This window comes from Pinus tabuliformis, chromosome 6, assembly GCF_031772625.1.
Source record: "Pinus tabuliformis cultivar Carrire ecotype Pingquan chromosome 6, CPIR1, whole genome shotgun sequence".
NCBI lineage: Eukaryota > Viridiplantae > Streptophyta > Pinopsida > Pinales > Pinaceae > Pinus > Pinus tabuliformis.
The window spans coordinates 277,171,412-277,315,590 of NC_142292.1; the positions used below are offsets into that span (position 1 = coordinate 277,171,412).

General features: G+C 39.4%; 1 pseudogene; it reads right to left on the reverse strand.

Moving 5' to 3' along the window:
• Positions 1-731: 731 nt before the first annotated feature.
• LOC149258435 (transcription factor MYB88-like) lies at positions 732-89,050 on the reverse strand (annotated as a pseudogene).
• Between the last annotated feature and the right edge of the window lie 55,129 nt (positions 89,051-144,179).

Genomic DNA, 144,179 nt, shown 5'->3' on the forward strand with positions numbered 1-144,179 from the left:
TTCTAAACTTAGCTTTCGGTCTTTTCACCTTCCCATTTCCGTTCCAATTTTTTTTAAAATAAAAATAGTTTTGAATTTTGCTTTTGATGATGGGAAACAGAGTTCTGCTGATCCCAAACTGACAGCCCTTGGATAGCTGTAGTTTTCCCATCGACTCCTTCAGCCTTTGTCCGTCATTTATTTAAAAGCAGACTTTTTGGTTCATTTATAACGTAATTTGTATTCCACAGATCGTTTGATGGCGTAACTAGAGGTGATGAACCAACACGTAGCTTGTGAAGTGCCGCAATTGATTCTCTCATAAAGCCGGCTTGGAGCAGAAAATTTGAGTCGTTTCGGAAATTTGATGAAAAAAATGGTGAAAAACTACTTTGGAGGCTCTGTGCGCCACGCCTCCTGGATGTGCCACGCCAGAGGGGAAAAGCACTGTGGCAGGAGGCCTAGTGCACCACGACCTCCCAATGCGTCGCGCCAATTTCCCATCACCAGTCAATGGCTCTGCTTCATCCGCTGCTCGATGCATACAAGAATATCAAGTGGCCTCCACCATTTCGATTTCTTCCTTCCACTATAACAAACCAATAAATACACTCACATTTTTACACAATGCTAGTTTGAAAATACTAGCAACGTATCCCTCATGAAATGGAAAACTCAAAACCTGGTTAACGAAACAAAGTCAAAATGTTGCAAAGTATATTGATGTACTGTAAGACTTGGGGTATAATAATTCACAGCCTGTTTGATAGTGAGGTTCGGCATGATGGGGAGCCCCTTTTACTTGATATCTGGGAGTTCGGAGATGATATTTCAGAGCCTCGATCAAGCATACTCAAAAGAAATTTCCTTTCACTATCTGAAAACTGTGGACTAGGAATCCCATCAACAAAAGACCGGAAGAAGGGAGTCACATGTATGGGTGAGCAACACTCAACGAATGAAGACATGGGGACAAGTCTCTCATCTTCTTGTTCAGTCTGCTCTGATGAAATTACATGTTGAGTTGTAGTTGGGCCACAATATCCATCCTTTCTTCTTACATGGACTTGTTCTTTTTCTTCAATATTGACAGAGCTGGTCTGAAAACTTCTATTGTTGCAAACAAACACAGGTACCACAATTTGAAGTGGGTTGTTTTTGGGCATGTCAATGAAATTCATATAAGAATTTGAGCCAAGACTAAACTCAGAACTTTCCTGACAGGTCTTCTCACATGGTTCACGTAGTTTAGGCATGGAAGGCATATGAAGCCTCTTTGAAGGTATACAGGTTGCTTCTGGGCCTTTCTCCTTCTCAGTTAGAAGAGGTGTTGAAGCTTTTGGTCTAAGGTCAACACATGGACTTGATTCCTTCATCTCATCCTTTTTCTCAAGTGACTGTCCTTTCCTTGAATAAGCGTTCCATCTAGTTCCTCTGAAGAATTTTCATGGTTTTGATTCAATGTTTCTACTTTACGTTTCTGGACTAGTGTGCTTAAAAGTTCTGCTTGCTGAGTCAAAGTTGAAAGCTTTGGATCATTATTTTAAACAAATGCATTTTGTAGCTTGGAACCTTGGTCGACTGGCCTCTCAATTGCAGCAAAGGGATCGTGTGGGCTTGAATGGCCAAAGGATACCAAGAATCCTTGTTGGTTATTTGATCATTTGGCAAAACAGCGAGGGTTGTTCTAAACTGCAACATGGATTCCGGCCCTCTAACCTCAGTCGTCAATTTAATGGCTCCATCCCCTGGAAATACTCCTGAGGTATTACTGGTCCTCAATTTCTTAGGGCATACTGCAGAGTCCACTGTTTTAAGCATGCTCTCATTTTGAACCACAATCCTTTGGTTGTTTTCATTAACATGGATCTGTTCATCATTTTCCTTAGATAATTCTTCCCTTTTTGCTTGCTTTTTACACAACGCATTAATACAGTTCTTGACAGCATTGTCATTCCTACCCTGAACTACTTTTGTGATCTCTGTCCAGCGGTTGCCAAATTTTTTATGTGCCTCGGACAAGATTATATCCTCTTCCTGCGACCAGCTCCCCTTTTTATAAGTTGTACTCAAGTATGTGTTCCATCTTCTCCCATTTTTGTAATGTTTTCACTTCGGCTCCTTTCATATTTTAAAACAAACTTTGTTTCTTTTGACTTTGAATGATGGTTCCTCTGTTGATTTTTTGCAGGGATAGGAGTTGATGAATCCTGGCAAGGTGACCGAGGCTGCTTGAAGAACTATAGAACTTGAAAAACCTTAACCATCATGTATTAAACAAATTTGATGATTTCTTCTTCAAAACAGAGTTTTGAAGAAGAAATATCCTTCAGTCTTATTAATGATGAAAATCTTGAACTGAAAACTTATTGAAAACCTCCTCATGGCCTGCGGGCATTATTTAACAATTTTGAAGACCAAACCCTAGACTTAGAAACTAAAATGAATATTCTCCAACCAAAATAGCATCTATGACTATAAATGACGTGAAATGAACTTTGAGGAATTTTGACCAACCCAACAGGTACAAACATGAGGGAAACAAGTGAAGAGACCCTTCCGTCAGATAATGGCATGCCCCTAACGGAATGCAACTGAGTGAAGCGAGTGAGACACCTAAAAATGAAATGCAAAAAGAGTTTTGATCTCTGACAGAGGGCTACAAAGACCGACTCTAACACAAAGTATACCAAATGTATGTAAAATATGCCTTTCTTAATGGAGACTTAGAAGAAGAAGTATATATTGAACAACCAGAAGGATTCATTGTTTGAAATGATGCAAAACTTGTATGCAAACTCAGAAAGGCTCTCTATGGTCTAAAACAGGCTCCAAGGGCATGGTATTACCGTCTTGACAAATATCTCCACCAACAGGGTTTTTCAAAGGGGTCAGCAGATAGCAATCTATATAAAAAAAATGGACACTGATAAATTGCCAATAATTGTTGTGTATGTTGATGATATCATTTTGTAGCAATGAAGAATCCATGAGTCATAATTTTGCTTCAATAATGTAGCAAGAATTTGAAATGTCCTTGCTTGGTGAGCTTACCTATTTTCTTGGTCTACAAGTTCAACAAAATAAAGATGGTATTTTTCTCTCACAAACCAAATATCTCAAACAGATCCTGAAAAAGTACGGCATGGAAGATTCTAAACCAGTATGTACCCCAATGGTAACAGGATGCAGTTTTAGCTCATGTTAGCTACCTATACCAATAGGTTTCATATTTCATGATGGACAAGGGAAATTCCAAATATGCTCTGCTTTGATTATGCAAAGATCCCATATTTCCTAGAGAATACAAGGTATGTTAAAAGAGTGTCCTTGTTCCAATTTTGATGGATGATTCAACAGTCTAATCTGGATTATGCCATGCTTTCAAATTTCCAGTTGTAGAATAGAGAAAGAGGTCTGTCCAAACTGTTTAATCTTGGCAGACAAGTAGCTTAGGTAGAGAAATTAAGGTTCCCAACTGCTTAATCTGGGACCTTGGAAGCAATAAGGGTAGAAGTAGATAGAAAAACAAAAGAAAAAGCCAAAGAAAAGAAAAGGCAAGTAAGGGTCTGCAAGTCCAAGTGCACCCTCCAAGAAGAAACAAAAAATGCTAGGCAAGGTAGCTGGGTAAGTAGATGGGGTTGCAGAAGTGGTATTCATTTCGGATTTACCCTTGATGATCAAGATAAGAGAAGAAAAGAAAAGGAGCATGTCTAACTTCCTCTCTTCCCCTTTTCATGTCATTCACTAACATTCCCTTCTGAGTTGAGAGTCATAAAACTAATTGTGGTAATATGATAGAATTTTTATCTTTATAAGCCACATTTCTTGTCTAAAAATTCTTTTAATTTTGATCTACTCCCTAAACTAAGTCAGTCTCAAACAAACTTAGTGTTTTCTCCCTTCATTCACTCCCCTCATCCATATTAACCCTAACTCTACTATGTAAATCCCTTATATTACCTTTCCCCTAATATTATTAACACCATGGTGTATAAACCCCAAATTTTGTATAAATATCCCCTCCCCTTGGCATTATAGCCAATAAGTCCTATGTCAGGGATCAAATGACACTTGGTCATCTTGATAAACCTAAGCCAAACCCTCTTCCCCCTTTCCAAATCCACTTTTTAACTCATTACCCCCCGTTTGCACATAAACTTTGTAAAAACCTTGTTCTACCCTTACCCGCTCCAAATTGCCAAGTAATGCATCAAAACCCACTTTTTTTCCTTTATCCAAAGTCTGAAGGCCGGGTGCATTTTTGCAAATTATTCATGAAAAACCCATAATCTGATGTTTTTTGCCAAAGCGCATACCCCGATATACATTAACTCAACCCTGCCCCCTTCCATATTGACCGATCGTTTTATTGACCCCGACAGCCGTCCGATCGGAGCTTGAACATCCAACGCCTCTTATCACATCGGAGCGGCTCCGACGTCCGCTGTTTACCCGCCATATCTGCTGATCACATCACTCCCCCGACAGCCGTTGGATCGGGCCCCCCAGATCTGACGGTCATCGTTGATATCGGAGCGGGTCTCACATCCGACGGATATCTTCCGATGTCCGTAAAAGGGTTACGTCACTCGGCAGCCACGCGTCCCCGCCGCAGCTCATCGGAGGTACGCCTGACAGATCCCCCCCCCGTACCATGAGCGGTGCGATATGAAACCGCTGGCTGTTTCCGGTTTCGGTTATCCCGCCTATACTACGTCACCTCCACATCATCCCACGTCACTGCCACCATGCCGTCACGTCAATCGTTGCGCCCGACCGTCTGCCGATCTGTCCTGCCACTTCACCATCCCCGTGGACCAATCAGAGCCCGCCACCTCACCTATGACGTCAGCCGGCCCTGACCCCACCTATGACATCATGCTGACGTCAGCAGAAAAACGCGCCAAAAGTCCAAAAAACCAATATTATGGTGAAATTTCGTGTTTTTTCCCATTTTCTTACAAAAGACTTTGTTGCGTCTGCATGCGATTTTCACGTACAAAGTCCACCAACCTGCAGAACCTGACCAGGAGACCGGCGGCGCGCCATTTCCACAGTCATCCGTGACCATTGCCTACTCCTCACCAGGTATTCTCCGCTATAAATCCTTCACGTACCTGCTTTGTCTGTTATTTCCCTCAAAAGAGCTTATAACAGAAAAAACTCTTGAATTCACCGGCAGAAATCCTTGCACCTGGCCCTTTGACAGTTGTGAACTCGAAGAACACTAGCCGAGCCTTGTTTGCCTGCATTTTCATTGAGAAATCAAGCTTTGTTCGCGCAAACGCGACAGACTCATTTAAACTGAGTTTAACCACTGAGAGAGGCAGAGTGAGGCCAAGCATTGGTCTTATTTTACACTCTAAACAGTATTTCAATTGCTGTTTATTAGAACTACTCTCTGTTCCTTATAAATTCACCTCCCTGGTAAAGAGACATTCCTCTATACTGTCCTGCTCAATTGAAACCACTTTGCACTCAATTCAGAATCCTCTTTTGCAATGGAGACACCTGTAGTACTAAATGTTCAGCCTCTGAATGCCCCTCAAAGGAACTTGGAATGGCAAGCCTTGGCAGATATGGATTACCAAATTACAGAAGAAATGTTTATGAGCAGCAAATTCCACATTCATCTGTTGAATGAGTTGAAAGCCAAGCATGAAAATGGGACAGATATATTGGGCATATGGGACTCTTTCCTCCCTATTTTTAAGCTCCCTCAGGTCAACCAGTTCCCTGAACTAATCCACCTGTGTGCTGCACATTATGATGCTTCTCAGAGGGCTGTTGTTGACCCATCTGGTTCAGTACTTTTCTATGTTACCCCTCAAGCTATCAGAGACATGCTTTGCTTCAACACTCAGAAGAAGTTGGTCCCTTTGTCACTAGTGAACCTGATAAAACAAGGGGCTAAACTGACAGATGCTCAAATTATCAAACTTAATCAATTATACATTAACTCTGACATTGTGATGTACCCTCCAATTGGTCATGTATATCTCAATGGGCTGGGCAGAGACCTTGCAGATATGATTTGTCCCATCTTGGGATATAATTCAATTGAGCATATTGATGCAACTGTGCTGGTAATGATGCTTATGTTTGCTCCTGGCAAGTCACCAATCTGCTATGACTATGCCACCTACATATCAGACAAGATTCATGAGCAATTGATGAATTTGACGAGAGAAAGGATGTTCAGATACACCTCCTACATTTACCATTTGATCTTGTACCATCAACATGAGAAATTTCATTTTTCAATCAAAAGAGTGGATGCCCAAGGCAATCCCAGATCAGTGGTCTATTGGTCCTCTGTCTTCCACACTACACCTGAGTCTCCATACACTTACTGTGAATTCATAGATCTGTTCGTCCATCCAGCTATGGCAATGTTGATGAGCTCACCTCCTCCAAGACTCACTGATGACATGCAGAGAATTCTTCAGCTGTCCAAATCTTACAGCATTGGGGATTGGTACTTCTACCAAAACCACACCGTCATCAGGATATATGGGTGTGATTTGCCTCCATTCATATTACCTAAGTATGTGCCTATGAGGCTATTTGCCCTAGAGTACTTTAGGCAATTTGGCCGGGTTGATGTGCTTCACTTTTCAGGAAAAGGCAAAAAAGCACAGTTGAAGGTGAAAAGCCAACTTGGCCATTTTATCTATAACGAGAGGGAGCAAGGATGGAAGGAAGCAGATAGAATGCTTGAGTCCCTTGGCCTTCAAACCAGTTTCCCATGGACACCCTATGACCCTAATCATTTTATAACAATGAGGAGGCTCAAATATAAGTTGTCTGCCTATGATCATCATAGTATCCCTCACATTGAAAAATATGCTAACCAAGACAAATGGAGGAGAGGGACCTTAGAAGAGCCCATATCACAAGAAGAGCTAAATCAGAGGGCAGTGAGGAATCTAAGGAAAATGGCTGACCTTGAACTTTGTTCACAGGTATTCACACTTCCGGGCACACAAGTGGGAGCAGCTACATCCTCCTCAACTGCCAAACAGCAAACTACTAAGGCCACTGAAAATATATCTAGCAAAGGCAAAGAAAAGGAAATGGAGACAGAACAATCACTCCATGGCAAGGAGCAGCCACCTCCAGTGACTCAAGGGCAGGCAGATAGAGAAGGGCAGCAGCAAGAAGAACAGCAACAACAGGAACTGCATCAAGAAGAAGGGCCACATGAGGGACAGCAGCCCTTACAGCAAGAAAAAGTAGTGGATACTCCAACTTCCACTGAGCAACAGGCTCAGAACATAGTGCCTCCTAGGCCAGAAGTCACCATTGACGCCTCGGTCCTCCAAACTCCACAGAAGGAGGACTTAAGCAGAAAAAGGGATAGAGAAACTCCTCTGACTTCATCTATCAACCAGGGAGAGAAAAGACAAAGATTGAATGACTTTTCGGAGGATGACATAGCAATAAGACAAGCATTGGGCATGGGCCCACCCAGCAGAGAAGCCTCAGCCAGTTCCTTCCAGCAGGAACAGGACAGGACTATGGGAGGGGAGGTCAGCTCCTCCAGCCAGTAAAAAGAAGGAGAAGTAAGCATCAAGCAACAATTCATAGACATCAAAAGAAGGAGTGACCCCATCAAGATACAGCTATATAACCATTTATTGAAAATGGCTCCCACCAACCAACAAAGATTGATGTCTGCATTTGATGTGCAAGAAGGCAAATTGACTATGAGCCATTTTTTGCCCACAGCACTGCATCCCCAATCTGCCTCAGATTACCTCAGGACCAACCTGGAGGTCCTGGCCAAGGACATACACCCAATGGATAAAATTGAACTGCACAAACAGACTGGTGAGATGGTGTATGCCTCCTTGGCAGACAAAACATTAGAAAATTACAAACTAGAGAGCAGCCTTAATGCTACAGCCTCTCAGCTGGAATTGGAGAGGGCATCATCCCAGGCGAAGGACAACAGAATAAGGTCCTTGGAAGACATAATCATTGAAATTGGGCATGATCCCAAAGATATTAAAGGAATACAGGAAATCTTGAAGTTGAAGGATGCTGACATGGCTGCCTTGAGGAAGAAAATCAAACTCCCAGCTACCATTCACCCTCAGACAGATGAGGTAGCCCAACAAAGGCATGAGCAGGATACCACAGCCTTGTTGATTTCCATTTATAAACAGCTTGTTCAGGCACAAGAGAAATTGGGAGAATCTGAGGCTACACAAGCGGCCCTGCAAGCAGCATTGAAACAAAGAGAAGAGGATCAGACCTCTCAGCCTCCTCCTCAGATCATCAATCTTGAGGAAACTGCTCCTATCACTGCTCCTCCTCCTCAACAGACTGAACAGACAGCAACATCTACTTCAGCAGCGCCAACAACTACAGAGCAGACCCAAAGCCTGGATATGCAAAAGCTGAAGAATGAAATCCAAATCCTGGAAGCTCAAATGACAGAGTTAAATGAGACCAGGGAAAAGTTAGCCAAAGTCAATGACAGGCATGATAAATCAAAGAGAGAAGTGGCAGAAAAGGGCAGGGAAATCAAAGCCCTTAAAGACAAGATCAAAGAGCTGGAAAATGAGCTCAAACTAGACAAAATTGTAGCTGAAATTAGAGCAATGCTATGGTCCAATATTGGCCAATCAATTACCAATCAATGGCAATATATTGAGACAATCCATGAGCAACTAGAGCTCATCCCAAAGGCACAGAAGGAGGTTCACAGATCAAGAGCTTTATTGAGCAATATGCCTGAAGTGGCCACCAGAATGATCAACGTACTTAACCATAAAACAAGTTCTCAATTAGCTACCATGGGAATTACAAACAGAACTGAGACTATCCAAATGGTCAGGAGGGTTCTTACTCTGACAAATCTGGTGCAGACATTGGAAAGACGAACCCAGGATATGCAAACTGAGGTGAACAGGTTCATGGAGAGATTTCAAGTATTACAGAGCAGAGGACTCCCTAGCCTACTGAACAGCGGAGGGAAACTATTCACCCATGAACAGTATGCCAAAAGAGTGAAAATTTTTGCTTCAACCCAGATCAATGAGAAGGCCAGTACTTCAAATGATACAGGGCCTATTACAGGACAGATTTTCTACAGTAAGATAGAAAATCTATTTTTTATAATGAATGAAATCACGCACTTGTTTGATGTGGCCCCAAATTTTTATAAATATACAGAAGCAGAGGAGACAATGGATGCCATTCTCAGGCATCAACTCCCTACGCAAGACTGGTGGACAAATACAATACAGAAAATTTTATAAACAGCGAGGCATTCACCAAATTTTGTTTTTAAAATATAAATTGTTATGTAAAGCACAGTTCAACAAAATCAGCACGCATTAAAGGTTAGAGCTGAGCCAACTCAGCAAAGCTGTTCGGTCACCACAGCAACAAGCATAGTCACAGGTGGCAGGGCCGAGAAAATACAGCGCAGCAAATATAAAGGCACATTTATCAGCATTAAAGCAAAGCGTTTCAACCGACTCAGTGACCTCCAAAGGTCAAAATATCCTCTGACAGACTTAAAGAGCATTTATGTTGCATTCAAAGCTGTAATAACTTCTTTTCTACTTTCTGAACAAAGTAATGAAGATATTTCTCCCTCAGATGACTCAATGCCTGAGATATTTTGTATAAGCTTTCCTATAAAGTCCCCTTCGCATGAGTTTGCAAGGGTTGTTGTTGATTTCTCCTGAAGAAGTTCTTATGCTGTAATCCTTTCAGAAGTTTAATAAAGAAAGTGATGGAATTTCTCGGATTTCTGAAGTGTTGAATGCGTTCTGGTGTCTGTTGAAAACTGCTGGATTCCTGTGTATTACACAATACAATAAGTCTCTGTAACTCTCTCTGTTATGTGTTTTCATTTATTAATATCCATATATGTTTCTAATGTTTGAATATTTAGCAACATGGAAAAAGAATAACCTTCAGGATTTATTCAAGAAATACCCTGAGTTCAATCTGTGTTGTTAATGAATGTTTTCTTCATCTGTAATCTTGATAAGTGTAATTCTTAATTGCTGCACTTTCAGAATACATTTTTCACAGTGGCCTTTGTCTCAGGAATTCAAGTTTTCTGCTGTGCAACGTGTTCCACTTTCACCTCACCGGCTTAATAGAGAATTCTTAATTGCTTTCCGTTGGCTGACGTGCTTCACCATTCAAGTTAACTTTGTTTGTCTGAAATACACAATAGGCCCTGCAGTTAGAACACCACCAATCCTGCATTTCAAAGCATTTCACAACTCCAGACTCCATTTCCCAATGATATATTACTCTCTAAACACTACATCTTAAGCCCTGAAAGAAATCCTTCAACCAAAACATAAACCAAAACCTGAGCATAATATCTAGCCTAAAACACCATCATAACAGGGACAAATCATAAAGAGAGAGCCCTCTCTGATTACAGTTTGGCTAGAAACTGTGATCCAAAGATTGGTTAGTGGTTACCCCAGCCGTATTCCCTTGGGAGTCATAGGGAACAACCTGGGTGTTAACATAATTGGCGACTCCACTGGGGAGTGCTTGAGATTTTTCAATTACCATATATTTTCATAGCTACTATCAAGCCTGAAATCAGCCAAGAGGCCTTTAATCTGTTTCTGTATCACATTAACAGCTTTAGGGAGGAGCTTGTTTAGGGAATCTTCATGTTAGCTCTGAGAATATATAGCCATTCCAAAATCTTCATCCAGTCCTTTCAGATATAAAAATTTCCAGCAAAATCCCAAAAAACAGTTAGAAGCTGGCTCCTAAGAAAAATCCACGGCACACTAGGGCAAATCCTGACCCTAATCCACCTATCATTGTTGATAATCCAAATACCATCCCTAGAAACATTAGGAGGCAGCAAAGGCAGGAGCAACCTGCTGATTTGACTTCAGAGTCAGATCATCCCAGCCTCATCCCTACTCCATGCAAGGTCCTTTTCCGGTCTACCCCTAGTTCCCCTAGCTCACCATCCACATCTCAAACTCCTCCTCTCACATCCTCATCCACTGTTCATATCCCCTTGACCAACATTCTAGGTTCACCCTTACTTGTCACCCCTGTGGTACCCACTGTTCCTATTATCCCGGCTGCCCCTGTTAATCCTCTAAATCCTATAAATATGGCTAACAGATATGCACCCTTGCAGATACCAGCTAATGCTGCAGCTCTACCCCAAGACTACCAAACCAAAATCTCATATTTTGACTCCAATGGCCCTCTGACAGCTGTCCAGCATGCGAAGAAGATGCAAGACCATTTTGAGACCTATGAAATAGATGATGACAGTGTCAGAATGAGGATGTTTGTTCAAAGCCTAACTGGGGATGTAAGAACTTGGTTTAGATCCCTGAATGCAAACTCCATTACAACTCCTGATGAACTGTATCAAGCCTTTACTAGTAGATGGGAAAAGAAGAAAGATCCTCTGCACATACTTGGGGAATATGACACTATCAAAAGAGGTCCCCAAGAGACTGTTTTGGAATATTGTGCAAGATTTAACAATGTATATAACGCGATTCCACAAAATTTAAGACCTCCTCCTGATCTAGCTTTGTATAAATTCCCTGATGGTTTTGACCCTGACATGGCCTATCAGTTGAAAGAAAGAGATCCTCAATCCCTTGCAGAGGCCCAAAGGGTTGCTGTCACAGTGGAAGCCAACCTGATTGCCAAAAGAAACAGGGCAAGGTTGGAAAAGAGGACTGCTTTCAAAGAAGAACCCACTGCCTTTGATCAGAAGCTGGATGCAATACTCAATGGCATGAAAAGATTGGGTGATAGAGTGGAATCGGTTGAAAGAAAATCATCATGGGAACCACCACAAAACAACCCTCCTAGGAATCCAAATTTTAGGAGAACTCAAAACCCAAGCATGGGCAAAACCAGTGCTGATCAGGACATAAGACCCCCTTTCCAAGAAAATTATGCAGAAACTTCCACATCAACAGAGCCCAATGAAGATCCTGAGATTAATTTAATGGGTCTAGATGGTGAAAGTCAAGTTTTCTTAACACAAGAAGATCATGAGGATGATGAAATCAAACTGTTCCAAACTAAATCAGGTGAATCCTTTGACTTTAAGCAAGGCTATGACACTGCTGTTTATGAGGTCCATAAACAATACAAGCTAAGGAGCAGAACTGTGAATGTAAACCAGCCTGAAAAAATAAAGGATAATCAGCACCCTGAAAGAATTATAGTCACAGCACCTAATGACAAAACAAAGTTACCTGCAGAAGAAATAATTGTTGAGGAGATCACTGAACCACCCTCCTCAAAACAGCAGCCTATGGTCACTCCCCCTTCTCATCTTTATCCAACTATTTCTCCTCAAGAGATGAGTAAAAAAGATAAGTCCCAAAGTCAAGATAAAAATCAAGAAGAAGATTTAATGAACAAGGAAAGGACAGTTATCTATAACCCCAAGACCCAATCTGAAAAATCCTTTGACCTAGAGACTGAAATGGGTAAATTAAAGATAGTTGTTCCTCTCTTAGAACTAGCCAAGCATGACATATATAAGCTACAGATCAAGAAATCCCTTCAACTCACTAACAACAAAGATGATGTCAATGTGTTGGATGACACTCCAGAATTATTGTTTGGCCCAGAAGTGGATGGAAAAACAATAGTCACAGGGATACTACCTTTTTATGTCAGTCTACATATTCATGACAAAATACTACACAATGCAATGTTTGACTCAGGCGCTTCTCACAACCTCATGCCAAAAGCAGTCATGGAAAGATTGAGTTTGGACATAACAAGACCATACAAAGACCTGTTTTCTTTTGACTCCAGCCAAGTCAAGTGTCTAGGTCTCATAAAAGACTTATGTGTGTCCCTGGTTCAATACCCAAACAAGACAATCCTAATGGATGTTGTGGTTGCTGATATCCCACCTAAGTATGGAATGCTGTTATCAAGATCATGGGGAGCTAAACTCCAAGGTTCCCTACAATTAGACATGTCATATGCCACCATCTCTGTTTTTGGGCAACCAAAAATACTGTACAGAGAAACACTAATGAAATACATGGTCAGCAGTGAGGAAAAGCCTCAAAACTTTCCCATATATGCTATCCATTCAGACATAGACTCATACATTATCTTCAATGACACCATTACTCCCTCAAAAGGTGAGGTTGAAACCAAGATATTCATACAAGAGGAAGATTCAAATGAAAGTATTATCACCCATGAAACAACAGTCAATCAAACACTAGATGTTGCTGCTGCCCTGGTTGTCAAGAAAATCCAATCAAACGATAAGACTGTTCTAGAAGACAAGCTAGAGAAAAAACCACAACTGCTACTCACATTGCCAGCCCATGAGCAGATCATAAAGTCTCCTTCCCAACAGGATATTCTATGGTTCCTTGAATTTGATGGCTCAGTCAACAAGTTAGGGGCAGGAGCTGGAGTTTGGGTACACAATAAAGAAAATAGTCATGCAGAGGGCAGAGCTTATAGATTGAATTTCAGATGTACTAACAACATGGCAGAATATGAAGCTCTTTTACTAGGCCTCAAGTTAGTAAAATTCTTACAAGCTGCCAGGGTTTCAATCATGGGTGATTCAGATTTAGTTGTTCAACAAGTGAAAGGAAACTTTGTCACCAATGACAAAAGACTAAGGACTTATAGGTCTGCTGTTGCTGAGGTACTAAACTTTTTCTCTGAATTCCAAATCACTAAAATTCCTAGAGCCCACAATCTACATGCTCATAGTTTAGCCACCTTTGCAAGTACCTGCAAGCTGCCTTTTGAGCCCCATCATTGTTTTACAGCTGAGGTAAAACACAGACCCTCCATTCCAAACAATGTTAATGATTGGCAAGTATTTGAGGATGACAAGCAAATAAACCATTTTTTAACTTTACAACAAGAGTTTGCAGGATTAAATATTGACACTGAGACAGCAAGTCAATCACAAATACCTGAGACAGCAAGTCAATCACAAATACTTGAGACAGCAAGTCAATCACAAATACAGTTTCAAAAGATTACTCACCCAATATCACCTAGAACAGCAAAACAAATGCTAAATCCAACTATTTTCAACAAGGACAGCATTCAGCAAATTCAATCAATCAATTGTGAGGAACTGGCCAATGCTGAAACTGAAATCATAGAGCTGAAAGACAATTTTCTACCAACAGGCCTAACTCCACTAGAGGACATCTTTGATTCAAATGATATTCCCAGAAAACCAAAAATGCAGCCCTTAAACGCAGCCATTGAAGAATGCAACATAGGTACAATTGACAAACCCAAAATAATTAAATTATCTGCATCTTTGCCTCCTGATCAAAAGCCTAAATACATTGACCTCTTTAAAGAGTTCCAGGATGTCTTTGCATGGAGTTATGAGGACCTAAAGTCCTATGACACCTCTGTTATCCAGCATACTATCCCTCTTAAGCCTGATCAAAAGCCCTTTAAACAAAAATTGAGGAGAATCAATCCTATGCTTCTCCCAGCAATGGAACAAGAGGTACAGAAAATGTTTAAGGCAGGCATCATAGCACCAATCAGATTCTCTGAATGGATCTCCAACTTAGTCCCTACAAGGAAGAAGACTGGTGAAATTAGGCTGTGTGTGGACCTGAGGAATCTGAACCAAGTATCCCTCAAAGACAACTATCCCTTACCCAAAATGGATCATATTCTCCAAAGAGTGGTAGGGGCCTCAAGGATTTCATTACTGGATGGGTTCTCAGGCTTCAATCAAATCCTGGTGCACCCTGATGATCAAGACAAAACAGCATTCACTACCCCATGGGGAACTTTCAAATATGTAAAGATGCCTTTTGGATTAAAAAATGCAAGGGAAACTTTTCAAAGAGCAATGGACATTGCTTTTTCCAAGGAGATTCATGACTTTTTAGTCATTTACCTAGATGACCTTACAACCTTCTCAAAATCAGACCAAGAACATATAAAACATTTAAGACAGATCTTCCTAAAATGCAGAAAATATGGAATTTCCTTAAATCCCAAAAAGTCTCTATTTGGTTTGGAAGAAGGCAAGCTCTTAGGACACACCATCTCAAAGGATGGCATAAGAATTGACCCAGATAGGATACAGGCTATCCTACAAATGCCCCACCCAAGGAATGTCAAAGAGTTACAAGGATTCTTGGGAAAAATCAATTTCTTAAGAAGGTTTATCCCAAACTTGGCAGAACTAATCAGATTATTAAATAACATGCTGAAAAAGGATTCAAAAGTGAAGTGGACTGTTGAAGCCAATCAAGCGTTTGAAGGTATAAAATTGGCCCTTACCCAAACCCCAGTCTTGACCAATCCTCAGTTTGACAGAGAATTTATTGTTTTCTCTTTCGCCTCTCAGCATACTATTGCTGCTGTTTTATTACAAAAAGATGACCAAGGAAATGAGAAGCCAATTGCTTTCTTTAGCAAAGCTCTTAGAGATGCACCTTTAAAGTATCAAATCATGGAAAAACAAGCTTATTCTTTGGTCAAAGCAATCAAGGACTTTAGGATTTATATCCTTTATTCCCATGTCATAGCATATGTGCCAAGTCCTATTGTAAAAGACATACTCACTCAAGAAAACCTAGAGGGCAGAAGAGGAAAATGGATTGCTAACATACTAGAATTTGACATTGAAATAAAACCTACAAAGCTAATAAAAGGGCAAGGTCTGGCCAAGTTAATGACAGAAGCAAATTTCCAAGCCCTAGATATCAATCAGCTGGACAGTGAAACAGAGCTGGCGACTCCAAAGATCAATGTAGCCTTTGAACAATCTCCTTGGTACTCTGATATCTGTTATGTCTTACAAAACCTGTGTGCTCCCCCAGGACTGTCCAAAACTAAGTGTAGGTTCTTAAAAATGAAAACATCAAGATTTTGTGTGATGGATGGCAATTTGCTTTGGAAAAACCATGAAGGTATATTGCTGCACTGTTTAATTGAAAATGAAACTAACAATATCATGCAAGAGTTTCATGCAGGAGACTGTGGTGGACATTTGTACTGGAAGTCCACTGTGGACAAAATACTAAGGGCTGGTTATTACTGGCCCACCATGTTCTCTGATGTCAAGAAATTCACAACCTCATGTCACAAATGCCAAGTGTTTGAGGGCAAAAGACAGTTGCTGCCACTCCCCTTAAGACCTATTGCAACAGAGAGACCTTTTCAACAATGGGGCTTGGATTTCATTGGGGAAATTCATCCCTCATCTTCAGGACAGCACAGATGGATTCTAACAGCAACAGACTATTTCACCAAGTGGATTGAAGCCGCCCCATGTAGACAAGCAAATGATTCAATAATCATTCAGTTCTTGGAGAACAACATACTGGCTAGATTTGGCTGTCCTGACAAAATAATAACAGACAATGCTGCTGCTTTCAGATCCAAGAAAATGGTGAACTTTTGCCATAAATTTCATATTACTTTGGGCCATTCTACTGCATACTATCCCCAAGGAAATGGCCTTGCTGAATCATCAAACAAAAGCCTAGTGAACATCATAAAGAAGGTGTTGGAGGAAAATAAAAAGAATTGGCATAAGAAACTAGTCAATGCCTTATGGGCAGATAGACTAACAACCAAAAGATCAATTGGGACCAGCCCTTATGAGTTGGTTTATGGACTAGAAGCCAAATTTCCCTCATCACTAGGAGTGCCTGTTATGAAACTTCTTCAAGAAAGCCAAGCTGAACCAAATGATATGCAAAGAAGGATTAATCAGATCATATGTCTGCAGCAAACCAGAGATCAAGTTTTCAGCAGAGTTCAAGTATTACAAGAAAAACTAAAGAAGGCCTTTGACAGAAGAACCAAAGTAGAAGATTTTAATGTTGGTGATAAAGTCCTCAAGTGGGATGCAAGGAGAGAAGACAAAGGAAAACATGGAAAATTTGATTCCTTATGGAGAGGACCATTTGCTGTCCAAGCAGTGCAAGGTAACAACACTTACTTCCTAAAAAGTCTTAGTGAAACTGACTTGGATGAAGGTCCTGTGAATGGCAGGATGCTGAAGCACTATTTTGACTATTTCCCATGAATGCAGCCTGAGGTTCCCTTGTATATATGCAGATGTATATATTATTTTCTGTTTAGATTGTAAAAATGCAGTTTTTGAAGATTATTGACTATCAGCAGAAGGCACATAGAATCAGAGATAAACCAAGGAGGAAAAGCACAATTTTGGCATCTCAAAGCAGCATACGGTAAGTTTTGGATAAAACATGTCAAGGGCCAAGGCAATCTGACCTGCTGTTCTTGGTCTTTCAAATGAAAAACCATCCCCATGTGGAGCCACTGTTAGCTACCTATACCAATAGGTTTCATATTTCATGATGGACAAGGGAAATTCCAAATATGCTCTGCTTTGATTATGCAAAGATCCCATATTTCCTAGAGAATACAAGGTATGTTAAAAGAGTGTCCTTGTTCCAATTTTGATGGATGATTCAACAGTCTAATCTGGATTATGCCATGCTTTCAAATTTCCAGTTGTAGAATAGAGAAAGAGGTCTGTCCAAACTGTTTAATCTTGGCAGACAAGTAGCTTAGGTAGAGAAATTAAGGTTCCCAACTGCTTAATCTGGGACCTTGGAAGCAATAAGGGTAGAAGTAGATAGAAAAACAAAAGAAAAAGCCAAAGAAAAGAAAAGGCAAGTAAGGGTCTGCAAGTCCAAGTGCACCCTCCAAGAAGAAACAAAAAATGCTAGGCAAAGTAGCTGGGTAAGTAGATGGGGTTGCAGAAGTGGTATTCATTTCGGATTTACCCTTGATGATCAAGATAAGAGAAGAAAAGCAAAGGAGCATGTCTAACTTCCTCTCTTCCCCTTTTCATGTCATTCACTAACATTCCCTTCTGAGTTGAGAGTCATAGAACTAATTGTGGTAATATGATAGAATTTTTATCTTTATAAGCCACATTTCTTGTCTAAAAATTCTTTTCATTTTGATCTACTCCCTAAACTAAGTCAGTCTCAAACAAACTTAGTGTTTTCTCCCTTCATTCACTCCCCTCATCCATATTAACCCTAACTCTACTATGTAAATCCCTTTTATTACCTTTCCCCTAATATTATTAACACCATGGTGTATAAACCCCAAATTTTGTATAAATATCCCCTCCCCTTGGCATTATAGCCAATAAGTCCTATGTCAGGGATCAAATGACACCTGGTCATCTTGATAAACCTAAGCCAAACCCTCTTCCCCCTTTCCAAATCCACTTTTTAACTCATTACCCCCCGTTTGCACATAAACTTTGTAAAAACCTTGTTCTACCCTTACCCGCTCCAAATTGCCAAGTAATGCATCAAAACCCACTTTTTTTCCTTTATCCAAAGTCTAAAGGCCGGGGGCATTTTTGCAAATTATTCATGAAAAACCCATAATCTGATGTTTTTTGCCAAAGCGCATACCCCGATATACATTAACTCAACCCTGCCCCCTTCCATATTGACCGATCGTTTTATTGACCCCGACAGCCGTCCGATCGGAGCTTGAACATCCAACGGCTCTTATCACATCGGAGCGGCTCCGACATCCGCTGTTTACCCGCCATATCTGCCGATCACATCACTCCCCCGACAGCCGTTGGATCGGGCCCCCCAGATCCGACGGTCATCGTTGATATCGGAGCGGGTCTCACATCCGACGGATATCTTCCGATGTCCGTAAAAGGGTTACGTCACTCGGCAGCCACGCGTCCCTGCCGCAGCTCATCGGAGGTACGCCTGACAGATCCCCCCCCCCGTACCATGAGCGGTGCGATATGAAACCGCTGGCTGTTTCCGGTTTCGGTTATCCCGCCTATACTACGTCACCTCCACATCATCCCACGTCACTGCCACCATGTCGTCACGTCAATCGTTGCGCCCGACCGTCTGCCGATCTGTCCTGCCACTTCACCATCCCCGTGGACCAATCAGAGCCCGCCACCTCACCTATGACGTCAGCCGGCCCTGACCCCACCTATGACATCATGCTGACGTCAGCAGAAAAACGCGCCAAAAGTCCAAAAAACCAATATTATGGTGAAATTTCGTGTTTTTTCCCATTTTCTTACAAAAGACTTTGTTGCGCCTGCATGCGATTTTCACGTCCAAAGTCCACCAACCTGCAGAACCTGACCAGGAGACCGGCGGCGCGCCATTTCCACAGTCATCCGTGACCATTGCCTACTCCTCACCAGGTATTCTCCGCTATAAATCCTTCACGTACCTGCTTTGTCTGTTATTTCCCTCAAAAGAGCTTATAACAGAAAAAACTCTTGAATTCACCGGCAGAAATCCTTGCACCTGGCCCTTTGACAGTTGTGAACTCGAAGAACACTAGCCGAGCCTTGTTTGCCTGCATTTTCATTGAGAAATCAAGCTCTGTTCGCGCAAACGCGACAGACTCATTTAAACTGAGTTTAACCACTGAGAGAGGCAGAGTGAGGCCAAGCATTGGTCTTATTTTACACTCTAAACAGTATTTCAATTGCTGTTTATTAGAACTACTCTCTGTTCCTTATAAATTCACCTCCCTTGTAAAGAGACATTCCTCTATACTGTCCTGCTCAATTGAAACCACTTTGCACTCAATTCAGAATCCTCTTTTGCAATGGAGACACCTGTAGTACTAAATGTTCAGCCTCTGAATGCCCCTCAAAGGAACTTGGAATGGCAAGCCTTGGCAGATATGGATTACCAAATTACAGAAGAAATGTTTATGAGCAGCAAATTCCACATTCATCTGTTGAATGAGTTGAAAGCCAAGCATGAAAATGGGACAGATATATTGGGCATATGGGACTCTTTCCTCCCTATTTTTAAGCTCCCTCAGGTCAACCAGTTCCCCGAACTAATCCACCTGTGTGCTGCACATTATGATGCTTCTCAGAGGGCTGTTGTTGACCCATCTGGTTCAGTACTTTTCTATGTTACCCCTCAAGCTATCAGAGACATGCTTTGCTTCAACACTCAGAAGAAGTTGGTCCCTTTGTCACTAGTGAACCTGATAAAACAAGGGGCTAAACTGACAGATGCTCAAATTATCAAACTTAATCAATTATACATTAACTCTGACATTGTGATGTACCCTCCAATTGGTCATGTATATCTCAATGGGCTGGGCAGAGACCTTGCAGATATGATTTGTCCCATCTTGGGATATAATTCAATTGAGCATATTGATGCAACTGTGCTGGTAATGATGCTTATGTTTGCTCCTGGCAAGTCACCAATCTGCTATGACTATGCCACCTACATATCAGACAAGATTCATGAGCAATTGATGAATTTGATGAGAGAAAGGATGTTCAGATACACCTCCTACATTTACCATTTGATCTTGTACCATCAACATGAGAAATTTCATTTTTCAATCAAAAGAGTGGATGCCCAAGGCAATCCCAGATCAGTGGTCTATTGGTCCTCTGTCTTCCACACTACACCTGAGTCTCCATACACTTACTGTGAATTCATAGATCTGTTCGTCCATCCAGCTATGGCAATGTTGATGAGCTCACCTCCTCCAAGACTCACTGATGACATGCAGAGAATTCTTCAGCTGTCCAAATCTTACAGCATTGGGGATTGGTACTTCTACCAAAACCACACCGTCATCAGGATATATGGGTGTGATTTGCCTCCATTCAGATTACCTAAGTATGTGCCTATGAGGCTATTTGCCCTAGAGTACTTTAGGCAATTTGGCCGGGTTGATGTGCTTCACTTTTCAGGAAAAGGCAAAAAAGCACAGTTGAAGGTGAAAAGCCAACTTGGCCATTTTATCTATAACGAGAGGGAGCAAGGATGGAAGGAAGCAGATAGAATGCTTGAGTCCCTTGGCCTTCAAACCAGTTTCCCATGGACACCCTATGACCCTAATCATTTTATAACAATGAGGAGGCTCAAATATAAGTTGTCTGCCTATGATCATCATAGTATCCCTCACATTGAAAAATATGCTAACCAAGACAAATGGAGGAGAGGGACCTTAGAAGAGCCCATATCACAAGAAGAGCTAAATCAGAGGGCAGTGAGGAATCTAAGGAAAATGGCTGACCTTGAACTTTGTTCACAGGTATTCACACTTCCGGGCACACAAGTGGGAGCAGCTGCATCCTCCTCAACTGCCAAATAGCAAACTACTAAGGCCACTGAAAATATATCTAACAAAGGCAAAGAAAAGGAAATGGAGACAGAACAATCACTCCATGGCAAGGAGCAGCCACCTCCAGTGACTCAAGGGCAGGCAGATAGAGAAGGGCAGCAGCAAGAAGAACAGCAACAACAGGAACTGCATCAAGAAGAAGGGCCACATGAGGGACAGCAGCCCTTACAGCAAGAAAAAGTAGTGGATACTCCAACTTCCACTGAGCAACAGGCTCAGAACATAGTGCCTCCTAGGCCAGAAGTCACCATTGACGCCTCGGTCCTCCAAACTCCATAGAAGGAGGACTTAAGCAGAAAAAGGGATAGAGAAACTCCTCTGACTTCATCTATCAACCAGGGAGAGAAAAGACAAAGATTGAATGACTTTTCGGAGGATGACATAGCAATAAGACAAGCATTGGGCATGGGCCCACCCAGCAGAGAAGCCTCAGCCAGTTCCTTCCAGCAGGAACAGGACAGGACTATGGGAGGGGAGGTCAGCTCCTCCAGCCAGCAAAAAGAAGGAGAAGTAAGCATCAAGCAGCAATTCATAGACATCAAAAGAAGGAGTGACCCCATCAAGATACAGCTATATAACCATTTATTGAAAATGGCTCCCACCAACCAACAAAGATTGATGTCTGCATTTGATGTGCAAGAAGGCAAATTGACTATGAGCCATTTTTTTCCCACAGCTTTGCATCCCCAATCTGCCTCAGATTACCTCAGGACCAACCTGGAGGTCCTGGCCAAGGACATACACCCAATGGATAAAATTGAACTGCACAAACAGACTGGTGAGATGGTGTATGCCTCCTTGGCAGACAAAACATTAGAAAATTACAAACTAGAGAGCAGCCTTAATGCTACAGCCTCTCAGCTGGAATTGGAGAGGGCATCATCCCAGGCGAAGGACAACAGAATAAGGTCCTTGGAAGACATAATCATTGAAATTGGGCATGATCCCAAAGATATTAAAGGAATACAGGAAATCTTGAAGTTGAGGGATGCTGACATGGCTGCCTTGAGGAAGAAAATCAAACTCCCAGCTACCATTCACCCTCAGACAGATGAGGTAGCCCAACAAAGGCATGAGCAGGATACCACAACCTTGTTGATTTCCATTTATAAACAGCTTGTTCAGGCACAAGAGAAATTGGGAGAATCTGAGGCTACACAAGCGGCCCTGCAAGCAGCATTGAAACAAAGAGAAGAGGGTCAGACCTCTCAGCCTCCTCCTCAGATCATCAATCTTGAGGAAATTGCTCCTATCACTGCTCCTCCTCCTCAACAGACTGAACAGACAGCAACATCTACTTCAGCAGCGCCAACAACTACAGAGCAGGCCCAAAGCCTGGATATGCAAAAGCTGAAGAATGAAATCCAAATCCTGGAAGCTCAAATGACAGAGTTAAATGAGACCAGGGAAAAGTTAGCCAAAGTCAATGACAGGCATGATAAATCAAAGAGAGAAGTGGCAGAAAAGGGCAGGGAAATCAAAGCCCTTAAAGACAAGATCAAAGAGCTGGAAAATGAGCTCAAACTAGACAAAATTGTAGCTGAAATTAGAGCAATGCTATGGTCCAATATTGGCCAATCAATTACCAATCAATGGCAATATATTGAGACAATCCATGAGCAACTAGAGCTCATCCCAAAGGCACAGAAGGAGGTTCACAGATCAAGAGCTTTATTGAGCAATATGCCTGAAGTGGCCACCAGAATGATCAACGTACTTAACCATAAAACAAGTTCTCAGTTAGCTACCATGGGAATTACAAACAGAACTGAGACTATCCAAATGGTCAGGAGGGTTCTTACTCTGACAAATCTGGTGCAGACATTGGAAAGACGAACCCAGGATATGCAAACTGAGGTGAACAGGTTCATGGAGAGATTTCAGGTATTACAGAGCAGAGGACTCCCTAGCCTACTGAACAGCGGAGGGAAACTATTCACCCATGAACAGTATGCCAAAAGAGTGAACGTTTTTGCTTCAACCCAGATCAATGAGAAGGCCAGTACTTCAGATGATACAGGGCCTATTACAGGACAGATTTTCTACAGTAAGATAGAAAATCTATTTTTTATAATGAATGAAATCACGCACTTGTTTGATGTGGCCCCAAATTTTTATAAATATACAGAAGCAGAGGAGACAATGGATGCCATTCTCAGGCATCAACTCCCTACGCAAGACTGGTGGACAAATACAATACAAAAAATTTTATAAACAGCGAGGCATTCACCAAATTTTGTTTTTAAAATATAAATTTTTATGTAAAGCACAGTTCAACAAAATCAGCACGCATTAAAGGTTAGAGCTGAGCCAACTCAGCAAAGCTGTTCGGTCACCACAGCAACAAGCATAGTCACAGGTGGCAGGGCCGAGAAAATACAGCGCAGCAAATATAAAGGCACATTTATCAGCATTAAAGCTAAGCGTTTCAACCGACTCAGTGACCTCCAAAGGTCAAAATATCCTCTGACAGACTTAAAGAGCATTTATGTTACATTCAAAGTTGTAATAACTTCTTTTCTACTTTCTGAACAAAGTAATGAAGATATTTCTCCCTCAGATGACTCAATGCCTGAGATATTTTGTATAAGCTTTCCTATAAAGTCCCCTTCGCATGAGTTTGCAAGGGTTGTTGTTGATTTCTCCTGAAGAAGTTCTTATGCTGTAATCCTTTCAGAAGTTTAATAAAGAAAGTGATGGAATTTCTCGGATTTCTGAAGTGTTGAATGCGTTCTGGTGTCTGTTGAAAACTACTGGATTCGTGTGTATTACACAATACAATAAGTCTCTGTAACTCTCTCTGTTATGTGTTTTCATTTATTAATATCCATATATGTTTCTAATGTTTGAATATTTAGCAACATGGAAAAAGAATAACCTTCAGGATTTATTCAAGAAATACCCTGAGTTCAATCTGTGTTGTTAATGAATGTTTTCTTCATCTGTAATCTTGATAAGTGTAATTCTTAATTGCTGCACTTTCAGAATACATTTTTCACAGTGGCCTTTGTCTCAGGAATTCAAGTTTGCTCCTGTGCAACGTGTTCCACTTTCACCTCACCGGCTTAATAGAGAATTCTTAATTGCTTTCTGTTGGCTGACGTGCTTCACCATTCAAGTTAACTTTGTTTGTCTGAAATACACAATAGGCCCTGCAGTTAGAACACCACCAATCCTGCATTTCAAAGCATTTCACAACTCCAGACTCCATTGCCCAATGATATATTACTCTCTAAACACTACATCTTAAGCCCTGAAAGAAATCCTTCAACCAAAACATAAACCAAAACCTGAGCATAATATCTAGCCTAAAACACCATCATAACAGGGACAAATCATAAAGAGAGAGCCCTCTCTGATTACAGTTTGGCTAGAAACTGTGATCCAAAGATTGGTTAGTGGTTACCCCGGCCGTATTCCCTTGGGAGTCATAGGGAACAACCTGGGTGTTAACAGCTCAAATGATGAATCAGTAGTAGTACATCAACCAACTTATAGATCCATGATTGGCAGTCTGCTTTATCTAACAGGTACCTGACTGGACATCATGCATGCAATGGGAATAGTTGGAAGATTCCAAGCAAATCCAAAGGAATCACACCTTCAGGCAGTCAAAAGGATTTTCAAATATCTTCAAGGAACACAGAACTTTGGTCTATGGTATCCTAGAGATATAGATCTTACACTTCATGCATATACAGATGCAGATTGGGTAGGAAGTGTTGATGACAGAAAAAGCACTAGTGGTGGTGCATTCTATATGGGTTCCAGGTTAGTGTCTTGGTTCAGCAAGAAACAAAGTTCAATTGAATTATCTATAGCTGACACAGAATACGTGGCTGCTGCATCTTGCTGCACACAACTACTTTGGATGATGCAAATCTTCCAAGATATTCAAAACACATGTACTCCACCCATCTCCATTCTATGTGATAATAAAAGTGCCATCAGTATTTCGAATAATCCAATCATGCACTCCAAGACCAAGCACATACCCATCAAATATCATTTTCTATGTGAACAAGTGCTTGGAAAAAAGGTCAAATTAGAGTATGTTCCCTCCAAAGAACAGGTGGCTAATATATTCACTAAACCATTGCCGAAAGAGACATTTGAATATCTCAGGAAAAAGCTGGGAGTAGTTGCTGCATCGTCCTACTGTTAAAACCTATTTTCTTCAAAGAAAGGTGGTTATACGCAAGTTTCATAAAGCGTAGTCGCATACATATGTGGGTTTCTGTGGGCACAGTCGTGTATATGTTGGTTTAAAGAAAAGAAATAGGCCAGACTTAGGAAAAAGGGGTTTGCTATGGTTCTATCAAATTTCTACTTTGTTTGATGTTGATAACATGTGGAAATATATTGGTCCTCATAAAGTTGTTGATAACTTGATGTATATCTGATTGATGATGATGCTTTGATATCTCTTACTGACATATGCAATGATCAGATCTGACAGTGAACAGGTGGAACAGGTTCAGGGGGAGAACATGGTTGATGATATTTTGGGAACTAATGATGGACATATACAGGTTGCTGGTCTGGATGTTGTTGACAGATGTTGCTGATGGTGCAGATCATATGATAGTTGTTGATGACTATCATGGTCTTGTTTAAGATATTTGGTCTCTGTTATATATATATATATATATATATATATATATATATATATATATATATATATATATATATATATATATATATATATATATATATATATATATATATATATATATATATATATATATATATATATATATATCTTTTAATGTAACGGTCATGAAAAGACCTAATTTATAACCCCATTATGCATGGGATGGATGATGTAATGTTTCTTGTTTTTGAAATGTATAAACAATTGATATATCCCCACTTGGTTGGGTGGATGAGTCAAATTTGGTATATCCCCCCTTGGTTGGGAGATGGATGTATGTATGAGTCTTTTGTGATAGGAAGGTCATTTGTGATGTATGTATAGATTCATGTTCTTCTTTTAGAACATCTTTTTGTAGACTTTTCTTATGCTCAGGAGGAGCATGGACTTGATCATGGGAGCTCAATCAGCACACTTGATCATATCAGAGAATTCAGCATGCACTCAAGGGGAGCATGACCCTTTGCCCTTGATGTCAAAGGGGGAGAGTGACTTGGTGTGGTTGTTGGTTGTTGCCATCAAGTCTAAAGGGGGAGATAGTTGGCATTATGATGTATGTGTTGTACTTGATGGCAACCCACTTGTAGTAGAACAACTCACCTTTATATGGTAACTAGATGAATCTACAGAAGAGATATCAGATGTGATAGAATGCATGACAGTAGTGTTTACAAATGTGATATAATGCAGGGCAACTTACAGGAATCAGTTCAGAAGGCAACTCACTCAGATGAAAGATCACAGTATAGCAGGTAAACAGCAAAGATTTACAGATCAGTCTTCAGTGAGTATAGAAAGAGAGGTATACGCAGGTTCACCATTGACCAAGCTACGTATACACGCAAGTTCACTGTATACAAGCCGCGTATACGTACACATGCACTTTTACAGAAGGAAAAGTGTGTATACCTTGGAAAATTAAATTTTTGATCCAAAATATTTGGTCCATGGTATTTTGATCCATGGTATTGGTCCAAGGTATCTAGTCCGAGGTATTGACCCTAGGTATTTGGTCCATGGTATTGAGAAAGGCTTAAAACTATTAAATGAGGAGAAGATCATTAGGCTAAGGGGTGGAAGCATTGAATATCTGATGAAGTGTGAGATCTATTATGTAGGTTATTGGGTTATGGTGCATTGTTGGATCTGAACCAAGGATGAACCTTAGCTGATGATGAGGGATCAGATCTAATGATGGATCGAGATCTTAAGGCATAAAATGAACTATCATGAGGTGTTTTTTCTCATGTATATTCTAGATCTAAATTCTGACACATATATTGTTATGTAAATGATATGATCCGGGTATAACTAAAGCCTGAAATAGCTACAGAATTCTGAATTTATATTTGCAGATATATATGCTGGTTGGCTTTGATGAAAGTGTGTATGCATGTAGGTTCGACACATGGAAGTAGCGTATAGCTTATAAAATATGTTTTAGTTGCTTCTGTTTACTATTTTAGTGTTCTGGGTTCTAGCTTGGGTTCTGGTTACTATATTCTGGTGATAGCATTCTGAATGATCAGATTGATGGGTTGTCAAAGTGATTGATTGATTCGGATGTGGTTGGTTCAAAAGGAGATTGGCTGATGCAGATATATTTGATGATTGAATGATGTTGTTGATGGATCTAGTCTGAAAATTTATCAAACGTGGTCCCTGGAAGAAAAGAGAAGGTTGCAGCCTTCTGTAGGCCAACACCTACTTACTAGTAAACATATCAGCTAGTATAAGAGCTAGGGGGTTGTATCTCCCTTCCAATAGAAGCTGGAGAACGAGAGAAGGTTGTAGCCTTCTACAGGTAGAATCCTGCGTACTGGTATAAGACTGTGCCAATACAAAAATTGTAAACAGAATTTTCTTATTATTAAAAGAAGACAGAGATGACAACAGCAGGTCATTTTCACCCACATTGGGTTTCCCCCTTATATCTTGGTGTTCATGTGTGCTGCTTATGTGTGATGCTTTACTCTGCTTTTACTGCACTGTCTAATGAATTCCCTATATACTGATTAAAGTTCAGTACATAATAATTTGGGTAAATCAAAAGATCTCTGCATATACATTGCTTGCATTAAGTACAGTTGCATATGCACTCTAGTTCACTAAGCTGAAGTAGCGTACACAAATCAATTTTGAAAATTTAATTATTGATCTGATAATATTGATTCACCCCCCCCCCCCTCTCAGTATTATTTCCAACAGTAAACCTAGAGGAAGTGTATTGATTAGACTTATGCTTTCAAGGGTAATTGTTACTGACAATCCTCTCACTACAACAGTGGCACTGACTCTAGCTTGAGGTGTGAGTGACATTGCAAATTCCCTAGCTACATCATCATCATATCCTCTAAGTAGCTCGAAGAATCCCAACCATTGATGCCTTCTAAATATCTCTACCACAGGAGGATGGAGATGTATTCTAGTTGTTCTGGTGGGCTCCCTTCTGTTGAAACCTCCTATCATCTTCTCTCTCTGTCAATCTGATTGTATGAAGTTTGGTGGCTATAGCTTAAGAGCTTTCCCAGGTGACTGAGGGTTTAGAGTTTAGGAGGGTGATGACTACAATTCTCCCTTTAACTCCACACAATTCTATCTATCTCTATGCACACTGTAATTACTAGAAAGAAATGACAATTTCTTTTCCTTTCCTCTTTACAAATGAAAGCATAGAGGATATGGGCCACCTACCTTTCACTGTAATGCCTTGTTTGAGGATAATTCTTGAATAGTTGGGCCCTAGGCACCCCCTCGTAGAATTTTTGACAATTCTCACTGTTTCCTATAGTTTTCCTATGTTTCCTATAGGTGCTCACTGTAGGATGGTCAAGACTAGCTTTCTCCTTCAATGGCTCCTCTAGGTGGTCCCAGCTCTCAAAATATCAAAATTAATGATGCATTGCATGAACTTTAGGGAATATTTCTATTTATGGTTGATTTATTTGAGCGATGAGTTGGCTGGCTAGGTACGTAATTTCTCCTTTTAGATCGTTGGCCCATTATTATTTATCACGCAGCCCTTTCTCGTAATCATCACCCACTCATATACAATGTAACTCGACCACCTTTCTAATTTATTTCCTTTGATGTGACCTTGCCACATGTTCAGCTGACTAGAGCTTAAGTTTTTGTTTTTGGGTTGAGGGTGGCCAAGTTAATTGGCCACCTTTAGCTTATAAAACCAACTTTTTCATATTCCTACAATTTTTATCACTTTTTTACTTAGGAGAGAGTGTGGATGAGGTGCCATACCCGTGGCTTCCTTTGCTTTATTGATGCATGTTGGAGGGTGGCTCTGTTGTGTTGCTTATGGTTCATGAACATCTTCTCTTTTATTCTTGCTTTGCTGATTTTATTCTGCTGATAGGTTGTCTTCTTGTTGTGATGTGCAGGTGATGGCCTCTTATGTTGTTGTTGAGCTTCGGATAGGTGCCATAGTGCTTGCAGGTGTGCTACTACTCTTCCTCTGCATGGGTGTTGAAGGAGGAGCCTGGAGACTTATGCTATCACAATATAGGCTGCTACAAGGTTTCTTGTAGTACTACAGGAAATCCTGTAGTTGCCTTTTTCTGAATGTTTTTGTTTTTCTTTTGCTTGGAGGAGGAATAGGTGTTGAAGTAGGAGTGGAAGGGGTGGAAATGGGGATATGGAGTGGTAGGTGAGGTAGGCTACTAATGGTATGACCCTTGGGCTATTCCTTTCTTTCCTCTATTTTCTCTCTTATATTTTTATATTTTATTTTTTATTTTTCCCTTCCCTAAGTGTATTTTTTGATGGAAATAGGGGGTGACATGGTCATGAAATGGTGTTGGTTGAGATGTGGTGAGGTCAATGACCTCCTCTTTCAATCCAAAATGGGCCTACATTATGATTTCTCAATCGGGATTTTATTCCTTTAGATTTTCAGGACTTCCTGTAGTAACTGCATGAAATCCTACAAAAGTCAGAAAAGTGCCTAAAAATTGGATTTTTGACGGTTGGGGATGAGTATGGATGCATGACACATGGAGGTCATGGAAGATATGAAATGAATGGAGGAATAATGGGGTTTTGCATGGCCTGCTACCCTCTGAACTTGGTGCCCATTATTTTCTTGAAAACTTGCAAAAACTAGGAACTATTATGAGTGGGCAAGTTTGAGGTCCCTACCATTACATTTTTGTGTTTTTTTTGAAAGACAGTCAGGTCACCTCAATGAGGTTTTCAACCTATTTGCCTGCCCTAGGCACCTCAAGGGAGGTTTTCACCCAGGGGTATTTTATTTTTCTTTTTTTCTTTCACTCTTGGGCTGCCTCAAGGAGGTTTTCAACCCAAAAGTGGGCCTTAGGTGCCTCATGGAGGTTTTCACCTAGGTCTCTTATTGTTTTTTTTTTCTTCAAAAATTCAACAGTCTTCAAGAATTTGGTGAGGTGGAAGTCGAGACTCCTTCAATCACCATTACTGCCTTACTGATACTACTAACGAACTCTTCCTTTGACAGAGGCTTTTTGTAGGCTTTCAATCTATACCCATTGACAAGCAAGGGGATACCTTCTTCATCAATGGTTCTTATCTGAACAGCCCCATTGTCATGGAACTTTTCTATCACATATGGGCCAAACCATTTGGTCATCAACTTTCCTTTGAAATCATTGAACCTGGAGTCATACAACAGAGCCCAATCACCTTCTTGAAACAATTTGTCTTTGATATTTTTGTCATGTCAAACCTTTTTTTATACTTGAGTCACCTTTGTATGCAGGAGGGCCTACATCCTAAATTTGTCTAACCCATTGAGCTAGAGTAGCCTCTCTTACTGTGCCCTTGTAACATTGAAATCCAATTGTTCTTCCATTCTTAAAGTGTTGTACTCAAATTCAATGGAGAGCAAAGGCTTCTTCCCATAGACCAAATCATAAGGGGTGAAGCCAGTGGTTTTCTTCCAAGTTGTATTATAGGCCCAAGTGGCGTCCACTAGTCTATTAGCCCAATACTTCCTAATGTTACTCACTGTTATAGACATTTTTGTGCCTTACAGCATTGAGCATGAAATGTCCATAATCCAAGGGATCTAAAGTCCCTAAAAGAGTTGTTCCTGCCCCTAAAGTAACAAGGTCAACCAATGACAGCTTCTTCCAGAAGTTCTCCACCAAAAACCACTCAGAAACAGTCAATTCAGGATCAATTCAGAGGCTCCACTAGCTGCCTGCGTTGAAATCCAAAGGCTACACTGGCTAGGTGCACTGCAACGCAGGTGGAAGCACTACCATGGTGCGCTGAGCGGGAAATGACAAATGGCAAGCTCATTCAACGAGGTGGAAAGACCATGGAAGCTTCCAGAATCTTCTCCAATGACACTTGCCTCAATGAATTCGACTAGTGATGAGTAAGAGGCTCTCAACCTCCAAGTGGAAGCAAGAACTGACAGAGAGAAGCCACAAGTCAAAACATAAGCTGACTCATCCTCTCTACTTACATCTATATATGGATCTCTCACCCAGAGGTTCAGGAGGCTGGAATTTTGTACTTTGCAGAGAATTGTTGTTGGTTTGAGATTGAGATTAGTACATTGGGTGATTTATGCTTTGTTGGAGGAGAGGAAGGAATTCCTTTGCTGGGAGGTAGATGCTGGATTGGGACTCACTTGGTTGTATCTCCTCTTGGACTTTGTTATCATATCAATAAGCTATTTGAGTTTCTCCTATATGCTTGTATATCAATGATGTTTTGTTATATTTGCATATTTAGTTTATATCTGATCCTAAACTAGTTATGAATGTAAATCTATGTCTTTTGTGTAGTTTTCCTCTCTTGTGATCTTGCGGGAACTTGGTGAAGTTGGACCAGTGAAGGAGCAGGCAGTGGGAAACAAGCAAAAGAGGAGAGTGATTGGATCGACAAGCTAGCGAAAGACACAGGTTAGTTACATCCTTCTTCTCTATTTACATTCCATAAAGAAGAATACTCAGATAGTTTTCCTTGTTTGTTGCTAAGGCACTATCACACCTTAGAGTGGGATAGGGGCATTCCAAATTGGATAATTTTCCCAACAACACTCACCACCTTTGTGAGAATGCTTTCCAATGCTCTATTGGTAACTTCTACTTGTCCATCTGCTTGAGGGTGGTAAGGAGTTGATTTACTGTGCTTGATATTATGTTGGCTTAACATATTCTCAATCATGTGTGAGGTGAATTGAGTGCCCTGATCAGTGACTAGCTCTCTAGGGTATCCAAACTTGTAAAACACATTCTCCCTCAAGAACTCAACCACTTTCTCTTCTATGGCTACCTTGACAGCCTTGGTTTCAGCCCACTTTGTCAAGTAGTTAGTGCACACAATGATGTACTTTTTCTATCTTGATGGAGGATCAATGGGCCCAATGAAATCCATGCCCCACTTGTCAAATGGCTCAAAAGTCACTTGAGGTTGCAAAGGAATTTCATCCCTGGGAGTAGGTTTCCCCATTCTTTGGCACCGGTCACATTGGCTGGTATATCTTCTTGCATCTTGGTGGAGAGTGGGCCAATAGTAGCCAGCTTGTAGTATCTTGAAGGTTGTCCTTTTGGCTGCAAAGTGACCTCCACAAGGCCCATCATGACAGGCCAAAAGGATGTCAAAAACTTCCTCCTCCCTAAACATCTTTTCATATTTGATCTCGACCTAGCTTGAAGAGATTGCCCCCAATCCAAGTGAATGGGGCACTTTTCCTTATAATTCTGCTCTTTTCCTTGGAGGACAGATTTGGAGGGAAATGTGAAGCTACTAAGTAGTTGGACATGTCAGCAAACCATGGGGAGAGAACTGAAATGGCAAATAAATGCTCATCTGGCAGCTGGTCATCAACCATTACTTCCTCACATGGAGGCAAATCCAATCTGGACAAAAAATCTGCAACTACATTTTCTCTACCAAGCTTACCAATGATAGTTAGATCAAATTGTTGTAACAAAAGAAACCATCTAATAATTTGAGCATTCATATCAAGTTTGTTCATAAAATATTTAATAGCAGCATGGTTAGTATGTACAAAGGTCTGATAACCAGGGATGTAATGTCTAAATTTATTCAAGGAATGGACAACAACTAGAAGCTCCTTTTCAGTCACAGTCTAGTTCAATTCAGCCTTGGACATATCTTTTCTAATGAAGTAAATGGAATAAGGTAGATTGTCATATATCTAGCCCAAAGATGCTCCTATAGCTTTGTAAGAGGCATTAGCATGAATGTGGAAAGGAAGAGCCCAATTTGGGCCTCGGAGTATAGGTGCAGTAGTCAACTTGTCCTTTAGGGTTTCTAGGGCCTCTTGGTAGTTCTCTGACCATAAAATTTCAAATTCCTTGGCCAATAGTCCAAACAAAGGTGAGGCTACCTTTCTGAAGTCTTTTATGAATATTCTGTAGTATCCAGCTAAACCTAAGAAACTTCTGACATCCCTCTGCTTTTGAGGAGTAGGGACCCTCTTTATGATAACTATCTTATTTGGGTCCACTTGCAGTCCTTCTTGGGATATAGAGTGACCTAGAACAATCCTTGTAGTCATCAAGAACTCACACTTCTCAGGACTAATGGATAAGTTCATTTCAAAGAATTTTTTTTATACTTTTCCCAAGTTAGAGAGAGCCTCTAGGGAATCACGCCCATAGGGGGTGAAATCATCTATATAAATTTCCACAGAGTCATGGACTAACTCTACAAATATTCTCAATACTGCACTCTAAAAAGTGGAAGGGGATTTGCATAACCCAAAAGGAATGAACCTATAAGTAAAGGTACCCCAGGGACTAGTGAAGGTGGTTTTATCCTGGTCCTCTGGACTGATCTGGATCTAATTGTAACTACTGAATCCATCCAAGAAAGAGAAGAAATTCTTTCCTGCTAGAACATCTAATACTTGGTCAATGAAAGGTAGAGGGAAATGGTCATTTTTGTGGATTTGTTTAGCTCTTTGTAGTCCACACAGATCCTCCACTTCCCATTTTTCTTTGGAACCAGAACTAGAGGAGACACCCACTCACTATCTAAGATGACATAAATGAATCCTGCATCCAACAACTTTTACAGTTCTTCTTTGACAATATCTTTGAGAGGGGGGGTGAATCTGTATTTTAAACTCAAACCCTAAAATATTATATTCTAAAATATGTATGTTATTATTATTAAAGAAACCTCTATATGTATTGTCCTTTAGAGAAAGGAACCAACATATATCTAGTTTACTGATTTTTCATGTATTCTATCATATGATTATCTTTAATCATTGCATCAGTAGATTAATTACTTTTTAGTATGTAGTAAAGAACATAAAGAAATCACAGCAAATGAGAAACACACATAGAACACCAAGATTTTTAGGTGGAAACCCAATGTGGGAGAAAACCACCATTGTTGTTATCTCTATCTTCTTTCTTATGATATAAAGAAAATATTCATTACATTTGTATTGATGCAGACTCTTATCAGTACACAGGCACCCACCTGCAAGAGGCTACAACCTCCACATGTTCTCCAGCTCCTAATGGAAGGGAACTATAACCCCCTAATCTTGTTTACCAACTTGTACTGGATGGAAGCTCTTATCCCCTTTCTAAATGTTGCAACCCTCAATTCCTTGTGGAACACTTTTCGAAATGTTTCAAACTAGATCCACTTGTCAAATAATCACCAAGCAACTTGTAATCCACCTTTCATCACATTTTCAGACTTGACCCATAACAACAATAAACCCAAACAAATATATTAAATTGAAGCACTAAATCTTAGACATTGTGACACTACAAATCAATTGAATTTATGAAGCATCAAATCACTGAATGTAGAACCCAATTAGAAACAACAAAAATCAACTTATGTATGCGACTGTACTGAATAAGGCTCGCGTATGTACATGCCTCCTATGTATAACATTGGCATATAGATCTTAAATTGTTTCAAACTAAATCATGAAAAACTACAATGTTGAATCATTCATTGAACCATACACAAAACAAAAACATAATATTGAACCAATCACATATCCCCACACTGAGGCATCATTTCCAACCATCGTAGTTAGACATATATCACCAAGATAAAGACATCATTGACAGACAACAGAGCATAGAGCATAACTCAATAAGTGTTATCATCAAAGCACACCACAAACTCTAGAATCAGATTGCTATCAGTTGTGACTATAGTTGTGCACCGGATCTTGCACAATCAAGGGATTGAGTATGCCAATGAGTTTGCTGACATATTTTCCCAGTATTGTAGCCTTTGCTCACGTCCAACAAAGTGTGAGTGATTATTTTGAGGTGAAATACGAGTTTGGTAAGCCATTCTCATCAGTTCATGAGCAGGTATTGAGCAGTGGAGGCAGGCAAGCAGTGGAATAGATTTGGAGATCAGATCTAAGTTGTATTGTGTGTAACAGGTGGAGCTGGTACTGGATTGCTTGTGATAAGCATTGTACTTTGTAATGTTACATGGTTTCAATCATTAATATACAGATAGTTGGGGTTTCTAGCGAGATGCTTTCCCCGGGTTACATACTGTGTTAATGTGTGAATGCTCTTGATGTTTTATTGTTATTGATGCTGCTATATTGATGATCAACATAGAGCAGCTTATGTATTGTGTATGTATTTCGCAATAGTACATGATCAGGATAATCTCTGTTGAATATGTGTTAAATTATTCAAAATTTCTACATGGTATCAGAGTTGCTTGATTTGTAGAAGAGATTTTTACAGGATATCAAGCGAGGATTGATCATCAGATCTACTATTCAGGAAGTGTTTACATTATATTTCTTCAGGCAGAGTTTGTAATCGGGCCAGGTAGCCTCTGGATTCATCCTTCCTTTGGAAGGTGAGATATCCGGTGAATGCCCATACAGTCAATCTCTGTACGAGAAATATTGTGTTCTCACGAATTTTAGATCGGAGGCGGTTGAGTTTGGAGCTAGTGGAAAATCAAATTTGCAGCAGTGTTGTTGAAATGTCTTTCAGCGGATTGAAAATGTTATTCCAAAGCAAGAGCGACCTGGCGCTCAAGGATAAACTCAGAAACAATAAAGGTGAGAATGGATCTTCATCAAAGGTATCTGATGAAGAGAATTGCGCTTTGGCTGCCAAAGCAAAGAAAGGGAAGAACAAGAAAGCTTCTCAGTCTGGTGCGAAAAGCAAGAAGCAGGATATGTCCAAGGTGAAGTGTTTTCACTGTCACCAGCACGGACACTATGCCACTAATTGTCCGCAGAAGAAGAAGAACAAGCAGGTTGTTGGATCTTCAGCAGGAGAGGCTCTAGCCTCACAGTTTGAGCTTGATTTTTCATTGATCGCATGCTTGGTTTCAAGTGTGATGGGATCAGTGTGGTTCTTGGACAGTGGTGCGTCTTTTCACATGACGGGAGATAGAGATTTTTTCTCTGATCTGGAGGACAAAGATCTTGGAGTGCACATCGAGATGGGTGATGATGGTAGATACAGTGCGACCAGTATCGGTACCATTTCCTTTGAGAGGGAGTCTGGTAAACCCTTCGTATTGAAGGAAGTCATGCATGTTCTAGGATTGACGAAGAATCTCATCTTAGTGGCGATGTTAGAAGACAAGGGGTATGATGTTGTTTTCAGCGAGGGAAAGGCTTTCCTGCGCAGCAAGACAACTGGTGAGACCCAGAAGATAGGGGTTCAAGTGAGGAACCTTTATCAGTTGCATGTAGATGGATGCGCAGCAATGGCAAACAAGGCAGAAGGATTGGTGAGCCGGGATGATGGCGAGTTGTGGCACAGGAGATTGGGTCACCTTCACCATGGAGCCTTGAAGATACTACAGCAGATGGCTTCCTAAAGGCACACTTGCACAGTCAGATCAGTGCAAGGGGTGTACTTTGGGGAAGTTTGTGAAAGCCACCTTTCACGAGAAGGATAGTCACGCCACGACGATCCTTGAGAGAATTCACATAGACGTGTGTGGACCTTTCTTAGTTGCTTCGACAGCAAAACACAGGTATTATGTGATTTTTGTTGATGATTTCTCTCGTAAGTGCTGGATCTTCTTCATGCAGAAGAAGAGCGAGACATATTCAAAGTTCTGTGAATTCAAAGCACTGGTTGAGAAGGAGTCGGGGAAGAAGGTGAAGGCTCTTAGGAGCGATAATGGTGGTGAATACATCTCGGACGAGTTCAAGGATTTCTGCAAGGAAGAAGGGATTCGTAGAGAGCTCATAGCTCCCCATAACCCACAGCAGAACGAGGTAGCTGAGCGGAAGAACAGAACGATCGTGGGTGCTGCACGGGCAATGTTGCATGATCAGGGCCTACCCCTTCACTTGTGGGCGGAAGCATGCAATACAGCAGTTTATGTGCAGAACCGTTGTCCTCATAGGATACTTGGCATGAGTACACCCGAGGAGGCTTATTCTGGTAAGAAGCCTGACCTTTCTCATTTGAGGATTTTTGGTGCTAACGTTTACATGCATGTGACGAAGGATGCCAGGAAGAAGTTGGAGCCGACCACAGAGGTTGGGATATTTTTGGGGTACACTGATACGCCCCACAACTATCGTGTGTATTTGCCAGACAGTGGTAAAACTGTTGTGCGACGGGATATAAAATTTTAGGAGGAGAAAGCCATGAAGTGTTCGCTTGAGAGGGAGCTACACTTGCATGCAGATGAGGAGCTATTAGTTCCTAAGGATGAGCTTCAGGACGTGGATCAGCCACAGGACGAGGTTCATGGAGTGGAAGAGACCACTCATGCAGCGCCAACCATCAGAGGCTGAAAGCACTTGACAGAAGCTGAGCGACTGGCTCAAGATGCAGAGAAAGTTATAAGACCACCTACAGCCCAACGTAGGCAGAGACAGACACCTGATCGGTACACTGGATACATGGCTCTTATGAGAAAGTGTGTTGTGACTGAGCCATCCTCTTTCGAGGAAGCTGTGGAGGATCCCACATGGGTAGACGCTATGGTGGAAGAGTATGATTCTATTGTCAGAAACACTGCATGGGAGATTGTTCCTAGACTGGAAGGGAAATCAGTGGTGGGTTCGAGATGGATCTACAAGGTCAAGCAGGCAGCTAACGGGAGTGTGGAGAAGTACAAGGCAAGATTTGTTGCCTGAGGCTTTTCACAGATTGAGGGGATCGATTATGAGGAGACCTTTGCACCTGTCGCAAAGTATTCTTCCATACGGACGATTCTTGCTCTCTCAGCGCAGATGGGATGGCACATTCATCAGATGGATGTGAAGACTGCGCTCCTCAACGGAGTCATTGAGGAGGAGGTGTACATTGAGCAGCCCAAAGGCTTTGAGGTCTTTAGCAGCGAGTTGCATGTGTGCAGGCTCAAGAGAGCGCTGTATGGGTTGAAGCAAGCACCACGTGCTTGGTACACACAGATAGACAACTATTTCACAGGACTTGGATTCTCCAAGAGCGAGGCGGATCCTAAGCTATACCAGATTGTGGTGGAGGGTAAGTTTCTTATCATTGTACTATATGTTGATGATTTGATTCTAACGGGTGATGAGTTGTTGATACTGTCATGCAAGAAGGATCTTGCTACAGAGTTTGAGATGAAGGACTTGGGCCTCCTTCACTATTTCCTAGGATTGGAAATATGGCAGCGCAGTGGTGGACTGTTTGTTTCTCAGGGAAAGTATGCTCGGGAGATACTGGAGAAGTTCAGCATGCATGGCTACAAGCCTGCTGATACTCCTCTTCCTGGAGGTTGGAGGAAGGAGGATGCCACTTCGGGAGAAGAAGTGGATGCCACTGTTTATCGACAGTTGGTGGGGTCACTGATGTATTTGGTCAATACATGACCCGATATATGCTATGCAGTTAACCAACTTTCACAAGCTATGGTTAAGCCTACCAAGCTCTTCTGGAAGGCGGGCAAGCATGTATTGCGCTACTTGAGAGGCACATCGGGATATGGTTTGTGGTACAGACAGGAGGATGAGGTGAAGCTATGTGGCTTCACGGATGCAGATTGGGCAGGGAGCCCAACGGACAGAAAGAGCACATCAGGAGGGGTCTTCAGTATCGGATCGACAGCAGTTTCTTGGTACAGCAGGAAGCAGAGATCCGTGGCACTCAGTTCAGCAGAGGCCGAGTATATCGCAGCAAGTTTGGCTGCATGCGAGGCTATATGGATGAGGAAGATCCTGGTTGGTTTGTTCGGTTCTCATTTGGATCCTACTGTGATAACCAGAGTTGCATTAAACTCTCGGCTAATCCTATATTTCATGATAGATCTAAACATATTGACATCAGGTACCATCATATCAGAGATTGTGTGCAGCGGAGGATCTTGTTACTTTCGTACATTCCAACGGAGGATCAGGATGCTGATATTCTGACGAAGGCTCTCACTAGGAGAAAATTCGAGTACCACCGAGGCAGGATAGGGGTTGCTGATAATCCATATCTTGTCGAGAGGGAGTGTTGAGATTGCAACAAGATGATGGAGCTTAGTGAAAAGAGTCGCCTTCATTAAGTGGGCCCGCAAGCTATTTTTGGCGCAAGTCTATTTTTAGACTATGTCTATTTTTAGACATATGGATCATGTCTATGGATTGCAGGTTGCTATTTATGGATGATTGGTCAAGTTGGGAAAAATAGATGGACTTCTATTTTTTATCAAAGTGTGAGTGATCACAGTGTGAGTGATCAAAGTCTATTTTTAGACTGGCTGTCAAAAATAGAAAAGTCAAATATTATTGTCTCATAATAATATTTGGACTATAAACTTGATCTTATTCTCTTGGAGCACTTCAGTTTGAGCTACAGAGGTGGCACATGCAGCTGTCAGAAGGAAATACGCTTTTCTTATGAGTCAGTTGAGTTGTTGCATGCATGACTTCAGTTAGAACTCAATCAGTTGAGTTTGGTGGAGTTGATTGTGGAGTTGATGGAGTTGTGTTCAGTTTGACTTAGTTAAACTAGTTGTAATTAGTCTAACTACAAATATACTAATGATGAGTTGTTAAACTAATTATTAACTCATGATGCAACTAATGAATACATCAGTTAACTCAGTTGCATGTCAGTGCATGTTCAGTTCAATAGGGACAGGTGGTAGAGAATCAGATTGCTATCAGTTGTGACTATAGTTGTGCACCGGATCTTGCACAATCAAGGGATTGAGTATGCCAATGAGTTTACTCACGTATTTTCCCAGTATTGTAGCCTTTGCTCACGTACAAAAAAGTGTGAGTGATTATTTTGAGGTGAAATACGAGTTTGGTAAGCCATTCTCATCAGTTCTTGAGCAGGTATTGAGCAGTGGAGGCAGGCAAGCAGTGGAATAGATTTGGAGATCAGATCTGAGTTGTATTGTGTGTAACAGGTGGAGTTGGTACTGGATTCCTTGTGATAAGCATTGTACTTTGTAATGTTACATGGTCTCAATCATTAATATACAGATAGTTGGGGTTTTTAGCGAGATGCTTTCCCCGGGTTACATACTGTGTTAATGTGTGAATGCTCTTGATGTTTTATTGTTATTGATGCTGCTATATTGATGATCAACGTAGAGGAGCTTATGTATTGTGTATGTATTCCGCAATAGTACATGATCAGGATAATCTTTGTTGAATATGTGTTAAATTATTCAAAATTTCTACAGTTCAATGCAACATGAAATCTACCATTGATAGTGGTTGCCCTCTACCAAAATTATCTACAACAACATTATCTTGTTGAATCTCTCCTAAATAACATGTCACATGTTCACCCACTCTCCTAGGGGATAAACATGTGCACTTATACAAATGAACAACAATGCACAACTTCAACACCCAACACCTACAATTCCCTAGGCGTTACATGTCATTTTGTCACCACGACACTTTATCGTTAAAATCTATTTCTTGCCATCCATAAACATGTTCCATTACACTCCCTTAGAATTCAAATAATCAAAAACTCTTGAAGAAGATGTGAATTTTGGGTAAAATGGATTTATGACTTGTTAAGTGTGACCTGCGCACTTTTCCTAGTAAGTTTCCGCACATTTGTAGTTTCTATCCCTAATAACTACGTAGAACTACACTCTGTCTTCCACTATAGACTACATAGGTAAATCAAAGAAAAGTAAAAATAAAAAGTGAATTCTAGAAGCATTGTTGGTCGAATATATCCAACTGAAATATTCTAGGTCATATCTATTTGATCCTTACCCCTCAAATCATGGAGATAATTCCTTTTCATCAATGAACCCTAATCCCCCAATTAGAGGATCTCACCTTCTTTCTCTTGGGCTATAAATTGACTAGAGGATAGAGGGATTGGGAGGTTCAAAACAAATACACTTACGATGTTGTATTTAGATTGGAAGGCTTATCAGCTAAGGAGAGGTTTAGAGGCATTTGGGAGGAACCTCATGACATCAAGGCAGAGGTTGTAAGGCTCTTCTCTATCCTTGAATTAATACAAATGAATCATTTTTCCCATTGTATTGTCTTATTGAAATGATGAATGGTTTATGATTCTTTTTATATTCAGTAAGATAATCTCAATTTCTAATCTCCTTGATGATTAGATTAAGCTTGTTTGAATTGTTATAATTGTATATGCCTTTGATCTCTTTTATGTCTGTGATTGAAGGTATTTTTCAGCATCAAGAAACTTCACCGAGATAGAGCAAGGATCTTGATCAAGCATTTCGCAAATAGGTAAGAGGTTTATTCTACTACTCTTGTATTTACAATTCGAATGAAATAAGCTTAGGGAAATAGTCATCCAATTGTCTATTTGTTTCTAGTTTCCTTTAGGATCTAGGGAGATCACTCTTGTCAGCAAGAGGGATTTATCCATCATAACAAATTAGTGACTCCGTTGGGGAACGTTACTGTTCTCTTCTCTTTCCTTGATTTTGTGTTTTGATCTTTGTTGTTTAGCTAGACCTGAGTCTAGGTAATTTTTTTTATCTTTCAGATATTTTGGGTTGATTGCTTTCTTTTTTCTTTTTTCTTGGACTTCCCAAACCTGTGCAGGTTTTGTTCACCCACAGAGCGCAAATCTGTGCAGTTGTTGCCTCAGCAACTAGGTGCATGCGCAGTGAATTAAACTATTTGCCTACACAATTCCTAGAAATTTTTTAAAAATTAGGTTTTCTTTCAGCCAAAGTCTGAATTTTGGTTTCTAAAAGTGTCATCATACTTGTTTCACTTTCCAATACCTTTTCTAAACTTGTTTGAGTGCTTTGGTGAGGTATTTTTTGGAATTAATCCCTTTTGCATAATTTATTAGGGTTTTGTCTGGCTTGTTTGTTGACTGATAAAAAAGAGATAGGTTTTCTTCAATATATTGTATACTTTTATTTTTCTGTCAAATATATGAGATCCAATATCAATCTTGCTTATTTGTGATGAAATTCTTTGTTTAATCGCAAATTAGGGTTTCTCAGAAATTGTTATGTTTTGTGAAGGATTGTCTTCAATGTTGCATGATTAAAGGAAATCATTTCTTTCTAGTTTTGAAATCTTTCATAATGACATTCTAACATCATTAAGTTAAAGCACTCATTAGGGAAATTGCATTTTTTCCAAACTCTTGCTTGATTTCTGTTTGTTTCAAAATTTTAAGTGATAAATGATAAAAGACATTTTGGGTTTGTTTGATCTCTTAGGAAAATTTGAAATCTTAGTTTATTTATGCATTTGGATTGCCTCAAAGTGAAATTGGTTTTCTTATGAAAAGGATTTAAGTGAAATTGTGAGTTTTTCATTTTATTCAAAGAAACTCTTACTTTCCCTTAATTAGGATTTCATTGAACGATATATTATAAATTGCAAGTTCGATTGCATTAGAATTTTGAGTCAAGTCATAATATCATAAGTTTCACTCTCATTACCTATTGAGTAAATAACAACTTAATAACACTTTGTTAATTAAAATCAATTAGAATTATATATTTTTTATGGCTCTTACCACCTAGAGTAGCTTAAATGTAGAGCTTTGGAATAGGAAAGTGAGTAAACTTTCCAAAGCTACAAACAAACAATAGAATCTTGCGTTAGGGAGAAAAATCCAATTATTTCAGTTTTACTCTGGGAAGCTCTTCTTATACATGAGTTAAGCATGATATCATGTCAGATCTGGTGACGTGATCGTACCCACTTCATTGGCTATGTTAGAGCAATTTTCATGTATTAAAATAGTGTTGAAGGGTACTTGGGCTCACTTGGAAGTAAACCTCCAATTAACCATGTTGAGGAGCTTTCAAGGGGATTGAGCTTTGTTACTCTTCCCTTGTGTGTATGTCTGATTTACGATTGTCCCCCCAGGTCGAATTGTTGCAGATGGTAAACTTAGTGACCATAATCCTAGGGCTCTACCTAAGGTGATGACAGAGGGAAGGTCATGATGTACCTGGAACAGATGTTGGCTAGATGCACTTGGACTTTTTCGAGGGTAATCTTTGCTCGAGATGGCATAAGTGAATTTACTTGCCCTAGATCATTTCATTAAGAAGGTTGTCAATGTAACTAGTTCCAAATGCTCATATCTATAAAACTACTCACCTTGATCTCTGCGACGTTGGATTTCATCACCAACTAGTAATTATTGATCTTTGTGACAAGTCTGTTTGTATGATTTGAATTCATAGATTTATTAGCGTGTGTTAAAATTGTTTGTTTTTTAATTTTTAGAGGCTTTAGGTGTGATTTTGATATTACGTGAATAATTAATTTTTAAACTAAAAAATATCTCATCGTTGCTGAATTACTAAGACAATCACGTATAATGCTAGGCCAACCCCTTGAATATATGCCAAGTCAGCTAGAAAAGATTAAAACTAAAAAATCAAAGTCAAAAGGATTCAGGACTACAGATAAACCTGAGAGTTCTGATGTAATAGGAACTAAAGTAAATCAACCAGAAACATCTACTATTATAGAACCTGAATTTGATCAACCTCAAACACTAGAATTACACTTAGAAGTAACCGATCCAAAAATTATTAAACTTATTCAAACAGAATCAAATACTTGAGATATTTTGGATTCATAATTAACCAAACCAAATATCGAAGAACCTGAGTCTAATGTTTATGAACCTGAGTCACCTTTAGCTTCTTTAGCCCCTACTCCTCCACATTCACCGTGAGTAAAACTTCTTATTATCGATAGTCTACCTCCTGTTCTTATTAGTATCGAAGAAATTACCTCTGACGAAGAGGAAGAATCACCACATACACCAGTTTCTACCGGTGATCAAGCAGATACTCCAGAACTTATTTTTTCTACTTTTTGACCTGACCCTTGGTATTTTACACCCTTGAACTTTTTAGGTCAAGGAATTCCACGATACACTACTCCTTATTATACTATACTAGGATTTAATATGTCTAGAATAACTTCTAGTGAAATGTCATCAGATACTTCTATGTTTTTTACTTCTCCATAATCACTTTTATATGGTGGTCCATCAGTCCCTCCTGGATATCATTCTCTTACAGGAACTTATTCAGGAGCTTCTCCTTCAAATCAACCTTCAACTATGTCAACTGGTTTAATTGATTCTACTATCCAAGGCTTGACATCTCATCAATATATAAATATGATTTTCAGCAATGTAGGTAATCCTCAAGTTAACCCAACAGACGGTTATTACCCACCAGGGGGGCAACCATCATATCCTCTTCCTGGGGGACAACCTTTAGTCAGATATTCCCTACGGTTGGAAGGCAACCTACTACAGGAAATTATCCAGGTTATGGTCAAATACCTCAAGCTGGTTTAGGTCAACCTATTGTATCTCAACCCATTGTTGGTACTCTATAGGAATCCTTCATATAATCAAAAACCAATACCAGTTGCTCTTCAAGTGCCAATTTATCAACCTGTTCAACCTGTTGGACAACCTGTTCAAGGTATTCCTATTCAAGTCAACAACTTGTCCACGGTAATCCATCAACAACTATTCAGTAAATGCTCTAGCAACCTGTCCAAGGTAATCCATCAACACATGTTCAGTAACCACTCCAACAATTTGTCCCAAGTACTCCACAAACTCTAGTTCAGTCCGTTGTGCAAACATCTGTTCAAAATCTAGTTCTACGTTCACCATTAACTCCCATCCCGGGAGTATCACACATAATTGTTCCAATTATGTCTCAAGTAACGGTGCAACCAACTACTCAGACTATTCCTCAGGCACCTGTTTATCAAATTGTTCCTATGGTTCAGGCTATACCCTAAATACCTTTGGTACAACCTAGTATACCATATGTGCAAACACCATTCCAAGGATAGGATTTTCAATGTCAACCCTAAAGTCAATTTTTTCAAGGCCAGCCTTTTCAAAGATAATTCTTCCAAGGTCAACCTTTGCAAAAACAACCCTTTCAAGGACAGTTTATCCAAGGTCAAATGGGTCAGGGTCCTCCTTTCTAGAATCAACCATACCTCGGTCATACTTTTCAAGTGCCAATTCAACTACAGTTTGGTATGCAAATTCCAACTGCCCCGACTATTCCAAAATATCCTAGGTATCCTCCTCTCATAATGGGACTTTTCCCTTAGGGTTATCAATACCTACAACATGACCCTAACTATCATAATTGCAACTTTGATTTACTGGATCTATCTTGGTTAACAAATGATCCCATTTTCTATCTATCATTTTGGCCAGCAATCCCTACGAAGTTTCCCAGTGACATTCCAAAATTTGAAGGTAAATAAGGAGAGGACCCATCTAATCACGTCATGAATTATCATCTTTGGTGCACCTTAAACTCATTAGTTGATGACTCCATTAGATTACGACTTTTCCAATGAACTTTAACTAGTTCGAGAGCCAAGTTGTATGTTGAATTAGTGTGACCTTCCTTCAGTACTTTCAATGCCATAATCACTGCTTTTTTGATACATTTTTAATTACCCATCCAATAAGATAATGGTATTGAAATTTTAACTTCTATGAAATAGTCAACATATAGTTATATTTCAGATGATATTCATGAATGGAGACGGAGACATGATTTAGTTAAAGTTTACATCCCAGATCAGATCTTAGCCGAATGGTTTATAAAATCACTGCTACTGGTAATTATTGAAGATGTTGCGAAAGTTGGAATTGTAACTGAAGAGAAAGTCATCTCTCGAACCCAGTACTTAGATCTTGTTTATACTCAGTCTAGCACTTTGTATGAAAAAATTCCAGATTTGCCTCATCCAGGTCAAACCAACCCAGCTCTTACAGGATCACACACCGCTGATGGTGTGATTGGTTCTGTTAGCCAAAAATCTAAGACTAAAAAGAAAAATTCTAAAAAGACTCAGATTTTGGCCTTACCAAATTCACCCGAAGAAGATCCTTCTCCTGAAATTACTTCTGAAATAAATGTCGTAGATTCATCTACTGGAAAAAACAAGCAATCCGGAGGTAAAAAGAAAGGAAAAGGAAAATCCAAACAAGACACTTCTCCCAAGGAGAAATCAAACAATAATGAACCGTCTGATGAAAATAAGAAACCTCGCTATCCTTGTTTAATCTATGATGATGATCATTACACCAAGGAATGCCCTCATCGTGTTGAAGTTTCTAAATTCGTTAAGGGTTCACCTACTCCCACTGTTTTGAAGGATCCATTTCCTTCTCAAGACAGTAAGATGGTTTCCCATAACCCATATTCCTCTTCCACATCGGTGAACATCATGATGATGTCTTCACAAGTTATGGTAGCTACGAGGTCCAAAGACTATGGATCTAAAAGTCCTAGTGTAGATGGAAATGATTTTGGTTCACCTGATCATTCTTCCACATCAACTCCTCCTCTTTTTGAACCTTTACAAATTGAAAAACCTAATCCTGATATGGTAATTCGACTGCCTCCTAAGGGTGTTCTTCGAAATTCAGCTTTTAATCCTCATGCTAGAGCTGCTCAGAATTACAATATTGTTGAAGATCTGGCTATGTCACCTTCAGCAATGTCGGTTCTCGAAGTGCTATAGACTTTTCCAACACAAAGGAAATTACTATTATCAGCCATAGGAGAATTTGATCCCTAGGACTCTAATCTAATAATTTTTTATCTTGAAAATAATATACTCGGACTCCCACATCAATTGGCCTTCTAGGTACTAGTTTTTGTCAAGACAAAATGAGCTTTTTGAATGGTAATTGACGAAGGAGCATCTACATGTATTATGTCTATTGCTTGTTGGAGAGCTTTAAGTTCTCCAGCAATCAATCAATCTCCCACAACTTTGAAAGCCTTTGATGGAAGAGGTTTTCGAACTTATGGAAATTTGAATGACTTGCCTGTAGAATTAGAATGTAAAATGGTTGCAATTGAAGTAGAGGTAATTGATGTTCAACTTGATTATAACCTATTACTAGGCCAAAGTTGGACTTACACCATGTTTGTTGTGGTCTCATCATTTTTTTGAATGATTATGTTTCCTAATAAAGGAAAAATTATGAAAGTATACCAACTATCCTATTACACTTCAGACCCTAACTCTACTGGTAACGTTCCTTTTGTTGGAAAAACGATTACTGCATATGAGGATGTTATTGTTGGTCTTCTTAAATACTCATCTCTTATGGGAACTTCTGTGTTCCCGCCACCAATTCTTCCTCATAACGTTTCAAAGGTAAATATGATTACATCAAGCACTTTTGAATCTTTGGATCATTGGAAAGTGCCTTCAGAGTTAGAATTAGCCTTGTATGGTGATAAGTTACCTCTTAGTGCTTTTGAATTGGCTTATGAGGCAGTTCAATATTTTTCCAACCCATCACCATCCGAAAATGATTGATTGAATATGATCATCGATGATTATTCTCATTTGTCATGTTTAGAACTGATATCGATACATGATCATTTTGATAAAGAGTTCATAATTGATGAAGGCATTATGGAGGTAATTACTTTGGATGAAATGCCTTGGGATGATTATCATCATCGCTCATATTTATTACCTTGCCTTGACAAAGTCGAGAAATTTTTCTTGTCTATGTTTTCGCCTGAGTTTGTCGTCTATGTCTATTCTTCATTCAAAATCTGAAAAGAGTTTAGAAAACATATAGGCAACTGTGTCAAAAAATATCTCAATGAAACTAGGAATTACTAAGAATATTCATATAGGAGCTTCTTGTTATTTTGAATAAATTCAATTATATAAAGCCCTATTCCAGGAATTCTGCAACATTTTTTCCTGGTCTTACAAAGAAATGCCAGGAATCAATCCTAGTATTATAGTGCATGAAATTAAGACTTATCCAAATGCCAAACATGTTAGACAAAGATTGTGTCTCATGCATCCGCAAAAAGTTGTCGCTATAAAAGCTGAAGTTGAAAAACTATTAAAGAAGGATTTATTTATCCCATTCCTTTGACTGATTGCGTATCAAATATTGTACCAGTTAATAAAAAACAAGGAACCATTCGAGTATGCATTGATTACAGGGATATTAACAAGGCTTGCCCAAAAGAAAATTACCCAACCTTGTGCATTGATCAAATTGTTGATTATTGTGTCAAAAATGATATTTTCTCTTTCATGGATGGATCTTCCTATTACAACCAAATAAACATACTCCCTGTCAATCAGTATAAGACTGCATTCATCTTCCATGGGGAAATTTTTCATATCGTAAACTCCCATTTGGTTTGAAGAATGTTGGCACAACTTTTCAAAGAGCAATGTCTTACGCGTTTCACGATATCAAACATATTTTCCAACCCTACCTAGATGACCTACCAGTGTTGGAAATAATACTGATAGGGAAGCTAAATCAGTATTATCAGATCAATAATTTTTCATTTCCCAAACAGATTTATATACGCTACTTCTGTGAAGTGAACTAGCATGTACACGCTATTGTGATTAGAGAAACCAGCATATACCCAAAGAATTTGTGGTTTAGTCAATTTATTATTTGTTGATCTTTAACCAGCGCATCAGTAACTTATTAAACAGTGCAGTAAAAATAGAATAAACCATCACACATAAGCAACACACATGAAAACCAAGATTTAAGGTGGAAACCCAATGTGGGTGAAAACCACCTGCTGTTGTCGTCTCTATCTTCTTTTAATAATAATAAAATATTTTTACAATCTTGTACTAATGCAGACTCATACCAGTATGTAGGCGTCCACCTGTAGAAGGCTACAACCTTCTCTTGTTTTCTAGATTCTACTTGAAGGGATCTACAACCCCTAGCTCTTGTACTAGCCAATGTGTTTACTAGTATGTAGGCATTGGCCTACAGAAGGCTACAACCTTCTCTCTTCCTCCAGGGACAACGTTTCATAAATTTTCAGACTAGATGCTCCTGGTACACAACAATACACATGAAGGCCTCATTTCATCAAATTTTCATAATCAACCCATCAGAACTTTCAAATTGCATCAACCAATAATCATTTAATATGAACAGTCAGATCACTGTCACTAGAACACTGTGTTGAACCCAAAAACCTACATCATCATTCAGAACCAGCTGCAACCTCAAAAATCATGCATCATAACATATACGCTACTTTCCTGAACCCAACCTGCGTGTATACGCTACTTCCTTTAATCAAACTTGTGTATACCTTCAAAACTACTGAAACATAAAACTTCTGAATCAAGTCTGTACCAACCAACAATATATTGAACATCTACTGTCAATTTACAGAGCTTTACACAGGTAGTAGCAGAGATCACCCTTCTCACTTATACAATCAATCAATCAAATATCAAACTCCTTATGCATTCAGTTTTACATTCAGATCTAAGAAGACTTCATTGACAAACAACAATAAAACAATATAACTGATCAAATAGATTAGTCAGATCTAAAGGAGAGGCTTTTATTTTGTATACACTACTTGGAAGAGTAGGACCTGCGTGTACACGCACTTTTACCAAGACGAACTAGCGTGTAGATCTGAAAATAGTTATTTATAACTTTGTTGCTATTTCAGACTTCAGATAAACCTAGATCATGATATTTAAAGAATAGAACAAGTGTACATAATCAGATCTGGCCCAAACAATATCATATCACTCAATGATAAGTCATTTCAGGTCTCATGATCTTGATCGAACATTGAATTCAAGGTGCACAAAATATTTCAAATCAAATCAAAAGCATAGCCCTTGCAACATAAAATATACTTCAAATAGAAGTATTCCTTAGAAACCCTTTCACTTGCACACATTGGCCTTATGATCTTCTCCTCCTTATATAGTTTTAGGCCTTTCTTAATACCTCGTACCAAAACCACTTAGGACCCGTGGTATTCTTGGATGGGATCAAATAGTCGTTACTCCGCTCAATATTGTGGGCTAAAACCATGGTATTGACCCCTGGTATTCTCTCCTCTTGGATTTCCTTTATTTTCCAACATATACACACTTTTCTTCTTGTGAAAGTGCGGTTATATGTATATGCTCTTTTTTTTCTATGAACCATTGTGTATACGTTGTTTTGAATAAGTTGACCTGCGTATACATCTTAAACTGCTTTTCACCATCCTTTACCTTCATTCTGATTAGTAGACTTTAGTTCCATCTTCTTGTTCTTCTGTACCAATGCCCTGTTACATCTAAATGGACCTGTTACACTGTGGGTTTACTTTCATCAAAATTGAACTGACATGTGAGTGAGTTTCCATCAAGGACAACACTTATATCATAATGCCAACAATCTCCCACTTTAGACTTGATAGAAACCATGCTGGTGTTGATTACTGCAGGCTATAGAAACTGTTAGAGGTAGCAGACAACACCAAAATACTCTCCCCCTTTGACATCAAGGGCAAAGGGTGGACCAAGCTATTCTCCCCCTTTGATATACATTATGTTTTCCATGTCCCCCTGAGTACATTTCAAGCCTGCAAAGATATGTTTCAAGAGAATAACATGACTCTAACTCAACTAAGTGAGTATGACCTCCCTATGACCAATGACTCATACATACATCAATCACCCAACCAAGTGGGGATACACCATATTTTACTCATCCATCCCATGCAAAGTGGGGATACAAATTACATCATATGTCCAATAGGACTCATTCAAACATAGACCATGACAAAATAAGTCATATCACACCCTAGATCTTTACATGACTTATGCAACAAATGATGTAAGTATATGAAGCCATAGCTGAACTCAGCAACCATGATGCCAACAATGAAGGCTAATGTTCCCACTGAACCTGTGCTACATGTGCATTGTCAACAAGTCATTCATCAAGGCATCTTTTTCAGTCAAATAAAAATCAATGAACAAAGCATATCATCAAACTGTAATCATCAATATCAGACAAAGCACCCATATCAGAGTCTGACCCACTGTTTTTCTGTCAAAAAACCATATATTCTCCTTTAGCCATAGAAACCCGCATGTATACGTGACTATACTTCATGAAACCTGCGTATAATAACCTTCCTCTAAAAATTGGATTTAACAGCAAGATGATGCAGCAACTAATCCCAGCTTTTGTCTGAGATATTCAAATGTTTCTCTAGGAAGCGGTTTAGTGAATATATCAACAACATGTTCTTTGGAGGGAACATACTCCAATTTAACATTTTGTTCAAGCACTCGTTCTAATAGAAAATGGTACTTAATGGGTATGTGCTTAGTCTTGGAGTGCATGAGAAGATTTTTCAAAATACTAATGGAACTTGTATTATCACATAGAATGGAGATGGGTGGAGTACATGTGATCTGAATGTTTTGCAATGTTTGCATCATCCAAATTAGTTATGTGCAGCAAGATGCAACGGCCACATATTCTGCTTCAGCTGTAGATAAGGCAATCAAACTTCGTTTCTTGATGAACCAAGACACCAACCATGAACCCATATAAAATGCTCCTCCACTAGTAATCTTTTGATCATCAACATTTCCTACCCAATCTGCATCTATATATGCATGAAGAGTAAGGTCTATATCTTTAGGATATCACATTCCAAAGTCCTGAGTTCCTTGAAGATATTTGAAAATTATTTTGACTGCCTGGAGATGTGATTCCTTTGGATTTGCTTGGAACCTTCCAACAATTCCTACTGCATGCATGATATTAGGTCTGGTACTTGTTAGATAAAGAAAACTTCCAATCATAGATCTATAACTTGGTTGATTTACTATTGGTGATTCATCGTCAGAACTGAGACTGAATCATGTTACCAATGGAGTACATACTAGTTTAGAATCTTCCATTCCATACTTCTTCAATATCTGCTTGAGATATCTGGTTTGTGAAAGAATGATACCATCTTTTGTTTGTTGTACTTGTAGACCAAGAAAATAAGTAAGTTCACCAAGTAAGGACATTTCAAATTCTTGTTGCATTACTGAAGAAAAATTTTGACTCATGGATTCTTCATTGCTACCAAAGATGATATCATCAACATAAACAACAATAATTAGCAGTTTATCATTTTCAATCTTTGTGTATAAATTGCTATCTACAGAACCTTTTGTGAAACCTTGTTGTTGTAGATATTTGTCAAGGCGGTAATACCAAGCCCTTGGAGCCTGTTTTAGACCATAGAGAGCCTTTTTGAGCTTGCATACGAGTTTTGCATCATTTCCAAGAATGAATCCTTCTGGATGTTCAATATAAACTTCTTCTTCTAAATCTCCATTAATAAAGGCTAATTTTACATCCATTTGATATAATTTGAATTTTTGAAAATTAGAGAGAGCAAGAAACATCCTTATGGCTTCAAGTCGGGTAACAGGTGCAAAAGTTTCTTCAAAATTTATACATTCTTGTTGAGCATACCCTTTACAAACAAGTCTTGCCTTGTTTCTAATAACTTCTCCATATTCATTCAACTTATTCTTAAATATCCATTTTTTTCCTATAACATTTTTATCATAAGGTCTAGGAACTAATTCCCAAGTATCATTCTTTTCAATTTGGTCCAGTTCTTCATCCATGGCCTTGACCCAACATTCATCTTTGTAGGCTTCATTAAGGTTCGGTGGAGGATAGTAATGCTAGATAACTTGAGGCTCCTATAAGGGTTATTCTTGTCTGTACACCAGCCCCTTTTTCTCCTAGAATTTGAGATTCTGGATGATTCTTCTGAACATACCTAGATGGAGTTTTTTCCCTATCTGTTGTATCTTCTTCTGGTGCTTCATTGGATTCTTCTTCTATATCATTTTGATTTGATGTGGGAAAGCATTCCCCATCTTCCTCATTGTCATATTCCTCTGTTGATTTCATTTGTTCTCGATTTTTGCATGCTTCATCAATTACAACTTCAATGTTTTCAACAATTTTCCGAAGTCTTTTGTTATAACATTTGTATCCTTTACTTCTGGATGAATAACTAAGAAGGTTTCCTTCGTCTGATCTGGGTTCAAACTTACCAAGTTTTTCATCAACCCTTTTGATGAAACATTTTCTTCCAAAAAATCTAAAGTGTTTTACAGTAGGAGGCTTACCATACCAAAGTTCATATGGAGTTTGATTTCTATTTACTCGAACATTCACTTTGTTGAGAATAGTCACGACAGCAAATGCAGCTTCACCCAAAAGGTTGTAGGAGTTCTAGATTCATCAAGCATTGCTCGAGCCATTTTTTGAACTATTCTATTCATTCTTTCCACCACCCCATTTTGTTGAGGAGTTCTTGCGACGGAGAATTGCCTCTTTTTTCCATGTTGTTCACAAAAGTCAAAGAATTCATCTAATATGAATTCTCCCCCTTGATCAGATGTGAGACATTTGATTTTTCGATATGATTCATTTTCAACTAAAGATTTGAAGGCTTTAAACTTTTCAAATGCTTCATCTTTATGCTTTAGTAGACCTATCCAACACATCCTAGAAAAATCATCAATAAATAAAATAAAGTATTCTTTTCCACGAGGTGACTTTTTCCTTGTTGGTCCACATAAATTAGTATGGATGAGTTCAAGAGGCTTACTTGCTGATCCTTCTTTTTCATTGAAGTGAACTCTAGTTTTCTTACCGACCTGCAATGGTTTGCATATGGTATTTTTTGGGATGCTGATATCTGGAAGATAACGAACTACCTTGAGCCTGCATGCTTTTCTTATTTGAGAAAAGCTTAGATGTCCTAATATTCTATGTCATAGCCAGTTTTCATAAATTTTTCTTAGATAGCATTGTTGTTGTCCTCCTTTGAGTATGTATAAGTTGTTTGGATTTCTTGTTCCTTTGATCATGGTCTTTCCTGTATCAAGCTCATGAACCACACATATGTTTGATCGAAACACAATTTCATTTCCTTGATCACACATTTGACTAACACTCAATAGGTTATGCTTTAAACCATCTACATACATGACATTTCCAGCTTTAACCTTTTCTTTCAAGAAGACAGAGCCTTTACCTTTAATGACAGTTGGAGTGTCATTTCCAACTGAGACATTCTTTTCCTTTTATAAAGCATTATATGAATCAAGTTTCTCTTTATCACCTATCATGTGTTTGGAGCATCTGTTGTCGATGTACCACTGATTTTCTTGTCATTCTGCATATAGAGCTATGCCACATCTTTCTAATTGAGATTCCTTCTTTCTCCATATCTTGGGATTTAATGATGCTTGGTCCTTTTGAAGTGATAGCCGAAATTTGCTCCAGCATTCAGATACTTCATGAACAAAGTTGTTACAAATCAAACATTCTACTTCATTTCAAGAGGAGAAAAGTTATTATAGGAAATTTTCTTGATTCCTGTTACACTCCTTTGATTTCGTGCTTCTCTAGTCATGATGGTTTTGTAAGCAACACATTGAGTAGCCTTATGCCCAAAGTTATGACATGAAAAACATTTCACATTAAAGAAGTTTCTACAATCATAGAATCTTTTGGCATTGTTCACCTATTGGTTGAAGCTCATACTGATATTCATCCTTGGAGTAAATTGGGTATGATTTACCTAATGAGTAATTTTAGGCCTTTGCTGATGATTGACATACTATTCACTGCTCTTTGTTGCATCAAGATAGCTTTTGGTGGAGGCTAACAACTTCTATGATTGAGATGATTCTTCAGTATATCCAAGACGTGTCTTTATCATAGGAGAACGCTGAACTTTGATGATTTCATTTAAAGTTTCAGATCCTTTAGCAAATCTAATATTAAGAGATTTTGTCTTCTCAAGTTCTTTTCTTAGACCCATAATTTCACTTCTAGATTTTCATTGTGTTTTTCTCTTTCAATGAATTGGTGTGTCAACGTATCGATGATCATATTCATTTCTTCTAAGCATATTTTGAGTTTGGTGATTTCTTCAAGAATGTTTTCCTCTTCTAAGGCATCCAAAAAATCATCATTGTCATAAGCCATGAGTAGTCTATAATCTTGGCCAGTTTCATTTTCATAATTATTGGATAAGCCATCACTATCTTCATGCATATAGTAACTCCTTCTATTCACAACCTGTTTTCTATTTCCTTTTGCATATTCCTTTCCTTTTTCATATTTATCTTTATGAGGACATTTGGCAGCATAATGTCTGACTCCACCACAAGTAAATCATAATAAAGGTAGCTTACCTCTGAATCTTCCGGAACTCTGCCAAAGCTTCTTGACAAAATTTACCTCATATTCTTCTGAAATTTGTTCTAATTCATTGTGCTCTTCCTTTCCTTTTCCCTTTGTTGACCCTTTAAAAGAGGCTTCTCTCATATCTGATGGACCTCCTTTTCTCATTTCAAAGGCAGTTAGGATTCCATGGATTTGAGTCACAGTAATAGTTTTAAGATCCCGTTTTTCTTCTATGGAAGACACTTTTGACTCAAATTTAGAAGACAAAGATCTCAAAATTTTCTCAACTAAAGTAGCTTCCTTTATCTCTTCACCCAGATTCTTCATACAATTAACAATCTCATTTATATGTAAAAAGTAACTAGCAACACTCTCATCACTATGCATCTTAGGAGTTTCATATTGAATTATGAGAGTTTGAACCTTAGCACGTTTTACATGAGAGTCTCCTTCATAGCTTTGAATGATTTTGTCCCATATCTCTTTGGTTTTCTTGAGCTGCATGACTTTGAAAAATTCTAATTCTGATAGACTTCCCAATAACGTATTGACATCTTTGGCATTGGTTTCATATAACTTCTTACCTGCAGAGTCTGAAGGAATTGCTGCTAGAAATTGATATCCTCCTTCCACAATTTCCCAAACATCGGCTCCAAGTGATTGTAGATTGGCTCTAGTTCTTATTTTCCAATATACTAAGTTTCTCCCACTGGAGATTGGTGGTCTGATGGATCCCATGCCTTCGTGATTATTCATCTTGAAATATCTTCCTTCAAGCGATCAAGCTTCTTTTGAAGGACCTACTCTGATACCAATTGTTGGAAATAATACTAAGAGGGGGGGTGAATCAGTATTATCATATCAATAATTTTTCATTTCCCAAACATATTTATATATGCTACTTCTGTGAAGTGAACTACCGTGTACACACTATTGTGATTAGAGAAACCAGCGTATGCCCATAGAATTTGTGATTTAGTCAATTTATTATGTGTTGGTATTTAACCATTGCATCAGTAAGTTATTAAATATTTCATTAAAAACAGAATAAACCATCACACATAAGCAACACACATGAACACCAAGATTTAAGGGGGAAACCCAATGTGGGTGAAAACCACCTGCTACTGTCGTCTCTATCGCTTTGGCTGAACATGCGGAGAAAACCAATCATCATGTTTGTATCGAAGAAGCGAGTGTTATTGCTAGGATTCCGCATTTCCATCATCGTAAATTCAGGGAAGCGCTAGAGATTGAAAAGAGACCTAGTAATCTCAATAGGGATGATGGTTGGAAAGTCAGTAGGTGTTGGGTCCCTGCCCTCTCCTCCTAGTGTTTTCCGTCCTCGTTGGTTTTTATATTGTTCTCTTTTTTATGTTATCGTCATTATTTCGCCCCTCATTATTTTTATAGGCCTCGGTGTAGCTTTTCTTCTTATATTGCTTTTCTATTTTACTATTTAACTCGCTATTTTGATTGTATTTAACTGTATACAACTCTATACACCTTTTTTCCCTTTTATTTTCTTACTTTATTTGTTTTTATTATTATTATTATTATTATTATTATTATTAGTAAAATTTTTATTAATTTAGTTATTTTAATTTATTATTATTTTTATTTTATTTATGTATTTATTTATTTATTTATTTATTTATACTATTATTTTTATTTTTCTTTCTGTTTTATCCTTATTTGGTTATTCAATTTAATTTTATTCTTTTTATTTTATTATTTCTCGTATTATTATTTTAATTCTCCTATTATTACTAATTGGTAGTTTTAATTAATTTATTATTATTTTAATATTTTTATTACTAATTAATTTATTTGTATTTCTATTCTTATATATTTTTTATTTTCATTTAGGTATTTATCCTTTACCTTTGGTCATTCAGTTGGGTTTTATTCCTTTATTTATTACTTGATTACTTTATTTTATTATTATTTTTATTATTATTAGTAAAAAAAAATTTATTAATTTAGTTATTTTAATTTATTTTTATTATTATTTTATTTATTTATTTATTTATCTATTTATACTATTATTTTTATATTTTTCTTTCAGTTTTGTTTATCCTCATTTTATTCTTTTTATTTTTTATTATTTTTCGTACTATTTTGGTTATTATTTTAAGTCACTTAGTATTTTATTATTAATTTTTAGTTTTAATTAATTAATTTATTATTATTATTACTATTATTACTATTACTTTTTATCAATTATTTTATTTCTATTTCTATTCTTATTATTTATTTTTCATTTAGGTATTTATTCTTTACCTTTGGTCATTCAGTTGGGTTTTATTGGATTATTTTATTTTATTCTCTTTTATTATTTTTAGGGTTTATTATTATTTTTAATTACTATACTTTAATTTTTATTAATTAATTAATTAATTTATTTGTTTTGACTATTGGTCATTATTAGCGGCTGGTCAAACTAGCCGTTGGAGGCTCTACTCGGTCTATATAACATGCTACGCTAGATCTGTTCTTCAACTTGTCCTGACGATGAACCACACTGGTTGGTTCGAAACGCGTCGACAAATGTCATTCCATGTGATTTTCGCCGAAATCTTTCTCTAAATTAATATGGATCACAGAAGCCTAAACTCTATTAATAAGAAAATATGTTTACAATATTGTACTCGTGCAGACTCATACCAGTACGGAGGCACCCACCTACAAAAGGCTACAACCTTCTCTCGTTTTCCAGCTTCTACTAGAAGGGAGCTACAACCCCCTATCTCTTGTACTAGCCAATGTGTTTACTAGTACGTAGGCACCGACCTACAGAAGGCTACAACCTTCTCTCTTCCTCCAGGGACCACGTTTCATAAATTTTCAGACTGGATGCTCCTGGTACACAACAATACACATGAAGGCCTCGTTTCATCAAATTTTCATATTGGACCCATCAGAACTTTCAAACTGCATCAACCAATAATCAGTTAATCTGAACAGTCAGATCACTATCACCAGAACACTGTGCTGAACCCAGAAACCTGCATCATCATTCAAAACCAACTACAACCTCAAAAATCATGCATCAGAACATATACGCTACTTTCCTGAATCCAACTTGTGTGTATACCTTCAAAACTACTGAAACATAAAACTTATGAATCAAGTCTGTACCAACCAGCAATATACTAAACATCCACTGTCAATTTATAGAGCTTTACACAGGCAATAGCAGAGATCACCATTCTCACTTATACAATCAATCAATCAGATATCAAACTCCTTATGCATTTAGTTTTACATTCATATCTAAGAAGACTTCATTGACAGACAACAATAAAACAACAGAACTGATTAGATAGATCAGTCAGATCTGAAGAAGAGAAGTTTCTTTTGTATATGACACTTGGAAGAGTAGGACCTGCATGTACATGCGCTTTTACCAAGATGAACCAGCGTGTAGATATGCAAATACTTACTTATAACTTCATTGTTATTCCGGACTTTATACAAACCCAGATCATGATATTTAAAGAATAGAACATGTATACATAATCAGATCTAGCCCAACCAATATCAGATCATTCAATGATAAGTCATTTTAGGTCTCATGATCTTGATCCAACATTGAATTCAAGGTGCACAAAATATTTCAGATCAAATCACAAACATAGCCCCTGCAAGATAAAATAGACTTCAGATAGAAGTATTCCTTAGAAACCCTTTCACTTGCATACACTGGCCTTATGATCTTCTCCTACTTATGTATTTTCAGGCCTTTCTCAATACCTCCGACCAAAACCACTTAGGACCCATGGTATTCTTGGATGGGATCAAATAGTCATTACTCCGCTCAATATTTTGGGCTAATACCATGGTATTGACCCCTAATATTGTCTCCTCTTGAATTTCATTGATTTTCCAACATATACATGCTTTTCTTCTTGTGAAAGTGTGTGTATACGAATACGCTCTTTTTGTTCTATGAACCAGCATGTATACGTCGTTTTGACTAAGTGAACCTTCATATACATATTAAACTGCTTTTCAACATCCTTTACCTTCATTCTGATTAGTAGACTTTAGTTCCATCTTCCTGTTCTTCTGTACCAATGCCCTGTTACATCTGAATGGACCTATTACATTGTGGGTTGCCTTTCATCAAAACTGAATTGACGTGTGAGTGAGTTGCCATCAAGGACAACACTTGTATCATAATGCCAACAACCAGCTCAGTCGCAAAAAAGGCAGGATCATCCATCGCATTTGAAAGAAATTTTCATTAGATGTAGGGATTACAATATTCATTTGAATCCGCACAAATGTGTTTTTTACTTACAATTCGATCGAATTCTAGGATTTATTGTTTCAAAAGAAGGCATTTGTGTTAATCCACTTAAGGTTGAGGAAATTCTAAACTTGCCTTCTCCTACTCTTCGTCAACTCCAAAGTTTGCAGGAGAAAGAAAACTTTTTATGTAGATTCATATGAAACTATGTCGAGTTGACCAAGGGCTTTACCTGACTTTTGAAAAAGGGCATTCCTTTCATTTGGGATGAGCTTGCTGAAAAAGCTTTTGATGCATTGAAATATGCGTTGACTGATGCACCATTATTGTATCCACCTGATTATCATTAGTATTACTTTCTATATCTACTTGCGTCAGATGCCACCATTGGAATGGTATTAGTACATGAAGATGAATCTAACAATGAACATGTGATCTATTACCTAAATTGAAATCTCACTAAAACTAAGATCAAGTATGTGCATGTGGAGAAATTAGGTTTTTCAACATTTTCGTCACAAAATACTTTTGCGAAAAATGACAATCATTTCGGATTGCAACCCTATGATGTATATTCTTACCAAACAATTGCTAGGGGGAAAATACTCCAAATGGATAGTCATTTTACAGGAATTTGATTTGGAATTCGAAAGATATAAATCAAATAAATCATTAGTTTTCGTTGAATTATTGTGTGACTTTCCCTATACTGACACAGAAACAGTGGTAGAATATTCTCTGGCAGATGAATCTCTCTTTCTGATCAGTACATCTGATCCTTGGTATGGAGATATCATCACATATCTTCAAACCCAAAATTTTAGGCTTGAGTTATCTCGAACTAATCGTCGTCGCATCCGCTACCAATCCCAACAATATAACATTGTTGGTGACACTCTTTATCGTTGCGATGTTGACTCTATCTTTCGACGATGCTTAACTCTTCAAGAGGCTAAAAAAGCACTAAATGATTTCCATTTTGGAGCATGTGGTGGTCATATGTCTAGGTATGCCACTGCCCAAAAGATATTGTGTGTTGGCTATTTTTGGCCTTCCATGTTTAAATATTGCATTATTGCAGTAAAAAATGCCATAATTGCCAAGTTTATGATCGCAAGATGCACCTCCAACTCCTCTTCACCCTATTAAGGTTATCAGTCCTTTTTCAAAATGGGGCATAGATTTCATCACCTGTAACCATCACTCAGTCGGGGGTCATGGGAATATTATCCTTGTAGTTGATTACTTTATGAAATGGGCCGAGTTGATGCCTACATACAAGGACGATGGTGAAACTACAACAATTTTTGTTTTCAATCATGTGATTGCTCGTTTCGGTGTCCCACAAGCCATTGTTACGGACCGTGTATAGCCATTTTCACAACTTTATGATGACTGAACTATCTGTACAACTCGGCCTATGCTGTGATAGCTCTCCCCCTCACTATCCACAAAAAATGGTCAAATGGTCAACCTTGAGGGCATACCGTACTATTATGAAAACATCTACGGGTTTCACTACCTTCCGACTTGTTTATGGTTTGGAGGTAGTTTTACCGATTGAATGTGAAATTCCATCATTGAAACTAGCCATTGACTTATTACCAGCTACCTCTGTAGAGGAAGAGGTTTTTTTGCATTTGGCACATCTAGATGAAACTCGTCGTGAGGCCGCATTGGCTAGCAAGGCTTATAAAAAATGAGTCAAAGATCAATTTGATCAAAACATAAATCCTTGTTCTTATGCAAAAGTTGGCCTAGTCTTGGTCTATGATCAAGCATATGACAAATTAGGTGCAAGTAAATTCGAGCCTATGTGGCATGGCCCTTACATTGTAAAATGTGTATTAGCTAAAGGAGCCTATGAGCTGGTCGATTATGATGGTGTCTCTTTGGGAAAGCCCATAAATGGCCTTTACCTGAAGAGATATTATGCATAAAATATTTCATGGAGATTTGTACATTACTTGTATTATAATTTTATAAGTGTGTGTAGTAGTTTTAGCATTTTTTACAATCCACTACTACTTCTCCTGCTTATCTTATTTCACACTTGATATGCAGATATCGACGTTCCCTCAAACTTACATTGGCTTTGTTGATGGCGCTAGTCGTAGTACTCATAATTTGTCTTCCACAACTTGGGTCATCTATTCACCCTGTGATTAGTTAGTTTCTATTAATGGGATATGCCTTGGTCAAACAACAAACAACATAGTAGAATATGGTGCAGTCATTGAACTATTATCTGACACCATCTCATCTGGAATTTGATGTTTGATTGTTAGGTTAGATTCACAACTCATAATATTACATTTAAGCATGTCTATACAGTAAGAAGTTCATCAATGTTAAGAATTTTTTTACAGGTCTGTCTTTTGGAAAGGCAATATGATTACATAGAATATCAATGCATTCCAAGAAATTTAAACACATTAACCCATGCATTAGCCAATTACATGTTAAATAGACATTTGCAAAATTTGTAAGGAAAAACAATATCAATCCATATATTGAACAAGATAAATTGGAATCAAGAGTAGTAGTTTTTCATTAGATAAAGTTTGTAGAGAGTGTTATACAAAAATATTTCATCCAAGGACATAAGGCCTCGTGGCCGTTATTATATGAATATTTTGATACAAAAATCAAAATGTGGCCCTAGAAGACTAAGCATCTAAGCATGATGATGATCATGATAGCAGACTATAGCACGAGCAACCTGGTGTAACAATCGCTTCAGCAATCTTGGAACCCAAACCATGTGCCTCTGGTACCGAAGAGGCAAATCATCAGTCCCAGTCTCTAGAATATCTATAGTCAACCTCTCTAGGTTGTGTTCATTCTCATCCAGTGCCTCTGCTACCTCTAGGTTGGGTGTTTCAATTGCTATAGGTTAGTCACCCCACCTGTCAAAATGGCGTAGCTCTTCTGGTCGAACTATGCCCACATCTACATATGTATTTCGAATAATTAGCCTTGAAAGACAAAAAACATACAAAATTTAAAAATTTAAAAAGAAACATCAAAATAAGGAATTTTTACCTAGGTTACCCCACTGTGTCCCTGCTAGAAGTGGGATATTTGGGTCACCCATGTAATCCATCCATGCATATAGGAAATCCTCAATCAATATGATTTGTTGACCCAGCCATACAAAAAAATCAGGAGCATATCTCCCCACCGGACCATCACCTCCATCACGAGCCATAAGAGAAACCCACCTCAGCATTCATGGATCTTGAGGCCCTCCCTCATCCACCAAAATTTGTTGTGGCCTCAATAGTGGAATCCTCTCTAGAGCGAAATAAATAAGAATGGCATCATAAATTAAATTCTTTAGTCTACCATTCTTAGCTCTGATCAGTATCTTCGTAGATCATGGTAAATTTTAGGGGCGAATTTTAGCCCAAGGGCGAAATTTAAGGGGTTTTTCATTTTAGCGGGGCGAACTTTTTATAAAACACCCATTTCATATGTTTAGCCCAACTTTTATTTAAAAAATAACTATTTTTTTCATTTTAGCCCAAAAAAAGGGGTGGATAAACTATGAAAAGACTCACTGAACCCGATTCGCCCGGTTTGGGAGGTTATATTCCATTACAATTGCCGGATTTTCTGCTTTGCAATGTTAAATTCGTTTGCAATCGCTTATTTTCTGGTTTGGGAGGTTGTATTTGGTCCCAATAAATAAAAATATAAATAAAGTGGAGGTATGGTAAATAAATAAAACCTCCTTTTATACTTACTCCAAAGTTATGGTAAATAAATAAAAATATAAATAAACTAGAGGTATGGTAAATAAATAAAACCTCTTTTTATATTTAGTCCATCACCATCTTTCTATTCAAGAAGGCTCAAAAAATAGGTTTTATTTAAGTGAATCCTATGGGCCAAATACCATATTTATAAAAGAGGTATGTTTAATTAACAAAAATATAAATAAACGAGAGGTATGGTAAATAAATAAAAATATAAATAAAGTGGAGGTATAGTAAATAAATAAAACCTCTTTTTATACTTACTCCAAAGGTATGGTAACTAAATAAAAATATAAATAAACTAGAGATATGGTAAATAAATAAAACCTCTTTTTATATTTAGTCCATAACCCTCTTTCTATTTAAGAAGGCTCAAAATAGAGGTTTTATTTAAGTGAATCCTATGGGCCAAATACCATATTTATAAAAGAGGTATGGTAAATTAATAAAAATATAAATAAAATAGAGGTATGGTAAATAAATAAAACATTTTTTTACATTTACTCCACAAGTCACCTTATATTTACAAACACTCAAAAAATGCATTATATTTAGGTGAAGCCTATGGACCAAATATCATGGGCCAAATTATTATTAATACCATGCAAAAAAACATTATTAACCCTAATATTAGTATTAATAAAAATAAAGATGGCACATGGTATTGACCCATGGTATTCACGTGGAACGTAGCCTATTTAAAGAGGGGAATTAAACCAACATAGATCCATCTTCACTCTAGATATGCAAACTAGCATAGAGTGAAAAAATATTTGATCCCTCTCGGGGCTTGGTAGATCAAGAGTAAAATGGATCTTGTAATTTAATGTCACTTAAACATTTTAACTTGGTTAAAATAAATAAATAAAAATAAAAAATAAATTATTAATTTTATTAATTTTTATAAATTACTAATAATAGTTTTTAAACTCAAGGTTTATGATAACCCATGGTAATACCATGGTATTCATGTGAGCATAGAATATTTAAAGGGGAAATTCTATCATCTTAGATCCATCTTAATTTTGTGTCTACCAAGTGTTGAGAGGGATAAATAGATTTCATACCTCTAAGAGTGGTAGATGTGGAGTTAAGATGGATATAGGTCGGCGTTTATGATAATGAAGATATTAAATAGACTTAGGAAATTATATTGTAAAAAACATCTTAAGGTGAATGGTTAAAGCTACATTTAGTCACTTCACAAAATTTAACAAAGAAAATATTGGTTTTTCTTATTTAACAACAAAATAATTCAAAACATTGAAATCTTATTACTCTTTCCACACCACCCTCGCAGAAGAGAGATAGTCGCTACCCAGATTTCCCACCATTTTTCAAACGTTCTCAATATGATATCTTCATGAAAAAGTTAAGGTACTGATGTTGGATTAGTTGTTTGAAAAATATGTTGGTTTGTACAACCTTTTATCTTCTCTTTTATTCTTAGTTTGTCGTAATGATCTGTACAAGTTGGGCCACTGCACCATATTGTCCTAAAAGGTGGAGACTGTGCACCAAAAAGGAAATTAATCCACATGTTGCAACGCTGTTAAAAAATGCAAGACGTATGAAGGTAGTGAATTATGCTAATAAGCAATTTAGATTGGGAGAGACGTAATTAAATTTTAATATTTAATTGAAGATTTCAAATTAAAATAATAATAAATCTACATTTATATATTTATATATTGATTGGAAGGCTTCTAACGATGGTCAATTCTTTCCATTAGATCCCCTTCAGGCCTTTGGGATACCTACTACTTTCTTATATTATATAGTCGGGGCTTGTTACTTGTTAGCGTGTTGGGGTAAACAAAATCGATGTGTTTTTTTTATCTCGCAATTGGAGTCTATGGAATAAGAAAGAAATTTGATAGCTTGACAAAAGTGGTAGAGAAAAGATTAATCTCTCCTGACAGAATTGGTGGTCAAGATCAATACCTACAAGAATTTTGTTGTGGAATATTATCAAAACTAATAGAAGGATATGAAAGAGTGTATAGTAAGAACCTTGACAAACACGGCCAGTGAAACTTGCAACATTGCTTGTAGGAAGAGAAAATTATGTTTCTTTTTTCCAAACATGTATGTTAGTATATTACAGTTTAATGAATATGTTTTCCTATTACCATATATGGTTTCATACTTTAACAAAACATTTGGCAAGACTTCACAATGTTTTATTATTTAGTGAAATATATGCCAAGATCTTACAAGATTTTATAATTCAGTGAAAGATTCGCCATGACTTTACAAGATAATATAATCTAGTGAGAGATTCACCAAAAAATTATATATACATATTATATTATTGATAAAATCGCCTCCCATTTTTCCTATGTATCATGGGGATTTGCCCATTTATTATACATATAAATTTAGGGTGGTTCTTAAAATTTTCCCTGTCGTAGATATCCAAAAGTAGTATCTTCACCCAGACTTTTCCCATATAAATAAATATCAACCTCTCTATGGGAGAACCTAGTCAAAAAGTATATATCATCAACATCAATGGTGACACGATGATCCTCGATCACAAAACACGGATCCTGTACATCCCAGGTTCTTACCAACCATGTCATGAACTCTACCTGAGATTTCATCCCCGGAATAATCCAATATTTGTAGAGGCCACAATTTCTCAGAGCCTGCAAAGTTGTCGGATCATCCAAAGCTACTGAATCTTGGGATTCATTTTCTCTCTCCCTCCATTCCATTTTTGAATGGTAAATTATCCTAAAAATGACATTTAGAAGGAGTTAGAACAACTTTTAAAACAAGTTTGGGATTTTTTGGCGGAATTTTCGCATTTTTAAAACCCTTGGTTCTTGCGCTACCACGTTTTGGTAAACAAAGTGCAACTATGTGGATACTCAGGGGAGTTTTCACACAATTTTGTTTGTCAATAAACAAAAAATTACCAGCCTGCGCAGACCCTGTTATAGACATTTTTGTGCCTTACAGCTATAAGCATGAAATGTCCATAATCTAAGGGATCCAAAGTCCCTAAACATGTTGTTCCTACCCCTAGAGGAACAAGGCTAACAAACCACTGCAATTCACAGAAGTTCTCCACCAGAAACTGCTCAAAAACAAGTCAATTCAGGATCAATTCAGTGGCTCCACTAGCTGTCTGCGCTGAAATGCAAAGTCAACACTGGCTACCTGCACTGAAACGCAGGTAGAAGCACTACCAGGGTGCGCTGAACGAGAGTTGACAAATGGCAAGTTCATTCCAAGAGGTGTCAAGACCCAGGAAGCTTCCAGAATCTTCCTCAGTGACACTTGCCTCAGTGAATTCGACTAGTGATGAGTAAGAGGTTCCCAATCTCCAAGTGGAAGCAAGAACCTCCAAGTGGAATCAAGAACTGACAGAGGGAGAGGACACTAGTCAGATCTCAAGCTGACTCATCCTCTCTCCAAACATCTATATATGGATCTCTCCTCCATGAGATCTAGAGGCTGGAATTTTGTTATTGCAAAGAATTGTTGTTGGTTTGAGACTGGAATCATTGGGTGCTTAATGCTTTGAAGGGAGGTGAAGATAGGAATTCCATTTGCTGGGAAGGAGATGTTGGATTGGAGCCCTCTGGGTTGTATCTCTTCCTGAACCTTGTTATTCATCAATAAAGTTATCTTGGTTTCTCCTATATACTGATGTATCTTTGATGTATGATTGCATTAGTATGTTTAGTTTATTTCTAATCCTGAACTAGTTATGAATATGAATCTATGTCTTTGTGTAGTGTTCTCTTCTTGTGATCTTGCAGAGACCTGTTGAAGCTGGGCGAGCGAGAAGGCAAGTAGCTGGGAACTCCCAAAGAGAAGAGAAACCGGATCGAGGGACAAACGGAAGACACCGGTTAGTCCATCCATCTCTCTTCATTCTTAATTCATAAAGGAAGAATACTAGAATAGCTGTCTCTGTTTGTTGCTAAGGCACTGTGACACCTTAGGTGGATAGGATCGTCCTGCATAGGCATTTTTCCCAACAAAAAATTGGCGACTCCGCTGGGGACATCTGTTTAGTCATTTTATTTGTGTTTCTATCATTGTTTGTTTCATAGACTCAACAGCAACAATCGAACTGCATCTGCTATTCTCAGATGCAAAGTAGACAGCTGCTGCTTTGATCCAATCACTGGATTTGTCTATGATCTGAAAAATGGACTCACAAATGATTTGATGATCCTTTGTGATAGATCTTAGTACTCCCTCAAAGCATCCCTTTGATTGTACCTTGCTTGTTGCTTTTATTTGGCCTGAAACCGTAGATTAATCAGCAAACTGTGACCCAGAACCCAGTGAGAAACTCTCGTTTCTCCTTCAGTGCAGACCCTGTGAAGAGGTTCTGCATTTCAACGCAGGTCCCATGAAGGCTACCTGCGCTGAATGTCAAAACCTCTGTGTTGAGGGTGTGCTGATCCAGTTAGGCCTTGTGCAGCTGGGGTTCTCTGCTCTGTTTTGCCTTGTTTTGATCTCTGTTTTTTGCAGCCTGTAACCAGCATAGGTACCTGTCTGATAACTCATTTTCTCTGCTCAAATTCCGCCTCCTTTTGTACAAAAAGACTGTGAGTGTTTTTATGTGTTTGTGGCGTCATTTACAGTCTTCCTTTGCAAGAGTGAAATAGTCATCCTGTAGCCCTTGATTCAGATCTGTTGATTGTGATCTTAGGAGAGAGTTCATTGGCTGTTTACAGTTGATTATACATTTACTTTTGCTTTTGGTTTGAGTTTGTCTCTTTTAAGTGTCGAAACAAGTATTCATTTCGGAAATCGTTAAGTGTTATAATCTCTTCTACCCTCTCTGATTTCAAAAAAGTAAACTTGTTTGTATTTGTCATTTAAAAGCAAATTCAAAGTTGTACAAAAAGCTTTCTTTGTAGGCATCAATACTAAGAAAGCAGAAAACAAACACCTGCATTGTGCATTTGCATCTTGATAGTTTGCATGCTTGATTTAGGGAAAGTGCATTAGAGTGTACTGATTGCTCTTTGAGAAAAGATGGTGTCTTTCTTTTCCCTTTGTAGCTAGGATTTTCATAAGTTGAAAAGATATAAAGCTTGCTTATCATCTTTAGACTGCATTTAGGAATTGTATCATACATCTCGTGGTGAACCTCAAAAGGCAAACTTCTAAAAAGATCAACCTAAAATAAACTGAATGAACTTAACAACGCTTTGCAACATAACGCACAACATAGAGGTCTAGGCTAGAGACGTGTTCCGACGTCGTAAAGCCTGGTGACTGTCGATCTCATTGATGGTGGGTGATTCCTCCTGAGAGACGATAGCGCCAGTACGGATTGTGCTCCCACATACCGTCGCGTATATATTGGGAGACCCCTATAGGCATAAAACCTTTATCCTTAGGAAGCCGTGTCGGCCGCCCTACTGATCGCAATGCACTGAACACAGCATTCAGGAAGATCGACCACCCATACCTTAAAAAGTATTCTGCGGTTTTGCGAAAAGTTTGGCACACCCTCTGCCTAGAACTCCAGAGTAGTTCCTTTTGGCCTTTTTCAGACTCTATAACGGAAAAATTCCATCCGAGCATTTGTCACTTCGGGCTCGTTAAAACATCGAAGGAGACTAGAGTCATCTTTAGCTTTTTCTCGACTCTTTAAAATTGAAAAAGCAAGTTGTGTCTAAAAGCGTCTAAAAAATTCATTCAATTCGGAAACACACTTTCCCCTTTTGTATTTTGGTTGATCGAGTAATCCGCAATCGTGGAAGAAAGTCAATTGAAACCCCGTCGTTCGTGGAGGCTTACGAGTCAACCGTCTTTGTCTCCGGAATCGAAAACAGTACGGACAAAGCGAACTCGTTTAACCGGTTCAAAATCTCCTATCAAAGTTAGAACAAGTGTTCCAATGACATTTGAGATTCCGGTTACTCCAAACATTTATGGAAACCCTGCCTCTACAGAAGAAGTTCAACAGCCACAGAGGGACAATGATACTGATCCTAGTCTGAGAACAAACACTTGTGTTACTGAACCAGTTCCATCTGTAACCGGTTCAAAGAGTCTTGTTCTTCAAACATCTGTCGTTGTTGATTCAACCCCTTCTTCGGCACCAGAAATATTTTATGGACCTGACGGTCTTCCCCTTCCACCTGGTTTGATTGCGATAGAGGAAATTGTAGAAGATCCGCAAGCAAGTACTCCAACACATTTTGGAGTCAGGGTCACTCTATTTCCTTTGACATCAGAAGTTAGTCTACCACCAGTGGAAGTTCCTGTAGAATTGCTAGGTAATCTCTTGGATAGACTCAAAATGTCTGAACAACCGTCAACATCTAGGACTGTGTCGAATGACACAGCGACATCAGAACTCCCTGCCGTCACTCCGACAATGTTTGCCTGCATACCATCTGTCTCGACTAGCTCACAACCGCTAGAAGGAGTCCACCCAGGGACTATTTCGACAGTGTGGTCCGTCCAAGTTTGTTCCTCCGGAATAATATCCGGCAACTCTTATGTTGAGACTCGCCAGATTGATCCATTTGGAGGTCAATTTGGGCAATCCAGTCCCCAAGGGCAAACAATCCCCTTGAGTTCCAGATTGCTACCATATGGGGGGCAGTATGCCCTTTCATTACCCCCTCCGGGAGGATATCCATACGGGAGTTCACAACAGTATTCAGGTTATACTGGAGTTACATCAAGTGGTTGGGTACCTATGCTACCTCAACAACCAAGGGTTGTGTATTCTATGCAACAATGTGTACCTATGTCGAACATCCCGACCACACCGGCTATTGTGACAGTGTCGCAAGTTCAAACGTTGCCTGTTGTATGTCAACCTCAGATTTCTCAGGTTGTAATGCAACAGCCCCTTGACCCTGTGACTCAACCACAATCACCTACTGGTGGGGCGACACAGGTTCAAATGGGTACAATTACCCCACACCTTGGTCCAACGGTCAGTATAGCGCAACAGAACATGGCTTCGCAACCATGGTTGGTGCAATACCAACAACCACAATTCCAACAAGTATACCAAGGTTCTGAGCAGCAGATCTTTGCGAACAGTGGACAACCGTACATTCAAAACAGTCAAAATCAACCACTTTACAGTGGTCAAGTCCACCAACCGTATCAGTCACACCAACATCAATTGCATTATGCTGGTATGCAAAGGCCAACTGCTCAGGCAATTCCATCGTACCCTGGGTATGCTTCACCTAACCTGAATCATCAGTTACCATTCGTGGCAACTTTAGAGTTACCCGATTTACACCGGTTAACAAACGATCCAATTGCTTACGCCCCTTGGTGGCCAGCGATTCCTCACAAACTTCCATCGGACATTCCTAAATTTAATGGAAATCCAGGTGAAGACCCATCGAATCACGTGATGACATTTCATCTGTGGTGTTCATCAAACACCCTAAACGATGATTCCATAAGGCTTCGCCTTTTTCAGAGGACGTTAACGGGTCCAGCAGCAAAATGGTATATTGAATTACCTAGAGCCTCGTTCGACAATTTCAGCTCCCTAGCCACGACTTTCTTAACCCATTTTCAATTACCGATAAGGTATGAAACGGGAACAGAAATCTTAACCAACTTCAAGCAGACAACAGCCACTCATATATCCGATCATATACATGAGTGGCGTCGTCGTCGTAGGATGGTGAAAACGTACGTTCCCGATCAGCTATTAGCTGAATGGTTTATCAAGTCGTTACTTCCTGCCATAACAGAAGATGTGGCCAAGGGGGGAGTCGTAACGGAGGAGCAAGTTATTGCTCGTGCACAATATCTAGACTTAGTCTACACTCAGTTTGGCACGCTCTACGACAAAATACCTGACGCCCCTAGACCGGAATTCTCAATTCCTCCTCCTCCTAAATCAAATAGTGACTCTCATGCCGGCGATGGTGTGAATGGCACGACAAACGCAAAATCGACAAGGGCTTCGTCTAAGAAAGCCCGTAAGACTTCAGATCAAAATGCAAAAGAAGAAATTCTTGCTTCGGAAGTAAATGTCGTATCAGCAGATAAAGGCAAAGAAACCAATCAACCAGGAAGCAAGAAGAAGCAAAACAAAGGGAGGAAGAAGAAACAGGGTGAGTCATCCCCTGAAAAAACTTCTTCAAACCCTCCTGGAAATAGGAAACTGAAATATCCATGTCAAATATGTGATGAGGATCATCGGACAGGAGAATGTCCGTACAAAGCTGAGATAAAAAGATTCTTTAAGAGTCAGAAAACCTCAGCTGTATTAACTGATCCGTTTCCAAATCCAGGTCAAAATCTGGTTGATAGTGGAAATGCTTCCCCATCGCAAGTGCTAATGTTGTCGATCTCCAAGCAACAAAATGATGCTTTGGTTTCGACAAGGAACAAAGATTACAGGAATCCGCAGCTGTCGAACGACAAAGGTAAAGATCAACCAAGTAGTTCGACAACAACTTCGGTAGAAGTTGTACCGCCCATCATTCCTGAATTAACAATAAAACCGCCAAAGGGAGTAGTACACAAGTCGACATTTAATCCTCGCGCCAGAGCAGTGCAGCATTATAACATAGTGGAAGATTTGGCCCAATTGCCATCCGCTATGTCGACTCTTGAAGTACTACAAAATTGTCCATCCCAAAGGCAGGCTTTGTTATCAGCCATTGGTGGGGTTGATCCTAAGGATTCCAATCTTGTATCCTTCGACCACAAAGGATACGATCCTCAGTTACCAGCTCAACTAGCTTTCCTTATTCAAGTGAAATCCCTCAACAAAACTGTTCACCGAACAATTATTGATGAGGGGGCATCTACATGTATTATGTCGATGAGTTGCTGGAAAACTTTAGGATCTCCAACCTTGTCGCGATCTTCGACGACATTAAAAGCATTCGACGGAAGGACGTATACCCCGTACGGTATCCTAAATAACTTGAAGGTTGAACTGGGGGGAAAAACAGTAGAAATAGATGTTGAAGTCATCGATGGGAATCTTGACTACAACATCCTACTGGGAAGACCGTGGATATATTCCATGGCAGCTGTAGTGTCAACTTATTTTAGGAAGATCGCATTCCCTTTTCAAGGAGGGATTACGATCGTCGACCAACAAAACTTCCTCCCTAATGGTTCTCAAGTTACGGGAAGCATTCCAATGATCCATGGGAGCAACCATTCGCTTCAAGATATTGGAGTAGGCCTACTGAAAGACCCCACATTAATGGGAACTTTCTCACTTCCACCTCCAATATATATAGGAGAAGTAACGTTGGTAAGAGCCTGCAACATGATATCTTCCACAAAGATCTCAGAAGACGATATCAACATGGATCATGCAATGGTTTTGCCCCCAAGTCCAATAGAAATATTGTAGCAATCAATGTTTCGGGCATGGGAGGCGAACCCAAATCAACGCTCATCAAGCGTTTGGGTAGATAGGTCTAGAGAATATGGTACCCCATTAGATCCTTGGTCGAGAGTGCATGGAACCGACGAAGGAATCCTACAATCAATGTTGATTGAGGGGACACCATGGAATGATTGCCACCATCATTCCCTTCTTCCAGAATATGAAGAAGATACTCAACATGACCTTTACCACCCTTCAGTTTTTGAATTCCTATCAAATACTGTAAATACGGTGGATTCCGAGCGAAACTTATCCAATATTGAAGAGACTATAGCCATAAATATCTCGACTAAAACAAATGTTGTAGAGAATATTTATGTCGGCAAAGGATGTTCTCCTTCAGAACTGGAAATATATAACGCTCTTTTTCGCGAGTTCAGAGATGTCTTTGCTTGGTCATATGATGAAATGCCAGGCATTGACTCGTGTATCGTTGAACATGAAATTAAGATGTATCCTGATGTCAAACCAGTAAGACAACGACTTCGGCAGGTGCACCCCAAGAAAGCCGCTGCCATTAAAGCAGAAGTTGAAAAGCTTCTCCATGCTGGTTTCATCTACCCGGTTCCTCTAACCGATTGGGTATCGAATATTGTCCCTGTTATGAAGAAACAAGGGACAATTAGAGTGTGTGTCGATTATAGGGATGTAAACCAAGCTTGTCCGAAAGACAACTACCCTACACCCTTCATCGACCAGATAATTGATGAATGCGCCGGATGTGAAATCTTTTCATTCATGGATGGATTTTCTGGGTATAATCAAATAAATATCCGCCCACAGGACCAGTCAAAGACTGCATTCATTTGTCCGTGGGGCACATTCGCTTATCGAAAATTACCCTTTGGTTTAAAGAACGCAGGGGCGACGTTTCAGAGGGCAATGAATTATGCCTTCCATGACATAAAGAACATCGTTCAACCATACCTCGACGACCTTTCGGCTCATTCGCGAAAGCGGACTGATCATCCGCAGCATTTAAGAGCGATATTTCTACGTTGCCGACACTACAAGATAAGACTCAATCCGCACAAGTGTGTATTTTGCATCGGTTCAGGTCGTTTACTTGGCTTTGTAGTCTCTAAGGATGGGATTCGTCTCGACCCTTGCAAGGTTCAGGCAATCATTAATTTGCCTCCACCTTCAAATTTGCTTCAGATTCAGAAACTCCAAGGGAAAGCAAACTTTCTGAGGAGGTTCATTCCAAATTACGCAGAACTTGCTAAAGGTTATACTCGTCTTTTGAAAAAGGATGTACCTTTTGTCTGGGATCAGGTGGCACAAGCTTCCTTTGATGCTCTGAAAGATTCTCTAGTAAAAGCATCATTAATGTATGCCCCGGACTATCAAAGAGATTTTAACCTGTATCTGGCTGCAGCGGATACAACCATTGCGATGGTTTTAGTTCAAGAAGTCGATGGAATTGAACATCCTATATATTATTTAAGTAAAAACTTGAATGATACAGAAAGCAAATATTCTTACGTTGAAAAGCTAGCGCTTGCAGCTGTTCAAGCGATTCAAAGATTTCGACATTATGTCCTCTTTCGGAAAACTACCATTTTATCAGATTGCAACCCCATGACTTATATATTGTCGCGACAGTTGCTGGGGGGAAAATATTCAAAATGGATAGCGATCCTTCAAGAGTTTGATCTGGAATTTGTAAAATCCAAATCAAAGAAAGCTTTAGTTTTCGCAGAATTATTGTGCGATCTCCCATCGTCGTCCAACGATGAAACATCCGAAGAATCAATCATGGACGAAATTTTGTTTCTAATATCTACAAGCAATGAGTGGTATGGAGATATAATAATTTATCTCCAAACCCAAAAATTCATGCCTAACACCTCTCACTCAGAACAAAAACGTATATGATACCAAGCAAAAGACTACATGATCGTCGGTGATACGCTTTACCGTCGTGGTATCGATACAGTTCTGAGGAGGTGCCTCACCCATGAGGAGGCCGAAAAAGCCCTAAATGAGTGTCATTCAGGCGCGTGTGGGGGGCATCAATCTGGATATGCTACAGCACAGAAAATCTTACGAGCAGGATACTTCTGGCCAACCATGTTCAAAGATTGCATAACCGGAGTCAGAAGTTGCCATGCTTGTCAAATTTTTGATAGCAAAACCAGAAGACCACCCGCACCTTTACAGCCAATATTTGTTGTTGGGCCTTTCGCCAAATGGGGCATCGATTTCATGACATGTAACCCCACCTCGACCGGGGGGCATGGGTATATTATAGTCGCCGTTGACTATTTTACCAAATGGGCCGAGGCGATGCCTACATTAGATAACACTGGTGAAACAGCTGCCCTTTTCTTTTTCAATCATGTAATCGCCAGGTTCGGCGTACCACAGGCTATAGTTACAGATCATGGATCGCATTTTCGCAATCACATGATGGTTGAATTAGCTGCCAAGCTAGGGCTATCTCATGACAGCTCTACCCCGTATTATCCACAAGCCAACGGACAAATTGAAGCGATCAACAAGGTCCTGAAGCGTATGCTGCAAAGGATGATCGGAGTTCACAAAAGAAGGTGGCACCTAATCCTGTACTTAGCCTTGTGGGCTTACCGAACATCGGTAAGGAATGCGACCGGGTTCACACCTTTCCAACTGGTGTATGGCCTGGAAGCAGTCTTGCCAATCCAGTGTGAAATCTCGTCTCTTAAACTCGCAATTGATCTCCTCCCCGGAACTTCGGAAGAAGAGGCCCGTTTCTTGGAATTAATCCAATTGGATGAAACCCGTCGTGACGCTGCTTTGGCTAACGAAGCCCATAAGAAACGAGTCAAGGCGCAGTTCGACAAAAATGTCAAACCCCGTGTCTTCTCAGAAGGTGACTTGGTCTTGCTTTATGACCAAGAATCCGATAAATTGGGAGCGGGTAAATTTAATTCTTTATGGATGGGCCCCTATATTGTTAAACGAGTGTTAGCAAAAGGAGCCTACGAGTTAATGGATTATGACGGAATTCCACTGGCGCAACCCCGTAATGGGTTGCACCTCAAGCATTACTATGCTTAAATAGTAACCTGTATGCTTTTGTTGTATTTTGTTTTCGCTAAAGTGTTTGTTTTGGTCTAGTAATCCACCTTTTTACATTTATTGCAGATGTCAAACCTTCTGGAGACATGTGTTGGATATGCCGACGGAGCGAGTCGTAGTTCGCGGAACCTGTCCTCCGCAGCCTGGGCCATTTTTTATCCAAGCGGCGAGTTAGTAAGTTTCAGAGGTGTATGTATCGGGCAATCAACGAATAACATCGCTAAGTATAGCGCGTTGATAGAACTACTCTCTGATGCCATCACCCATGGTATACGCCGACTAATCGTCAGGCTAGACTCACAACTCGTAATACTACAACTCAATGGTATATATTCCGTCCGCAACCCAGCTATTTATCGCATGTTCCTAAGGGTTTAGATTTTGGAAAGACAATTTGATTTAATTCAATACCAACATGTTTCCAGAAACTTAAACACATTAACCGACTCATTAGCAAACTATGTGTTAGATAGACATTTGCGACATTTATAAAAAGAGACACATCATCAATGTTGTACATATGGATCATATAACTCAACCAGAATAAACCCCGAAAATCATATATATATATATATATATATATATATATATATATATATATAAGTTGTTTATCGTTTATACATAATGTTCTGTAACCAAGACAAAAATCGATCGCATGACCCAAAAACTCAAAATGCTAGGGGGCACCCTAGCCTAGTGATGCTCATGATAGCACGTCACGGCCTGTGCAATCATGCGTAAGAGACGAGTCCATCGTCTAGGCACACCAGTAGTATGCCGCTGCAACTGTAAAGGTAACTCGTCGATCCTCACATCGGGAATGCCGAGAGTAAGGCTCTCAACCTGCTCCTGCACAGCTGTAAGGGTCTCGGCCACATCAAGGTCACGAAGAATAACCCTCCCAGCAGTCTCCCCTGCTGGGGCAGCAACTGGCGCTCTCGGGCGAACTGCTGGACGAACAGGACCAACATCTGCATGCACACATGAGTTTGATTAAAGTCTTGATAGAATAAAGCACAAGGACATTATAAATAAAAACAGTAAACAGTGATATGGTCGAAGATTTTACCAATAGCGCCCCACTATTCGCCATCCGGCAGTACCAAGTCCGGATCACCTCGAAAATCCATGCCAACATATGGATACTCGGAATAGACCATCTCCTGACGCTCAAACCACCTGAAGAAGGTATCAGTGAAAGAAATCTGAGATTTACCAGCATGCCTAGACATGTGATCAACCCATCTCTGCATGCGTGGCTCGGTAGGAGAAGGCAAGTCGAGTGCGATATACTGAGGCTACATCAGTGGTATCTTCTCCAAGGCAAAGGCAGTCAAAATAGAACCAAATCCAAAGTTCTTCAACTTCCCGTCCTTTACCTTGGTCAACTAACTTTTCATCTGAAGAAGTACTGCATCACACCAGTTGAATATTTTCGGTTGGAGGCACTCCAAGGCGTGCTGCACATAGGATCTGTTGGCAACATGAAGAGATGCACTACCGGCCATCCTACCAATAGTATACAGAATGGACCTGAGAGACCTGTCAACAATCTCACGGATGATGACCTTGCCGTCTCTACTCGGCTGAGATCCTTCCCTGCAATACTGGCGGACATAATCTCTCACAGAGTCATTCCCTCGGGCCGAACCTGACAAAGAAATGGGGGCACCCCGCCTCGACAAGCCAGTCAAGAAGTAAATGTCTACCATGGTCAAGGGAATAGATTTACCCCTAATCTGAAATACTTGGTTGATAGGATCCCAAGCATCAAGCATATACTGCAGTAGGGAGATCTGTGCTCTCATACTAGAGATACGGAAGAACTTCAGCAGACCACAGTTCCGCAGCGCGTTCACCGTGACAGGATCATGGAGGGCAATCATGTCCTCTTCTTCGTGTTCTCGTTCTCGCCATGTAAGGGTCATTTTGCTCCAATAATCTCTGAAAAACAAACATGAGAGGAGTTAGATCCTGGATTTGATGAGAAACTGGCAAAATTTTCATCAAAAACTGTGCAACAAAACTATTTTTCTGTGCCCAGCGCAACTAGCCAGTGTTCCACCTGCGTTGAAGGTCAAACTGCCTTCATGCAGCTTGACATTCAGCGCAGGTTTCGAGTGAACCAGGTGCGCTGATGGCAGAGCGCCCTAACAAAACCCCAGGGGCTCAGGGAAACAGGAAAACAGGCACAGAATGGAAAAAGGAAATCATGAAAAGAAATAGCTAGGGTTTAGCTCCTACCTGGTCCAGACGGTGCCGAAAATCGTCCGCAAAATCTCCCGGAATCAGCGGATGAAAATCAAGGGGGAAGAGGCACCTCCAAAACTCCAACAAACCAAGTTCAAATGAAATGATAAAATGAGAGGTAAAAACACTTTTTAATTGCTTTTTACGTAGTTCAAAGCGAAATATTAGGGTTTTAATCTCGTTTTCAAGCAAATGTTATTTATTTCTAACTAGTTTGATGCAGCAATTGAGGATACAGTACTATCTTTGAAAAGGGCAAAGCTAGTTATGGTAAAAAATCAAAAAATTTGACCATATAAATTGGGCAGTTTTAGCACACAGTTCATGCTCGTTAAAAAATAAACGCAAGATCCGAGCATTTTTATCGTATAGTTCATGCTCGTTAAAAAATAAACATAAAATCGAGCAAGTGTTTCAATCCGCGTTTAAGCTCGTTAAAAAATGAACTACCCGATAAATAACCACAGTGAATGTAATATCATCAGCCGTTAAAGCCTTGGTCGTGTTTGCACCATCACCTCCACTTTTCCATTGGCCGATCATTCACCTCCATTTGATTGTTTACCCATTTTGAGGAACAGCTGCGAAGAGTGATTTCACTAGCCATCCTTGTGACACTGCCGTGATTGGAAAATTCCAACCTGTACCTGGAATCAGCTGCTAACCCGTTTTATCACTCGTTCCTCAAAAGACGAGTCTCCTTTAAGCTCTTTTCAACTGACTCGTAAAATATGAAAAGATTGTCGAGTCCTTGGCCTTCCAGCTCGTTAAAGGGACAGGAAGTGCTATCCCTCCTCTAGATTTTAATCTTTTTGGACCTGAGGGATTATTGCACAAAAATATCGAGCGCTTGTTTTATTCGGCTCATTAAAACTATCGAAAACTCATCCCTTCTGTATTGTTTTATACCTTTTCGGACCTAAGGGATTAGATGACGAAAAAGGACTTTTGGAGTTAACTTTATGTACCTTTTCAGACTCTCTAAAAATGAAAAGGACCGAGTTATCTTTGTCGTTAGACTCGTTAAAATCATTAAATAGCGACAAACTTGTCTTTAGACGAGAACGAGTTTCACTATCGCTAGGCTCGTTAAAAAATAGCGATGGGCTTGCCCGAAGGGCAGGTTATAGAACAAGCATATGTTATCCTCCTCAAGCTTGACAAAAATAAAGAGGTACTGGTCAGCAATGACTGGGGAAAAATTGGGAGAAACTCAAGAAAACTTTGATGGTAGCAAGTCGCTCTTGAACATGACACTTTTCCTCCGTACCACAATCGGGTTGGGTTGTTTCATTCACCGGTCACATCACCATGGTCTCGCCATACCATCCATATTTGGGGTAATGCTACCGATCCATCGCATCAGTGTCGCCATATGTTCAAGAGAAGTCGTTCAGAAAAGTCAACCGTGTCCCATCCACTGTCGTACATTATCCTTCATCCTTTCATGACCGCCACCCTGAATCATATGTCACAGATCGTTTTCACCTCCATCAAAATCATTAGCTTCGTTCCGTGTCATTGATGTGGGATTCATTAAGGCCCTCCTTTGACGGATCGCTTCTTGTCGACATCAGCTCATTATCCAAGAAGTTGATCTAGGAACAACCCCTTCAGTACTTTGAAGCTTGCATGCCTCAATGGCAAGTTTCTCACTTCCGGCGACAGGTATACATCAATGACCTTCGACCGAAAGACTTTGCGTGGTGTTCGACGCCAAGTCCTTTATTCACACCACGTGAATTGTACTGCAGTACCTTGAGGGTCATTATCATTATCGGTGATTCCTCTCGCACTTGTTAACGGTTTACCTCATTGACCGGTAATCAAGCGATGTCTTTCCATGTTCGACTTCAGAACATTTCTCACATGGATTGACTTGTACTTAGAGTGAAGATCGAACGAGTTTGAAGACCCCGGATCTAGTTTCATCCATCTGGCCTGCGATATATATTCAGAAAAGATAAATACATTGACATGTACATCATTGCAGAAGATAATCATCCTACTCAAAGGATGATAATTTCATCAAAATTATCAGTCTACCATCAGACGATTGTCTATTCTATGTACAGAAAAATGAATTTATAAAGCTGAGCATGGGAATGCCCGCCTCAGCTAGATCATGGAAGCAGTATGAAAAATAATGTATTGTATTGTATCTTATTACAGGTCTCCTCCCAGCATTGGATGAACTTCGGATCCTCCTGATAAAGCACTTCACCCGATAAACGGCCTCATACTTTAGGGGGCAACTGTTATAGACATTTTTGTGCCTTACATCTATAAGCATGAAATGTCCATAATCTAAGGGATCCAAAGTCCCTAAACATGTTGTTCCTACCCCTAGAGGAACAAGGCTAACAAACCACAACAATTCACAGAAGTTCTCCACCAGAAACTGCTCAAAAACAAGTCGATTCAGGATCAATTCAGTGGCTCCACTAGCTGTCTGCGCTGAAATGCAAAGTCAACACTGGCTACCTGCACTGCAACGTAGGTAGAAGCACTACCAGGGTGCGCTGAACAAGAGTTGACAAATGGCAAGTTCATTCCAAGAGGTGTCAAGACCCAGGAAGCTTCCAGAATCTTCCTCAGTGACACTTGCCTCAGTGAATTCGACTAGTGATGAGTAATAGGTTCCCAATCTCAAAGTGGAAGCAAGAACCTCCAAGTGGAATCAAGAACTGACAGAGGGAGAGGACACTAGTCAGATCTCAAGCTGACTCATCCTCTCTCCAAACATCTATATATGGATCTCTCCTCCATGAGATCTGGAGGCTGGAATTTTGTTATTGCAAAGAATTGCTGTTGGTTTGAGACTGGAATCATTGGGTGCTTAATGCTTTGAAGGGAGGTGAAGATAGGAATTCCATTTGCTGGGAAGGAGATGCTGGATTGGAGCCCTCTGGGTTGTATCTCTTCCTGAACCTTGTTATTCATAAATAAAGCTATCTTGGTTTCTCATATATACTGATGTATCTTTGATGTATGATTGCATTAGTATGTTTAGTTTATTTCTAATCCTTAACTAGTTATGAATATGAATCTATGTCTTTGTGTAGTGTTCTCTTCTTGTGATCTTGCAGAGACCTGTTGAAGCTGGGCGAGCGAGAAGGCAAGTAGCTGGGAACTCCCAAAGAGAAGAGAAACCGGATCGAGGGACAAACGGAAGACACCGGTTAGTCCATCCATCTCTCTTCATTCTTAATTCATAAAGGAAGAATACTAGAATAGCTGTCTCTGTTTGTTGCTAAGGCACTGTCACACCTTAGGTGGATAGGATCGTCCTGCATAGGCATTTTTCCCCACAACAGACCCAATGAAGAGTTCCCACGTAGGCCCGAGGGTGGATTTTTAAACATGGAAACCCCCCCAAAAAATAAATGAAAGCCTATAATTGAAATGTAAATGGATGAAAATGTAAATATTGAAGAGATCTCTTACTCGGAGGAAACAATTTGTGATTTCTTCAACTAGTTTGCACGGAATCAACCTCGAAAGTTTGGTGATAAAAAACCCTCTTTCTACTCTCCAAATAGATAAAAACAAATGGTAAAAATAACGTTACTTTTTGAACTTTTATAAGTTTTTGGGTGATTAAAATATCATTTTTATGCGTAGGATATTTTAAAAGTAAAAAAATGCAGTGTTTTTGCCCTAATATTGAGCAGTTATGATAATTTATTTAGTTTAATGTGCATAACAGGTTACAATGTAAAAATGGATCATTTTAACTGTGAGCATACTTTTATCACTTTTCATGCTCTTAAAAATCACGAAAAATGAAAACCTAGTGTCCTCTTTTAAGCCCTTTTCAGAATCTCAAAACATGAAAAGATTGTTGAGCACCTGATTGTTCAAACTTGTAAAAGTAAATGAACAACCGTCGTTTACCCCTTTTACGGACTAAATCATACTATTTACGAAAAAGGTATACATAGACTTATTATGGTCAATAGAGTTCTCTCCTACATTATTTTATCCTTTTTCGGGCTTGAGGGACTAAATTTATGAAAAAGGAACACTATGGAGTTTACTTATGTTTTTCCCCTGACTCCCCAAAACTGAAAAACACTGAGCTTTACTTTCTTCGAGCTTGTTAAAATTTTACGGTAAAAGAGTTGAATGTGTTTTATTTTTGTGTCTATTTCAAACTCTTTAAACATGAAAAATGCATCAATTTACCCCTTTACTAGACTAGTTAAAAAAACAAATAGTATAGGACTCCTTAAACATAATGAGACTGAACCACTCCTTAGGGTTTGTTAAAAATACTTCCGAGGACTCATTCGAAGGATGAGCTTACAGGACAAGCATATGTTATCCTCCTCAAGCTTGTAAAAAATAAAGAGGTAATTTCCAGTAATGGTGGGGGGAAATTGGGAAAAATTATTCATTTTACATTCATTATAAAGGCATTATGTCGCTCTTGAACATGACACTTCATCACACCTATGTCCAAGTTGGGAAATCCATTTTTCTTACTATTAATCGTACTCCATTGAAAGTCTTCAACTGGTTTTGTATATTATCGTTGAGTCAAATGTTGCCAAGCCAATTGTCATGTCGCTATGTGTTTAAGAGAAGTTCAACCTCAGTTCATATTCCTTCGTAAATTCTAGCCTTTAGTCACATCGGCCATCCTTGAGTTAGTCATTGCAGCTATTCTTCAAAACTTGACATTGTGTTTCGTGTTGTAGGCCTTCCTGTGATGAGTTGCTTCTTATCAACAACAACTCTTTATCTAGGAACTTTATCTAGAAACCTTTAGTACCTTGAGGCTTGCATGCCTTAATGGCAAGTTTCTCACCTTCGACGATAGGTTCTCATCATTGGACTTTGATCGAACGATTCTATGAATGTTTGACTTCAGATCATCTTTTCACACTCTATAGATTGTAATGAGAGTACCTCGAGAGCCATTGTCATTATTGGTGGTTTCTCTCGCACTTGTTAACAATTCACATCATTGACCAGTAATCAACTGGTTTTTTCCATGTTCGACTTCGAGACGTTCGCTCGCATGGCTAGATTTGTACTACGGATCAAGAGACAGAGATAAATACCCTAGATCTAGTTCCATAAATCTAGGTTGTGAGGAGTTATATATTGATGATTATGTAGACAAATTCATAGATGATGATTGTGTCCATACTGTGTCTACTATGGATATGATTTTTGATTTTTTCCGTACTTATTCATTGAGTTAGTTTCACTCTGAGTATGGGAATTCCTACCTCAGTGATGATTATATATCACATTGTAATCCTTGAATGTTTCCTGCGGGTTTCTAAACATTTTCTATAATCCAATATTTGGCATGATAAAGCATTTCAATATTTAAAACTTATTTTTCAGAATTCGCACTTTAGGGGGAAATCTGCTACACATTTTTTCACCATGACAATTGACCGTTAAAATGGATCTCTTGCCATCCATAAACATGTTCCATTACACTCCCTTAGAAGTCAAATAATAAAAAACCCTTGATGAAGATGTGAGTTTTGGGTAAAATGGCTTTATGACTTGTTAAGTGTGACCTGCACGCTTTTTCGAGTAATTTTCCACGCATTTGCAGTTTCTATCCCTAATAACTACGGAGAATTGTGCTCTGTCTTCCACTATAGACTGCGTAGGTAAATAAAAGAAAAGTAAAAATAAAAAGCGAATTCCAGAAGCATTATTTGTTGAATATATCCCAACTGAAATCTTATAGGTCATATCTATTCGAGCCATACCCCTCAGATCATGGAGCTAATTCCATTTCATCAAGAAACCCTAATCCCCCAACTAGAGGATCTCATCCTTCTCTTTTGGATCTAAAATTCTTCCTCTTAGCCTATAAATTGACTAGAAGATAGAGAGATTGGGAGGTTAAAAAAAGATACACTTATGCTGTTGGATTTATATTGGAAGGCTATCAGCTAAGGAGAGATTTTGAGGCATTTGGGAGGAACCTCATGACATCAAGACAGAGGTTGTAAGGCTCTTCTCTATCCTTGAATTAATACAAATGAATCATTTTTCTCATTGTATTGTCTTATTGAAATGATGAATGGTTTATGATTATTTTGATATTCAGTAAGATAATCTCAATTTCTAATCTCCTTGATCATTAGATTAAGCTTGTTTCAATTGTTATTATTGCATATTCTTTTGATCTCTTTTATGTTTGTGATTGCAGGTCTTTTTGAGCATCAAGAAACTTCATCGAGGCAGAGCAGGGATATTCATCAAGCATTTCGCAAATAGGTAAGAGGCTTATTCTCCAACTCTTGTATTTACAATTTGAACGAAATAAGATTAGGGAAAGAGTCATTCAATTGTCTATTTGTTTATAGTCTCCTTTAGGATCTAGGGAGATCGCTCTTGTCAGCAAGAGGGATTTATCCATCGTAACACTAGGAGTGTGGTAGATTAGTCATTGAGATATTTGACATATAATTGTATTTTTCTCAAAAATACTTTTTCAAGGTTGATCGTGTAAAATGAACAACTTCTTATTTTTTTATGGAAAAATCCCTTTATTAATGCATTAAACATACATTTATACTTTACTCAAATTATACACATAACACCTGTATGGATTTTAAATTTAATATATACAAATAATCAACCCAAAACTTAGCACATTATAAGCAAAAGAATTTATCCATTTAAGAAACATGAAAATTTCTAAGAACAATCCACCAGACAACATGTACCTAGTGTATATCCTTGATACCATAATAATCAACAAGCAAATCTATATGGTTTCTTGACTAAGTCAATATTAGAACATAATCATCTCAATACATGATGAATCAACACACATTATAATACAAATGGAGCTAACACATCCTCAAGATATATTCGTATACTTTTCACCTAAAACCTCAAATGGGGGACCACAACCGAAGAAATATCCATAGTATCAACATAAGTTAGACAAATCACTTGATAATTTGTGATTACATAAGCCCTAAGTGTACCAACTTGGCCCCATCAATTTCCCAATCGGTTGGTAGTTTGTCCCATTAGTCAGTCTACTAGTTAACTCCAATAAGTTGGTTTTACTCACATCCTCACATTCCAAAACCACCCCTTATACACATCTATCTAATAAAATTACATCAGATGCCCTCTTCATTTTATTTGAGTAGGGGTTAATACAAAATGAGATAAACATTAATCATGACAAGGTACAACAACACTTTTTATGGAGAGAATTATTCAAAACTTTAACCTCCTAAAAATATCCATACAATATGGTCAAAGAACATAGCCATATGCTCAAATAGGAACTCAAAAATCCCTCAATGATGTCAGTAAATAGTATTCATGTTATTAAACATGCTCAATTAATTAATTGACCAATCATCAATACTTTAATTAGTTAGTCAATCAATTAATCAAAAGTCATCTATTGGCATTATCATAATAACATCAAGTTCGGTTTAGACATCCCAACAAGATCATGAACATCAATTCTGAGGAGAGTCATACCAACTATATTGTAGTTATATTCTTGACAGAACTCTTGCTAACACCTTCTATAGACACCTTGTTAGTATAACCTAGTTCCAATGTTTGATCTATCAATCTTTAGTTGGCACAAACTATAGCAGCATCAAGTTATGTTTACATAGCCCAACATCTCGTCTTAAACAGAACTTGAAGAACCATAAAAGGTGGTGTTATAACATATTTTTCCTAACTTATCATAAGATGCATGTTTGGGCCTAAAAATATCATTCCCTTTCCCTTTTTTAGACATTTTCCTTCAAATGAACTCTTTAAATAACAAATGTGAGTTCACATACACACCCTTTGTTCTAGAATAATGTGTACATATGTGACTAAGAAAACCAAAAGACATATATACACTAGTCTCCTTCTTGCAACTACTATATGCCTTCATTTTTCACCAAAAAATTAGATGTGTACATTGTTGCATGTATTGGGGAGAGGTTTACTGGTTCTATCGAGAGTTCACCACTTGTAACTTGTCTCCAATGACCCTGACTACTTTTCAAGAGTATTTAATGATGTCATGGGTGGAGGAGAACAATAAGTACCATTTTGTTGGAAATTTATCTCATGATCCTTTTGTTTGCAATCCCCTTGAGCTTTTAAGCTATCCCCTCATATAGGAAACCCTTGTTTCCTTTCCTTACTATTCTTCTTCAAGCTTTGGAAAAAGACTTCTTCTCTCTCTTGCTTAGGTAGAAAGGAGAAGATTGTGTGGCGGAGACCTTCAATGAACCATGGTAGATGGATTTGGAGGATTGTTCTTAGTAGTGCCTTCAGCAAGAACCAAATGTCTTCTAAGCCTTTTATTTCTATCAACTCATTTAATAAGAAACTCATTCCTTTCCATTCCAATTCAATGTTTCATAATACAGTTTATGATCATGAGTTGCTTTGTTGATTTATTTCGAAGCAATTCAGGTTTCTTGAGGGAAGGAAGATATATGAGGTTGTGGGGTTGAATTAGGAAGGATTGCATTCAATTAATATGAAGAATGCAGTGGCTTGCTTCGCTGTGATGGCTTCTACCCATTTGGTAAAGTAATATGTGGTTGTTAGGATCTATCTATCACTACCACTAGAGGGTGGATGAATCTCTTGTATGAGGTTAAGGTCCCCTTACTATAAAACGTGCTTCTACTTGGATAGGTTTTCGAGTTATATACTAGCCTTAGGGGATACAAGTTAATCAATCATTCAGAAGTAAGATGTGGCCTAACCTTTCTCATAGCTACTAATTGCCTAGTACCTGCTCTACTGCCTTATTGCAATGGAATATAAGGAAATGATATATATATTTCTTATTTTTTGTGCCTAGATAACTCGTTTCAGGGACTTGCTTGAATGTGTTACTTGGGGCTTAAACTATGCATTTGAGTTCTCTTTGATATATAATGTTATCACATGTTCATTTGCTTTGTGAGTGTAGGTTCTTCAGGAAAAAATTGAAGGAAGTGGATTTGGAAAGAAAATCTTCATCAAACTTCAATTTTTTGGGTAAGTTTTCTAGCCTTAGAAAATATTTTGGAAACAAGAAGCATTCATTTCTTATTTTCTTATTTGATCGAAATGTTTTTTTATTGTTTCACTCTATTATGGTTCTAACCCTAGCGATAGAAAAAAATTCCATTAACAAGTGGCACAAACACTTCATGCAAAAAATTCCAATCATGTTGCCAAGTGCTATTGCAACCAGAGTTGCTAGCATGATATAAGATGGTTTGACAAGTTTAGAATTTCGTTTCTAGAAGACTTATGATTTTTGGTTTGAAAAGTTAAGATTGTCAATTATTTTTCCAAGCTCTCTATATTTCATATATATTGATAATCAGATACTAGTGTTGATAGGATTCCAAAGAAGGTCCCTTATACACTTTGATGACTTATATTGTCTAGAATTTGAAGGGGATTCTTTGGTAGATTCCCATGATTACTTTTTTATCTTCTTTAATTTTTGACTTCTTAGTTTTGTTCATTCTATAGTATTCTTGCAAAAGGAAAACTACCAATTTATGTATGTTTTTGTCTATGGTTTGGTTTAGAATCCCATTATATCATGGGATGCTACAAGAGTCATTATGAATAGTTTTTGTGATCATGCAAATATAAGTTTAATGATCAAGTAGAAGCCTAGTTTTTCTTTTATGTTGTATTGTTGAAGCACATCAAGATCGTATCTTTTATGTTAATGGAAATTAGTGTTTTCTCTTTGGACTAAGAAAAAAAAACCTAACAAACGTATATTCATATTAAATATATATCTAAAGTTGATGGCACGATATAACATGATTTGAGAGGTTTAGATTTTGGATTTTAAAATAATATAATTAATTTTGTTTCCATTAATTATTAAAATATTACAATTTTTTATTCTATTGTAGAAGTGAAGACATGAAATTTTATTTAAAGTCCGCTTATACTCGCATATGCGTGCAAAGGGACTTTAGTAAGGGATTTCTTATGGAGATCAAGTTAACCAAACCATGATATTTATGGATGCAAAAACTAGACTATGAAAGCATCTCTTTTCAATGTAGAGCTTGTTATGAGCTCAGGCACTCCTTCAAAAGTTGTCCCAATTTCGGGAAGCTCAAATCCAAGAACTCTAGCACAAGCCAAGATGGTGGGTAGGAGCTAACTGAGATCAATACACTATCTCAAAGGAAGACACTCTATTTCCCGCCAATGAGGCTCTTTTGCAAATGGATACAAATTTGCAAAAGGATACGAACCCCCCTGAGTTCAAGAGTGATCCCTTGCAAGATTCTAGAACGTGAATCAAGAAAATATATGTAGTGATGTTGTCACTTCCACAGTGAACACAAATGCTTCATCGAAGTTCTCTCTTGGTAAAAAAAAAAAAAAACTTGGAGGATGACAAGCCCATTTATGCAAGATTCGATTCAACCAGAAGCGTCTCTGATGGAGTTAGTATTGAGAAAGTCCCCTCCTGGGCTGAATGGGTGGATGCAGAATCTCCCTCACCAGGTCAAAAGAAAGCAACAATCAGTAAAAGTGTAAAGATGGATGAGAGAGTAGACCCCAAAGCAGACTTTGGATGGACCCAACTGGGAAAAAAGAAGATGAGTAATTAACCAAGAGTATCAAGAAGCCACACAAAGCCAAAAAGTTAAGTTGAAATGGGTTGCAAATATATATGGATGTTAAGGGCCTTTTGGAAAGTATATAGGTTGAATGGAATCTGGTCTTTAACTACAAAGCATTCTCTAGCAAGGTCTTGGGTGGATCTTGCGTGTTCCAATCCAAACCTTGAAGGAATTTTGACATTTCATGTTCTTTGAAGAATTGTATTAACTTTGGTCCTCCCTTTTTATTAATATAAATCTCTCTACCCATATATATATATATATATATATATATATATATATATATATATATATATATATATATATATAGATCCTTAGAAATAAAAACATTAAAAATTGAAACTATTTCATATTAAAATAAATAATTAATAGGCAAGGGTCAGTTGACCTACATGCGAACGCTAGCACTGGGGAGTGGAATGCGACAAGGGATTTGGTCTATTAGCCTCCCCATTGCAGGCTTCGGTCTCAGGACCACCCCAGCTCAGATATTGTGAGATTCGGAAGAGAGGAGAAGTAGGGGATGGCATATAACGATGGAAAAAACATTTAGAACAGAGCCACCAGGGGGTGGCACATAACTGCAATGTTGTGTTTCAATTTAACTAACTGTGGTTGTTACCAATGCTCTGGAAAGAAGGTCATGGCTCGTGCTGCGAGGGGACGTGGTCGTGGTAGGAGAGGCCCAGCACCAAGGAAAGACAAGGAGCCGAGCATGTCGGAACTGCGCAGGGGCAGGAAGTCGGTAGAACACCTCATCACTGAAGCGACAGAGGCTTACCGTGAGGGGACGGATGCTAGAATCCAGAAATTGTTAGAAGAGTGGGAGGAGGAAGTAAAACAAGGCAACAAGACAGAGGAAGAAATGGACAATTGGAGGACCTTAGTCCCGGATCCAAGCAACACCCGAGGAAGAATCACACAGTTTAAGCAAACTTTGTACCTTTACTGGTTAATGAAGAGTTTATTAGGCAAGGCAATGGAACAGATTTCCATGGGAATGGCAGTGACACTCCAGGGAATGTCGAGCTATAAGCAGGATTTGCAGAAAATCCTCTTCCAGCTGCATAAACAAGATATCAAGTTGGATAGAATTGACCGCCATATCCCTTGCATACTGGAGCTGAATGACATGCCATGGGCATCCGCCAAGGATCCGACACCTGTTGAATCTGCCTCAGAGGAACAGAAGGATTAGACTCTTACCCATGCATATTTTTGTTTTATGTGGATAGCATTTAATTTCTATGTTGCAAATAGTGTATGGACACGAAACAGAGACATATCTAGCTTGGCTAGAGAGATTAAGACTTTATTGTTTTTGGATGGCTTACAATGCGGACAAGTGGCTAACAGACTTGGTTTCCCTTCGGGGCAAGTTGAGGCCACCTGGTCAATTTGTGTGGTGTAAACTTGCTTATGTTTAATAGAAAATGGAATGGTCCTGCCAAGCTTAACAAAAAAAACAATTAACAATAAATAAGCTATAAAATATTGATATCAAATTTAAATATTTTACAAACATATCCATTTATAAACAACAATTAAACTAACATACATTCCTATTAAATATGAAACTATAAAAAATAATGGGAATAAAACGTTAAAATTTGAGGTTTTTATTGTTTTCAAAAATAAAATATATTTATAGGGGCACTAGGAGAGGGAGGGATCTTTTGGGATCTCATTGAACAACATGAAATTAATTACACTTGGGGTCTTGGCAAGGAATCAAACAACATGGTAGAGATGTACAGGCTCCTTCTAGGTTTCTATATTGCTAAAGAAAAAAGAATTATTAAAATTATAATGGTTGAAGACTCCCTCATAACATTCATTTTTTGCAAAAAGGTACCACCTCAAAGACTAATAAGATAAATCTCCTCCTCCTAAGAATTATGAGCATCGTAAGATCCTTTGAGCATAAAAGCTTCGATCATATTCTTACGATCATGTGCCCTTCGCTCAATCAATGATCTGGGAGGTTTTCATTACATTCGATGGCAGAGTCTCTTGGGTGGAGGAATGGGCCCAGCTAGCAGGCCACGGGCCTCCTACATCGACCAAAGGGAGATTGAATAACAGGTTTTGGTTCGTAAACGCTCTCTGTGCGCATTTCAATCTCAAGTCTCTTGAATTGATGGATTCATTGCTCACACAGGTACAGAGCTTGATACTCCCATACATGGAGGAAATTAATGATCCGATTCGACTTCTTATCTATTTAAGGGAGGCTAAGGGTTGCCGGATTAGAATGAAGGTCTGGTTTCACCTTTTCAGTGATTGGGGTGTCCCATTGAGTCCACAGGCTCTGGACGAGAGTTATGTGCAAAGGCCTGGCCTGGCCAAGACTGAATTCTTAAAATTGCCCCTTGCAACCGCGCTCTGCCATCATAGCCCGGGAAAGCAAGGGAAGAATCATCTGTCTGTGCGCACAATTTGTCAAACTACAGAGCCCATTGAACGAAGGTGTGGATATCTGAGCAAGGTGTCGAATAGTAGTCTGCTGCCTTGGATGGTAATTGGCCAGCGTCAGTTTCATTACCTCTCAAGGGAGAATTGGTTAACTTCCTTTCTCTTCGGTACTCTTAATTCGGCCTTTGTCAATATTTGGTATTATCCTTAGGCATTTGGTATTCAAACACTGGTTTTGTTGGTTTGCAACTGGGAATCAGACATTGCCCTGACTAGCAACAGAATCTGGAATTCGGAAGGCCTAGTGATGGACAATATCAGTCGTGAAGGGGTAGGGGCAAGGTCTTCAAAGTGCCCCCTCTGTCCCCACCTCCCTGTAAATGAAAATATAGATTCTCACTCTATTCTGCAATTGCTCCTCCATCCCTCCATTACCGTAGCAGACCAGTCTGAATGAATGCATGGCTTACAGCTTCAAATCGACTGTCAAAATGATAAAATAGATGCTCTTTGTAGTCAGTTGGATAACCTCTCTGCAAGTTCAGCCTCACGATATCAGTTTTTAGATGGAAATGCAGGCGGGGGTCAGGAAAAAGCCAGTTACTACTCAGTTGATGAATTTAATGACAAAATTCAGTAAATTTGTTTTACCATAAATTCAAATTTATGGTATTTTTTTGCAGTGGAAATATTTGGCAGATTAATTAAAATACAATGCTTCATGATTTTTTTTATATAAATACAAATTAATTATAAAGAAAGCTAAAGTAACTACATACTTTTTTTTTTTTAAATGGGTGTAGCAAAGAAATAATTTTATTAAAAGTACTTCATCTTTACTAAAATACTATAGTATAATACTCATTTCTTACTATTCGTTATTATTCTTGTTGTAGGCGGGGAATATTATTCTTATTCTTGTTGTAAGCAGTGGATATTGCATAGCTTTTTTGGTTCTTTTTTGGTTAAAGGTAGATATTGCATTGCCCTTTTGGTTAAATGCAGCGGATATTACATTGCTTTTTTGGTTAAAGGCAGCGGATATTACATTGCCTTTTTGGTTAAAGGCAGCTGATATTGCATTGTGTTTGAACTCATTAGGTATTTGATTAAACTCATATTAGTATGGATATGGATTTGATTAAAAAGGTTAAATTTATATTAGTTTGGGTTTGATTAAAAAAAATATAAATACAAAAATTTTATAGCTACGTAGTACTTATTAGAATTTAATATTTTTAAAAATAATTTCATTTATTTATCTATAATTTGATTGATATTAAATTTAACATGATATTGTTGGTTACCTCGTTTAATGAACCCTTACAATAATGATGATATACTAGTAATACTTATTAGTTCTTAAAAAAATCTACTTAATTCACCGTTAACCTCACAAGTGTCGTTTTTAATGCCTTTGTACAGTGCCCAACCATTGTCAACCTCACAAGTGTCGTCTTTAATGCCTTTGTACAACGCCCAACCATTGTCAGAATGCCAAGAAACACTGAGGCGATATATTTTTTAATCCATAAGTTAGGTTAGATATTTACCCAATTCATAAATTTCGAGGGTACTATGAATAAAAACAAGTGATGACACCTGTGCATTTCTCCCCAACATTACAGGCCTTTCCAAGATTAGAGGATTAAGTGTGAGGAACTATCAGTGAAATCTAAATACAGCAACTTGATGTCCAGTCCGTCTTTTTCATCTCACTCAAAAAGCTTTATCATTCTTTCAATCAATGAAAAATCTAACACAAGAAATTGTACTTTCTTCAAGACAATGTTAGAGAGATTAATTCAGAAGGAGAAAACTGGTTTCAAAAGCTTCAACAGTCATGACTTAACAAATATAATTCCAAGTGCACTTGAGAAGTGCAGAAGAGCAAAAAATAGGTAATTGGAGTCAAATTGTTTTCCTGTAAATGCTTGGTTTGATGAGGAATGCAAAATGGCAAGGATAACCTTGAAAAAGGAAGTAAAGAAGAAGATGAATTATAAAGTTATATAAGCAAATACTAAAAAGGAAAAAAGATGAGTTCATGCAAACAAGGAGAGAAGAGTTAATATATTTAAGTAAGAATAATCCAAAGCTTTTCTGGCAGGAACTGCAACCAAAGAATAAGCAAATTGAAAATAATATTACAGTCAATCAATGGTTTGAATATGCAAGGCAAATCTATGAGAAAGAATCTAAGGCAGAGCCCCCCCTGGGATCAACACAACTTCAAAGCTCTTCACGTTACAGGAGGTGGAGAATGGAATTAAAACGTTGAAAACAGGAAAGGAAAAAGACTTGATTGAACTTCAAGCAAAGTATCTAAAATGGGGAACGAACGCTCTTGCACCGCACATCATGGAAATATTCAACAACATCATTCAGCAAGGATTCTCAAGAGGCTGGACAACTAGCCTAGCAATACCCCTTTTTAAAAATGGAGACATTAATAATCCATCCAACCATAGAACAATTATGATCAATCCTTTGTTTGCAAAGCTTTTCGGTGGCATGGTAGAAAAGATAATTAGTAAGTGGGCAAAAGTAAAAGAAAAGAGGGCAAGAGGACATGCGAGTTTTACGCTGAAGCATTCTACAATGGATCATGGTATCACATTGAGACACATTGTTGAAGAGGTGGGGAGAACAAAGAAGAAGTATTTTGTTGCTTTGTTGACTTCCAAAAAGAATTTGACACAGTCCCTAGAGATAAGTTGTGGCGTAGAATGGAAGAAATTGAAATTCCTTTGCATTATAGAGTTGTTGTCCATAGACTTTATGAAGAAGTGAAAGTAAAAATTAGAACCTCAACAGGTATTTCAGAAAGTTTTAGAAGTGACATTGGAGTCAACCAAGGTTTTCTTTTATCCCCTACTCTTTTTGGTTTATATATTGATAAATTGGAAGAGTGGCTAAATCTACAAGGTGGAGATGGTGTTCGGTTGGGGGAGTTTGTGATGATGCTTCTTTTATATGCTAATGATATTGTATTGATTTCTAAATCGGCCCATGGATTGCAAATGCACTTATATGCCTTTGAGCATTTTTGTAGAGCAGTGGGGATGCAAGTCAATACTAGCAAGACCAAAATAATGATTTTCTCTAATAAAAAGAAGCAGATCCAGCATACTTTCTTCTTTGAAGACAACATTCTTGAAGAGTAAATGAGTACAAGTACCTCGAGATTGATTTCAACAACAAACTCAATTGGGAGGATTGCAGAAATAAGAGAATTGTAGGAGGGTGGAAAGAATTATATGCTCTTCAAAACAGATGTATAGAGGCAGAGTTATGGGATTGGAAAAGGATTAAAGTGCTTTTGGACTCCTAGTTTGTCCGGTAATGCTATATGGGTGTGATTTGTGGACTAGCAGCACCCCCGTCTCAAAATGGAAACAAATTGAGAAAAAATAAAAACTCTTGATCATGAGCAAGTTCAAAATAAAAAGTTCAGTACCTTATGAGATAATGTTGAGTGAAACAGGAGCAACTCTCTTTGAAGCAATTGCTATGGTGTAGCTCATAAAATATCTAAAAAGAATTGAGCAAATGAGAGTAGGTAGATGGCCTAATGTTATCTTCAATAAAGGCATGAGTGAAAGAAAGAAAACATGAATGAAACAAAACTACACTTGGGTGCAAAAATGGAATATCTACCTCAATATATGTCCCACAAATATCAAGGAGCTAAAGGATTTTGTTATGGAGAAGTTTCATAAAAAGATATGGGGAAAGAGTTGGGTAGAAAGAAGAAGTACTACATTGAGGAATTCAACCCTACCTATGATCTACAACAAAAAGAGTTCAGTGGAGCTAGCATTTGGTGGAGGGAAAAGGTTCTTATTTCTCGACCAACTCGCATCAACTTCGGTGTGAAACAGGATGGTGGAAAAGGCCTAAAGAAGCTTCGGAAGAACGGGTGTGTACATTTTGCACGTTTGGGGATGTGGAATCTAAAAAACATTTCATTTTGGAATGTGATGCATTCAAAGACATCATAGAAAGTTATGAGAACATGTTAGCATCAGTTTCTTGGTATTGTCTTTTTTAGCCAGGGGATTGTTGGAAGGTTGGGTCAGCGCATCATCAATTTGAATAGGAAAATGATTGAATTGCAAAAAGCGAAAAACAGGGAATTAATGGTATCATAGACTATTTTTAGTCTCGTGGACCTTAAAATATCATTTCATTTCATTTTAGTTAAAGGCAAGATGTTGTCTTTCATGTTTGTTAACTTAAAATTTTATCTTTGCTAACTGTTTAACTTTAGTTCCCAAAAATGTATAAGCAGGGTTGATATTTAAATTAGTAAATGTAAATAGTAAGTAAAAGATGTAAATGTAAATAGTAAGTAAAAGCCAACCATATAGATGATAAATAAAATACCACAATTATTTTTTATAGAAAGTCTTTGGCATAAATCATATTGATGATTTTTCTTGTTCATAATATAATTTTTAGGTTTAATAATATAATTTATATCATTTATCAAGGATGATGTTATTTAATATTATTTATAAAGAACATTGTTATATTAGAGAATTATTGATATGATTTATAAAGATTTACGTTAAAGTATATGTAATATATTGGTTTAACATGATTTTAGCATTTCCCATAAAAATAACATAGTAGCTAGTCTCTTTTAACTTAGTTCAAATATAACTAAATTAAAGTAAAAACATTGAATTCAAGTTAGTGTTAAAGCTTACAATCTAGTCAATTTAGGTTTCACTTATTGGTAAATCGAGGTATTTGTTAAATTGTAATTATGCATTGTCTGCACATATGAACAATTTGTTGTTAATTTCATTTGTTGAAATATGAATTCATCCACCACCATAAGTGGATTATGATCTAAAACTACGTTTCGTTAGTTATTCGATTGTCTTCTTCATATGTGAGAAAACATGTGAATAACCCAAAACCAGCAAAGTATTTTATATGGTCAAGTTTTGTCAACATGCACATGATGATGATGCACATGTTTTTCACATATTAAAAATAAAGGTGCTATGGTAATGTGTGCAACTATTTCCATCTATTTTAGCTATATTTAAACTAAGTGGGGAGACTAGCTACCATGTAGCCCTGGTTTATTTACTTTCTTATAATTAGGTTGAGAAACTCTATCCAACTTAGTATGGTAGAGATGTTGTAACGTAATCTCTCATTTAACATTTTAATTGTGTCTAATTACATAAAAATAAACTAAATTTTCAAAAATAAAATATATTTATTTTATCAATAAAATATTTTCCTAATTCAAATTACATCAAACTAAAAATAAAATTAAAATTAAATAAAAAACATTAAATTTATAATTGTAATTATAATTAATAATTAAATTAACATATATTCATCTTAATTTTGAATTTACCAAGTGTCGAGAGGGATTAAATCTTTTTAAAATGCAAAAATTAAGATGGACCTAGACTGATATATAATAGAGTTTTAGTGTCTCATTTTAAAACTATAACAAATTATATTTTATTTATAATAAACAAATAAATCATTGTAATCAATTAATATATCATAATAAAAACATTACTTTGAGAGAATATTTACTTTATTTATCGTGAATAAGAAAGAAATCTATTTTTAAAAATATTTAAAAGAAATTAATATAAATTTGTTAAAACTTCGTAATAGAAATTCCTTTATAATGAAATTTAAAAAAAATATATTATTTTGTTCAAAGAAATTGTGTTAATATATTAGAACAATGAAATGGAAACATCATTTTATAAAGATAAAATTTACTATCTTCATCATGAAAACACAACAAAAGAAATCTGATTTAAAATATTCAAATTTTGGGGGTAACAATCAATGGTAGTAGGTTAGATTGGCATCCTACCTAGGTGCATAGGTCGCGCGTTGGGGGATGTCGGCTTTCTCGCACCCCGCCCACGATCGAATCTCTTCAATGTGGCGCTGCGCAGCTTCTTTGTGCAGTGATCGATGTAATATGTGATTGATTGATGTGACTTGCATATATGTAAATATGGTTAAAATGGGCCTAATATAAAGCTTCTTCAGGGAACTAGCCCCCTCTTTTAAAAAAAAATTGGTTAGGGCTATTATTTAACAATACATAAACTTCCTAAGGTTTTTGTGTCTACTATGTGAGAAAAATGTTCTTATTAAAGGTACCAGGTTTTAAACTTAGAGTTCGAATATGCAATATTAAAGCCTATATTTTAAATTTTCCATAATACAATATTATCAAGTTTAAATCAATTAAATAAATAATTAAAATTCAAAATTATACTGTAAAACATTAAAACATAAACTATGGAAACAATGAAACAGCATACCTGTAAATGGATATGGAAAAAAACCTAGCAAGATCACAATTACCTTAACGATGATTGGTTTTCTATTCTAAACATCAATCAACCTTACCCGTTAGTATTATTCATGTTGTTGATTCATTTCACTATTTATAGATAAAATAAGTAATAGGTTCTAAGATAAGAAGGATTTTGGCGAGGGATTCGGAGCGAAGGCACGCGGAGTTAGGGTTTCGACTGCCCCTGCTACCGTTGTTGGGAAGTGGCGGCAGGGCCGCCCCTAGTTCTGGCGGTCATCCTTGACGCTTTTGTATTGCATCGTCGCCATTTCCAAGTTTCCGGAGGTCTTTTCGCTGTTTATAATTGGGGTTTTGAGCGACGATTCCGGCTTTGCCTGAGGCGGCGCTTCATTTTTTCGGCCCCCGCTTTCCCCATTCCTGCTGACCTGAATCCTTTCGGCTCTGTGATACTTCGGAAGAGATCCGGGGCTCCTTATAGCACCTGTCGGGTGGTTGCGGCGCACCTTGTAGACTTCGGCGTCCCTGCTCGTTATTTTTCTCGGCGGCTCTGCTTGGCGGTCTTGCAAGGTGCTGATTCCTTTGGGTTATTTTGTCTGCGCGGCGGAGCGGGGGCGAGATTATTTTGGTCTTCGGATCACTCTTCGTGGGGGCGAGGTGGCTGCTCTAGCCGCCTCTGCCCCCGGACCTGCCTCTTCTCTTGCTGGGACCGGATGGGTTCCTCTGCTGGGGCAGTGGGTGCTTTTTTGATGGCTCGCTAGCAATTCATTGCGGTTTATTGACGCGTTGAGGGAACAGGCATTGTTTCGTGCCACATCATAGCCGTTTTAATTGCTGGGGTTTCTACTGGCGGCTGAAGAAGTTTTGGCAGTTGGGTATCTACCTCTGGTTTGGTCGGCTTCAGGAGGAGATTTTTGAGGGGTCGGGGGAGGCGTGGCTACCATGGCTGCACTTTCCTCATTTTGTGCCTCTCCTACTTGCTTGGACAACCAGATTTAGATGTTTTATTGTTTCATTTTCTCCCTCAGAAGCTATGTTCTTGCTTTATTTTGTTGTTTTTGCTGTGACGGGTATGGGTATCCTCCAGTTTTGGGGTTTACATACCCTTTACTTGCTGCCCTGTTTGTGGGCTTTTATGGAATACTTCTCTTGAAGTATTGTTTATTGTATGTGGCTCTGCCCACACTTCTGCATATGCGTTACGCATCTACAACATGTAATTTTCTGAAATTAATGGAAATTACGGATTTTCTCCTCGGAAAATATATATAAATATATATATATATATATATATATATATATATATATATATAATAAAAAGGTTCTAAGATAAGAAAAAATATAATATATTTAAATAATATAAAATATTCTTACCTTAACATAAAAATCCTAAAATCTCTGCATTTCGTTATAATTCGCTCCTGTGGAAGATACCTTTTAGTGCATGTGACAATTCATAAAATACTCAGAATAGCTTATTCGCTCCTTATGTTGGTCTTTGTGGAATATACTTTTTAGTGACTATGACCACTCATAAGATACTCAGTATAGGTTATTATTAGCTATTTTATTTTCAAATGCTGATTTCTGTGTTGTGTGTCTTGTCAACAATTTATTGGGGAGACAAATTGGTGAGCCTTGTCCCTTGAGGTAGTTGTTGAGGCATTTTTTTTGGATTTTGTGAACTAAATGTTAAAGAATTCTAGCCATGGATTTAAATTGATTTAATATATACTAGCTATTTTACTAAATCAGTAGAGAGAATTAATAAGTTTTATTGAAGAGAAAAATTTTTATTTTTTTTCAAAGGTGGAAAAATCTATCGAACTCAGTGGTCAAACCAACAGTGAGGACAGCCATCTCTGGCTGCTATCCGCAAATGCCGGTTGACGCATCACTGTTATCAAGGAAAACCACGCCACCTGGAATAACCCGTTGGTGGTCCGTAAGGGAGCAGGTTTTCACTCCTTCCAGATGCCTCTGGGTCTTGGGTCGTTAACCTGTTTCCTTACGTCCGAGGAAGATGAGCTCTTAGCCAAGCAGAAGCAGTTTTAGGGCATACTCCAAGCCCTATTATTGAAGAGAATATTATATCTGGGTTTGATGTTTTTTTTAATATTAATATTAATAATCTTAATTATTTTTATTTTTTTAACTTTGTGAATTTTTATGTACAGTATAACATTCCTCTATCACATTTTTCAAATTATCTTTTAACAAGTAATAGATAATATCTTTGTACCAACCTTGTTTTCTATTTTTTCTTGAATGTAGCACAAACATGTTCCTTTAATCTTGAATATCTTTTAAGATGTTTCCATCAACCAAGAATTTGGTAATCCCCTTTCCTCTGTGCAATTTTGTAGGCCTCACTTCCAAATCATACCCCTCAGTGTTAGTCTCCTCAATGTTAGTTGAGGATCCATCTACCACTTCTGCCTTCATATCCTCTAATAACGAGATTTCTTTCAAGAAAGCATGTCACAAAGTGGAATTTCATATTCTTTAATGACAAGATTAATTTTTATTGAACATAATATTATATCTAGGTTTGATGTTTCTCTTAATATTAACATTAACAATCCTAATTATCTTCTAAGATGTTTCCATCAACCAAGAACTTGGTAATCCCCTTTCCTCTAACCAATTGTGTAAGCTTCACTTCCAAATCATACCCCTCAGTGTTAGTCTTATCAATGTTAGTTGAGGATCCATCTACCACTTCTGCTTTCATAATCTTTAATAACAAGATCTCTTTCAAAAAAACATGTCACAAAGTGGAATTTCATATTCTTTACTGACAAGATTTTTTTCAAGAAAATAGGCACAAAGACGAATTTCAACTCAAGTGGGGGAGGAAATAGCTTTTCCTCTGAGCAACTCACCCTACACCCAATTTACTTTAGATTGTAGATCTATTATTGTGTCTAAATTTTTCAATATGCTATAAGTTTTATGAGTATATTGTCAAATTCGAATGAGATCTATTGTTATTTGTCCAAGTGTTTCTTCCAAATTAGCTGCCACAACACTGCCATTTGTTGATATTTGGTATAGATTTTGTAACGGATCTATGTTCATGATCTAAATGTTACAATTTTAGTAAAAAATATATGATCTGTAGGTGTTCCAGAAGATTTGTAGACCTATTCATCAAAATATTACGTATCGAGCTTTAGTCAAAGCCACCGGCTTTACAATAAATTGACCGATGTTGGGTCCATTCATTTTTTTTATGACTTTACATGAATATATATTTCTTGTGTAGGAATATAAGTCACCTGGCACGAGGATTAGGGATTCGAAAAGTACGGGGATTCGAGTGTCGGATATGGACACATTGACCCCCCGGAACAGGACACATTCGGATGTGTTATATATTATTTTATTAAAATATCTATATATATATATATATATATATATATATATATATATATATATATATATTTCTTACACAAATTCTCATTCATGATACAAATTCATTGATTTCAAACATAGATCTTCATCTAGATGTAAGTAACATTATGCATACAAATACAACTGTGACATAAATGATAAATTATAATACATATTCAATTCATCAATGATCCAATAGGAGAAAGAGAAGATAGTAAGATAAAGATACTGTAGTTTTCTCATTAAGTCATCAAAATCAAAATGTGTTACATAGGTAGTGTAATGCCAATGGAAAATAGAAATAGAAAATACAAAATAACTACAAGTATACAAGCCTCAAGGCAGTGGGTAGCTCATGACTCATGAGTCATCAATCCTCATAGTCATCATCAAATCACATCATTATAGTCATCACCATGGTCACCATTGCTCTCCTCCCTTGTATCCAAAGTCATCTCTACATTTGTTGGTGTGGAGGATGACCCCCCTACAGTATCACCATCATCAAATGTGACAGGCTCTAGCACTAGATCATTGAGATCCAAGTTGGCCAATGCCAACTCAACACTGTTCTCCAGACCCATATCATCAAGAAAGATATCCCACATATTTGTCTTTCCTTTCAACCACTCATCCCTTTGCCTGTAAATAAGATGAAGGTTGGTGGGCACATACACCATTGTCTCTGCCCTAGACTGCTCAAGCCTGCTCTTCTTGACACTATACAAATTCCCATATGTGCTCCAATTCCTCTCGCAACAAGAGGATGAAGTCACCTTATAGAGGAGCCTCGTGGCTAACTGTTGTGGAGGAGGGCTTATTTCCCCGTGATTTTCCACCAAGAATAGGGCTTCTTAGCCCCCCTGTCTCTAATAAGATCATATCCTACAAATCGACTAGTGCTAGTGTAAAACTCTGCAAAGGCATCATCCACCTCATCAAGGGATGCATTATCCTGAAAGACTCGCCTGAATGCATATTTTGTCCCCTGTGAGATTTCACCATCCATGTGAGGAGGGAATCTGCGGGAAGGTCCACCATTCAGCCACTCATGGTTGTAGTATTTTGGGTTCAGTGAGTGAGCCAAACAATGTAAAGGTGTGCAATTCTTGTCCCATCTATTGAGAAGAATATCCTGTATGGTGGTGAAGAAGGCCTTTGATGATGTCTCATACTCGGGGCACTCACTCTGTAAAATAATGCTCCTCACAGACTCAATCATGGAATCCCATCCCTCATAAACCTCTCATAGGATGGGTTGGTCTTGTTATCACTCAGGTTGTCCTTAAAGCTCCTTAAAGGATACGGCCGAGGTAACCACAAACCAATCTTTGGACTGCAGGTCCTAGCCTACCAACAGTCAGAGAGGGCTCTCTCTTTATGATTTAGCTTTGTTGATGGTGATTTTAGGCTAGTTATTGAGTTCAAGGGGTTTTTTTTTATTTTGGTGGGAAGGATGATTCTTTCAAGTAAAGAGGCAGGGATAGCATGAAAGTTTTAAAACCATTGGGCATGGAGTCAAGGAGTAGGACTGCTGGTGCGTTTTCTTGGTCACAAGAGGGAATATGGAGCAAGCTAGCTGCACATGAAACAATGATTCAAGCTAAAAGGATGGAATGAGGGCTAGGAATGAGAGGCAATTAAGAATCTCTCATTCAGCTTAGCAGAGGGAAGTTGAATGAGCTCTACCTAGGAGCAGTGAAGAATCCCTAGATAACTGTCAAACATGGGTGAATTAGGGTAAATATGAGCCACAGGGAATTCATATTCATTACTAATTTAGATGAAAACATAAAGAAACAGCAGAAATTGAGCATAGAGGGCAATTAAACCAATTCTAAACTATTCATTCTTTTTGCTATTTTAGATGGTACATCAATGGAAAACAAAGGTAAGAAACACTTATTGAGTCATGTTGCAGCACAAGAATTCCACATTCAATTCTTCAAAACATTAATACACAGCACACAGTCATTCCTCCAAGCTTTTCAGCAGTCTTTGATTAAGTAAAACATCATGTATACAGAGCGAGTCTCTCTTGGAGCTATACAACCAACCAACCCTTAAAACAATGAATTAGGGTTGTTTTATAGATAAAATATCTGCAAAATCAGATCTCAGACAGATCTGCCGCAATAAGTGTCTTTAACCTAACACATGTCTGAAATAAATGCGGGAAAATATCCTCGAGCTGCGTTGGGGCAGCTGTATCAAAAAGGAATTAATGTGTTGCCTTTATGGCTCTGTGCTGATCATTTAGCCATAACTGTGCTTTGGTTTGATCCATGCTCTTGAGTGGTTCCGAGGTGCATTAACTGTGATTTGAGAGTTTTGAAATAGCTCCACCGTTTTCTTTGACTTTGTTGGAGGTCATTCAATGTTCACCTGCATTGGGAATAAAAGTTTTTCTTTAAAAAACATTCGACTGATACTCTTTGTTGCTTCTTTGATATTCTTTGGCCTGAATGTGCGCCTTTCTCACTTCTGATATTCTTTAAACTGCTGCATCGACCTTTCATGGCTGTTGTTCGACCCTATTTTTGCTTTTAAAACTGTGTTTGCCCCTTTCTGAATGTTGCGCGAAGAGATTCATGTCATTCTGCGCCTTTTCGGGCCTGCTGGAGGCCGAGTCACGAAAGGGCTTTCCATTTTGGCCTTTTTCCTGTAGCGATGCGTGATTAGCGCTAGGCGCTAATCGCGCATCAAAAACTGCCTCAGATTTTGATTCCGGGCTTCCTAGGCTGTGATTTGCGCCTTTCGCGCTTTTTTGACGATGATGTCAGCGTGGGTCCCAGTACGGTGGTGACGTGGCAGGGTGACGTTAGCAGTATGACCGGGTGATGTGGCGGTACAGTGGAGGTGATGACATGGCAATGATGTGGCAAGGACACGGTGGCATGGAGGTGACGCAGGTTGATGACGTCATGGGAGAGACGTGGCAGGGTGACGCCACACAGGGGAGGGCGGTATCCGATTTCAGGCGCACTGCTTTTGTGCGCAGGCGGTTTTAGAGGAGGGGGCTCCGCCACAGCCGGGAGGGTGACGCGTGGCGGGAGTACGACAGGAAAACCGCCCATCTCCCGGGCGTTAACCCTTGGCACATCGGGGCACAAAAAGGCCCACCCACCGTAGATCTTGGGCGCGCCAGATCTGACGGTCGGCGGCACGAGTAAGGCGGTGGACGGTTAAAAATGGGGCCCACGCATATTTTATTATGTGTTGTTTAATCCGGCTGGGGGGGAAACCTTAATGAAAATGGGTTTTATGGGTTATATACAAGCGGGGAAAATATATTTATATGCATGACCTTAGGATAAGGGCGGGAGATGAGTATTGTAGGGTTAGGACTTAGGGGAAATGGTTATTAGTGTGACCAGATGTCAGACTAACTCCAGGTTAGGACACGGAAGGGTTAGTAGGGGCCCCAGATGGACTACTATTTCCCGGACTTGATAAATGTGGATATAATGCCAAGGGGTGGGAATATGTACATAGGGGAGTTATTAACATATTTTTAGTAGGGGAAGGGGAGATAGATAGCAAGCTATATAGTAAAATTAGTAGTTAATATGACAAGTGATAAGAAAGCGCTAAGTATGTGAATCTTAGGCTATTAGGGGGGAAAATGATTCATAGAGGAAGTATGAACATGCCTTGAGTAAAGTAGATCTTTACCAAGGCAAATGATATGTAAAATGATGAAACTAAGAGGTATCAAGCAGATCTTGACCCCTTCAGGGAAGTTAGTGAGTGATTTGGGAAATAAGAAGAAGGGGGAGTTAGACATGCCTCGCTTGAGCTCCTCCAAATGGAAAACTGCATCATAACTGTGATCTGTGAAGATATAACACCTGAAAACGTGAAATGGACCACACAGCTTGATTCTGCAACACGAAACTACCTACCCAGCCTACTTACCTAACATTTTTTCTTCTTTTTGCATGGGTGCACTTAGACTTGCAGACCCTGATTGTTTTTTCTTTTTGTTGTCCTCCTATCTAAATATACACTTATTTCTTCCAAGGGCCCAGATTAAGTAGTTGGACTCCTTTGTTTCTCTACCTATCTACAAATCTGCCAAGATTAAACTGTTTGGACAGATAATGATTCTCTATATTGTAAAACAAGAAATTGAAACCTAGGGAAGCCAAGATTAGGCTGTTTGGACTTCCCTTAACCAAAATTCTTCAAAAATGGTTAATTTATCAAAATTGGAATACAGTAGTGGCACTTAGACTGGCACACTTTCATGGCCTCTTCTTTGGCCTCTTTTGGAAATATGGAGCATTGCAGCATGCAAAGTATGACATATTTGGCATGTAAAAATGTCAATCATGAAATATGAACACCTGTTGCAACAGGAGGCTAACAGTGGCTCTACTTGGGGATGGCTTTTCCTTGTGAAAAGCCAAGAAGAGCAGGTCAGACTACCTTGATCTTCTATTGTTGCTGGGGACTTGAAAAATTTCCTTGTGCTGGCTACTAAAAAGTGGGAAACTTTGAGATATGAGCAGCCCTCTCCTCAACTGAAATATTGTGAAATACATAGCACTTCCTGCTTTCTTCTGCGTGCTTGACATTATATACAATGTTGCTTGAGCATTGCCTTTGAAATAGATCCAAAATATGGATCAAAACTGATGTATTTCCCTTAACCTTGGTCTAGAAACAGCTGCTGATGTGAAACTAAAAAAGGTCCTTTCTTATTGATACTGTTTGACTGAAGACTGCAAGCTGCAAACAGTTTCTTTTTACCATGAATTGTTGTGATATGACAGTGCTACTCTTGCTATTTTGCTGAGATTAATGCAGAGACAGAGCTTTTTTAAAATGGAATACTGACATTGGCTATGTCTTCACAAACTTTGCTGATGCTCCTCTAACAATCAGACTGCTTATACAAAAAATAAAAACAAAGTGCTGATATATACAAATATCAATGTACAAAGAGATATATATAGAGCTGCATTGTATCCCTTAAAAGGGATCATGGTAATGTTTTAACATTCGGCCATTAATAGGGCCTTCTTCAGCCGTGTTGCCTTCTACAGATTTGAGGAAATATGTGTTATTTCCCTGAATAGCAGAAATAACTAATGGCCCTTTCCATAAAAAATCAAATTTTGCATGTTTTCCCTTGTCTTCTCTTCGTGAATCCCACCTTAGAACTTTGTTGCCAATATAGAAATCCTCAGCCTTAGCTCTCTTATCAAACATCTTTTTGAGTTTATCTTGCAAAATTTGAGCTCTGTTATAAACTTGCTCTCTGGTTTGCTGAAGATGAATGGTCTAATTGATTCTTCTTTGAATATCATTTGGTTCTGCTTGGATCTCTTGTAACATTTTCATGATAGGAGTGCCCAAGGAAGATGGAAATCTGGCCTCCATGCCATATACCAGCTCATAAGGGCTCATCCCAATGGATTTCTTTGTTGAAAGTCTGTCTGCCCATAGGGCATTTGTGAGCTTTTTATGCCAGTTCTTCTTGTTTTCTTCTAAGACCTTCTTGATAATATTAATGAGGCTCTTGTTAGATGACTCGGCCAAACCATTACCTTGGGGGTAATAGGTTGTGGAGTGGCCCAAGGTAATGTGAAATTTATGGCAGAAACTGATCATCTTTTTGGATTTGAAAGCAGCAGCGTTGTCAGTGATGATCTTCTCAGGGCAGCCAAATCTAGAAAGGATATTGCACTCAAGGAATTGGATAATGATGGAGTCATTGGCCTGTCTGCATGGGATGGCTTCAATCCATTTAGTGAAATAGTTGGTGGCTGTTAAAATCCACTTGTGCTGGCCTGAGGAAGAGGGGTGGATTTCTCCAATGAATTCAAGACCCCATTGTTGAAAAGGTTTCTCGGTTGAGATGGGCTTAAGGGGCAAATGTAACAGCTTTCTTTTGCCCTCAAAGATTTGGCATTTATGACATGAGATAGCAAACTTCTTTACATCTGCAAATAAAGAGGGCCAATAGAAACCAGCCCTTAAAATTTTATCCGCAGTGGACTTCCAGTATAGATGTCCTCCACAGTCCCCTGCATGGAATTCTTTCATGACATTGTTAGTTTCATTCATGGTTAAACAGTTAAGCAATATGCCTTCATTATTTTTCCAAAATAAAGCACCATCTATGACACAAAACTTTGAAGCTGATCCAGATTTAAGCAGGAACGCAACAAATTACAGAGATAACCATATACACAAAGATGCAGCGGAAATAATACTTCATTTCATTAATGGAAAATACTGACATATGCTTACAAACAGAAATGGCAATAAACTAGCTAGGGCGATGGTAGCTTATCTCTGAGAAGAGATGTGATGGCTACATGCCTCTGAACTGTTCTGAACTGTATTACAATGAGGCTCGAAGGCCTATTTATTGTTGAGAAACAATGGAAAACCCTTCACATACCGAAACCTAACCCTAGAAGATGAAACGCCAAATTGTGGGCCCAGTTTGGGTAAATTGGTACATCAATTTCCCGGGGTCGTAACTTTGGCATACGATCTCCGTTTGACGCGTACGATAGCTCGTTAGAAAGATCTATCCGAGTACTACCACTTTGGGAGGTAACATAGGGCTCGGTCGCCCCAGAATTCCAAAAAAACGTCGTTTAGGGCCTCAAAATGGCTCCGGAAGTTCAGGACCCGAAAAACTGCTAAAAATAGTAAACTGTGCTACAATTAAGGAAACTGAAAATGCTGAGAAAGACAATGGTGGGGGTCCAGGTGGACCTGGCAGGTGGCCACCAATATCCACCTGGATCATTCCTCCCCCCTTAGGAAGCAATGGTCCCCATTGCGTTGAGCTCCTCCATGAGATGAGGAAACCTCTGCTGAACTTGTTCCCTGGTGAGCCACTTGCCCTGCTGAAGGAGTTGGCCTGCTTTGACAACTCGATACAGTTGGATATGCTGTTGGCGAGTGTTCTTGATCTGTGTGTTCATGATCCGATCAGTTGCAGCTTGTTCCATGCAATCTAGATTTAATTCTGTGGGTTTGAGCTGTTCTGCAATGTCGGATGTGTCTAGCAATGGTGGAAAGTATGGCCGAAGGCGGTCCACATTGAACACTGGGTGCAGGCCAAGGAATGGGGGAATGCTGAGCTCAAATGCATTGTCTCCCATAGCCTTAGTAATGGTGTAAGGACCATATCGAAGTGGTCTCAATTTCCGATGGGCTCCAGTAAGGCGTTCCTTTTGCAAATGCAACCAGACTTTGTCGCCCACCTGAAACTTGTGTGGCACCCGGTGTTGATCATGTCGCTGCTTGTACTTGGCATTTGATTTCTCAAGAATGTCATGGACCTGCTGGCGAATATGTTGGATGCGCTCAATGAAGCTGGTGGCCTTATCTGTTTCGGACTGGACATGAGCTGAATTCATGTGAGTAGCTGCAAGTGGCATGGCCACATCAATGGGGCATAGTGGCTGGAATCCTAAACCCACCTGAAAAGGGCTATGGCCAGTGGAGCTGTGAAGAGCTCGGTTGTAGCTGTGCTGAACATAGGGGAGGCTCTCGTCCCATGTGCGTGGATGCTTTGAGTTATACATGCGCAGAATGTGCACAATCATCCTGTTGACAACCTCTGTCTGGCCATCAGTTTGAGGATGGAAGGCTGTGGACTTCGTGAGTTTGGTGTCCAGCATTGACCAGAGACTGGACCAAAATGTGCTGAGAAACCGACTGTCCCGATCTGAGATGATAGACTGTGGGATCCCAAAGTGCACCCACACTCGTTCAAAGAAGAGTTTAGCAGTGGCTTCTGCTGTGATATTCTTCTTGCAGGCCATCATAATGGCCATCTTTGAGAACCTGTCGACGACCACAAAAACACAGTCATTTCCATGCTTAGTGGAAGGAAGGCCTGACATGTAATCCATGGAGATGGATTCCCAAGGTCGACTAGGGGTAGGCAACGGGGTATAGAGGCCTTGCTTCTTAATGGTCGGTTTGGCAATGGCACAGGCAGTACATGATCGGATGTACTTCCCAACATCCTGTCGAAGATTCGGCCAATAGAAATAGTTTTGCAGTACTGCCACTGTTTTCTCGACCCCGAAATGCCTAGCAGCCCGACTGTAGTGTGCTTCCCAAATCATCTTGGCACGCTCGCTTGAAGGAACACAAAGGTGACCGAGGTGGCATAATAGGGCATCCTGGAGGTGAAAATCTGCAACCTGCCGACCCTCCAAGAGTGTCTGGTATGTGTGGCCGAATTCTGGGTCGCTTTTGTAGAGAAGTGGCCAATCAGAAGTCTCGTGCCCGCAAGAGTTGAGCACGGTGGTTAGCGCCATGATCGGTGGTCGACTGAGGCAATCTGCAACATTATTGGTGCTGCCCTTTTTATACTTGATATTCAAGTGAAACTGTTGCAGGTATGTAGACCACTTCTGATGGCGATCATTCTGCAATTTCCCTTGGGTTTGTATGAATTGCAGAGGTCGGTGGTCTGTGTGGATGACCGTTTCCTTCCCCAAAATGTAATGCTTCCATTGTCGGCAGGCCTGTACAATGGAATACATCTCTTTATCATAAGTGGGGTACTTCCGGACTGTGTCTGAAAGTGTTTCACTGTGATATGCCACTGGATGTCCATGTTGAGTAAGGACTGCCCCAATAGCATAGTCAGAGGCATCTGTCTCGACCTCAAATGGTTGTTGTAAATCTGGTAACGCGAGCACTGGTGTCGTGCAGAGGCGATCCTTCAACTCCCTGAATGCCTTCTGTTGAGATTCAGACCAAAAGAATTTTGCTTTCGCCCCGCCCTTGGTGACTTGACTCAAGGGCCAAGAAATATGAGAAAATCCCAACACAAACCTGCGGTAGAAGTTGGCAAGACCTAGAAAGCTGCGGAGCTCTGTTAGAGTGGTTGGAGAGGGCCAATCCCGAATGACTTGGACCTTGGCTGGATCGACATGCACCCCCTGTTCATCAATGATGTATCCCAGATACTGGACCTCGGTCATGCCAAAAGTGCATTTCTCCAAATTGGCACATAGCTTGTGTTGCCGCAGTGTTTGGAGAACCTGTCGGATGTGGTGGAGGTGCTCTTCCCAACTCTGGCTGAAGATCAGAATGTCATCCAAGTATACTACTACAAAGGAGTTGGTGAATGGCCGCAAGATGTCATCCATTAGCCTCATAAAGGTTGCAGGAGCATTCGTCAATCCGAAAGGCATGACCAACCATTCGAAGAGGCCCTCCTTGGATTTGAAGGCAGTCTTCCACACATCTGAGGGTTCAATTGGTACCTGGTGATATCCTGACTTCAGATCGATCTTGCTGAAATATTTCGCCCCCTTTAGTTGGTCTAGGAGGTCATCAATCCGCGGGATCGGGTACCTATTACGGACAGTGATCTTGTTCAGCGCCCGATAGTCAATACAGAGTCTCCACGTCCCATCCTTCTTCTGTACCAACACTATCGGGCTCCCACAGGGCGAAGAACTCGGACGGATGTGACCTTTCTGTAGGAGCTCCTGAATCTGCCTCTTGATTTCATTGTTCTCCAGAACGGAGCGCCAATAAATTGGTCCATTGGGTAGCGGCGCACCTGGGGTCAGATCAATGGAGTGCTTGACTTGACAGTGCAGAGGAACCCCTGCCGGGGAGGTGAAGATGTCTTTGTACTCCTCCACAATCTTGTCCATTTGTAGCTGCCGTGCAGAGGGACCTCGTTTGGAGGCCGCGGCCACTGTCTTCTTCTTCCCTTGAGGGCGTATCATCAGGAAAACAAATTTCCTGGTTTTGGAAATGATCTTACTGCATTGTTTTGCAGTAATCAAAGAGATGGCGGCAGGTGGTGGTACCTCTGGTATCCTGAACAACTTATTTCCCAATGTAATAATAACAGCACGGGGCCTTGATTCATACACAGCATGTCGCTTCCACAAGTATGGTTGTCCTAGTAATACATCACAAACTTCAAGGGGAGCAATGTCACACAATACCTCATCCGTGAAGGGCTTGATGTTGTATGGAAGGCGACACTGCTGGCTCACGCGAAGATCTCGCCCTTGGTAAAGCCACCCAATGGTGTATGGTTGTGGATGTGCTGTGGTCGGTAAGCCCAACCGCTTCACGACCTCTGCCGAAATGAGGTTCTTTTGACTCCCGCTATCAACAATGAACTGTATCGGGGAGCCCTTGACCCACATCTGGGAGTGGAAGAGACGCTCCTCCTCCTCTGGATCTTCGGGTTCATTTTTCTGGATCTTTGCGGTAGCAACAGTGGCGCTGGGATCCGCATCAATGATCTGCTTCCCTTTTTCATACCCCTTATCGGGTTCTGACTCAGAGTCGGAACATGCATCTGATTCTGAAACCTTTAGCTCAGCCACCAGTGACTGTTTGGCCCGACACTCACTTGTGTTGTGAGTGGAGCTCTTATGGAACTCGCACCATTTTCCAGTGTCCTTTCTCGGCTTCGCGGCGTTGCTCTTTGCTTGCAGCTTCGGCTGGTTGTCTTGGGCTGTCCCGCCTTGGCTTTGTCCTTTGTTCTGTGGTTTAGGGGCACCTTTCCCCTGCTTTGGATTCGCAGATCCAAAGTCTCGCTTCTTTTGTTTAAACTTCTGCTCGACTTTGACGGCATACCGGTATGCTGCGCCGAGCGAGGGGATGTTTAGGAACTGTATTTCTTCCTGGATGTACTTGTGCAGGCAGCCACGGTATTTGAGTATCAAATGTTGCTCTGAATCCTTGATACCCAACTTTGTGCGAAGGGTATGGAAAAGATTGGTGAACTTCGGCACATCTTGGTCCCTTCCTTGCCGCAGCGTGGTCCACTTTATGTATTCATCCTCATAGCTTCCGACAGGGTAGTACTGCTCCTTGATGGCATCCCGGAACGAATCCCAGGTGGGTGCGGCTGAAAATAGTGAGCCAGTACTTTCATCCTTCTGCTCGCAGTAGGTTTCCCACCAGTCCTTGACGTGGGGGGCTGCTTTGAGAAGAGCAAAAACAATCTTTTCCCGACTCGAAAATTCATGAACAGAAAAATAACCCTCTAGCAGATTTAACCATTTATCTACGGCATCGGCGTCTATCTGACCCTCGAATATGGGGATTTCAAAATTAACTTGTACCTTAAAGGGTGTGGCGTTTCCAGAGGAGCTGCTGGAAGCCGATGCGCCGCTTCTGGGTAGCCGCTGAAGGATCTGTGCAAAGCTGTCCATCATCGCGTTCCGTTGTCGCTCGAGCGCTTCTTCGAGCAAGATTTTGATGGGATCTCCTGCCCCCTCGTCTTTCTTCTCGTCCGCCATGGGAGGCCGTCGGGATTTGCGAGGCTGGTCTTGCAAAGGTTCAACCAGTTCAAGCCCTAACTCCTTATATCCCGACCTTGTTGGGGACATGCAAAGAAAAACAGAGAAAAAGCAGACCGCTCTGATACCACTGATCCAGATTTAAGCAGGAACGCAACAAATTACAGAGATAACCATATACACAAAGATGCAGCGGAAATAATACTTCATTTCATTAATGGAAAATACTGACATATGCTTACAAACAGAAATGGCAATAAACTAGCTAGGGCGATGGTAGCTTATCTCTGAGAAGAGATGTGATGGCTACATGCCTCTGAACTGTTCTGAACTGTATTACAATGAGGCTCGAAGGCCTATTTATTGTTGAGAAACAATGGAAAACCCTTCACATACCGAAACCTAACCCTAGAAGATGAAACGCCAAATTGTGGGCCCCGTTTGGGTAAATTGGTACATCAATTTCCGGGGGTCGTAACTTTGGCATACGATCTCCGTTTGACGCGTACGATAGCTCGTTAGAAAGATCTATCCGAGTACTACCACTTTGGGAGGCAACATAGGGCTCGATTGCCCCAGAATTCCAAAAAAACGTCGTTTAGGGCCTCAAAACGGCTCCGGAAGTTCAGGACCCGAAAAACTGCTAAAAATAGTAAACTGTGCTACAATTAAGGAAACTGAAAATGCTGAGAAAGACAATGGTGGGGGTCCAGGTGGACCTGGCAGGTGGCCACCAATATCCACCTGGATCAGAAGCCTTCATCTTTAAAAATATTTTCTTGGTTCTGGACAATCTGGGGGAGCAAACAGGTTTAACAATACAAAGCATATATCAGCATACCATGGAGATTGCAAAAAGGTTTCACTGATTTGTGGAGTTGCTAGCTCCTGTTCATTGTCTATTTGGTTGATTTCTAAGGCTTGAAAGTTTGTTTCGGACATCAGTTTGGCTAAACCTTGTCCCTTTATCAGTTTGGTTGGTTTTATTTCAATGTCATACTCAAGGATGTTAGCAATCCACTTGCCTCTTTTGCCTTCTAGCCCCTCTTGGGTTAATATGTCTTTTACAACAGCATTTGGGACATAGGCAATCACATGTGAATATAAAATGTAAACTCGGAAATCTTTGATTGCTTTAACAAGGGCATAGGCCTGCTTCTCCATGATTTGGTATTTCAAAGGGGCATCTCTTAAAGCTCGGCTGAAAAATGCAATTGGCTTTTCAGCTCCCTGATCATCCTTTTGCAAAAGGACAGCAGCTATGGTGTGTTCAGATGCGAATGAGAATATGATAAAGTCCCTATCAAATTGTGGACTTATGAGGACAGGGGCCTGGGTTAAGGCAGTTTTGATACTCTCAAAGGCTTGCTTGGTCTCAAGAGACCATTTTACCTTAGCATCCTTTTTTAACATGTTGCTTAATAGTCTTATTAGCTCGGCTAGATTTGGAATAAATCTCTTTTGGAAGTTGATTTTTCCAAGGAATGCTTGCAACTCTTTATGTTTCTTGGATATGGGATTTGGAGGATGGCTTGGATCCTTTCCGGATCTATTCTAATACCGTCTTTTGAGATGATATGGCCAAGGAGTTTGCCTTCTTCAAGGCCAAAGAGGGACTTCTTGGGGTTCAAGGAAATGCCATATTTCCTACAAGAATATTTGCCTTAGGTGTTTGAGGTTCTCTTGATTAGATTTGGAGAAAGGGGTTAATTCATCGAGGTAGACAACTAGGAAATCATGTATTTCCTTGGCAAATGCAATATCCATTGCCCTTTGAAAGGTAGCACCAGCGTTTTTAAGTCTGAAAGGCAGCTTCACATACTTAAATGTTCCCCACGGTGTGGTAAAGGCTATCTTGTCTTGGTCATCCGGGTGAACCAATATTTGATTGAAACCTGAAAAGCCATCTAGCAGAGATATTCTAGATGACCCCACTACTCTTTGTAGAATGTGGTCCATTTTTGGCAAGGGGTAGTGGTCTTTTAGGAAGACTTGGTTTAAATTTCTTAGGTCTACACATAGCCTAATCTCACCTGTCTTTTTTCTTGTGGGAACAAGATTGGATACCCATTCAGAGAATCTGATGGGTGCTATGATACCTGCTTCAAACATTCTTTTCACTTCCTTTTCAATCAAAGGAAAGAGCATAGGATTAATTCTCCTCAGTTTTTGTTTGAAGGGCTTTTGATTTGGTTTTAAGGGAATGGTGTGTTGGATCACTGAGGTGTATTAGGACTTCAAGTCCTCATAACTCCAAGCAAATACATCTTGGAATTATTTGAACAAATCAACATATTTAGGTTTTTGATCGGGTGGCAAAAATTGAGATAGTTTGATCATTTTGGGCTTGTCTGTTGTCCCAATGTTGTGTTCTTCTATAGCAGTGCTTAGGGGCTGTATTTTTGGCCTTTTGGGAACATCATTGGCATCAAACATATCTTCTAATGGAGTGAGGCCAGCAGGGAGAAAGTTATCTTTCAGATCAACGATCTCGACCTCTGTTTCTGCTATTTCCTCCAAATGCATCTGTTTCAGCTCTTTTATGTTTACATTGTCAAAAACAGTTGGGTTTAGGATTTGCTTGGCTGTTACTGCGGTTACAGCCTGCTGATTTTCATTTGTTTGCTGTTGTTCATCTGTCATAGCATCCATGTCAATGTTAATATTTGAAAACTCATGCTCAAGAGTGAGGAAATTGTTAATTTGTTCATCATTTTCAAACACTTGCCAATCTTTAACATTATTTGGGATAGCAGGCCTATGTTTTATCTCAGCAGTAAAATGGTGATTTGGCTCAAAGGGAAGCTTGCATGTACTAGAAAAAGTGGCTAGGCTGTGTGCATGAATGTTATGATCTCTTGAAATCTTGGCAAGCTTGGATTCAGTGAATGCATTGAGTATATTAGTAGCAGCAGTCCTATAGGCCCTCATTCTATTGTCATTGGTAACAAAATTGCCTTTCATTTGTTGTATGATTAAATCAGAGTCACCTAGAATAGACACTTTTCCAGCTCCTAGAGCTTTGAGCAGTTTAAGGCCTAAAAGGAGAGCCTCATACTCTGCCATGTTATTGGTGCATTTGAAATTTAGTCTATAGGCATGACCTTCTGCATGATTGTTATGTGTATTGTGAATCCAGACACCTGCCCCTGCTCCTAACTTGTTGACAGAGCCATCAAACTCTAAATACCATGTGATTTCTTGCTTGTGGTTAGTATCAAGAGTTTCAGTCACTTTAGGATTGGGCAGATTTGAAATTTCTGTTTGGGGAGGTTTTTCATGTATGTTGGTTGCCTTGATTGTTTTGACAGTTTCATCAGTATGGGCAACCAATTCTTCATCGGTGTGTGTGTTCAGTTTTAAAGCCAACGGCTTATCATCAATTGGAGGACCTGTTTCATCATTAAATAAAATAAAAGAATCCATATCAGAATGGATTGAGTGAATAGGAAAATTTTGGGGCTTGTCCTCACTAGTTACCACATACTTCATCAGTGTTTCTCTATATAGTCTCTTTGGTTGCCCAAAGACAGATATAGTGGCATAAGAGAGGTCTAATTGGAGGGATCCTTGGAGTTTTCCCCCCCAAGATCTTGATAATAGCATGCCATACTTTGGTGGAATGTCAGCAACCACCACATCCATGAGGATTGTCTTGTTGGGATATTGGACTAAGGAGACACACAAGTCTTTGATGAGGCCTAAACACTTGACTTGACTTGAGTCAAAGGAGAATAGATCTTTGTAGGGTCTTGTAACATCAAGGTTCAGTTTTTCCATTATAGCTTTGGGCATAAGGTTGTGTGAGGCACCTGAGTCAAACATAGCATTGTGCAAGACTTTGTCATGTATGTGCAAACTGACATAAAAAGGTAGAACAGATCCATATGTTGATTTTCCATTAACTTCTAGACCGAACAGCAGTTCAGGCTGATCATCAAGAACATTCACATCATCCTTAACCTCTGGAATTTGAAGTGATCTTTGAATTTGTTGCCTATACACATCATGTTTGGCAAGTTTAGATAAGGGGATGGATATCTTCAGTTTACCTATTTCTGCCTCTAAGTCAAATGATTTTTTAGATTGGGTTTTAGTATTTTGAGAGGCACGCTTCTCTTTTTTTATTGGAGTATCAGCAATTTGGTCTTGTTTATCGGTGTTAAGGGAAGTAATTGCTTGCGGTTTTTCAGTTTTAGGAGGGCTTTTTGGAACGTTGTTCAAATTTTCTTTCGAGGAAGAAGGTGGCAGAGGCTGATCATTAGAGGACTGCATGTCCGTGACATCCTCTATGGTGACATCCTTTGGATTAGGGACTGTTTTATCAGCAGTTTCTATGAGGGCAACCTTTTCTTTAATCTTCTTCGGCTGCTTGGTATCATTTGGTTTAACCTTTTCAGGCACATCTATGGTTCTTGTCCTCAGCTTATATTGTTTGTGGACCTCATACACAGTAGTATCATAGCCTTGTTTAAAATCAAAAGACTCACCAGACTTAGTCTGAAATTGATTAAGGTCATGCTCATCTTGGTCTTGTTGAGTTAGGAAAATTTGTTGCTCAACCTTCGAATCCACCAAGTTCATGTGAGTATCTGTCGTCTGTTCACTAGATGTAGATGCTTCAACGTAATTTTCATGAAAAGGAGGCCTTACATCATGGTCTGGGCTAGACCTACCAACATTTGTATTCTGAGTTTTCCGAAAATTTGGGTTCCTTATGGTATTAGGTTGTTGTCCTTCCCATGATGATTTCCTCTCAACACTCTCTACTCTGTCTCCCAGCCTGTGCATGCCACTGATAATAGCATCCAGCTTTTGATCTAAGGATGAGGGTTCCTCTTTAAAGGTGGTTCTTCTCTCAGTTCTAGCTCTGTTTCTTTTGGCAATTAGATTTGCCTCTACGCTAACAGCAACATTTTGCATGTCTGCAAGGGTTTGAGGGGCTCTTTCCCTTAACTGATAAGCCATGTCAGTGTCAAAACCATCAGGGAATTTATACAAAGCAAGATCAGGTGGAGGTCTTAAGTTCTGTGGTATTGCATAATAAACATTATTAAATCTTTCACAATAGTCCAAGACAGATTCTTGAGGGCCTCTTTTGATGGTGTCATATTCAGATAATATGTGCAAGGGGTCTTTCTTTTTCTCCCATCTGTTGATAAATGACTGGTATAAGGCTTCTGGGTCTACTATGGAATTGGTTGTGAGTGCTCTAAACCAAGTTCTAACATCACTTGTCAAACTTTGGATGAAAATCTTCATTCTCACGCTATCGTCATCTATCTCGTAGTTCTCAAAATAGTCTTGCATCTTCTTTGTATGCTGAAGGGCTGTGCAAGAACCAGTTCCATTAAAATATGTGATTTTAGTTTGATAATCCTGAGGCATAGCCCCTAGATTAGTAGGTAATTGCAGGGGTGCATATCTATTAGCCCTGTTTACGGGGATAAGTGGAACAACGAGAACAACTGGAATGGCTGTAACAATAGTGGTAATGGGAGTATGTGCAGTAAATGGAGGTGTGGAAGGAGTGCTTTAAGAGGTGGATGATGAACAAGGGGAAGTGGGGGTTGAACGAAATAAAACCTTGACAGGGGTTGGAACACAGCTTGGCTGAACTGCTTCAGGGCTAAAGTCAACAAAATCTTCTCTTTGCTCTAGCTTCATGAGGTTCCTTGGGATTAAATTGGGATTTTCAAAAATAGCTGGGGGGTTTGGGTCTGGATTTGACCTTGTATACCGTGAATTCCTTTTGGGAGCCAGATTCTGAACTTGTTTTGGTATTTTCTGTGAATGCTTTTTAGAATTAGCAAGGAACTGATCAAATTTTGAAATAGCTATGTATAACTTAAAACTAGCACGAAGTTTGACTGAAGCAGCATTTGTTTACTCCTGTAAATGCAAAGCAAGAACAGTTTCAAAGGCTTCCTGGCTGACATTCAGGCTTCATCTGTAGTTTTAAGGAATATGCAGCAATTGGAAAATTCATTGTTTTTTCCCAATGGAGCTTTCCAACTTGATTTGTGATATTAACTGAGGATGTTCCCCAGCGGAGTCGCCATTATGTTATCACTCAGGTTTTCCTTAAAGCTCCTTAAAGGATATGGCCGAGGTAACCACAAAACAATCTTTGGACTGTAGGTCCTAGCCTACCAGTAGTCAGAGAGGGCTCTCTCTTTATGATTTAGCTTTGTTGATGGTGATTTTAGGCTAGTTATTGAGTTCAAGGGGTTTTTTTTTATTTTGGTGGGAAGGATGATGCTTTCAAGTAAAGAGGCAGGGATAGCATGAAAGTTTTAGATCCATTGGGCATGGAGTCAAGGAGTAGGACTACTGGTGAGTTTTCTTGGTCACAAGAGGGAATATGGAGCAAGCTAGCTGCACATGAAACAATGATTCAAGCTAAAAGGATGGAATGAGGGCTAGGAATGAGAGGCAATTAAGAATCTCTCATTCAGCTTAGCAGAGGGAAGTTGAATGAGCTCTACCTAGGAGCAGTGAAGAATCCCTAGATAACTGTCAAACATGGGTGAATTAGGGTAAATATGAGCCATAGGGAATTCATATTCATTACTAATTTAGATGAAAACATAAAGAAACAGCAGAAATTGAGCATAGAGGGCAATTAAACCAATTCTAAACTATTCATTATTTCTGCTATTTTAGATGGTACATCAATGGAAAACAAAGGTAAGAAACACTTATTGAGTCATGTTGCAGCACAAGAATTCCACATTCAATTCTGCAAAACATTACTACACAGCACACAGTCATTCCTCCAAGCTTTTCAGCAGTCTTTGATTAAGTAAAACATCATGTATATAGAGCGAGTCTCTCTTGGAGCTATACAACCAACCAACCCTTAAAACAATGAATTAGGGTTGTTTTATAGATAAAATATCTACAAAATCAGATCTCAGACAGATCTACCGCAATAAGTTTCTTTAACCTAACACATGTCTGAAATAAATGCGGGAAAATATCCTCGAGCTGCGCTGGGGCAGCTGTATCAAAAAGGAATTAATGTGTTGCCTTTATGGCTCTGTGCTGATCACTTAGCCATAACTGTGCTTTGGGTTTTGATCCATTCTCTTGAGTGGTTTTGAGGTGCATTAACTGTGATTTGAGAGTTTTGAAATAGCTCCACCGTTTTCTTTGACTTTGTTGGAGGTCATTCAATGTTCACCTGCATTGGGAATAAAAGTTTTTCTTTAAAAAACATTCGACTGATACTCTTTGCCGCTTCTTTGATATGCTTTGGCACTGAATGTGCGCCTTTCTCACTTCTGATATTCTTTAAACTGCTGCATTGACCTTTCATGGCTACTTTTCGGCCCTCTTTTTGCTTTTAAAACTGTGTTTGCCCCTTTCTGAATGATGTGCGAAGAGATTCATGTCATTCTGCGCCTTTCGGGCCTGCTGGAGGCTGAGTCACGAAAGGGCTTTCCATTTTGGCCTATTTCCCGTAGCGATGCGCAATTAGTGCTAGGCGCTAATTGCACATCAAAAACTGCCTCAGATTTTAATTCCGAGCTTCCTAGGCTGCGATTTGCGCCTTTCGCACTTTTTTGACGATGACATCAGCATGATGTCAGCAGTGGGTCCCAGTACGGCGGTGATGTGGCAGGGTGACGTCAGCAATACGACCGGGTGACATGGCGGTATGGTGGAGGTGATGACGTGGCAATGATGTGGCAAGGACATGGTGGCATGGAGGTGATGCAGGTTGATGATGTCATGGGAGAGACGTGGTAGGGTGACGCCACACAGGGGAGGGCGGTATCCGCTTTCAGGCGCACTGCTTTTGTGCGCAGGAAGTTTTGGAGGAGGGGGCTCCCCCCACCGGGAGGGTGACGCGTGGCGGGAGTACGACGGGAAAACCGCCCATCTCCCGGGCGTTAACCCTCGGCACATCGGGGCACAAAAAGGCCCGCCCACCATAGATCTTGGGCGCGCCAGATCTGACGGTCGGCGGCACGAGTAAGGCGGCGGACGGTTAAAAACGGGGCCCGCGCATATTTTATTATGTGTTGTTTAATCCGGCGGGGGGGGAAACCTTAATGAAAATGGGTTTTATGGGTTATATACAAGCGGGGAAAATATATTTATATGCATGACCTTAGGATAAGGGTGGGAGATGAGTATTGTAGGTTTAGGACTTAGGGGAAATGGTTATTAGTGTGACCAGATGTCAAAATAACTCCAGGTTAGGACACGGAAGGGTTAGTAGGGGCCCCAGATGGACTACTATTTCCCGGACTTGATAAATGTGGCTATAATGCCATGGGTGGGAATATGTACATAGGGGAGTTATTAACATATTTTTAGTAGGGGAAGGGGAGATAGATAGGGAGCTATATAGTAAGATTAGTAGTTAATATGACAAGTGATAAGAAAGTGCTAAGTATGTGAATCTTAGGCTATTAGGGGGGAAAATGATTCATAGAGGAAGTATGAACATGCCTTGAGTAAAGCAGATCTTTACCAAGGCAAATGATATGGAAAATGATGAAACTAAGAGGTATCAAGCAGATCTTGACCCCTTCAGGGAAGTTAGTGAGTGATTTGGGAAATAAGAAGAAGGGGGAGTTAGACATGCCTCGCTTGAGCTCCTCCAAATGGAAAACTGCATCATAACTGTGATCTGTGAAGATATAACACCTGAAAACGTGAAATGGACCACACAGCTTGATTCTGCAACATGAAACTACCTACCCAGCCTATTTACCTAACATTTTTTCTTCTTTTTGCATGGGTGCACTTAGACTTGCAGACCCTAATTGTTTTTTCTTTTTTTTGTCCTCCTATCTAAATGTACACTTATTTCTTCCAAGGGCCCAGATTAAGCAGTTGGGCTCCTTTGTTTCTCTACCTATCTACAAATCTGCCAAGATTAAACTGTTTGGACAGATAATGATTCTCTATATTGTAAAACAAGAAATTGAAACCTAGGGAAGCCAAGATTAGGCTGTTTGGACTTCCCTTAACCAAAATTATTCAAAAATGGTTAATTTATCAAAATTAGAATACAGTAGTGGCACTTAGACTGGCACACTTTCATGGCCTCTTCTTTGGCCTCTTTTGGAAATATGGAGCATTGCAGCATGCAACGTATGACATATTTGGCATGTAAAAATGTCAATCATGAAAGATGAACACCTGTTGCAACAGGAGGCTAACAGGTCTGTATCTACAAATCGAAGAAAATAAATGATAGGGTCCATGATCTGAATAAGTAGATCTACCCTCTCCCACCAATCATCAGCTAACACTATGTCCTTCACTCTTTTAGAGGCTACTTGATCTATCTTTCTCCAATAAGACCAATACTATGAAATAACCATGGCCCCAATAGCAGTATTGACTTCCCTCAACCTCTTCAACATGTTGATTGAAGAGTCAACTCGTGTATCCGCAATCTTCAACAATGATATATTGTTGTACTCCTTGTAGATAGTGAGGAAATTTGTATGATTTTGTACAAAGTTACGGATATGTCGTGCATCCTCAATAATGTTACCAATCCAAAGCACATCAGAAGCAATATATTTTAGTGCTAAGTTCAATGAATGGACAATGCAAGGTGTCCAAAACACTTGTGGATATTTGGCTTCCACAATCATGCCAGTAGCATTGCAAACCGGTGCATTATCTGTAATGATTTGCACACAAGAATCAACACCTACATCTTCAATAACTTTAATAAACAACTCACCCATATATTGTGCATCCTTGTATTGTCCAAATGTATCCACTACTTTCAAGAAAACTGGACCATTCAAGGAAGACACCATGAAGTTGATGAGTGGGTGTCATGTTGGATCTGTCCATCCATCAGAAACAATGCTAACCCCTCCACGGGGGCTTCACTCAATGAACCATTGTTCTATCACATGCATTCGCGACATATTAAACAATATCATTAATTTGACTAAATATTGGAAAATACCCCTAAAAATCACATTATTTAACCCCCTACCAATATGAACCCAATACACCTTCCCAATTTAAAAAACCCCTACTTCCACTAGATATTGTAGGTATCAATTTTTTCATTAACATTTTTTATACCCATTTATATTTTTTCATTAACTTTGAACTCCATTTTTTATACCTTCCAATATAAAAACCCTTTACCCCCTATATATCCCCCAATATATTATGCCATTTTTTCCTCAATATATATCCCCCAATATGAACCCATGTGGTATGGTATTGCTCCCCCAGTGGAGCCCCTGTGAACCCCACATGTTGGCCATGATGCTTTAATAGGCTCAAGCATTTTTTCCACCTCTTTTTTTGCCTTCGTCAACAATGTGGTTCTAAGCTTCTCTAACCCAGGAGGCACATAACCTGATGGAGCCCCTTGATTTAAAGCTCGACACATCTCAATAAATAGAGGTGGGTGTGCAACATTAAAAGATATGAAGTTTTGATAGAAAAAAAGGCAATGGTGAGATCAAGGTCTTCCCATTTCTCCTTTTGAAAAATCTTATCCATTGGACCAAGTGAAATTGCCTTTATTTTTGCTACTTGTCCCCCACCAGAACTCTCAAATGGGAATTTGTTGTTGCTTTTCCTAAAGAATGGAAGGAGGTCATCCTTCTTGGTTTTTTTAGATTTTACAGCCACATTCTTCATACCAACATTTGACTCTCTTTCCATTTCTTTCCTCTTTGGTAAAGGCACCTTTGTACAAGCTGCAATTCCACAACCTGGTAAAGCCAGCAAATGACCTTTCACATGGAAATATGTGCTTGTGAAAGTAGTGTGGCAATAACTGCATTTGCAACTCACATCACCTCCTCCCTTCACCTTGTTGCTTGGTCCTTGCTCTCTTGTGACATATTTCCACAAGGGATATTTGTTATCTTGAGGAGGAAGTCTTCCCTCGACATTTGAAGTTGTTGTTGTAGCCCCACTTGCAATAGAGGGAACACTTGCAATAGACCCTAATGAAATTAGGAGAGGAGGGGCATCTCCAATAGGGACATTCTTCCCCTTCATTTTCCCCTTCCTTATTGCCCTTGATTGAGCCATGAATGTTGTAAAAAAATAAACAAAAAATGCACAAATTTGTAAAAGAAATACACATGCAAACTGTTGTAATAAAAATGCGAAAAAATAGAGAGAAAATGCACTTGCATGTTGCTTAAATCTCCTTGAAAACGCTCCCACACCCTTTGATCCTTGCTACCAAACACCCACAACAAATTAAACAAGTCAATGTGAAAATATAATGGCAAAAACTGCCTTTATAACGCCACATGGTTTGCTAAATTCCGGATTCAAAACTGAAAATTGGGACATGTTGTATCTGATCGGGACACGATCCAGATTCAATTGTGTCCATATCGGACATGATCAGACACATTTGGTAGGACACGAATCCGACCAAATCGTGTCGGATTCGCACGATTCGGGACACGATGAGCCTGGAGGATGAATCTGGTTTCCTAGGTAGGAATCAAGCAAGAATCAAGAATCAATCTTACTTAACCCAAACCAAAACAAACTCGGTGCAATGGTAGCCTCCAAAAGTAACATTGTGCTTACTCTTCTTCAAATAATCAACCTCCAAAGATGTTGTTAGGGTGAGAGAGGTTTCATAATCTACAATCTACCAGCCAAGCAACAATTTTCATCAAGTAACAGTGATCCCCTCTAATTCACATAATTTGAAATTTGTTTTCGACAGTGATATGTGTTAGCCTCCTGTTGCAACAGGTTTCATATTTCATGATTGACAGTGGAAGTGCCAAAAATGTTCATCTTTTCCATACTGCAAAAGTTTCATTTTTGAAAGATTTCTCAATTAAGGGAATGCCAAACAGCTTAATCTCGGCTTCCTTAGGTTTAAATTGCTTGTTTTAGAATAGAGAAAGAAAATTTGTCCAAACAGTTTAAGCTTGGCAGATTAATGGCTAGGTAGAGAATAAAGGAGCCCAACTGTCTAATCTGGGCCCTTGGAAGCAATAAGGGTAGTTTTTAGATAGAAGGGAAGTTAAAAAGAGAAAAAAGGCAATCAGGGTTTGCAAGTCTAAGTGCACCCTTCCTGAAGTAACAAAAAATGCTAGGTGTATTAGGCTGGGTAGGTAGCTTGGGGTTGCAGAAGCAAGATTATCTTCAGTTTTTGCCTTGACAAAGAAGACTCATCCCATCAGTGGCAGAGGTACCAAAGCAGTGTTTTTAATGGCAGAATTCTAATATCATGTCTAATTTCCCTTCACTCCCCCTAAAAAGTCTCTTACTAACATCCCCCTAAAGGACCTTGGGATCTGCCCCGACAAGTCCTAGTCTTACTTCATTTCTGTGAAACATCAAGGTAAAATCTTGGCTTTCTTAAATGAAAAGAAGCCACATTTCTTGTGTAAAATCACTTCTCACTCTCATGTACCCCTATGTCTAAGTTATACTTTTGAAACTTAGCCTTCTGTTCTACTTTCACCTCACAAACTCACATTAACTCCTAATTTTACTATATAGCTTCCTAATTATTTCCCCATCCCCATTCACTACTAAAATTATATGAAATCCCCAAAAAATATTAAATAAACCCCCCCCTTTTGGCGTTATAGCCATATGTTTTTTAGTCCGAGAAATAGTAGTCTATCTGGGGCTACTATTAACCCTTCCGCGTTTTAAACCCAGGGTTGTTTTAACCTCTGGTTAAAACAATAACCATGGTCTTCCCCTCTTTTATATACACCTAACCCTTGTAAGCGCTCATTATTAAAGTTTGGTGGTTAAACGTTTATTTTAAATGTTGCAGTTGCGCTTAACCCATAAACCCACATTTTCCAAAGTTTTTGACCCCCCCCGCAGCATATTATTATTTCATAAAAAGGGCAGGGCCCATCCCTTACCCTCCATCACCTTACCTGTCCTGTCAGCCGTCAGATCTGGCGCGCCCGAGATCTACGGCTGGCGGGTGTTTTCACACGCCCACATGCTGAAGGTTAGCGTCCGGGAGATCGGCGGTTTTCCCTTCGTACTCCCGCCACACATCACCTCCTCGGCTGTGGCGGAGCCCCCTCCTCCCAAACCACCCAGGCGCTAAGGCGGTGAGACAAAACCCAGATACCGCCCTCGCCTACATGACATCAGTGCCACGTTTCACCACGCGTCACCTCCCTGCACCCCGCTGCTGTACCTTGTTTCCCGCCACCTCATCCCTCACCTGCCCACGCCCTGCCGCCCTGTCAGCTGCCACATCACCCGTCCATACCCGGGACCCGCCAAGGCCATCATGCTGGCGTCATTTCGGGAAAAATGCCAAAAAGCGCCAAATAACTATTTTTTGCATAAAAGCGCACGAATGACCATTGTTTTTTCATTTTCTATGGTTCCATTGGTTAAGTGCTGGTTCTCCCTTGTTACTCCCGGCATTCCCAAAGCTAAAAATGTCCAGCTAAGCTGCCTCGGCCTGCAATTTCGGCTTCATAGCCTACCTTCGCTCCAGCTCGTTCACTCTCGGCGCCGTTTCAACCAGGTATTTGTCATAGCTTCCCCTTTTCGCTCCTGTTCATTCATTTTATCCACTGCACATACTGTAAGCCTGCAAATTTCCCCAATTGGCAGCTCTGCCACGTTTAAATCTTCATTAAAAACCATTGGAAACCCTTCACTTCAGAAAAGGCCTCGTAAGCCTTCTGCCCATTTGCAAATTTCACTGGCGAGTTCTGTTTAGAGCTCGGCCTTCAGGAAAAATCTCGCAGCAGCTCAGCATTGCCCTATTTTACCTTATTCCACGGTTTAAGTCAGTCCACTGAAACCATAATTTTCCTCGGCCCCTTTGCATTGTCCCTCACAGTCTCTAGCTCCAGAGAATTCACTAAGAGAAGGGAAGTTGACCCAAAATTCTGCAAAGTTGGTCTCTCACAGCATAAGCCCCTAAGCAGTCGAGCTACTGTTGCATTGAGTTTAGTTCCACCTACTTCTGCTAGTTATTGCAAGCAAGTTTGTTAGCCAGTTGTTGCATTAGCCCTTCTTTCAGCTAAAGGATTCAAAAGTTGCATAATGGCCACTCCATCTGCTCTAAACATCACTCCCGTGAATCCACCAAGCAAAGAGCTCGAGTCAATGGCCTTGGCTAACACAGATTATCTCATTCAAGACCTAGTTGGGAACAGGAATCATCCGCATACCTACTGCTAGCTCAGAAACAGTTTTTTAAACAACTCTGACGTGTATGGCATATGGGAGTCCAATTTGCCACATTATTTCCTCCCCTCTGTCAATATTTTTCCTGAGATCATTCACCTATGTGCTGCAAGCTATGAGCCAAGTCAGAGGGCTGTCAAGTCTCCATCTGGAAGCATACTTTTTTACATCACTCCAGACTCCATCAACCAGATGTTGAACTTCAAGCAGACTCAGATACTATTGCCCTTCTCCATGAATAACTTGCTAGAAGAAGCCTCCTGGCTCCTTGGCCCCAAGATTGAAAAAATTGCTAAGACATTTATGAGGGCAGATTGCCAACCTAAGGAACCACCCCCTTTCCTTTATGACCATTTTAATGGGGTGGGAAATCTACTTGTTGACATGATATCCTATGTGTTAGGCTTCACAACAAGTGAACATGCAGATGAGACAGTGCTGGTTCTGTTGTCTTCATTCAGCGAAGGACAGCCTCCTGCTGTCAAGTATAATTATGCCAAGTTAATAGCAAATAAAATCCATGACCAGCTCATTAAAACTAGATAGGCAGGGAGTTTTCAAATATTCCTCATACATCTATCATTTGTTCATGTATTATTAGTCTGAAAGCTTCCAGTGTCCCATCAAGAAATTGGATTCAAAGGGAGAAAAAAGATTTGTTGTCTTCTGGTCATCAGTATTCCATCAAGTCCAACATTCTCCTTACTCATACTGTGAGTTCATTGACCAGTTTGTTTATCCAGTCTCCTGCCTCTTCTCCTACCTCTTAATGAAAGCTCCCCCTCCCAGAATAACTTATGAGATGCAGAAGACATTGCAGTTATCTAAGAACTACAAATTAGGTGATTGGTACCTATACCAGGATCACACTATCAAGCTTTGTCCTTACAGACTCCCAAGATATGTACCAATGAGGCTGTTTGCCTTGGAATACTACAGGCAGCTTATTAATTCAGATTTGACTCATTTTCACAGCACCAAGAAGAAGGCTCAACTGAAATTTAAAGACCACCTAGGCCCCTTCGTCATGAACAAGAAGGAAGGTTGGCAAGATGCTGACCTGATACTCAAGGATCAACTTAAGTTGAAAAGAAGTTTTTGGTGGGTCCCTTATGACCCACTTGGCTTTATTAATTCCAGAAGAGTGAAATATAGATTGACACCCTATGAACACTGCAAAATCCCACACATTGAAAAATATGCTAATCAAGATGCATGGGCACAAGGCACTTTAGTTGAAGAATTCACTCAGGAGGAAATTTTGGAGCAAACTGCTAAAGATCTTGAAAAAAGTCTTGACTTGGATTCTGCTGACCAGGTAACTTTCAAGGTGCCATATCAAATTGAAGAAGGCACATCTACAGCTGTAGCTTCACAAGTCGCCCAAGGGCCATCCACATCAGCAACAGGTGCAGTCAAAGGAAAAGAGCCAATGGAGACAGAACAAGGAGTGGTCACAGAGCAGCCTGCTATTTTAATGGAACACTCCCAAGAATAGACTCCTCCACAGCAAACAGAGGCATCCCAAATGCCAATTTTACAGACTCCTGCCCATGAGGAAAGAGGCAAAAAACGAGACAGAGAAGACTCCACACCGGCTAGCGAGTCTACGCAGCAGCTGGAGGCCAAGAGGCAAAGGGTTGACTCCCCAATTGAAGAAGAATTCAGTGAGGAAATCCTTAGAAGTCCAGGGAGAGGCAGAGAAGAAAGTCAACATACAGCTACAAGCTCTTTCCAACAAGAGCAAGACAGACAACATGGCATGGAGGTATCTTCCTCTACATAGCAAAGAAAGAAGTCAGTTGGCATTAAGGCCACCTTTAAAGAAATTAAGGCTCAAAATGAGCAGTTAATAAGGCAATTGTATGACCAACTTCTTAAGGCAACGCCTGCCAAACAGGAAAGATTAATGGCAGCGTATGATATTAAAGAAGAGAGGATGATTCTCACCCACTTCAAGCCCAAGGTTCAGCAGTCACAGTCAGTGGCAGACTATGTCAGGACAAGATTGGAAGTTCTAACCAAGGACATTCACCCCATGGATCAAATAGAGTTACATAAGCAAACAGGGGAGATGGTTTATGCCACCTTGGTAAAGAAGGCCGCGCTGGCTCATGAATTGAAAGAATCTTTAAAGAACACCAATACTCAGCTTGATTTGGAAAGAATGTCCTCTACAGCTAAAGACAACAGAATCAAAACGTTGGAAGACATTATTGTGGACTTAGGGCATGATCCTAAGGATCCTAAAGGTGTGAAAGAACTTATAAAAAAGAAAGATGATGATATTGCTGCATTGAAGAGATTGAGGTTGCTTCCTACTGAGCACCCTCAAACAGGAGAACTGGTCAAAGAGAAAGCATCTGAGGATACATTGGATTTGCTGATGCAATTGAACCAAAGAGTAATTGAGATGGAAGGAGAGTTGGAGAGGGCACTACAAGGAAAGCAGGGAGAGTCGGCCTCCCAGCCACCTCAAACAGTTCCAACTGTGGTTACTATTCCTCCTATGCAAGCAACAGCAACCCCTCCGGTTGTTTCAGCAACTACAGCAACAAAAACAACAGTGCCTGAATCAAGCATGAGCGTGGATGATTTGACAAAAACTATCAATAAGATTGAACTTCAAGCAACAGAAATAAAAGAGGCCTAAGAAAAATTGGCCAATCTAGAAGGAAAATATGATAAGTCCAAAATGACAGTGGCTGAGCAGACAAGGGTAATTAAGGCCTCGAAGGACAAAATAAAAGCCTTGGAGAAAGAGCTATCTTTGGACAAAGCCCTGGCTGAAATAAAGAAAATTCTATGGGCCAAGATTAGTTAGTCAATCACAAGTCAATGGAGGTCAGTTCAGGCAATGTATGAACAGGTAGAACTAATTGGCCTTGCTCGGTCCGAAACTCAGAGAGCCAAAGCAGCATTGGGAAACATGCCTGAGCAGGCCAACAAAATGATCAACTTTTTAAATCATCAGACTAAGGAAGAGCTGGCAGCATTGCACATCATGAACAGAACAGATGCCATATTAACAGCAAAGAGGGTGCTCACATTAAGAAGCTTTGTGCAAACTTTAGAAGCAAGATGTCGGGAAATACAGAGGGATGTAGACAATTTTGAAGTAAAGCTTGCAGCACTACAGACTAAAGGATTGCCCAGCCTACTGACCAGTGCTGGAAGGTTATTAACACGTGACCAATATGCAACCAAGATCAATAATTATGTCACAAATCAGCTTACTACTTCATCAAGTTCTACAGCACAAGCAGGACCTCCTTCGGGACAGACTCTTTATGACAAGATGGAACACTTATTTTACATAGAGCATGAAGTCAGCCATCTGTTTGAGATGCCACCTAACTACTACAATTACACAGAAGCTGATGAGATACTCGTCAAGATACAATAGAATCAGTTACCTCCCGATGATTGGTGGCAGGCAATGCTGGCCATTTTGCCCAGGTAATTTCAGTTGCTTCCCCTTTTTGTTTATTTCAAGTCTCAGTCAAATTGTGAGTCAGTGAATGGAGGCACGAAAGCACCAGACAGAGCGGTTAAGGAACGCGCAGAGCAGGTTGGAGCAGTCACGAAGCAAAGAGCTGGGATGGCAAGCCTAAGAGCACGGATTTTTGAGAGCACAGTCCAGCCGACTCGAATGAACTCAAAGGTCAACATTCGCTGATAGAAAAGAACAGCGGTTACATTTGTTTTTATTTCAGCATTTACTTTCTCATCAACCACTCCTTAGGAGTTGGTAAAGAAGTAATGAGCTATTAACTCATCATCTAGATATTTTTGTATCTAGTTTTTGTATATATACCACCCTCTGCATTGTAAAAAGGGTTGGTCGGATAATGTACTCTAAGAAAGACTCGCACTGTATATTTTGGTATTTTCTATAATCAAAGATTGCTAAAAGCTTGGAGAATGCACTGTTTGATGTGTTGTTAACTGTTTGAAGAATTGAATGTGGAATTCTTGTGCTGCAGTATGAATCAATAAGTTTTCCTTACCTTTGTTATTTCAATTTCACATATGCTCAAGTCACTGAATAAAGGATTGGTTTAGAATTATCTTAGCTGCACTCTATGCTCAGTTTCTATGGCTTCTTAATGTTTTCCTCCTGATTTAGGCATAAATATGAATTCTGTTATGGCTCATGTTTGACCTATTTCGCATATAAATGACTGTTATCTAGGAATCCTTAACTGCTCCTAGATAGGGCTCATTTATCTTCTTTCTGCTAACTTGAATGAGAGATTCTTAATTGCCCCTCATTCCTTAGCCTTTAATCCATCTCTTTTCCTTGAATGATTGTTTCATATGCAGCTGTCTTGCTCCATAATTCCTTCTTATGACCAAGAAAACGCACCAGCAGTCCTACTCCTTGACTCCACGCCCAATGGTTTGAAACTTATCACACTATGTTTTGCCTCTTTACTTGAAAGCATCATCCTTCCCACCAAAACACAAACAAAAACCCTTGAACTCAATAACTGGCGTAAAAACTTTATCAACAAAACTAAATCAAAAAGAGAGAGCCCTCTCTGATTGCAGGTGGGCTAGAACCTACAGTCCAAAGATTGGTTTGTGGTTACCTTGGCCGTATCCTTTAGGAGCTTAAGGACAACCTGAGTGATAACATAATGGCGACTCCGTTGGGGATCATCCTCAGTTAATTTCACAAATCAAGTTGGAAAGCTCCACTGGGAAAGAACCAGACCTTCAAAAGTTTCTTTCTCGTTTTCTGGAGAAGGTCATTTGTTTCCTTCGAAACCATATTTACAAGTTCAATTCTGATCTGTGATGGTGGACAGAGATCAGGCACTCCAAAGTTGATCATCCACCTGGCGACTCCACTTCATTTCAATCAGGACTCCACTGGAGGATGGAACCTGAAAGAGAGATATGATCGAGAGTTTCAAGTTCTTTAATCAAGCCTGCAGCTAAACAGTTCATATGCCAAAGAATTAATAGTCAAGACAGGATGACCAGGTGTGTGGAAGACCTTGCAATAGATCTAGCTTTAGATGAATTCAGGAAGCTGTTATCTGAATATGAGCTTGATGAAAATTTTCTGAGATTGGTGTTGTTAAAGGTTAAAACAATACAACAGCCTCAAATCAAAATGTCTCTTCTTGATTTAATTATGGAAGAACATTAAAATGAAATTGAACTTGTGAATTCTCAAATTCAATCATATGACTTTAGAGATCCTAAAGAATTTTTACAAAATCTTCCTTCTTCGAGTCATGAGGAAATTGTACTACCTTCTGACTTACAGATTGAGGATAATCGAGCTTTCAAGAGAAAAACTGAAGTATTGGTTGTGGAGTTTGTCATCGAGGATGCAGCTATTCCATCAGACCAAGAAAATTCAAAAGAAATTATCCCACATAATGCTTTTGTGGATCCTGTAGCAGATTACATGGAGGATCTTCTCAAACCAAAACTTTTAGCATATTTTCTCTATGAGGACCAAGTAGTTCAGCAGTGGCCTTTATATCTCAAAATTTTGATTATGGGAGCACATGACCAAATAATGTTTATGATTTCACCAACTGTCAGTCAAACAATTTGTTTTTTTCTACAAGTGCTTAAGTGGTTGCACTGGTTGTTTCATTTTACCTAACCAGCAAGTGGAAGGCTGATTAGTGTAAATAGGTAGGATTTTGTTTTTTGTTTGGATGGCAAGCTTGCTGCAGTTGAAGCCCGAAGTGAAGGCCCTAATCTCTTCAAGTCTGTTGTCATATACATAAATAAAGCGGCCAGCAAAGGGAAGTTTTCAGAAGTGCAGCAACAAGTGAAGATCAAGTCAATCTGACCTGCTGTTCTTGACTTTTGATAAGGAAAAGTCATCCCCAAGTGGAGCCATTGTTAGCCTCCTGTTGCAACAGGTTTCATATTTCATGATTGACAGTGGAAGTGCCAAAAATGTTCATCTTTTCCATACTGCAAAAGTTTCATTTTTGAAATATTTCTCAATTAAGGGAATGCCAAACAGCTTAATCTCGACTTCCTTAGGTTTAAATTGCTTGTTTTAGAATAGAGAAAGAAAATTTGTCCAAACAGTTTCAGCTCGGCAGATTAATAACTAGGTAGAGAATAAAGGAGCCCAACTGTCTAATCTGGGCCCTTGGAAGCAATAAGGGTAGTTCTTAGATAGAAGGGAAGTTAAAAAGAAAAAAAAGGCAATCAGGGTTTGCAAGTCTAAGTGCACCCTTCTTGAAGTAACAAAAAATGCTGGGTGCATTAGGCTGGGTAGGTAGCTTGGGGTTGCAGAAGCAAGATTATCTTCAGTTTTTGCCTTGACAAAGAAGACTCATCCCATCAGTGGCAGAGGTACCAAAGTAGTGTTTTTAATGGCAGAATTCTAATATCATGTCTAATTTCCCTTCACTCCCCCTAAAAAGTCTCTTACTAACATCCCCCTAAAGGACCTTGGGATCTGCCCCAACAAGTCCTAGTCTTACTTCATTTATGTGAAACATCAAGGTAAAATCTTGGCTTTCTTAAATGAAAAGAAGCCACATTTCTTGTGTAAAATCACTTCTCACTCTCATGTACCCCTATGTCTAAGTTATACTTTTGAAACTTAGCCTTCTGTTCTACTTTCACCTCAAAAACTCACATCAACTCCTAATTTTACTATATAGCTCCCTAATTATTTCCCCATCCCCATTCACTACTAAAATTATATGAAATCCCCAAAAAATATTAAATAAACCCCCCCCCCTTTTGGCATTATAGCCATAAGTTTTTTAGTCTCGGAAATAGTAGTCTATCTGGGGCTACTATTAACCCTTCCGCGTTTTAAACCTAGGGTTGTTTTAACCTCTGGTTAAAACAATAACCATGGTCTTCCCCTCTTTTATATACACCTAACCTTTGTAAGCGCTCATTATTAAAGTTTGGCAGTTAAACGTTTATTTTAAACGCTGTCGTTGCGCTTAACCCATAAATCCGCATTTTCCAAAGTTTTTGACCCCCCCCGCGGCATATTATTATTTCATAAAACGGGCGGGTCCCATCCCTAACCCTCCATCACCTTACCTATCCCGTCGTATGTCAGATCTGGCGCGCCCGAGATCTACGGCTAGCGGGTGTTTTCACACGCCCACATGCTGAAGGTTAGCGTCCAGAGATCGGCGGTTTTCCCGTCGTACTCCCGCCACGCGTCACCTCCTCGGCTGTGGCGGAGCCCCCTCCTCCCAAACCACCCAGGTGCTAAGGCGGTGCGACAAAACCCGGATACCGCCCTCGCCTGCATGACATCAGCGCCACGTTTCACCACGCGTCACCTCCCTGCGCCCCGCTGTTGTACCTTGTTTCCCGCCACCTCATCCCTCACCTGCCCACGCCCTGCCGCCCTGTCAGCTGCCACATCACCCGTCTATACCCGGGACCCGCCAAGGCCATCATGCTGGCGTCATTTCGGGAAAAACGCCAAAAAGCGCCAAATAACTATTTTTTGCATAAAAGTGCGCGAATGACCGTTGTTTTTTCATTTTCTATGGTTCCGTTGGTTAACTGTTGGTTCTCCCTTGTTACTCCCGGCATTCCCAAAGCTAAAAACGTCCAGCTAAGCTATCGCGGCCTGCAATTTTGGCTTCATAGATTACCTTCGCTCCAGCGCGTCCACTCTCGGCGCCGTTTCAACCAGGTATTTGTCATAGCTTCCCCTTTTCGCTCCTGTTCATTCATTTTATCCACTGCACATACTGTAAGCCTGCAAATTTCCCCAATTGGCAGCTCTGCCACGTTTAAATCTTCATTCAAAACCACTGGAAACCCTTCACTTCAGAAAAGGCCTTGTAAGCCTTCTGCCCATTTGCAAATTTCACTGGCGAGTTTTGTTTAGAGCTCGGCCTTCAGGAAAAATCTCGCAGTAGCTCAGCATTGCCCTATTTTACCTTATTCCACGGTTTAAGTCAGTCCACTGAAACCATAATTGTCCTCGGCCCCTTTGCATTGTCCCTCACAGTCTCTAGCTCCAGAGAATTCACTAAGAGAAGGGAAGTTGACCCAAAATTCCGTAAAGTTGGTCTCTCACAGCATAAGCCCCTAAGCAGTCGAGCTACTATTGCATTGAGTTCAGTTCCACCTACTTCTGCTAGTTATTTCAAGCAAGTTTGTTAGCCAGTTGTTGCATTAGCCCTCCTTTCAGCTCAAGGATTCAAAATTTGCATAATGGCCACTCCATCTGCTCTAAACATCACTCCCGTGAATCCACCAAGCAAAGATCTCAAGTCAATGGCCTTGGCTGACACAGATTATCTCATTCAAGACCTAGTTGGGAACAGGAATCATCTGCATACCTACTGCCAGCTCAGAAACAATTTTTTAAACAACTCTGACGTGTATGGCATATGGGAGTCCAATTTGCCACATTATTTCCTCCCCTCTGTCAATATTTTTCCTGAGATCATTCACCTATGTGCTGCAGGCTATGAGCCAAGTCAGAGGGCTGTTAAGTCTCCGTCTGGAAGCATACTTTTTTACATCACTCTGGACTCCATCAACCAGATGTTGAACTTCAAGCAGACTCAGATAACTTGCTAGAAGAAGCCTCCTGGCTCCCTGGCTCCAAGATTGAAAAAATTGCTAAGAGATTTATGAGGGCAGATTTCCAACCTAAGGAACCACCCCCTTTCCTTTATGACCATTTCAATGGGGTGGGAAAGCTACTTGTTGACATGATATCCTATGTGTTAGGATTCACAACAAGTGAACATGTAGATGAGACAGTGTTGGTTCTGTTGTCTTCATTCAGCCAAGGACAGCCTCCTGCTGTCAAGTATAATTATGCCAAGGTCATAGCAAATAAAATCCATGACCAGCTCATTAAAACTAGATAGGCAGGGAGTTTTCAAATATTCCTCATACATCTAACATTTGTTCATGTATTATCAGTCTGAAAGCTTCCAGTGTCCCATCAAGAAATTGGATTCAAAGGGAGAAAGAAGATCTGTTGTCTTCTAGTCATCATTATTCCATCAAGTCCAGCATTCTCCTTACTCATACTGTGAGTTCATTGACCAGTTTGTTTTTCCAGTCTCCTGCCTCTTCTCCTGCCTCTTAATGAAAGCTCCCCCTCCCAGAATAACTTATGAGATGCAGAAGACATTGCATTTATCTAATAACTACAAATTAGGTGATTGGTACCTATACCAGGTTCACACTGTCATCAGAATCTATGGTTGCGAGCTTTGTCCTTACAGACTCCCAAGATATGTACCAATGAGGTTGTTTGCCTTGGAATACTATAGGCAGCTTATTAATTCAGATTTGACTCATTTTCACAGCACCAAGAAGAAGGCTCAACTGAAATTTAAAGACCACCTAGGCCCCTTCATCATGAAGAAGAAGGAAGGTTGGCAAGATGCTGACCTGATACTCAAGGATCAACTTAAGTTGAAAAGAAGTTTCTGGTGGGTCCCTTATGACCCGCTTGGCTTTATTAATGCCAGAAGAGTGAAATATAGATTGACACCCTATGAACATTGCAAAATCCCACACATTGAAAAATATGCTAATCAAGATGCGTGGGCACAAGGCACTTTAGTTGAAGAATTCACTCAGGAGGAAATTTTGGAGCAAACTGCTAAAGATATTGAAAAAACTCTTGACTTGGATTCTGCTGACTAGGTAACTTTCAAGGTGCCATATCAAATTGAAGAAGGCACATCTACAGCTGTAGCTTCACAAGCCGCTCAAGGGCCATCCACATCAGCAACAGGTGCAGTCAAAGGAAAAGAGCCAATGGAGACAGAACAAGGAGTGGTCACAGAGCAGCCTGCTATTTTAATGGAACACTCCCAAGAACAGACTCCTCCACAGCAAACAGAGGCACCACAAATGCCAATTTTACAGACTCCTGCCCATGAGGAAAGAGGCAAAAAACGAGACAGAGAAGACTCCACACCGGCTAGCGAGTCTACACAGCAGCTCGAGGCCAAGAGGCAAAGGGTTGACTCCCCAATTGAAGAAGAAGTCAGCGAGGAAATCCTTAGAAGTCCAGGGAGAGGCAGAGAAGAAAGTCAACATACAGCTACAAGCTCTTTCCAACAAGAGCAAGACAGACAACATGGCATGGAGGTATCTTCCTCTACACAGCAAAGAAAGAAGTCAGTTGGCATTAAGGCCACCTTTAAAGAAATTAAGGCTCAAAATGAGCAGTTAAGAAGGCAATTTTATGACCAATTTCTTAAGGCAACTCCTGCCAAACAGGAAAGATTAATGGCAGTGTATGACATTAAAGAAGAGAGGATGATTCTCACCCACTTCAAGCCCAAGGTTCAGCAGCCACAGTCAGTGGCAGACTATGTCAGGACAAGATTGGAAGTTCTAACCAAGGACATTCACCCCATGGATCAAATAAAGTTACATAAGCAAACAGGGGAGATGGTTTATGCCACCTTGGTAAAGAAGGCCACGCTGGCTCATGAATTGAAAGAATCTTTAAAGAATACCAATACTCAGCTTGATTTGAAAAGAATGTCCTCTACAGCTAAGGACAACAGAATCAAAACGTTGGAACATCATTGTGGACTTAGGGCATGATCCGAAGGATCCTAAAGGTGTGAAAGCACTTATAAAAAAGAAAGATGATGATATTGCTGCATTGAAGAAGAGATTGAGGTTTCTTCCTACTGAGCACCCTCAAACAGGAGAACTGGTCAAAGAGAAAGAATCTGAGGATACATTGGATTCGCTGATGCAATTGAACCAGAGAGTAATTGAGATGGAAGGAGAGTTGGAGAGGGCACTACAAGGAAAGCAGGGAGAGTCGGCCTCCCAGCCACCTCAAACAGTTCCAACTGTGGTTACTATTCCTCCTATGCAAGCAACAGCAACCCCTCCGGTTGTTTCAGCAACTACAACAACAAAAACAATAGCGCCTGAATCAAGCATGAGAGTGGATGATTTGACAAAAGCTGTCAATAAGCTTGAACTTCAAGCAACAGATATAAAAGAGGCCAAAGAAAAATTGGCCAATCTAGAAGGAAAATATGATAAGTCCAAAATGACAGTGGCTGAGCAGACAAGGGAAATTAAGGCCTTGAAGGACAAAATAAAAGCCTTAGAGAAAGAGCTGTCTTTGGAAAAAGCCCTGGCTGAAATAAAGAAAATTCTTTAGGCCAAGATTATTCAGTCAATCACAAGTCAATGGAGGTTAGTTCAGGCAATGTATGAATAGGTAGAACTAATTGGCCTTGCTCGGTCTGAAACTCAGAGAGCCAAAGTAGCATTGGGAAACATGCCTGAGCAGGCCAACAAAATGATCAACTTTTTAAATCATCAGACTAAGGAAGAGTTGGCAGCATTGCACATCATGAACAGAACAGATGCCATATTAACAACAAAGAGGGTGCTCACATTAAGAAGCTTTGTGCAAACTTTAGAAGCAAGATGTCGGGAAATACAGAGGGATGTAGACAATTTTGAAGTAAAGCTTGCAGCACTACAGACTAAAGGATTGCCCAGCCTACTGACCAGCGCTGGAAGGTTATTGACACGTGACCAATATGCAACTAGGATCAATAATTATGTCACAAATCAGCTTACTGCTTCATCAAGTTCTACAGCACAAGCAGGACCTCCTTCGGGATAGACTCTCTATGACAAGCTGGAACACTTATTTTACATAGAGCATGAAGTCAGCCATCTGTTTGAGATTCCACCTAACTACTACAAGTACACAGAAGCTGATGAGACACTCGTCAAGATACAACAGCATCAGTTACCTCCCGATGATTGGTGGCAGGCAATGCTGGCCATTTTGCCCAGGTAATTTCAGTTGCTGCCCCTTTTTGTTTATTTCAAGTCTCGGTCAAACTGTGAGTCAGCAAATGGAGGCACGAAAGCACCGGACAGAGCGGTTAAGGAACGCGCAGAGTAGGTTGGAGTAGTCACGAAGCAAAGAGCTGGGACGGCAAGCCTAAGAGCGTGGATTTTTGAAAGCGCAGTCCAATCAACTCGAATGAACTCAAAGGTCAACATTCGCTGACAGAAAAGAACAGCTGTTACATTTGTTTTTATTTCAGCATTTACTTTCTCATCAACCGCTCCTTAGGAGTTGGTAAAGAAGTAATGAGCTATTAACTCATCATCTAGATATATTTGTATCTAGTTTTTGTATATATACCACCCTCTGCATTGTAAAAAGGGTTGGTCGGCTAATGTACTCCAAGAAAGACTCGCACTGTATATTTTGGTATTTTCTATAATCAAATATTGCTGAAAGCTTGGAGAATGCACTGTTTGATGTGTTGTTAATGGTTTGAAGAATTGAATGTGAAATTCTTGTGCTGCAGTATGAATCAATAAGTTTTCCTTACCTCTGTTATTTCAATTTCACATATGCTCAAGTCACTGAACAAAGGATTGGTTTAGAATTTGCTTAGCTGCACTCTATGCTCAGTTTTTGTGGCTTCTTAATGTTTTCCTCCTGATTTAGGCATAAATATGAATTTTGTTATGGCTCATGTTTGACCTATTTCACATATACATGATTGTTATCTAGGAATCCTTAACTGCTTTTAGATAGGGCTCATTTATCTTCTTTCTGCTAACCTGAATGAGAGATTCTTAATTGCCCCTCATTCCTTAGCCTTTAATCCATCTCTTTTCCTTGAATGATTGTTTCATATGCAGCTGTCTTGCTCCATAATTCCTTCTTATGACCAAGAAAATGCACCAGCAGTCCTACTCCTTGACTCCACGCCCAATGGTTTGAAACTTATCACACTATGTTTTGCCTCTTTACTTGAAAGCATCATCCTTCCCACCAAAACACAAACAAAACCCCTTGAACTCAATAACTGGCCTAAAAAATTTATCAACAAAACTAAATCAGAAAGAGAGAGCCCTCTCTGATTGCAAGTGGGCTAGAACCTGCAGTCCAAAGATTGGTTTGTGGTTACCTCGGTCGTATCCTTTAGGAGCTTAAGGACAACCTGAGTGATAACAATATGAAATTCACTAATATTATGATCGAAAATCTGTCATTAATGATTTAGCTCTTCCATCACCAATTTGTACATTCACTCAGTTATCCACCTTTGATCTAAGAAGGATTTTTTGGCAGGTTTGGCTCTAGAAATATCATAAACAAAAAATAATGGGAAAACAACTTCACTGGAGCAGAAACCTTTGCAACACCAAAGAAACCTTCCAAAAGAGACAACTATATTTTTGAAGGAATAACGATACAGATAATAAATGATTGAAAGCAATGTACAAAGAGAGGACCCTCGTATAGATAGGCAACAATGACTTTAGAAAGTTGTGTTGGTAAGCAATAAATAACCCTAAGTAGGTTCACACAAACACCACCCTTAAGCAAATATGTTCACACTAACAAACCCCTAACGTGCAACTTAGAGAGAAAACAAAAAGTCAAAAAATGGGTCTTGAAAACTAGGCCCAACAAGGTACCCAAGTGCAAAATAGGCTCTCCCCTCACACAAAGAGAAAACACAACATAAAACCATGTGAATGTAGAAGTAATTAAGATGATTCCCCAAGGATAACTTGCCTCACCTCAAGCATCTATTGCAAGTGATGAAAACAAGGCCATGCCAAAGATTTAGTGAAGATGTGTGCAACATACTCTTTAGTAGGTAAATACTCCAAGCTGAAAGGACCATCTTGAATGAGTGCTCAAATGGATTCCCTATAAATATACATGTGTTTTTTCCATTGATGCTCCATTAGATTGTGAGAAATACGTATAGCACTTATTACACAAAATAGTAGTGAGATAATCCTATTGAAATCCAAATTCTGTCAACAGTTATCAAAACATTTTGTCTAGCAAGAACTGACGCATGATACCCAGCTTCAATAGAGGATAATGTAATTATTTTTTGCTTCTTGCATAAACAAGAAATATGACTGAAACCAATGCAATAGAACAAATCAAATGTGGACTTCCAAACATCAATTGAACCACCCCAATCTGAGTTAGTGAATCAAATAAACTAAGAAGCACCTGAGATGAATCAAATGCCAAAATTGGTAGTTTCTTAAATGTATCTTAGAAGATGCTTTGTTGCCTTCGAGTGACTCACATGAGGATTTTGAGAGAACTGAGAGACAAGCCCAACTGCAAAGGAAACGTCAAGACGAGTATGAGTCAAATAAAGAAAAATACCAACAAGTTATTCATAAAGGATTACTGCATGGTGAAGAACAACTGGTAGAACATGTAATGCTTGACTAAAATGGGTTGAGCATAGGCTTGCAACCAGCTATTTCAAAGCACTGAAGTGTTAAATTTTGCAACTAATTAACTTAGATCTTCAACCTTTAAGTGCAGACAGTAACCAATAACCATAGAGAAGACAGTGAAAGAACAGTAAGACATCATATTTGGTCCAAGACCAGGGAAAAACCCCACTGTGGGGGAAAACCCTTTAAGAATATTCTTCTATTAGATCTTCATCAAATGTTTAGCAGAGATACATAAGCAGAGTACAAAACCCTTTTCTCAATGACAACAACATTACCCCTTTTTAAACTAGGACAGATCTTCAGAAGTGTGAGATTTGATACAAGGGGGATTTACCACCAATGATAATACAAGATAGAGACCTTGCCAATAATACAAAATCTACAAAACAATAATGAAAGAAATAAATCTCAATAAATGTGAGAGAGAAATCTCCACTAGATCTGATAATGATAAAATGAAATAACAAACTTCCAATAAATCTGCTAACATTGAGAGAGATAAAATACTGATGCAAGAACTTTATCGCCAATGTGAAAGAGATCACCAACGATGATAAGAGATTTGTCACTGATAATATCTTCCACAAGTTTTAAGGTCTTCTTCACAATGTCTTCTAGTGAGATTTGAAACAAGAGGTTGATCCTCTCACCATACCATAGAGATAGATCCCAAATCTTCTTCCCTTCTGAGGCTCAAACTTGAGATAGCATACAGATATGTGAAGGCATAAGCTCGGACCATATCACAATTCTAAAATGGCATCTTGAGGTGGCTCGGATCTAGATATGTGTGAGGTAGATTTGAAATGTATTGGATCTAGATCTGTGGATGCAGATCTAAAGTAAATCTCAGCCTAGTTACAGGCCTGAAGCAATTATAATCTCTGACCAATCAATGGGCTTAGATCACAGAATAATGAACAACTAAATCATAGTCTTCAATAAAAGATAGAAGATAAATTTCTTCACTTGATCTACTCTTAAACATATCTTTGAATACCTTTGCGTAGGAGAGCAAATGAGAAATGTGTGCATGATCAAATTACATACCAAGGAAAGTGGATTAACCTCTTTATATAGCCATCATGTGATTTGAATGAGAGTGTTTCAAGGCAAGCCAACTAGCCATCATGTAAATTTCTAGGCAAATTGAATTGACCATCAAGAAGAGCCAGCCTAGCATTTGTGGAGCCACTTGAAAATAATTCGCTTCATAAAGTGTTTTTTTTTCTAATGAATTTTCTCCCTTAGTTGCACAAAATTCAACACTCCCTCTCAACTAGGGGTGAATTTCCATCAATAGTGTCAAAACTATTGAACCTGTCAAATCATCATGACTCATGTTAAACATTCTGGAATCTAAAGAATAATATTCATGGCAAGGGAGCCTCAGCTACCACCCTAAGTCAAATCTCAACCAAATAAAGGCTAAGAAACCATTACCATGGGAGTCTCAAGCTCCAACCCGGCCTAAATGTCATCAAGGATCTAGATGCTTCCACCTGACATCTGTTGAAAATGCAACAAGATGATGGAGCTTAGTGGAAAGGAGTCATCTTCACTAAGTGGGCCCGCAGGCTATTTTTTGCGCAAAGTCTATTTTTAGACATATGGATCATGGTCTATGAGTTGCAGGATGTTGTTTATGGATGATTGGTCATGTTGGGAAAAATAGATGGACTTCTATTTTTGGTTCACAAAGGAGTTATCAGAGTCTATTTTTAGACTGCCATGCTAAAAATAGAAATAGTCAAATATTATTAGCCCTTAGTAATATTTGGACTCTAAACATTATCTTATTCTCTTGGAGCACTTCAGTTCGAGCTACGGATGTGGCACATGTAGCTGACAAAAGGAATCACATGGTTTCTTACATGTTAGTTGAGCTATTGCATGGAGGACTTCAATTAGAACTCATGCATGTGAGTTCTGTGGAGTTGGATGTGGAGTTGATGGAGTTGTGTTCAGTTTGACTTAGTTGAACTAGTTGTATTTAGTCTAACTAAAGAATACACTAGTGATGAGTTGTGTGAATTGATTGTTAATTAATTCACTAATTATTAACTCATAAATCAACTAAATAATACATCAGTTAACTCAGTGCATGGACAGTTCAACAGAGACAGGTGTTAGAGGTAAGTGAAAGGGTGAGTTGTGACTATCAGTTGTGCATGAGATTTGCACATGCATGGGATTGAGTTATGCCAATGAGGACTGCACAGTGTGGGCATATAACAAGGAAATTGTAGCTTGTGCTCACATGATTCTCTTGCAGGATTGTGCAGTGGAGGCAGGCAAAGCAGCGGAGGAGATTTGAACCTGTGACTTGTTTGGATCTGAGCTAGTTTTGTGTGTAACAGGTGGAGTTAGTAATGAGTACTTGTGAGGAGTATTGTACTATGTATTGTTACATGTTCTCAATCATTATAATATACAGATAGTGTGGGGTTTTCAGCTGTCTGCTTTCCCCGGGTTACATACTGTGTTAATGTGCGCATGCGATTGATGTTTCATTGTTTTCAATGCTGCTAAATTGATGATCAACGTAGAGGAGGTTATGTATTATGCATGTATTCTGCAATAGTGTATAATCGGGATAATCTCTGTGAATAAGTATCATATTATTCAAAATTTCTACAAGGAGCCACATGCTACAACCTAGAACAAATACCATCAGGGAGACTCATACTACCACCCGGAATGAATATCGCTCAGTCATGAAGACTAAGAAATTTTTGCTTAGCCAATGAGGCTAAGAATCCATAATAGCTCATTGCATAGGCCAAGAATCCATAATAACTCAAGAACACCACAATCTTCAAACTTGAACGAGATACTACTTACCATGACTGGTAACGATCACAATCTGATCTCAAGTAGCCAACAACCATTGGCCAGATGGGTGGGAAACAATATGCATGACTGGGGCATACTCCTGATTGGAGGTCCCTCATCCCCAGGAGCTCACTAGCTCAATTCCTCATCCCTGGGTGCTCAACCATGTGGGAAGAGCACACATATCAGTGTTCTTAACTAGCCTAGTCCTGGACCCAGAAGGGGTACATCCTTTAATCAAGCATATCTCTGAATACTTGAAATTTCTTCTTCGACAGTGTTTTGGTAAGTATATCAACAATCTGCTCATGAGTTTCACTGCTCCTCTCTGTACCATGTCTCACATGAAATGAAATATGATTTCAATATGCTTGGATCTGTCATGAAATATGGGATTCTCAGACAATTGGATCCCACTCATATTATCACATAATATCGCAATAGTATCCAGGACTTGCTCAAATAACTCTCCAAATAGTTTTATTAACTGGACAGCTTCACAACTAGCTAAGCTAGTAGTAATATACTCAGTTTCAGCACAACTGAGAGAACTTGATTTTTGTTTCCTACTCATCCAAGAGATCATGGAGGATCCCAAATTGAAACAACAACCTGAAGTGATTTTTCTGTAAACAATGTTGCTAGCCCAATTAGCATCTGTATAACCATGCAACTTTATATTGCCAACAATATATCGCAAACCAAAGTTAATTGTCCCATGTAGATATCTAAGCACACGTTTAGCAGCAACCTAATGCTTATGTAAAGGCTTGGTCATGAATTAACGCAAGGTGTTTACAACATAACAAATATCAGGACGAGTATTCACTAGGAACATCAATGCTCCAATCAACTAACAATACTTAGATTGATCAAATAAATTAGGTCCAGTTTCATCACAACAAAGTTTCTTGAAGTTCATCTCCAACGGAGTGCTCATGGATTTGCACTCTAGC